The 107,787-nt window shown below is 42.6% G+C and overlaps 2 protein-coding genes and 1 pseudogene across 11 annotated transcripts in view; 1 reads left to right on the top strand and 2 right to left on the bottom strand.

Moving 5' to 3' along the window:
• Window positions 1-1,397: 1,397 nt before the first annotated feature.
• Cntrl (centriolin) lies at window positions 1,398-79,987 on the bottom strand. 10 transcript variants are annotated; one of them, XM_040735657.1, is made up of 45 exons: window positions 79,772-79,979; window positions 76,955-76,992; window positions 74,446-74,693; window positions 69,453-69,583; window positions 65,317-65,447; window positions 63,680-63,821; window positions 62,160-62,346; window positions 60,210-60,403; window positions 54,345-54,464; window positions 53,043-53,265; window positions 51,164-51,273; window positions 49,418-49,612; window positions 45,360-45,513; window positions 44,064-44,284; window positions 42,197-42,373; window positions 39,362-39,496; window positions 37,317-37,462; window positions 36,692-36,899; window positions 35,912-36,091; window positions 34,126-34,305; window positions 33,583-33,699; window positions 32,061-32,205; window positions 31,452-31,603; window positions 29,269-29,458; window positions 26,800-27,116; window positions 24,007-24,215; window positions 21,769-21,961; window positions 19,060-19,190; window positions 18,777-18,917; window positions 18,568-18,694; window positions 18,267-18,431; window positions 17,435-17,594; window positions 14,350-14,465; window positions 14,046-14,263; window positions 12,408-12,565; window positions 10,910-10,983; window positions 8,724-8,912; window positions 8,126-8,351; window positions 7,321-7,526; window positions 6,134-6,274; window positions 4,212-4,475; window positions 3,980-4,042; window positions 3,251-3,457; window positions 2,008-2,077; window positions 1,398-1,812 (listed from the first exon to the last, which is right to left on the bottom strand). In XM_040735657.1, the coding sequence occupies exons 3-44, from the start codon at window positions 74,660-74,662 to the stop codon at window positions 2,024-2,026; spliced, it is 7,014 nt and encodes a 2,337-aa protein (XP_040591591.1). In that variant the 5' UTR covers window positions 74,663-74,693; window positions 76,955-76,992; window positions 79,772-79,979; the 3' UTR covers window positions 1,398-1,812; window positions 2,008-2,023. The 10 variants fall into 10 exon arrangements, with proteins under 10 accessions (XP_040591591.1, XP_012977485.1, XP_040591592.1 ...); XM_013122031.3 differs by lacking the exon at window positions 76,955-76,992; XM_040735658.1 differs by lacking the exons at window positions 8,724-8,912; window positions 76,955-76,992.
• Window positions 71,460-73,525, bottom strand: LOC121136056 (annotated as a pseudogene).
• A 13,918-nt stretch (window positions 79,988-93,905) lies between the features above and the next one.
• The window catches only part of LOC121136045 (complement C5-like), a 20,024-nt gene continuing 6,142 nt past the window's right edge, over window positions 93,906-107,787 (top strand). Inside the window, exons 1-3 of the mRNA XM_040735586.1 lie at window positions 93,906-93,994; window positions 99,627-99,819; window positions 104,811-104,973. Of these exons, the coding sequence (XP_040591520.1) occupies window positions 93,906-93,994; window positions 99,627-99,819; window positions 104,811-104,973 (445 nt within the window). The remainder of the gene's footprint in view (window positions 93,995-99,626; window positions 99,820-104,810; window positions 104,974-107,787) is intronic.

Raw genomic sequence — 107,787 nt, 5'->3', positions numbered from 1 at the left:
TGGTGGTGTCACTGCTTTCACTATGGAATGACTAGTGGAGCCCTTCTAGTGCTCATCTGCACCAGTACTCCAGCACAGTGTTCAGCTGTTTTTCTGAAGTAATAAAGTGCTGGATGTAGTAACTGATGGAGGGAGGGAGTTGGTCACATTGTACTAGTAAAAGGGTATACAAGGTTTCTTTAGAAATCTCTCCTTTTGGAACTGGCAAGTTTTTACTTTGCACATACAAGGCAAGCATTGTCATTGACTTAATCCCCAGCTATGGAGAGGTATTTTTTTGAAATCGGGTGTTTTGTTTCATACATTCATTACCATACTTTCTCTACTCAATAAACTTAGTTGTGAGACTTTTTCCCCCATCACATTTTAAATGTGGCCCTAAAAGAAATAGATGGTTTAAATTCCCATACTATAAACAAACAAAAACCCCAAATCCAGATAATTCCCATTCCTACTTATGTGGAGTAGAGTAGAGTGGTAGAGTGAAGTATTCATGGGGCAGTTTGAGAGGGTACTTTACCTTTTCTTTTTTCACGGTTCAAACCCAGAAGACTGTTCCCAAACTGTGTCAATAATTGCCGTTAGCACATCCTTTAAGCACTTGGCAAAGATGTAAAGTGAAAGCAAGGAGGGCAGGAATACAAAAGACAAGTTTTGTGTCGGAAATACCTGCCTTCTAGAACATACTGTGCAGTAAGTGGTGTGACTTCCATTGTCTGTTACATTTACCCCGTATCTTAATGGATCAACAGACAGGTGTGAGAAAATAAAACCCTCATAATGAGGGGCTGTTGGACAATGTTGCAGTGCTGATTGTGGCTCAAAGGCTGTCTAATCACCAACATCATTAGGACTGTTAGAGCCACACAGCTGTGACAGTTGCTCATTTCTAAAGAAATGTAAGTCACAGAGTTGAGCTGTTGGAGCATTTAAAGGTTGGCTAATACATACTTATTACCAGAGGTGAGTCTCCAGAATATAGTTTTCCATCAGAGAATTACTATTTTCATAGGCTAAAGAAAAGCAGCCTAAGTGCCTGGTTTCCTGATAGAGACTTCTGAAGAAGGTAGCACTCATTACTAAGACCCAGTAAAGCGGGACTGGAGAGATGGCTTAGAGATTAAGATCACTGGTTGCTCTTCTAGAGGACCTGAGTTCAATTCCCAGCAACTACATGGTGGCTCACAACCACCTGTAATGAGATCCAGTGCCACCTTCTGGCATGTAGGGATACATGCAAAAAGAACACTGTGTACATACTGTGTACATAATAAATAAAATCCTTAAAAAAAAAAAAAAGAGCCGGTAAAACTTGGGAAATGCCTGGAAGATTGTCATTGTCCTGATGGCTTGCCAAAGAATGCCCTGTGAAATGAAGGTTAGATGACAAACCCAAGTTGACTTTACCTTTTATTTTCATATTAAAAATAGATTTTTGATCAGAATCTAAAAATAACTTATCAAACCTTGGGACTTTTTAGTACATTCTTTTTCATTGTAACTAGACATACCAGTTATGGACTCAGTGTATGTGGTTAAAAATTCACTGGGGGAATAAAAACATTCCAAGACTGGGGGAGAAAAATAAAATAGCCTCCTTACATTCTGGTTTCCACTACACACATAATTTACAAAAACTTAGGTGTAAACAGCACAAACACTACAATGCATTTTCAGTCTTCGACTCACATGACTCACAGGATCTTGGTAATAGAGTGACATTCCATTAGGAAGTCAGTGAGGTAGAGTAGGTATTTCCTCTTAAAAGTTCACGCAAGACTGTATTCCTGACTTCAGCTGAAGCTTCTTTTCCTACAATGAGACAGAAGCAGAATGGAATCTGTTTGTAGTGCTGGGATTGACTCTGGGGATGTACATGTGCTAGGCAAGTGCTTTACCATTACCATTAACCCAAACCTCCAACCCCCAAAATGCTTGAGATGCACTGCTATAAAATGATGACTGTGCTTCCAGATCTACCAATTAAATGCAGGGTAGCTAACATACCCTGAAAGCAGGAAACTCAGCGGTGGTAACTGTGGGGCTCTGATGGACCTTGTAGAACTCGGAAGGATCTCTGAGAAGGAAAAAAAAAATTAAGCACAGAAGCTAGCCCCCAGTCCCAGCCTAATTCAAGGTTTCATCTCACAGTGGCCCAGATGACAACCCCAGACTTTGAAACAATGCTGACAACTCACCTGTACCTCTATAATGTAGATTTTGTCCTATGCTCTTGTTATTTTTCTATACTCGCTCTTACTTGGAGGGCCAAGAGGTTTGGGCCTTAGCTGACTTGTCTATCACGGGTGTTAAGGAAACTATATTAAAATCTCAGTTGTGCTGCTCATTAGCTTTGTGACTCAGGTAAGTCATTTGCCCCTCCTTAGGCCAATTAAAGAAGCTACTGTCCCTGGACATTCCTTGTGCTTCTTGGGACAAACTGCTTTCTGGTAAAGGTAGGCTGGCTTGTATATCCTGACTTGTCCTTGGCTATATCCTTGACCTGACATTTACCACTTTATGTAGTTACTTACCTACATAAAGGAACATTTTGTACCTTCCAGGATGTAAAAATTAAATGTGATGTTGAATGTATAGTGTTTAGCATGTATACGGAATATGTGCCTGAAAATGAAAGCCAACAATATGTGTTACTGTTGGCCAGTTCCATGAGTTACTTAATGTTCCTGTTAAATGACTACTAATTAGAAACCCTTGTGAGATCCAGAGTTTATTCATAGACAGTGAAGAGGTCTGCGTTCCAGTGTCTACAATAAATGGGCACCACCTAAAACCCAGGCTTGACCTCACAGGTCTAAGCTTTTACTTCTAAAAATGTGTTATAGCTGCTTTGCCTGCATATATATGTCTGCACTATTTGGGTGCCTAGTGCTTATGGAGAAAAGGGTGGTGGATCCCTTGGAAGAGCAGCCAGTACTCTTAACTGCTGGGCCATCTCTCCAGCCCTGAAGGTCTAAGCTCTACATTAACCAAGTAGAAAATAAGGAAATCTAAAAGTCGACACAGACAAACATTTTTCCTGGGTTCTATCTCCAGTCCCAGTTCACTGACTAAACCATTAGCATAGCTTCTTTCTTTACCTATAGAACAGGTAAACTTTCCCAGAGATGGCAGACAAGGTTTTTCCTAAGATAGGAAAGTGGCATGAGATCCCAAGTCTTGGATCACCAACCCCAAAGTTTCCAAGTATTCTAGGTAACACCAGACTCCTTAAGAGCTTCCGTCTTACCTGACTTTGTCCAAGTTGAGAGTCTTCTACAAGGGAGGAGTCCAGATGAGACAGACTGGGTGATGACGTTGAATCTACAGAGGTACTAGTAACCAGTTCTCCTAAAGCATCAACTTGTCTCCTCAGACTGTATAAGGTGCCCTCTGTCTGCCGCTTCCCTTTGATTAACACTTCTGCTTGCTTAGACATACAGTGTTGAAGCTGAGCCTGAAAAAGTGTTACCAGATGTGGGTTTACACAGAAGAAATGCACCTCAGCTTCTTCACCTTTGATAAGCAAGTCTGACTTCAATAAACAGGGATGAGGGCAGGGCATGGTAGTAACCCTATTTAGTCCTTGCACTGGGGAGGATGAGGCAGGACAGCCCCAAGTTCAAGGCCACTCTACAGTTCCAGTACAGTCTAGGGTACAGAGGGAGACCCTGTCTCAAGGAAGTGTTACATAGGTTAAAGAACACAACTTCACATCAGAATTCTGAACTGGACCTTGCATGTGCTAGACAAATGCTATACCACTGAGCGATATATATCCAAGGCCCTAGAATTCAAATGGCTTTGAAAGACAGCCATTTGCTACTGTGTGATGTCAGCTTCTCTGAACTTTTACAATGTGGTCTCTAAGCGTCCTCTTGAGTGCTGCAATAAAGTGGACTGAGCAGCATGTGGGCATGGAAATGTCCCCACTCTTGCCAAGCTATCTATACTGTTCGTGTGTGTTTTAAGAGGCAACCTTGAGTCGATCTTCACGGTGGCGCAGTCTCTCACGGAGTGCTTCTCCACGCCAGTGTTCATCCTTTTTCAGAGAGAAGAGGAGACCAATGAGTTACCAACTGACATGAGTGGGAGCCTACCATCTTCCCCTCCTACCCTGGCACCCCAAAATTCATTTTTAGCTTTCCTGGGGGAGTTGGGAACCAAACTATCACTCTAGGAAGCCCAGGGAAGAGCAGGACAAACTTAACCATGATGTGAACTTGGGAAAAGTTGGATTTTTCTTCAAAAAGTCTCTCATTTGTGGTGAATGGGAAGTTCTCTTTCAAACTTTCCAACTCTGCTAAGTTTTCATTTCTTTCCAAAATAGCTGCTAGATCTGCTGGGAGTTCTGGAAGAAACTGGTTGAGATTCTTCAGACTGGTTCTGATTTCATCTTTCACTTCAGACTTGAGTGTCCTCATCGCGTCACTGATTTCCATTTGCCTTCTCTCTAAATCTTTCTGGTTTGCCATCTAAAGAACGAATTGGGGTTCAACAACAGTACTTAGAATCGAGTTGCTTAATATGTCTTATATTGAAGGATCTACAAATACTGGACTGGCTTAGCTAGTAATGTGCTTAGGCTGGGCAAAGTGGACGAGGCTGAAAGTTCAGTACTGACTGGGGAGGCAGAGACAGTCAACCTGGAGCTCACCAGCCGGCCAGGCAGCCAAGCCAAACCAGTGAGCTTCTGGTTCAGGGCAGTAAGACAATCAGAGGAGACAACCAGGCCTCTACATGAACCACTCAGTGCATGCAACACCCATGCCCACACCACACAATACTCTAACAACAACAACACACACACACACACACACACACACACACACACACACACACACACTACCCTAACACACTACAGAATACCCTAACACACACACACACCACACAAACAATACCACACAATACCCTAACACCCACACACTACCCTAATACACACTACACAATACCCTAACACACACTACACAATATCCTAACACCACACATATACACACATACAATACCCCAACAACACACACACACCATAAAAAGTAAGTTGAGGGGAGGAGGGAGGCATCGGTCAGTCAATAAAGCATGAGGACCCACATAAAATGTTGGGCATAGGGACACACTTGTAATCCTAGTGCTGGAGAATTGGAGAGGGGCTCTTGCCTAGCCAGTCTAGTCTAACAGGTAAGCTCCAGGACAATGAGGGACCTGTGATGGGGTTGCCTTTCTATACATAGTTTCTCTTATCTGTTAATGAATACAGCATTGTGTGGCTACTGGCCAGGCAGAAAGGATAGGCAGAGCTACCGGAGGAGGATGATTCTGGGAAAGGTAGGTAGGAGTCCCCCAGAGTCCAGATGCTGCTGGAGGAGTAACACCATGCCAGACATTACGGGGTAAGCCACAGCCTCATGGCAATACATGGATTGATTAAGACAGAGCTAGCCAATAAGAAGCCCTAGTCATGGCCAACAGTTTCATAATTAATATAAGTCTCTGTATGTTCATTTGGGGCTGATGCGGCTGTGGGACCAGGCGAGAAAGAGTGCTCGTAATAAACCTGTCTTAAACAGACATGGCTGGGGTTCCTGAGAATGATTTAAACAGACATAGCTGGGGTTCCTGAGAATGATTCCTAATGTGTCCTCCAACTCCACACACATGTGAACCTGCACATCTATTTAAAAAAAAAAAGTTGGCTGAGTTGGCTCAGCAGGTAAAGATACGTGTTAAGCCTGCCAACCTGGGTTGAATCTCCAAGACCCAGTAGGAAGGAGAGAACTGACTCCCTCAAGTTGTCTTCTGACCTCCATGTGTTCGCCATAGGGTGTGTGTGTATGTATGTGTGTCTGTGTGTGTGTGATGTACTTATACACAACAAATGCCATTTAAAAAAAGCTAGTTGAACTTAAAATAATTTTAAAAGTATATTTTAATCAATACTTTTTCCTTAAGTGTATGTAAATTTTAGGGCTAAAAAGATTTAACTTAGAGAACATTCTTAACAATAAGCTTTTCACAACTCCCACATGCCTCTTAGAGAGAGCTACAACAGTAAAGCCTGCCTGAGCCCTGGGGGAGGGAGTGCAATGAGAGACTACATGGTGCCCAGGCTGGCCAGCTGGCCTTCAGGGGTGCACACCTGTTTCTTGAGCTCCAGGTATTCATGCTGTATCTGGTTGAGCTCCTTCATGAGGCGTCTGGCCCGCTCATGGTTGTCTTGGGCTACCAGTTCAATTGTGGCCATTTCCTTTTGCATGCAGCTATTCTCCTGTTTTTGTTCCTAGCATAGAGGGAGGCAAATGGCTTTGTAGTCTCATATGGGCAGTCGTAGTTACTAGCTTCCATACACACTAGCGCTTTAACAACCTTAGCTTCTATAGCTGTAGAATGGAGCTAAGTCTATCTGGAGGCAGGTGTTTGCAGGGTGGCTGGGAGAACCCCAAAGTTTGAACCTCAGAACTTTAGTGCTGTCTCTGACAACTTACTTCTCCCCTCCTCAGCCCCATTAATTATCTGTGAAATGGCAATAATACCACCATGGGTTGTGGGGAGGAGGTTATTTTATTTGTGTCTGAAACACGGCCTCACTATGTATATCAGACTGGCCTAGAACCTACCATGTAAGACCAGGATGATCTCAAACTCAGAGACCCTCTGGCTTCTGGCTCTAAATACTGGGATTAAAGGTGTGTGCCACCAAGCCCAGATTAAATTTTAGACATCCAAATTCTATCTCTGTGGTCATCTTTTCTAAGTCCTAGTTGTAAGCACGTTCTGGGTAATGCATCCAGATTCCTTTCATACAACAGATTCCATTATTCCCTACAGAGAGCAGGGAGAACCCATTCCTTGGGAATCCACTGTGCTCACTGCTCTGAATAATGTCATTATCCCTCTCCCAACACACTTATTTCAAGGGGAAATGCACGCACACCAGATTTGCTGGTTTTAGTACGTTTGATAAAAGTCCATGTTGATCAAAATGAGCAGACTGAAGCTACACAAAGGTTCCTATCAACCTAACACCTGGCAGCCCACAGTGGGCTGAGCATAGTGCACAGCTCTCTGCTGAGCTGCTAACTGTTCATAGGATGGTCCCTGGCAGCAGCCAGAGCTGCTTTGGGGCTAATGACCAAATCTCGGGAAAACTCACCATGTGCTTCGACAATAAATTACAATTAAATATACTACTAATAACCACTGAATTAGGGTCTGGGTTGATGGGTAATTTATTTTCTCTTGCAGTGAAGCAGTAAGTAAAACGTGTATGTCAATTGGATGCAAACACAGTGTTTTCTCTAGACTTCCAGGATAGCAAACACTTACAAGAAGGTTTTTCTCGAGTTGGTTCCGCTGGGTCTTCAGCGCTTCCTTTAGGCCAGCTACCTGCTTCTCCGCCTTTTTCCTTTCTGTTAAGAACTGGTTTCGCAGGAGGCTGAAATCTGCCCTCATGGCATCTGCCTCTTCCTGCTGGGCCAACAGCTCACCTGACTTCTCCATTAGCTGCTGCTCCCGCTCTGAAAGCTGCTGTTCTGGAAGGAGAGCATGCTTGGTAGGTTTGACCACAGCCCTCGGCCAGCTGTGGGCAGAGCTTTCTGCACCTCACGGCACACTGCCTAACCGTGTCTGCCGTTTCCCTCTAGTACCAGCTTTCACAAGTCTGCCCTGACACACTCCATGGGCTAGAGAAAGACGCACTGAGAGCAATCTGATTCCAAGATGGATCCCTGTATTCTAGTATAGCTCATGTTAGTCAGTGCTGATACTGTATTTCCACAGCTGCGGTCAAATGCACCCACGTGCACAGCTCCCGAAAACCTGCCCTTCAGAGTCCCTAACATCTCACCTTAATGTTTCGACTTTCCTGCCTATGGTCTTGAATAAGGCAGAAGGGCATGAAGAGACACGCTGGCCAGTGTTAGTGTCAAAGCTCACCATAAAGACACTTATTCCCACTCCCCCCCCAGTCCTCAGCCGTCTCTCAGGGGGCTGCTATCCTCCTTCCTGCTTTAGTTCTCCTTCCTCCTCCTTGGACTCTAGCCAGGGTCTAGGTCTTCTTCTCACACTTTACAAGACAACGAGAAAAGCAACCCCACCCCTAGCCCGAGTCAAATCCCTGCAGTGTACTTACTGGCCTGGGACAGCATCTTCTCCAGGTTCTCACTGCAGCGCTCTTCCTCCTGCAGGGTCCTGAGGCGTCCTTCAGCTGTGGACACGTCTGTGAGCAGCTGCTCCAGTTTGACTTTCTGCTCTGTCACCTGCTTCTCCAGCTGCTCTTGCTGCTGCTTCAGTGTCACTTTACCAGCCTCTAACCTCTGTTCCTCACCTTCTCTTTCCTTCTGGAGGTTTTGAAACATCTGAATAGAAAGTAACCATCATCAGTCATAAAAGAACAAGTGTCCCAATGATCCTCAGACATTCCAGTTCAAAAGAAAGGAGAGAAATGTCTGCCAAGGCGGGGAGGCAGGGAAGAGACAGACAGACAGACAAATGCCAGTGCCTTTATAAAGATGGAGCAGGGGCTGGAAAGTCACCTGGGCACCATGAGAAGAGGATGCAAGCTGCTTACTAATTAGCATGTGGCCATCAAGGTCTTATAGGACCAATGCCTGACAACGGAACAGCCCTTAACTTATACTAATCAGAGTCACCCAGAAGATGCACACGGGGCAGTTTGTCTGGGGTGAGGTGGGCGGCACACAGCTTCCATGAACGCCTGTGTGCAGTACCACTTCTTGTTGCTCTAGCTGGAGCTTGCTCTCTCTGATCTCCTCCTGCAGCTCCTGAAGTCGCTGTTCTTTAGTCTCTGTGTCTTTCTGGCAGCTCTCAAACCTGGCGATCCACTTGCTGATGTCCTTCTGCAGCTGTCCCTGCTCACTGAGCAGAGCGTTCTGGCGCTGCGTGGTATGGAGCAGGTCCTTTGCAAAGGCAAAAGAACACATTGGAACTCCTCACAAAGCCACTTCCTAGGTGATCAGTGTCTGTCAGCACCTGCCAAGTCTGAAAAGTGCCACACCCTTTACTCTCAGTAAACTTACAGAGGAGGGCCCAAGACTCAGCGTTAACACCTGGCTGGCCCTCTTTCGGTGCCTAACAAGAAAGATGGCAAAGGATGGAGAAATCTCAGCAAAAGCGTCAGCTTCCTTGTCACCAACATGGGAATAAACACAGCGCTGCAAATAACCCAAGACTGCTGAGGAAAATGAAAAACTACCAACAATGATTCTTTTGTTACTATTTGAAATCTTTAGATAGGTTCAAAACTTAGAAAAAATTGAGTTAGCTTTATTTTTAACAGAAAAAATTAAGAATCTAATATCATAAAAAGATTTTTGAGGGTTGGAGAGATGGCTCAGTGGTTAAGAGCAATGGCTGCTCTTCCAGAGGACCCATGTTCAGTTCCCAGCACCCAATGGCAACTCACAACTGTAACTCCAATTCCTGGGAGATCCAAGACACACATGCAAAGATTTTTTTTTTTTGAGACAGGGTTCTTTTTTGTAGCTTTGGAGTCTGTCCTAGAATTCACTCAGTAGACTAGGTAGGCCTCGAATTCAGAGATCCGCCTGTCTCTGTCTCCAAAGTGCTGAGATTAAAGGTGTGGACCACCGCCACCCGGCTACGAGAAAGATTTTTGAGCCAGGTGTGGTGACTCAGGACTTTAACCACAGCATTCGGAGGCAGAGGCAAGTGATTCTCTAAGTTTGAGGCCACCCTGGTCTATAGAGTGAATACTAGGACAGTCAAGGCTTCACAAAGAAACTCTGTCTTGAAACCAATGACAAAAATAAGTTTTTATCTTAAACGTTTTATGTCTTAGAAACAGAATTTTAAAGGTAAGGAATTCAGATGTTTCACCTAATTTCCTGAAGGCCTCTGGAACCCCAACAGTAGCATGCGCTCACAGGTTGACGCTGAGTTACGGAGAGCTGCACTAGTGAGCACCCGACGAGATGGGTGCTCCAGTTGACAGCTGCTCTGCAGCGCTAGGAGCGTCTTACAGGGAGGGGCGCCTGCGCCCCAGGGCCCCATGTGCCTGCACAGGCTCCCAGGAACTGCTGTTTGACTCTGCACTAGCTACCACCTACTTCTTCCTAGCATCGGATAAACCTGAACCAAGAGCTGAAATACATCAGAGAAGAATCCAAGGACCAAAACCTTATCTGAAGATGCTGTGTATGTAGGGGCCTATGGAGCTGTGTATGTAGGGGCCCTATGGTGCTGTGTATGTAGGGGGCTCTATGGTGCTGTGTATGTAGGGGGCTCTATGGTGCTGTGTATGTAGGGGGCCTATGGTGCTGTGTATATGGGGGCTCTATGGTGCTGTGTATGTAGGGGGCTCTATGGTGCTGTGTATGTAGGGGGCCTATGGTGCTGTGTATGTAGGGGCCCTATGGTGCTGTGTATGTAGGGGCCCTATGGTGCTGTGTATGCTGTACATGTAGGGGGCCCTATGGTGCTGTGTATGGTGTATATGTAGGGGCCCTATGGTGCTGTGTATGTAGGGGCCCTATGGTGCTGTGTATGTAGGGGGCCCTATGGTGTGTATGTAGGGGGCCTATGGTGCTGTGTATGTAGGGGCCCTATGGTGCTGTGTATGTAGGGGGCCTATGGTGCTGTGTGTGTAGGGGGCCTATGGTGCTGTGTGTGTAGGGGGCCTATGGTGCTGTATATGTAGGGGGCCCTATGGTGCTGTGTATGTAGGGGGCCTATGGTGCTGTGTATGTAGGGGGCCTATGGTGCTGTGTGTGTAGGGGGCCTATGGTGCTGTGTATATGGGGGCCCTATGGTGCTGTATATGTAGGGGGCCCTATGGTGCTGTGTATGTAGGGGGCCCTATGGTGCTGTGTATGTAGGGGGCTCTATGGTGCTATAGTGCCAGCTGTAAGAGGTCAATTATATTAGTGAATCTTACCTGCTTTGCTAGGTTCAAATGGTCTTGAGTATTACCCAGTTCCTCCTGTATGGAGTTTATGGCTTCCTGTTTATCTACAGAAAAATTTTCATAAAATGCTATTTATACATTTTATATATAGTTTTCCACTTGATATCCCCTCAAAATTCATCAGAACTGAATTTATATTTATTTCTGTTAAGTCAATGATAATCTTATTAAAGGACAGAAAACAGTTACAATGACAACCCAATTAGGGGTTTTCAAAGATTTCCATATTAAAGAATCCATAAACATTTAGATAATAATGTTGGTGAGACTGGTGGTTTAAAACTGGGTATACTGGCTGGGCGTTGGTGGCACATGTATTTAATTCCAGCACTCTGGAGGCAGAGGCAGGTGGGTCTCTGTGAGTTTGAGACCAGCCTGGTCTACCGAGCGAGTTCCAGGACAGCCTCCAAAACAATACAGAGAAACCCTGTCTCGAAAAAACAAACAACAACAACAACAAAAAAACAACCCTGGGTGTACTGTACATTACTTTTGGAAATGTAAACCTGGCATGAGCTATTAAGAAATTAAGCCTCAGTATCATCACTTGTAAATGTATATCAAAATACTACAAAGGTTTTGCTTGCTTTTGATACAGTGTCTCATTATGCAGCCCAGGTGGTTTAACACTTAGGTTCCTCCTGCCTCAGCCTACTGAGGGCTGAGTTTACAGGTGTGTTACATGGATTAAAAATGAGACCGTACATACATCATAACTACAACATAATAAATACTTAACAAGTACATTATTAGCTATAAATACTTAGCCATTTCTCCTAAATAAATTAACAGAAATATGTGGTAATAAAAGACATTTTTATTATTTGTATTCAAACACACACACACACACAAACACACACACAGAGTTATGACCTGAAAGGGTGATGTCAGTTTATTATTATGAGTGTACTTGTGCGAGCAAGTATGAGCATGTGCCATACATCAATGTGGAGGACAGAGGTCAACATCTGGGAGGCAGTTCTCTCCTTTTACTGTGAGCTTGAAAGACAGGTTCTCAGGCTTGGTGGCAAGTGCTTTTTACCTACTGAGTCACTAGCCCCAAAATAATTTTTTTTTGGTTTTTCAAGGCAGAGTTTCTCTGTATTGCTTTGGAGACTGTCCTGGAATTCCCTTTGAAGACCAGGCTGGCCTCGAACTCACAGAGACCCACCTGCCTCTGCCTCCCGAGTGCTGGGATTAGTGTGCACCACCACTTCCAGGTCCAAAAATAAATTTTATATTAAGTTTTTGTTCTAACTTTAAACTGTTCTCTAAGGAACATAAGTTAGATTTAAAAACATCGTAAGGTAAAATCCATGTATCATGGGTGTCTTAAAGTACATGATTTAGACACAGTGTATTTACAGAGTGGGATAATCAAATCCATAATCTAACTTTACAAAGAAATCCCACACCCCATTTTGCATCTCTCACTTCTTAGTCCCGTGTCTGCCATTCCGTCCCTTACCTTGTAGCTGCTGCTGCACCATGGAAATGTTGCTGTGCAGGGCTAGCTTATCTTGGTTCATGCGTTCTAGCTCCTGCTGCAGTTCTCTGACACGCAGTTCCAGCTTCCCCAAGTTTGACTGCTCCGTTCTGTTGCTTTCTTCTGTAGCTGCTAAAACTCTGCCATGGAATAAACCAGACTGTCAAACAGAAAACATTAGGCTGACTGAGGTGCAATACCTCCTTCATAGTGTACAGGAGGAAGTCAGGATGAGGGTGAGGCCTGGAATTTAAGATGCCAGAACTTGTTTCCAAAAGACACCTTACTAGAATCCCAAATAAGAGATTAAAAAAGATTCATTAAAGTTTTACATGTGACATTCAAAATTACAAAAACAAAACAAAACAAAACAAAAGTGAGTGATCAACACAGATTGCTAACTCACCAATAAGTGAAAAAGCAGGAAACACTATATGTACAATAGGTCTGCCCATATCTCAGCCATGCTAGCAAGTGCATATCTCACTGTGATTTTAACTTGGATTTCCCTACTGATGAATGATGCTTGGCAGTTTTTCATTTGCTTCTTTTCCATTACATATCTTCTATGAAAATATATGTTCAAATCTTTTGCCCATTTAAAAAACTAGATTATTTTCTATCAAGTTTTGAAGGCTCTTTATAATATACATTTTGTGGACATAAATCTTACATTACACACATGATTGAGAACATTTTTTTCCTAACCCTTATCATGTATTTTTATTACTTTCAATTGTATCTCCTGGTGAGATCTTTTAAATGTCTGGTTTTTACTTTTATTTTATTTTTTTTTTGAGAAAGTGTCTGTCTGCATAGCCCTAGCTGTCCTGGAACTCACACTGTAGATCAGGCTGTCCTTGGACTCACAGAGATCCACCTGCCTCTACCTCCTGAGTGCTGGGATTAAGGTGCATACCATTATACCTGGCTGACATGTCTGAGGGCAGACCAGAGTACAGCTTCCGGGAGGTGGTTCCCTTTCCCCCTGACATGGTTTATCATCATGCTTCTGCTATGCTGTGTTCACTAGGCTGGCTGCCATGTGGGTTTCCAGATGGCTCTCCTATCCCTGCTTCCCATGTCTCCCTCCACAAGAGTGCTGGGATTCCCAATGCATAACCCCAGCAACTGGCTTCTTTATGTGGGTTCCAGGGTTTGATCTCAGGTCATCTACACCATCTTGTCAGCTTTAAATATCCTGTCTTGTTTTTTGTTTTTTCAATCTAATTTTGTATATGTATGTAAGTACATGTGTACAAAGTATAGCTTACCTGTACAGGCATTTTGAAATCAGACAGTCTCTCACGGAACCTGGAAGTCACTCTTGGTGAAATGGGCTGTCCAGTGGGCCCACGGGATCCACTTGCTTTCTTTCACTCCTTTTATGTGAGTTCTGGTATCTGAAACTCAGGTCCTCAACTGAGCCATCTCCCGACCCTCACCCTTTATTGTTTTTATATGGATCATGTTTTTGGTGCCTAGTTAAGAAAAATTTTATCCTACTCAAAGTTTTCCCTTAAGTTTTATATTTAATTTTTACATTTATGCTTATGCTCCTGCCTCAGCTTCCTGGGTACTGGGATTACAGACACATAGCCCTACGAGCATCTCTCTTACCTTTTGGCGTGTGAAGACTTCTTTTCCCAAGTCTCACACTGCTCCTGAAGATCTTCCTTCTCTTTAGTCAAACACTCGATGCATGATTGCAGTGCCTGGCTCTCAGCCCTCACTCGCTCTAGTTCCCTCTTGTCCCTCTCCAGGAGCTGCTTCTGCCACTCTATTTCCCTGTTCTGTTGCTGAATTGTCTGCTGCAAATTCTCCAGCTCCAGCTTCTCCTGAATCAGACAGGAGAGGCTTCAGACTCCGCCCCCTCCCTCCAGGAGAAAGGGGGCGGGGCAAAGGCGCAGGCTTTCCTCAGTACCTCCAGCACATCCACCTGGGTCTTCTCCAGCTCCATCACCTTCTGGTCATGCTGTAGCTTCAGACCTTGGAGCTCACTGTTTTCAAGCTGCAGTATGTCTGCAAGATTCTTAAGTTCTGATGGAGACAAAGCATGGTCAGTGCTAGTAAGAGAACCAGGAGACAGAACAGAACAGACTGCAACTCCTTGTTGACTGACACAGAAACACAATCTTGTTGAATTGCCTAAATGCTGATTTTATTTTTAAAGGAAAAATCTTTTTGAAAGTACTGTTAAGGCCTCAGAAATCTCTGGGGCCTTGGGTAGTAGATTAGTGTTCACCACGGCATACAAATGATCTTTGGGAGCCCATTCCACATGGAGGGATGCTCTCTCAGCCTGGACACATGGGGAAGGGCCTAGGTCCTGCCCTGGATGAAATGAGACTCTGGAGAGCCCCCCAATGAGGTCCTCACCCTCCCTAGGTTAAGATGTCGGGATTGGGCTGGGGGTGGGGCTGGGAGGGAGAAGGGGGGAGAGCTGGGATTGACATTTGAAGCATGCATGTTTCTAATTTAAATAAATAAAAAAAGAAAGTACTGTTAAAAACACTAATTTGTAACCAGGCAGTTGGTGGTGCATGCCTTTAATCCCAGCACTTGGGAGGCAAAGGCAGGCAGATCTCTGTGAGTTCGAGGTCAGCCTGGTCTACAGAGCGAGTTCCAGGACACCCAGAGAAACCCTGTCTGGAACCCACTCCTCCCCTCAAATACCAAACCAACCAAACAAAAACAACACTAATTCTGACTTTAGGAGCATTTATATCCACAAAGAATGAGCTACATATATTTTATATGAAAGATACTAATTAAAATAGGAAAAACTTGCTGGGCCTTGGTGGCGCACGACGCTTTTAATCCCAGCACTCGGGAGGCAGAGGCAGGCAGATCTCTGTGAGTTCAAGGCCAACCTGGTCTACAGAGTGAGTTCCAGGACAGCCTCCAAAACAATACAGAGAAACCCTGTCTCGAAAAAAACCCAAAAAAACAAACAACAAACAAACAAAAAAAAAATGGAAAAACTTGAAAATCATAGGTTTTTGTTCTTTGGGAAAGATCTGAAAAATAATTATCAGAAGCCCAAGAGACGAATGACAAGAACAAATGTAATAAAGAAATCTCTAAAAGACTGGTGACATGGCTCTTACCACCAAGCCTGATGATCTGAGATCAATATGAGGGACCCATATGGTAGAAATAATCAATGCCCCAAAGCTGTCCTGACCTCCACATTGTTCCTCACATGCACACACACAATAAAAATAAAATGTAATAAAAAACCCCAAAGCCGTCCACAACAGCATTTTGGAGTGTTTTATTTCAGGGGTACACTTTGTTTGACATCCTGGCTGGTAATTATCTACAAGTCTCAGATGGCCTGGGAAACCCCGAACAGGAAGCTGACTTGACTGCGTAAAGCCTTCCTTCCCCTAGCCTGTGAACGCTGCAGTGTGTGCACATACTAGCAACTGCAGCATCCTCCTCGCAGGTATTTATAGCCTGAGACTGCCCAGAGGCCTACAGAGACCTTGCACTGAGCCTGGACCCTCCCCACTGTGCTGCACACAACACACTGGGGATTCGGGCTGTTGTGGAGCTGTGTGCACGCCTGCATACCTGTCTCTCCCCGTCCCTCAGTGCCCGCCCACAGCTTTCCATGACATGGCAGGTGAAAGTATTTGCTATGTAGGTATGAGGACCTGAGCTGGGATCCCAGCACCCACAGAAAAAGCTGGGTGTGGCTGTGCACCTATAACTGCAGTGTTCTATGTGTGTATGGGTGGGGTGGGGTAGGGTGCAGAGACAGGAGGATCACTGGGACCAGGTTTAGCGAAAGCCCTTGTCTCAAGGGAATACCACAGTGATCTAACAGGACATCTGATGTCCTCCTCTGGGCTGTGTACACACTTAGGCATACACACATATGTACATACACTATGCTCAAATAAAATAAAACATGATAATAACAAAAATAAAATAACTGGGCTATAGCCCACATTCATCATTCACATTAATTTTTTCACTCTATTTTTACATGTCATTAAGCACTAAACATAAGCCTATCTTTCCAGGTTTGTAATTACAAATCTTGCTGTGATGCACATAAAGGCTGGTCCTCTCTGGATGCGTAGAAATGGGCACTTTTGTTTGTTGTTTTTTAGTGGCTTAGTGGATACACCTGAATCTACTGATATTTTAAGTACCATCTGCGGCCCTTCAGCCTGGCAGGATTTCCAGACCCACTAGCAGTGGCTCTACTGAGGTTGCCAAATGTAGCTTTTTTTTCCTTGTTCTTTTTTGTTTGTTTTAGACAGAATTTCTCTATGTAACAGCCTTGGCTGTCCTGGAACTCGTTCTATAGACCAGTCTAGCCTTGAACTCACAGAGATCCACCTGCCTCTGCCTCCCAAGTGCTGGGACTAAAGGCGTGCGCCACATCTCCCAGTGCCAAATGTAGTTTTTAATTAAGCCACTATCGTTCTATTAGCAAAGATGTTGCGTGTAAACTTGCTACCATAGAGGGACTGAGAAGCAACCAGCTGACCTTCCTTTTTGGTCAGAGACCTAGGAAGAGAGTGTCTCTCCAGCCATCCCAAACCAAAAACACTGTGAGACTATAATAAGCCCCTCCCTGCTCCTTCCTGTGGGTCTCCTTAATCTATCTTCCTGGCTCCTCCATACTCTCTATGGCTAAGTCTTGTCAACTGATCCAAGGATGATTTTATTAACAGTTCTGGATTTCATAGTGTGATCAAATACCCTGCAACATTAGTTTTATACATTTGAATGTTTAGAGTCTTGAAACCTGTCTCCAGTTACACTTCATCAGCTCCAAGAGTCCTTCCTTCCGCCAGCACATTCTAATGGTTATTTTGCTTTAAATAACCCTTAACAAGCTGAATGGCAGGAGTCATCATGTCCCTTCTGTAACCCAAGAATCAGTGGGCTTCCAGTCCAGAAGACGGGATCTGGACAGGTGCACTTCCCTGTGACCTGCAGTGCGCATGTTCCCAGCCTCACACGCTGAGCCTGCTTTTTAAACTCACCAGTCTTATGTTTCGACAGCTGCTGTAAAACTGCCTGAAGATTTTCTTCCTCCTTCTCCATCTCCTGCTTTATGAGTGTGAGTTGAGTCTTCTGTTCACTGATGTGGACATTCAGTTCTCCTTTCTGAAAACTCAGTTCTTCCAGAAGTGATTTTACTTCCTGTGTTTAAACAAAAGTCATCTCCTCTGTGAAATTAAGACTCAGCTTCCTTTCCTTTCACATGAGTCAGTTCTGTTCTTGTTTTATCTCCCGGATCTGATTTGTAATTTAGTTTATAGCAATTTGTGCCTTTGGTAGCAAGAACAGTACTATATTTTTCACTAACATCTACTGTGTAATAGAAAAAAAGTAACACGTTCATGCAAATGTGTTTGTGCCATTTACCCCATACAAAGGCTGCTTTCCAGCCTCAGGGACTATCATGGCGGAAGGCTGGGAGCACAGACACGGTTACAGACTGAGATGCTCAGCAGACAAGCAGCTGCTATCAAATGCAAGAGAAAGAAACTCCTTAAGAGCAACTGAAAAAAACCAAAATAAAGCAACCCCTCCACCCCAGGAGTTGCATGTGGCTGAGCATGAGAAGCAGGCAGGATGTGACCAGGATAAGGACATTCCTGAACAGGACAGACATGAGAAAACCAAGAAGCAAGAGAACGCACAGTATATCCAGACGCCACCTGCCTGCCTTATCACCAATATATTAACACACTCAAACAGCACAGTAGAGGAGCGTTTCTATCCCCATTTGGGGAGAAGCAGGAAAAAACTTCAAAAATAAACCTACAGCACTGCCCTAGGACTCCTGAGAGAGCCTACTGCCAAACATACCCTGATGTGACTGCACTTCTCAGCGACCTCGGTCTCACCCAGCGTCAGGGCTTCCTGGAGGTCAGCTTTTGCCTGGACCAGGCTGTCCTGCAGTAGGAGCAGCTCCTCCCTTCTATGCCCCAGCTGTGTGTCTAGGATAGCCAACTCCTGCTGCTGGCTTGTCACCTGAAAGGGAGAGATGGGAAATTTGACTCCAGGATGGTCATATTATTAACACTTAGCGTATTTTCCCATCCTTTCTACAATCCCATAAACCCTACCCAGCAGTTTTAAACCGTCTTTTCCGTGTGTCTAGCCATACCTGGCCTTTCAGTGTTTCCAGCTCAGCTCTCTTGGCTTGGAGGAGAGTCTCAGAGTCTCTAAGGACCTGCAGGTGGTGCTCCTCATTGCGTTCGGCGGTCTCGATGTCTCTCTGCAGACTTTGCAGACTACAAAGCAGGGCAGTACTTCAGCTGCCCACAGCTGCTGCAGCACCCACCCCAGCCCCCCAGAGGTTACGTTGTTACTCACTCTTTGGTCAGTTTCTCCTTCTTCTCATTCAGACACTGGAAATCTGCATCTTTGGCTGCTACAACTTTGTTTATTTCTTTCAAGATTTCTTCTTGTTTGATTTTGTGCTGCTCCAAGTCCTCTACATCAGCCTGGAGCAATCTACAACGGAATATTTATCCTCCTGGCCATTCAGGCTTAGCATACTTCAACCATTATTCTGTGCCCCTCAGCCCTCAGTGGCCCACGAGTGACCCACCTCAGCAGTGGGGTCCACCTACCTCCGTGGCCCAGGGTCACCCACCTTAGTTGCTGCTCAGCTTTCACGAGGTTAAGTGCAGTCTCTTGGGCTCTCTGTTCTAATGCCTCAGCATCTGACTCGGTTTGTAATAAATTTCTTTCAGCATCAACGAACTTTTCAACAGCATTCTTTGTCTAGAAGAGAAACTCATCAAAAACAATTCAGCTATAGTACTCATCATAGCTATTCACAGTATTAACTGGTACAACTCTCAGAAAACAAGATAAAAACAGAAAAACCTAAAAAACATTCCTTTGCTGTGACTCTCTAATACTTAGAAAATTGTCCAGAAGAAATAATTATTATGTAAAAATATAATTAGATAAATCTTGACAAATAAAAGCTTAAGTGATAGTGTATTAAAATAGAATAATATTTAGTCTTTAAAATTACAATGCAGCAGCATGCAGACAAGAAAAATACTTTAAATGTATAATAAGCACTGTGAGAGGAATACAAAACTACATCTGTGTCAACAAAGCATTTATCAACAAAGTCATCTAAAGATGATGAGACTGACTGGAGATATCTTTTTATTTCAAAATTTGATTATATCAAATCTAGATAACTAAAAGGCAATAATTTTGCCAATCTTCCATACAGATTCTTCTTAATTTAGACATTATCAGCTGAAATGGACTCTCATTTTGTGATGGTGATTTACTTATGGCTAAGGACCACAAATACCAAATTCCTTTGACATCTTTGGAAACACTTCTATTTGCTAAATTTGGCAAAAAACACTTTTAAAATATCAACTTGGTTTCTTGATCTGCCTAGAATAAGAGATTTAAGGAATCTAAAAGGAGAGTTTAGTTTGCACTTGGCTGAATACTGCCTCACATCCAGCGTCAAAAGTCAGAGGTGTCTGCGTGTGAAATCTGTCTGTTAACTGTCCCGTGGATGTATACTGGCTGGTAAGGTCCACAGCACTAGACATGTCACCACATCTCTTTAGAGAGCTGCTTTCTGCAGGCTCATTAGCAAAGCAATGGGCAGAACACATCATCTACTCCCAAAGAGTGGCAGGTTTTAACATGTCTGGCACATTCAGATACTTCCTCCCACTTCCTTCTCCCCAAGATGTGTTCCTGAGTCCCTGGAAGGAGAGAGAGAGGCTCGGCTGTAGTCACCTTCCTCTTTGTGCCCACTGCCAATGCTATGATGACAAGTGATATGCTTTCTCTAGGGAGTGACACCTACTTCTACCTACTTCTCCACATAGCAACCAAAAATTTACAGAACAACAGCTACTCATAAGAAATGAGGGTTGTGTGTTCATGGTGTACGCCTTTAATCCCAGCACTTGGAGGCAGAGGCAGGCAGATCTCTGTGAGATCAAGGCCAGCCTGGTCTACAAAGTGACCAAGATAGCCAGGGCTACACAGAGAAATCCTGTCTTGAAAACAACAAAAACAACAAAACAACAACAACAAAGAAATGAGGACTTCCCTGTTCTCATTTAAGACCATGTGAAGGAGGATCCCTGGAAGGGGCTATGTCTCTAACGGCTGGTGGGCTTCAATGATACAGAGGGGTTGGAATGTTGCAGGTCCAGAGACTCATTACAGTTTATATTGGGTTAGCTTCAGCCTCCTAAATTAGACACATGCCTTGCCCACCTGTATTGGACCCAATACCCTATTGACTAGCAGATAAAGCCTGATTTAACATCCTGAAAAACAGATTAAAAACCCAAACCAAACAAATAAACAAACAAATAAAAAAAAAAACTTTGGGTTGTATTAAACAACAGTCCACAGAATTTAATAGGTGAAACCATTCATCAGTTCCCAAATAGTATGTTTCTATTAACTTAAATAGATTTAAGTTGAACTAACAAAAAATAGCTTCTGAGGTGCCAGGGGCTTTTTTCACTCTGGAATTCTCATTTTACTAAAGAACTACCGAGAAGCCACCACTTCAGTTAGCCATTTTGAGCTGCATATGCAAACACCATTAATGTCACTTCACAGGGCTGCCAAGGATGTTAATAAAATAGCATTTATAAATAGCCACCACACAGGCTTGGGAAATCACTTTTCCTCTTTGGTTTTCTTCTGCATTGTGGCCTAAAGAATGCTATTATCACTCACTTAGTAATCCACAGAGGTAAGTTACCAGCAAAGAACTCAGAGCCTTTCTCTTTTTTAAATTTCAACTCGGCTGTACTTAAATGAATAGACATCTATGACCCAAGAACTGAAAACATATCATTACTTCTGTTATCAACATGAAGAAAAGTAAGATTTCTATAAGAATTTGCCTGGTCATTTAAAAAGACACAGGACTTGGGAGGCAGGTGAATCTCTGTGAGTTACAGGCCAGTCTGGTCTAGTTCCAGGACAGGTTTCAAAGCAACACAGAGAAATCCTGCCTCGGAAAAGACAGATTGAAGAGTCCAAATTAAAAATAAATAACTCCCAACACACACTCAGATGGGGAAGAGGGACATGCTGAGAACTAAACAGCTTCAGGAATTTAAAACATGCTATTTAATCCATACTGAACAGCCTGCATATTCTTAGCTTGAATGTACAGACAAGGCAAGCAAAGTCTGAGGACCTAAACGACTTGCCCAAAACTTGCTCCTAACTCACAGGGTCCAGACTTGGACAGCATGTTCTCATCACTCTCTCCCTGCAGTCTAGGCAGACAGCAGGAACTGCTGTGTCACCACAGGAACCCCAGGCAGAACCACCCTACACTCACCTTCTCCTTCGTGCAGGAAAGTTCATACTCCGCCTCTGCCAGAAGTCGGTCAGCTTCCCTGAGCTCTGAGCGCCGCTTCAGAAGAGTCTTCTCTATGCATGCAACCTCATCGACAATATCCTCATGATGTTTCAGAGACTTTTCTATTTCTAGTTCAGTCATAAGATTCTCAACATCTCCATCAATGAAGTCCCTAAAAATTACATAAATACCAAGAGACTTTAAACAGATAATATAGACACTCATAATCTATGAAAAATGTTCAAGAATTTACTAACTTTTTAAGAGAGGTAGCTACAATTGGTTATGTTCAACTGGAGTTCAAAATATTATTATAAACACAGAATATTCCTGGCAGTAAATGTACACTATGTAAAATGCCTGATAGATTTGTGCTGTCAACATCGACCAAGACAACACTGCCACATTATTTTCTGAAAAACAGAAATAAAGGAAGTGACTATACAGTAATATCCAGTTCCTTTGACAGTCCTCAAGGTCAGTCCCCAGGTCAGTCAGCCCCAAACACTGTATGGGTTTGTGACTTCCTTCTTTATATTGAAGTAAAACTGTCATAAAAGATTTGGCAAAAAAAAAAGTGACACAAAATTCAATAACTCAAGGCTATTATGACAAAATTATATGAAAAAATTCAGCACACTGATGCTTTTCTTGTTTCTTCAAACAAAGGCATGCAAAGAACTTTTGCCTTTTTCTCTGCACACTGAACTGTTACCCGAATTTCCTGGAATGGTATTTTATTGCTGTTAGAGTAGCAGAAGTGGTAACCCACTGCCCTGTCACGTCTGTCCTCTTCTTAACATGTGCATGTGCATGAGAAGCAGCTATAACCACCCTACTCCACAAGCACAGAGCCCTTCTCCTCAGTGTAGCTCTGACTTTTCTCAGTCAGTTTCAGTGACTCAGCTGGCCACTCCTAGACGGCAGTGAACGTGTCTCATTTACTCTGCATGCCTCTCAGGCAGCACTCCCTACATCGAGGCCTAGGCTAGTCTGAACTGAATGACAAAAACTAGGGAAGCACCATATTCATGGACCAGCAGAGAAAACAACATTTTATATAACTGACCAGACAATAAAGGCCAGGTAAACTAACTGACTCTATGCTAGGTGCAGGTACCTATAAGCAGAGGTTCAGTTATTTACCCTCACTGACTCTCTGGCTGCTCACCCAAGGTTGCGAACCCTAAATTTTACAAGGTACCCGAGAAGAAAAAAAAGGAAGGCTTAGTGTAAAAGATTCCCTGACCTTTGTTTAAATTTTCTTAATAGATTTTGTGTGTATGAATGTTTTGCTTGTATGTATGTATGTGCACCACTGAATGTCTGGTGTCCATAGAGGTCAAAAGAGGGTGCCAGATCCCCTGGAACTGAAGTTAACGGATGTTTATGATCCACTATATGGTGCTGGGAATTGAACTTGCATTCTCTGCAAAAAGTGACAAGCACTTTAAACTGCTGAGCTATCTCTCCAGTCTCTGCACCCCACCTTTGAAAGGCAGTATAGCTAGACAGGGCTTGGAGAAGGCATCTCAGGAGGAGGACATAACATGTGCAGGTGTGGGGGTACAGGAAAGAGGGCTTGGGGGACCATGGAAGTAGTGCAGGCCAAACACTGTGTGAGGCTGAAGGGGAACAGGCAGGCAGGGTTCAGACTGTCTCGCGTACTGAAAGGAAACTGAGCCCAGTGTTCCTGGCAGACTGGAGAGAAAGATTCTAGACATGGTGGCCAGCAGGGAACTTGGTATGGTGGGCTAGAATTCCACTAATTAAAGGCTATAGCAGTGGAAATAACAGAAAAGAGTCATTTAGCTCTCTGAGGCAAAGTCAGAAGGACAAGGAAAGCCAACAGATGCCATGGAGAATGAGGGTTTGAAATCTTGTTGTATGTTTTACTGTGGTAGCTGGACAGAGAATGGTCATGCTGTTCACCAAAGACAACTACAAACAAGGCTGATCTGGATTATTTACCAGGAGACCTGAGATGTTCGCTATCCTAGATGGTATTTCCATGGGCACTGAATTAGTTGGAATTAACTTCTGTTTCTCAGTTCCCATTGCCATATTTAAAGAGCACCACCCACATACGGCTAACGTTTACTATTTTGCAGTTTACATCTAAGAAATTTTTAAAATAACAGAATGTTTTATGAGGCAGTGCCGACTGAGGTGCCCTTCAGAGCTGGTATTTATAAAAATATGATGGTGAATGCTTACTTTCGTTGTTGATGTTTCTGGATGGTTCTATGCAAGTCTTGTACTTCGTGTTCCAATTCTTTCTTCTCTTGCAAAAGGTCACCAATGTTACGATGCAGCTCTTCCACTTCCTTCTCGGAATGCTGCTTGGATGCTCTCAGCCACTGTTCTTCCTGTCGGTTTGATTTCAGGTGCTGCATTATGTCTTCTAGTCTAGACACTTCATTCTCCTGAACACAGAAAGTGAGTGCATTATAGAGATAGCAGAGGGCGTCTTCCTTTTGCTGCCAAAAGCTGAAATCAACTGGATAAAGTATGTATCTACTGCCTAAAAAATAGTGGGCCATCCTAAGATTTCAGTATGGAAAGAAAATTTGAGTCAAGCCAATTTTTTCACATGGCATAGATGAAACTTACAGACTTCACATAACTTTTCCAACAGTCTGACTATGTGTTAGAAATTCACAAATTGCTGGGCAGTGGTGGCACATGCCTTTAATCCCAGAATTTGGGAGGCAGAAGCAAGAGGATCTCAGTGAGTTTGAGGCCAGCCTGGTTTATAGAGCAAGTGCCAAGACAGCCTCCAAAGCTATACAGAGAAACCCTATCTCAAAAACAAAAATTCACCAAACCTCTCTGTTTCTAGAGTTCAGCATCCAGCAGAACAAACAAATTGAGATCTCTCTCCACTCTGGACACATGGGAGAATTGTTGAAATAGGTTCCAAGAAGAAGAGGTATGTTGCCAGTGTTTTTGCAGAATGAATAAAGGTAAACAGAATCTCAAGAAATAAGAAGCTAGCCAGGTGATGGTGGCACACCTTTACTCTCAGCACTCAGGAGGCAGAGGTAGGCGGAACTCCAAGCTGGAGGCCAGGTTGGTCTACAGAACGAGCTCCAGGAGCCAGGACTATAGAGAGAAACGTTGTCTCAAAAAACCAAACCAACCAAACCCACCCACCCACCCACCAACCAAAAACCAAGAAGAAGCTGAAGTGCCAGAGTTATGAGAGCACACGAGAGAGGCCATGTGAGTCATGCATTCTTGAAGGACTACAGGAGGCCTCAGTGTAGCAAGCAAGGCACCAACAGGTTTTGCCCTTTCCCTACCATTAGATTACATGCCTTAAGCTAGCCACCAAGGTCTATCCCCTTATTTGGCTACTTCCTCCTCCTGAGGCTGACTAACAAGGTCCACCCATAAAGCATGAAGTCCAGCAAACAAAAGCCCCCTTTGGCTCACCAATTAACATGCCCAATCAAAACTAAACACCTCATCCTAACATGGGGTTTCCCCTTGTCTCTTAAGAAACTGTCACTCGCCTAAGGGTCCCATCTGTCTCCCCTCTATCCAGAGGCAGTTCTTTTTCCTTCTGGGCCCCTTTTTCCCCTGTCCTTTGTCTCCTGTCCTTGTCTCTCTGGGGCAAAACAAATCTCCTTGTGCTGAGAACTCCATCTTGTCTCAGGGTATCCTGTGCCGATCCAGTCCTTTCACTTGTAGAGAGTAAAAGAAGGGATCCAAGGGAGTATCACAAATGCCTAACAGACAGATGGTTACAGACTGAATGCACACCAAAGTCACGGAGAATGGGAGATAGCACTGTATAGATACATGAATGCATGTGGGCCCTGTGGGCCAATTGTGACCTACTAGAAGGGGACAATAGCTTGGTACCTGCAGGAATCTTCTCTTTACTCCCTCAGGGGCTGAGGAGGAAGGAAAGAAGCCTGGAACACAGTTTTACTATATATATTAGAACCAAAGAGTGGGAAAGCAACAAGATTAGGAGGTAATCATTTCTTAGAGTCTAGTTTAAGAAAAGAATAAAAAGCAAACTTAAGAATCCACAAAGAGCCTGGAGGTGGTGGCTCATGCCTTTAATCCCAGCACTCGGGAGGCAGAGACATGTAGATCTCTGTGAATTCGAGACCAGCCTGGTCTACTGAGCAAGTTCCAGAACAGCCTCTAAGGCTACAGAGAAACCCTGTCTTGAAAAAACAAAAAACAAAGAAGAATCACCTAGCATCTACAAATAAAGGTTATATAGATATTAACATGCTGTTTAAGAGTCTCTGTAGGGACTGGGCAGATGGCTCAGTAATGCTGTTGTGTTGTATAACAGTTTCCGTCCTGTAGGGAGCTCCTTAAGCTCCGCATTCACATGTACAGCCCCCAACACACACATACACATAATTAAAACTAATAAAATCTCAAAATTGTAAAGTCCTGGGTATTGTTTCTAACATTAAATGGGAAAGTGGAATTCAAATGTGCATGCAATAGTAACTGTGGAAATAATGTACAATTATCAGCTAACTCAGAGACATTTCCCAGCCATACCTTCTGTATGCTGTTTATATATATCAGCATGTATGGGCACACATGTACATGTGGAACATACTCACACATGTGTACAAACTATAGGTACTAGTATGTGATAGCTTTACATAAACACTACTACATAGTCAACAACAGAAAATCATAGGAAAAGCTGTTGATTTTTAGACCGAAAGCATTTTCACCAGGCTTTGGGCTTATGAATTTACTATTCTGTTCAAAATCATATTTTAATAGGAGAATGCTTGGTTCTTAAACATCAGTCCTACAATCTCACTCCTGGGCTAGCGCCATGTATCAGTGAATTCATCATATGTACATCTGTCTCAGGCACTCATAACCACTTCCTAGGCTATGAAGCAGTGAGGACAGAGCTGTGTTCCCCACTTCCTAGGCTATGAAGCAGTGAGGACAGAGCTGTGTTCCCCACTTCCTAGGCTATGATGCAGTGAGGACAGAGCTGTGTTTCCCACTTACTAGGTTATGGTGCTCTGGGATGTTGCAATGCTGTATACCGACAGGGACAAGGGGAACAGCAAAGTTGGTGGGAGGAGGTCCACATACGATGGGGGCCCCAGCAGGAGGTGGGCCATAAACCACAGTGCCAGGGGTCAGAGGTTGGCTGTTATTGGGCAAAGGAGGCGATGGTGCATATAAGGCCATTCCCTGAGGTACTGGAGAACCATCAGGAAACACAGTATACAGTATGTACCCAGGAGGAGGAACAAATGAGGGTTCCTCCTGGTCATCCAGTCCACTCTCTTCCTGGCTATCTCCTCCACTGTCTGCATCTTCTATGAAATAAACAGAAGAGTACACTAGGTAAGCAGATTTAGGAAGAAACAACAGCACTTCAACCAAAACAATAGAGATATAAAACAAAATTATAAGAATGGCCAACTGTAGTTGTGAGAGACAGATCAATACACAAAGTATTTTCAGCAGTCAACATTTCACATTTCTTTGCCCATTAATTATTAATGTATTCAGCAATCATTTGAGTATCAGCTTCATACTACACAAAAAACCAACAGAAATGCTATGAGATCAGACGGAACTCAAGTTGACTCTGCCATGACATGTAGCACTCTAATCTGGGATTAAAAGTGTAGGCGGGTGTTGGTGGCGCACGCCTTTAATCCTAGCACTCGGGAGGCAGAGCAGGCGGATCTCTGTGAGTTCGAGACCAGCATGGTCTAAAAGTTCCAGGACAGCCTCCAAAACAACACAGAGAAATCCTGTCTCAAACCCCCCCCCCCCCAAAAATTAAAAAATAAATAAAAGTGTGCGCCACCACCTTCTGGCTAACAGCTTACTTCTTACTTATCTACCCTAAAGGCAGGAGCTGTGTTTGCTGACCTGACATTAAATAAAGCAAGTACACAGCAGGTTTTCATCCCCAAAGAGCTCTTGTTTGTTTGCTTGTGTGTTGCTAGGGACTGAACTAAAAATGAACTACACTGACACCCCAACAAATGCTTTCTTCATTAATAAATCATCAAAATGTAGCATTACTATGTCATAGAGCAACAGTCTCAGAGCAGCAAAATGATTTGACTGTGACAACAGAGTAATGAAATGTAAGAGCTTAGATGAATCCAAGTCTCACTCTTCACACAGAGCTTTGGAAGATTAACCTCTGACAATCTTAGTGGAGCTATTACATAAAGCCATGATAAAAAAAAATGGTCCAATGCCCCATGATCCAGAAGCATAAGCCAAGAAGCTTTTCAGTTGGAGAGAGTGGAAAAAGGCAACATAAAGAGAGCACAGCTTTCCTAAACCCTGAATATGAGTTGGTTTGTGGAAGGAAAGAGGAAGTCAGACATTACAGAAGAATGGTTTAAAACATGGAAGTTTATGGGTGAGGATGTAGCTTGGAGGCACAGCGCTTCCTTAGCATGTGCTAGGTCCTGAGTTCAACCCACAACACTGAAAACAAACAAACAAACAAACAAAGACAAAGAGGCTTGAAGAACCAGAATGCAAGAGGTTCTCAACCTTCCTAATGCTGCACCCTTTAATACAGTTCCTAATATTATGGTGACCCTCAACCATAAAATTATTTTCATTGCTACTTTGTAACTATAATTTGTTACTGTTATGAATCATAATGTAATTATCTGATATGCAGGATACCTGATAAGCAGCCCCTTGAAAGGGCTGTTCTATCCCCAAAGGGCCAAAACTCACAGGTTGGAGAACCACTGCTTTAGACAATGAAGGGACACTAGCCCACTCCAGCATGTGGCTCTGGCTGGCTTTGCCCGTCTCCCAGTCCCTCTGCTTTAAGAGTAATTCCTAGAGCTACCCACCAAGGTCTATTCCCTCATTTGGCCACTTCCTCCTCCTGACACTGACTAACAAGGTCCAGCTATAAAGTATTGAAGTCCAGCAATCAGAAGCCCCTTAGGCTCACCTAATTAACATGCCCAATCAAAACTAAACACCTCATCCTAACACAGGGTTTCCCGTTACCTATATAAACGGCCATTTCCCTAAGGGCCACGCCTGTCTCCTCTCTATCCAGAGGCAGTCCTTTGTCCCTCTGGGACAAATACCCCTGTCCCCTGTCCCTTGTCCCCTTCTCCTTCTCCCTCATCCCCTACCTCCTTTACCACAGCATCCCAGCCCACTCTAACGCAGACCTCCCCTTCTTCTCTTCTTAAAATTACACCCGCAAGAGCATTTACTGCTGTTTGTCTGCCTTTCTTCCCTGCATAAAAAAGGATTTCTCTGGGTAAACAGGCATTTGGGTGTGGTTTGTGTCTAATCTGGGGTGTGGGAGGGAGTCCCCACTGTGTGGGAGTCCCCTTCAGATAACCCAGAGGAAGATAAGTTATTGGCCAATACAGGTCTCAGAGTAAGCTAAGGATTTTGGACTGCACCTGTGATTTCAAGGAAATAATAAAAGAAATGCAACTTCCCTTATGTGATGTGACCTACCTCTATTCAAAAATGATTTATGAAACCTATTTTTGATGGGTGAATAGACCCAGTATCCTGAAGTAGGTAGAGGTCCACTGTTGTCTTTCTCTTCTTGCTGTCCAGGCTGCTGTTTTCTAAGAGGAGTAGATGCTGTATACTTGAGACCCAAACCGGAGTCCTTGGTGGCTTGAGAACTGTGACTGGAAACCTAAAATCAGTGACAGGAGAGCACACTGCCTATTATCAATGGATAGGCTGACCTTTAGTTACAGCTGAGATACACAAAAACTAAGAAAGAACTTATTTCCTTATTATGATTCTCATCTTTCACAGACAATTAAGAAATGATTACACAGTTATAAACTAGAGTCCATACATATGGCTCAGGAAGGCTGGAGTCATGTCAGACTGCTCTGTGGAAAGAGAAGGGCTCTCTTCAGGACAATATGTAATAACATCCGTTTCCCGCCTTGCTGTTTTTTTTTTTTTTGTGGGGGGATACTGGTCCTCACAGCACTGCAATGGTAAAGGCATGCTATCTGGCTGTTTGAATTTGTTTTATGGCACAATTTTCCCTGAGAGAAATAAAAACAAATTTCTCTATAAGTGATCAGACCCTTAAGTATCCTGTCTTTCTTCTACTGTCGGTAGCTTCTCTTCCTCTGCCTTGTCCTTAATGGCTTAGTAGCAAAGGTAAAGGAAACCACACACTATGAAGGAATCAGGAGGTTAGTGTTTTGCTGTCCTGGGAGTGTAATGCTTCTGTTAGCCCTGTTCCCAGCACACTTGGCCCAGGCATAAAGCCCTTTCCTTTTTCTTCCTGTTTTTGACCGCCAGCCTTGGTTGCAGACAGGGTGTTGGTTTCCTTCAGATTTCTGGGAGAAGGATTCTGCTAGTAGGTTCTGGTTAAGACTACAGTCAGAGCCCTGGGACCCTAGTGTCTGAGTTGCTTCTTCTATAACTGTTATACAGCTGACTCAAAGGGTGTCCTTCAGCCCCTCTGCTTTGGATGAAGTCCCACACTGATCCATTCCTCACTTCCAAGCTCAGGTAGCAAGCCCATTCCTTAATATGTTTTCTTTTCCAGCTCTGCTAATCTAGCTCTGGCCTCTTCTATCTTTCACTTGGATGGCTTCACATAGCCCCACATAAAGCTCAGGTACTGCAACTCTAGCCTCCATGCTCAGCTATAATACCCTTATGAACTCTGACTCTATTAACAGTAATCTCATTTCTCATAACATATACAATGGCCCTTTTAAAGAAGGATGGCCTCCATAGGCTCAGGCATTTGAACACTTGGCCCCTCTCTGGTGGTACTGTTTGGGAGGTGTGGCCTTCCTCACTGGGGGCAGGCTTGGAGATCTGAAAGCCTCTTGCCACTTTCAGTGCGCACACACACAATCTCTGCTTTGTCCTTGTGGTGCCGTGCTCCCATCACAACAGACTCTTACCCTCTGGAACCACAGTCCAAATAAACTCTTTCTTCTCAAGTTTTCTTGGCATGCTCTTTTATCACAGCAGCAGGAGAGCAGCTAACACAGCCCCAGGCTCCCTTCCCAGCTCATTTCAGCATGCCTAGCAACACGACCGGCTCCTTGCCGTGGCTACACCACCCTTTTTCTTCACATAAGCTGTTCCCTCCCTCCTCAGCTCCTCTCTGGGCACTTGCTCACTGCTCACCTCACAGCCTCAGCTAACTGGCTTCCTTCTTCCTGAGAAGAATCTTTGAAACCAACCTCTCTGCAACTAGAGCATCCCAGTAGGTCTGCTGTCACAAGTATATCACTATACTGCAGGGCACAGCATGGTTCTTCTGAGTGCAGGGATGCGTCCATCATCACAGCACCCCAGTACAGCTAAGCACACGGCCTAGACTTTGGTAAACACTCAAAGATTTTTTTAAAAGTACCCATTATTCCATCTACACCTCTGTATATTTCTATAATCATTTTCATTCAGCTCGGTGGGCTTACGTCACCTTATCCTTTATCTAATTTATGGCACTGGCCATGAAAGGCAAGTACTACTGTCTGTGGGATAGCTCTATTTCTAAATCTCAAATAACATAAAAACTGAAGAAGCTAAGTGTTATGTCTTAGTAGAGACATATTTACAGCACCTGCTAACAAATTTAGTTAAGGAGAAAATGCCACTTTCAAGAAAATTCAGGTTATACTCTAGCAACACACAATTCCTACTTTAGATGATGGTGGTGGTGGTATAAAACACCAATAGCCTTGTCTTTTAAAAGGGTCTGTCATGCTGCTGATGTACTCATTCTGAGCAGAAACTTCATGCCGGAGTTCAGCAATTTCCTCCAAAATATTTTCAATGCCTCCTCCTTTATCACCTGAAAACGAAAGTCACTCTATGAAGCTGCTTTGCAGTCATGGACTCTTCCTTTCTCTCTTAACACAGAACAGAGACTCCCTGAGAGCCACCAGGCTCCACCATGTGCCCTAAGCTGACTTTCAGGTGCCCTTGGGTAATTACTTTTTGCTGAACACTAAGAGAACATCCTCTGTCTGTCGATTATAATGTAATTCACAGAAAGCAAATGGATTTGTAAACATTTTTTTTTATTATAGTCTACACTTAGTCTTTCTATAATTGAGTTCCCTACTATCCCCTAATACCACATGGTAAAAATGCTTTTTAAGATCTTTAACTTGTCAAGTAAGCCACAACTCTCTAGGTCAGGCATAGAACTGACTTCTTTGGTTAAAGGCTTTTTTTCTAAAGACAGGAGAAAGGAGTTCCACTTTCTAATTTCAGAACCACCCAAATCAAAGCCAACAGTACTTTACCAGTCCCAGTGAGGGTTAGTACATCCCGAAGCCTCATGATCTCAGCCCTTTGCTTCGCCATGGCCTCGTTCAGTGTCTTGATCTCTAGAAGCTGTGAGTTTGCTCCTTTTGAACCTAGATCTGCATTTTCTATCTCAATGCAAAACTATTAAAAAAGCATACACACAAAGTGACCGTAGCATTTACCCTTGTAACTTAAAAATCCCACAGCTTTTGTCTACCTGTGACCAACAAGAAAGACACCTTACCCCTTTCATTTTCATGGCACCACATAGGAGAAGCTACAGTGCTGCCTACTGAGTGCTGCAGAGGGCAGTGGGACTACACAGTAGTGACAACTAGTATTTAACAAGTCAACCACTGGGCATGGGAGAGTCATACTTGATAAAACCAGGTGTTTTTGGGGACCCCCACTTGGCAAAGCCATAGGGCTTTTGACTGTGAATGACTGGTTGTTTTCTGTTTGTAACTTTATCAGGTACCAAGGGCTTTCCACAGCCCTTTGGTGGTGTGTTTTATACTTGTTGGGCACACACAACTGTGGATGGCCAGAGATGGCTTTCTATTTAATATTGATGAACAGAGACAATACTAGAGTGTTTTATATTACTTAGACTAACAAAGTATTCTCAGTCATAAAGAGAGCCTTTTAAACAGACAAGCTAACTTTAGACTTCAGAGCAAATCCAAAGCGGGTTAGTTGCCCCTAGAGACAAATACACAAGGTCATTTCCCCAGGTGTTTGCTGATTCAAAGCCAGAGCCTGAAACAACTTTAGTCTGCAGGTAGTCCCAGGCTCAGGCTCAAGGTCCAGCTAACTAATCAATATTGTTAAATCTTAATTTCCAATGTCATTTTCTGTCTGGGAACCCTCACCAACCTAGAGCTACATGCGCAGATCATTGTGACATTCCAAGCCTGAGAGAAACTACGTGACTCAATTTATGTTTTGAGTTTGGGTAGGGCCCTGTAAAACAACCTATACTTGTCCAGAGTTGAGCAAAGAGGGAGGAGAGGAGAGCAAGAGGAGAAGGCAGCGAGATAGAGAGCAGGAAGGGCAGAGGCAGCAGACAGCAGCGGCGATGCAGAGGAAGGGAGCAGAAAAGGTGGTCAGAGAGAGACGAGAGCAAAGAGAAGGATGTAGAACTCATTAGGGAGAAGCTGCTGAGCAGAACATCGGGAGGAACAGAGCTAATTAAGAAACTGAAAAAAAAGTGAGTGGCTTTTCAGAGGGGATTTTTCAAGATAAAGAAAAGAGAAAGTTGCCATCAGAAAGCATCTGTGTTTCTTTCTTTTTCCCCTCAGATAAAAAGATCTCACTGTTAGATGGATAAGAACTTGTTTCACGCTATCACTGCATTGCGGATCTTCTCGCATAACTTCATGATGACTGTCAGACCCCAATAGTCAGCTTTAGAGTGCACTTTGGTGTGCTTTGAGCAATCACCCGCATGCAGTACTTCCGTTTTAGACACCTAGAAGCTAACAAGGAGGATGGCTCCAGGTACCAACACTGACTGACCTGCTCCTCTCTCTCCCTGAGAAGATGCTGCAGGAGCTCGATCTCCGCTTCAGCTCGGGCCAGGTCTCTGGCTGCTTGCATGGCCTTTCTGCCTAACTTTTCTGCTTCCTGCAGCTCCTATTGGGACAGAGCATGAGAAAGGCACTGACATCACAATGACAGGGCTACATATAAAGATCCTATATTAAAAAAGCCAAAACAAACAAACAAGAAACAAACACACAGCCATAAAAAAAGGAAAAAAGACAAAACTTGAGGTTCAGAGGGACAGTATGGTGAGCCTTCAAAACTTCAGGCACCTATTGACAGTGGCTTGTCTAAAGAGATTGACAGCCCTTTAATCATTTGATTGTTCCTTTCAGAATTCAGTAGAATCTGGGGCCTGGGGCAGTCCCAATGATGGAATACAATCACTGGGTCTTAAGAAAAGCAGACAGTGTCACAGTAGTTTGTAAGATGAGCGAAGCCTGTACCAAGGATCAATAATGTGCGCTGCATTTTTGAGACAGAACTGGAGAAGAAGCCCACACTGAATGGACTAACCTCCACTCGCTCCTGATTAATCCTCATAACAGTTCCATGCAGAGACTTGAGCTGGTCTTTGGCGATGGTGAGCTCAGCTACAGCTAGTTTATCAGAAGCAGCCACAGCTTTCTTCAGACTCTTCAATTCTTTATCTAAACCAAGAAACTGCTCCTGGGATTTGGCATCTTCATGCTTCTTCTAAAACAAAAGGATCGTAACTGAAACAAACTAATTATTTAGAGGCAATAATTAAGATGTAAGCTCCAAGAGAGCCAGGATCTGTTCCTTGCTACATGCCCATATCTAGAATAGTATCTGATGCATACTAGGTGCTTCATAAATATTCATTGAATAGGACATTTCAAAAGAGACAAACACATTTGTGTGTGTATGTGTATGTGCATGTACACATATGTGTTCATGCACTGCTCCCAACAGCTGAGATATTTTTCTAGTTCCCCATATATATATATAAAACTTTGCAAATAACTCTTTTCTTAGTTAAGAATCTTGGACTGGAAAGATGCCTCAGAGGTTAAGAGCCCTGGATACTGTTCCAGAGGACCCAATTGGATTGCCAGAACCCACATGGTAGTTCAAGTTCCTAGGAATCCAATACCCTTTTCTGGCCTCATTGGGTACCAGGAACATACATGGTACATAGACATACACATAGACAAAACAGCCATACACATAAAAATAAGTGAATTATGTAAACCAACAACCTTCCAAACCCAACCTTATTTTTGGCACCATAAGAGATGGACAGAGCTTTCAAAATGGCTGTATCGAGCACGGATAGACGATGGTGAAGACCTTGACATTTCTGAGGGTATTGAAGTGGACAAATCACACAGGGTCTTAAGAGGCTTTGTCTTTAACAGTGGAGGTTGGGAGAGGGCAGGCTGGTTGTTCTGTGGAGTAGGGCCATGTGCAGAATTGGGGAATTGGCTAGGTAGCCCAGCAATTGCCCAGGAGGAGAAGGATGGCTGGAGGGTGGTGGAAGTCAACAGGATTCAGAGACAAGGCGGGGTTCCTATGGGTAAATGGCTCACTGAGACGGAGAAGAGGTGGCAGGTGTGAAGGAGGATGGCAGTCAGATGGAAGGGAGCCTATGGTGAAGAATGATGTCCACACGCCATGTGACAGGGAGACTAGCGATATTACTGTGCTGGAGGGTGATAGTTCACCTTCCCAGGACCATGCAGACCTCAGTGTTGTCAGGGAGGCAGGACAAGAGAAAGACAGGGGACCTGAGGCTACTTCTGGGAGAAAGAAAGACTTAGTAGTGAGCTGCCGGTATTAGGCTGGACAAGAAGGAGAGCAGAGGCTGAAAAGCTGGAGGTTAGTGAACTAGAACCCTGAGGAGGTCAGGAAGACAAGAGGCTGTGACTGGAGCAAGACACTCCAGTCTGTGGCTTCAGAAGTGCTGAGTGAAATTTCTGAGTGTGACTGAGGAGATGACCCTGGGATGGGTGAAGGTAGACGGAGAAGAGGCCGTCAGAGAGGTCAGGGTATTAGAAAGGGAGATGAGTTTAAAAGTAACCCCACGCATGTACCAGGTGGACAAGTGTTTCTAAGGTCGCAAGCTAACCTGCTACCATTAAGTGTCACCTACATGACCCTAAGGCTAGTTCTCTCATTTCCAAATCCTTGTTTCCCTGTATCAGGAATACCAGTCCAGCTGTGAGGTCAGGCTCAGCACTGAGCCAGCGACAGAGAGTGGAATGTGAATCCTACCACTGACTCTGTCACCAGGGGCACGACCTGGGAAGTAGGTCCCTCATTTTTATAGGTTTCCCACCTTTTTCTCTAACTCTTGGAGTTGGGCCATAATTCTTTCTTTCTCTTCATCTGCTTCCTGAAGCTGGAGGTCTGTAAGGCCTTGTATTTCTTCCATACTTTTTAGGTTTTCTTGCAAATAGTGAATTTCATTTTCTAATTGCTGGATTCTTGTATTATGTTGCCTCTTATCAAACTTAATCTGTGAGGAAATAAAATTAAGAACTTTTTTCTTTTTCTTTTTTTTTTTGAGACAGACTCTTGATATACAACCCAAGTTAGCTTTGAACTTTTGGCACTCTTACCTGCATCTCCTAAGTGATGGGTTGTGTGTGTGTGTATGTGTGTGTGTGTGTACATCCATACATAAATATACATGCATATATATGTATATACACACACACATATACATATGTAACCAAACACATTAGTAAATGTATATGTAAACATGTACACATATAAACATACAAAAATGTAACAAGGTTTTTGTACTAAATAGTGACCAGAGATGTTTTTATCTTGTTCTCTGGGATTTGAATCCTTGCTCAATGTGAACATCAGTAGGTTAAAAAAAACCCCAAGATTTTGGCCCACACTCTATTTTAGCAATGTGGTATTGACCTGTCCACTGTAAAGTATCTCTCACCTACTTTCAAAACAAGGAAACCACTGTTATAAACAGACCTGACTTTGACATCAAGAGCCATATTCAGGATTGGATTTTAGTCACAGACTAGTTTTAAGTGAAAAAAACAAGCTCATTGCTGAAGGCTGCCCTCTGGCTATCTCTGCCCTTTCTTACTCTGGCTTCAAGGGCTCTTTCACAGGCCTGCCTGAATTCCTCTTGTCCATTTGCCAGTGTCTCTTGCTGGAGAACCATTTCTTCATGGAGTTTCCTCTCTCTAACTTGTGCTTCCTCTTTTTCCCACTGGGATCGTGCAAGGATTTCACTGAATTGTTTCTGTAGATCAGCGAGACTTTTCCCTAAGACATCTGAAGGACTATGGATTCTAAGGAGAAAAAACAAGAAGGTATAAATGTGACGTTTAATTTGATGCAAACATGTCAAAATTAAGAATAGAAAGTGCTATGGGAAGGACTGGTGTCAATTGCAGCATTTTACTTAGTACCTTCTAAGAGCAAATCCGCCACTCTGAAGATACAGGCTAAGAATACAAAGTGTCTATACATTTGACATTCTCCTGTTTCATACTTATTCTCTACCGAAAATGCATATATTCTTCTTTATGATCACACACAGTGACCTTTCACAGGAGACTCTTAAATATCTGTATGCTATTATCAGAATTAAGCAATCCTGCATCACAGTCTTTCGGAAGCATCAATCAGTACTACAAAGACTGAGGATGGAGAGCTCATAGCTGGTCTCAGACACACTCTAACTTGGGGGTTTTGCTTCTGCATACCTCATTTCCCCAGATCCTAGTTTCAACTTTCTCCTTAGCTCGTCTACACGAGCTGTGACTTCTTCTGGATGAATCAGACCATCAACCACGTGATTGAGGTGGTTCTGGAAATCTTTCAGCTGCTGCTTTAAGAAGCAGTTGTCATCCTGTGTGTAGGGTGAAATAGAGAGGATGTGTTATCTGCTAGCAAGTATTTGTTACTAACAGATGCATGAGCACATATTGACCACAGAATGAAATTCATGATCTCTTCAAAATAAAAGGAATTGCTAAAATGTCCTCACAGTATAAATAAAAATGTTGTTATATCCTAAATGGATGAATACTAGTCCCTTAAATGCCTGTAATACCCCCTGGATTATTCTACTTCAAATCTAGTGCAGCACTGCTAATTACAATGAAGGACCTAAAATGGCAAACACATTTTTAAGTGCCCATGGCTTCTAGGTCTGATCTGCAAATTGTCCCTCCCAAAACCCTGAGGCAGGCTTCTCTGAACCAGCGTGTCCTCCCCCACTTTATAGTTTTTTAACTGTTCTCCCCTGATACCATGTGGAGGCAAGGAGGCCCAGTTCTTGGATTAGCCAGGCTATCAGGGTAACAATACCTCTACAGTACACCCAGATGCCATGATCTTTGCATTCTGTCTTGTGTTTCTGTGCCATCATGTTTCCAATAAATCACAACAGATAGGCAACATTTTATTATAAAATAAGCTTTATGTGGAGGTAACTTTTCCTTACTAAACTAAATGCATATATTATAAAACACACTTAAGAATAGTTAGGCCACAGTATGATCTTCAGGTTAGGTATAGTAAATGTACTTGAAACAAGTTATTTTCAACTTGTAGTGGGTTTGTTAGGACATAAGCCCATCATAAATCAAGGACATCTATACAGTCTAATCCTGGCCCTAGGTGAGCTGACTCAGTCAGAGCCAACCCACTGATTTTAACCAGAAACATAGGCTCTTCCTATCTTCATAATTTGAAACTAGATTCAGTGCATATAAAGGCTCTATGAGAGTTGGCCTTGCGGGGCTGGAGATTTGGCTCAGAGGTTAAGAGCACTGGTGGCCCTTCCTGAGGTCCTGAGTTCAATTCCCAGCAACTACATAGTGGCTCACAGTCATCTATAATGAGATCTGGTGCCCTCTTCTGGCATGCAGGCATACATGCAGGCAAGACACTGTATACATAATAATTAAATAAATCTAAAATAAAAAAGTAGGACCTGAAACAATACATCAACTCATGAGTGGAGTTCAGGTTATGTTAAATATGATACACAGAGAATTAGGAAGAAGAAATACAAGAGCCACTTAGCCCCTAAAAGACTCATCAAAGACTTTGGTTCTTAGCAAGTTTTGTGTTAACAGTTTCCTCCTAGATTGAAACATTCTACCTACAGGGCAGGGACATAAACAACTCAAAATAGCATCAGGAAGTCCCTGAAACTGACCAGATTCCTAGGCCCCTCCCTGCCTGAGCAAGCAATGAAGCTGAGTCCCTCTGAGATAAGCCAAGCTGCAAAGACTGTCTTCTGTTTTTGTCATCATTTTAAAGTTCCATAGTAAAAATAAAATAATCCAGTAAAGACTCCAAACACACACATACAGATCCTACACAAGGATGAAAACCTGATTACATTTTTAATTGGATCTTCACTGAGAAGACTGTGACAATTGTTTCTAATTAGGAGGTCTCAGTGCAGCTCAATGCGGGAGACATTCCAAGCGGGAAGGATGCACGATCTAGCAGTCTTAGCTCAGGCTGCTGACAGTTCCTAGCAAGCACGCAAGGAGCTGCTGCACAGAGAAGAGTTTACAGCGTCCTGTTTAACCCAGATGCGGGCTCCATTTCTTTACACCATCCAGTGAATTAAAAGCAGTATTATGAAGAAGAAGCAGAGGCCATGGTGTGACTCCACCAGAGTTAACTTTCACCTAATAATTCAAGTTGCTTAGTACATGCTAGAGCAGGCAGTTAAATGCCTGAGTAAAGGCATTACCAGCTTTGGTGTTCCACAAGCACAGATCTCTACCTGCAGCTTCTTAAGCTGTGTACGGAGCTCACTATTCTCCTGTTGCTTCTCTTCTGAGGACTGGGCTTTGCTCAGGGCATTCCGGAGGGATTCTCTTTCCTTCTCCAGTTCTGTCTGAAGCACCGACTGCTCTAGCTGTTGTTGGAGGAAACAATGTTATCAAAATACAAAATAGTCATAGTTTATGATCCTAAACAGCGCAGGTACATTTACATACGCATACACACCACTGCTAAAGCTACACATTCATGCTCTGAAATTTAAAAACCCAATATCACTTTTTCACATGCCGCTCTGACTATTAATACCCACTAAGGAATTCACATCAGAATTAGCTCAGCCTGGATATCCCATCAGAATCTTCAGGGCCATTGACAATACCAATCTTTAAAAGCAAACTGTGGTCTACCTGTTTCAAAATAACTTCATCTATCTATTAAAAATGAGGGGGCTGGAGAGATGGCTTTCCAGAGGTCCTAGGTTCAATTTCCAGTACCCATATGGTGGCTCACAATATCTGTACCCTCAGGTCCAGGGCGTTAGACACCTTCTCATCTTCAAAAGAACTAGGAATGCAATGGTACACAGACAGACATGGAGACAACACTCACACACAACACTTTTGAAAATGCAGATGAAGCCTGGCTTGCAATCCCAACGCTTGGGGGCTGAGGCAGGAGGAGTGAGAAGTTGGCCTTGGCTACAGAATGAGACTTTGTCTCAGAGACAAAGAGGAGAGAGAGCAGGAGAGAAGGAGAGAGAGGGGGAATGGAGGAGGGAAGGAAAAAGGTGGGAGGGAAGAAGGAAACAAATGAAGAAAGGAAGGAAGGAGGAAAGGGAAGAAGGAAAAAAGGAAAAAGTCAGGGGAGGAAAATGAAAGAAGAAAAGAAGGAAGGAAGGCAGGCAGGAAGGAAGGGAGGAAGGAAGGAAATAACAAAACAGCAGATGACCAGACCCCATCTCAGATTTACAGGTTATCTAACGAGCTTCACAAATGGTTTCATGTAACTACAGTGAAACAACACAAGACACCAGAGCCTCCATGCTCTGTATTTTTTATGTGATCTGAAGCCCAATCCTGGTGGTTAAGGGTAGACTACTGTTTTCAACACCAAGTGAACATCAAAGTTCTTCTAACATTTTTGTCAAGACTTAACCAAAAACATAAGTAAAAGTGTAAAAGATAGCATCATTCAAACTAGTTAGGGAAGACTTGGAAAAAAAAAGTTTATTTCAAAGTGATGGCAGTTAGAAATTTTATTTACTATTATTTAAAAAAATGCATATTTACTTGTATTTTATTTTCCCCAACCTGCTGTTATCTGTTACTCTGATCCTACAAAGGGTTTTGTAAAACTTAATGCTCTTGAATATACAATCCTGACACTTGGCAAGATGCTGATCTCTTGTAAGAAAAGAACAGAACCCTAACAACTACAGTACAAGTCTTATTTTTAGTTCTCTTCCTAATCACAGGGCACTCTAGCACGTGCCTTGATGCTTTATTATTTTATGTGCCAAAGTGTTTGCTGGTTTGGATGTGTGTACACTATGTGTGCCTTGTGCTTGCAGAAGAACTGGAATTAAAAATGGTTGTGAGCCACATATGGGTCCTGAGAACTCAACCTAGGTCCTCTGCTAATGTTCTTAGCCTCGGAGCCATCTCTTCAGCTCCCCAAACTGCATTTTCTTTTCTTTCCTTCTTTTTCTCTCTCTTTTGTTTGGTTTTGTTTTTTGAGACAGGATTTCTCTGTGTAGCCCTGGCTGTCCTGGAACTCAGAAGTCTGCCTGCCTCTGCTACCGTTGCCCATCCACACTGTATTTTCACTCTGATAAATACTATGCTACAGCTGGCCTCCTTCTACCTTTTTGCCTTTAAGTTTTACCTTCTTTCCTCAATCTTCTTTTGCCCTCAGGTATGAAGGTTCTTGAAGCACTTTGCCTCTCCCTAATCCTTCAGCAAGGTTACTCACCCCCCTTCTCTGTTCCTTCACTCCTGACCCTCACTGTGCCCACAGCTACACACCCTCTAAGCCACAGCTGAAATATCATTTCTTAAAGGGTGATCATCCCTTCCTCTCTCTTACCTGTTTCACTTGCTAGACAACTCCTCAGAGGTCAATACTTACCAGACAGATATTGTTTTCTCTAATTTGCAAGTATAACAAACTAGTGGATCTTTCAACCAATCATAAAAGCAAACAGCAAACTAAAATCTAACATTAACCTCTTAAAGCCAGGCGGTGGTGGAGTATGCTTTTAATCCCAACACTCGGGAGGCAGAGGCCAATCTTTGTGAGTTTGAGGCCAGCCTGGTCTACAAAGCTACACAGAGAAACTCTGTCTTGAAACAAAACAAAACAAAACAAAACAAAAAAGGAAAAAAGAAGCTCTTAGAGCTATTCTGAAAAAGGAAAACTAGAATTTATCAAATACTAACTCCCAAGGGCTTTAATGCCCATTATCTCCTTTATCTCACCATCTACTAACAGAGGAACAGGCTGGGGGAAGGGTGGGGAGTGGGGTTCGGAGTCCTGAAATGATTTGTCCATGTTTTACACAGGGGTAATGTTTGAATTCAGAATGCGAGACTCCCAAAATATGCTCTTTGACATGTTCCCTCAATTCATATCCTTTATATTAAAAATATTTAATATTAAGACTCTACCAGGTATGGTGGCTCATGTCTATAACCCTAGTACTACAAGGCTGAGGCAGGGTGATTTCCATGAATCCCAGGCCAGCCTGGGCTACACTACACAGTGTGATGCCATCTCAAAGGCAGGACAGACAGCACAGGCTGCTTAGTCTATCCTTGGCATACGTGCTACTTACCTGAGTGAGCCTTGTGAGTTTTTCCAATTCCTCCTTGAGTTGGCTGGCTTCAGCATCCTTTAGTCTTAGCCTAGTCTCTAGCTCAGCTTCATAGGTGCTGAGCTCCCCCTGGGCTTGCTGCAGGGATGCATTCATCTCACGCTGCTCTTGGAGGGCACTTTCTAGTTCTGCAAGCTCCTGAAAAGATTCACATATTTAGATGCAGCATCCTGAGTGTTGCAAGAGCATCTGCAAGGCATTAATTATCACTAACCTTCACACCAAATGCTGGCCAATCACTACTGCCTGGCACAGAAAGATTTATCAACAACAGGATAGAGTGTCATGCTGGCATATCCAAGTTGAAATACAGACTCCTCTACTAAATATAACCTGAAAATTCACCAAGTTACCAACATGTTGTTTCCACAGTAACTATTTGTGTGACATTCTGCAAGCATATGAATCAGACATGAGTGGGAAAAATTTACAAAGAGAGTAAGTGTAAGGTCCGTTAAAATAAGATACTATTTTATATGGAGCATAGAGGAACAAAGTCAAACAGCACAAGAAACCCATCTCACCTGCCTACATCACACACGCACACAGGTGCGCTCTCTCTCTCTCTCTCTCTCTCTCTCTCTCTCTCTCTCTCTCTCTCTCTCTCTCTCTCTCTCTCTCTCTCTCAGTTTTCATTGTAGTGATGTTGGAAACTAACAATAGTGACGAAAGGACCATGTTTGGAATTGTATGAGCAGGATCAAAGGTATATATTTATAAAATCCAAATCAAAATATTCACTAATCTGAGGAGGCTCATAGATATTTAACCACTCCTTCAATATTCCTGCAAATGTGAAAATTTTCACAATACAGAGTTTGGAGTAAGACACCTTTAAAATCCAGCAGATTACATTTCCTGCTGGTGTGGTAATGCACACCTATAGTCTCAGCACTCAGGTGGTAGAGGCAGGAGAGTCACAAGTTCAAGGCCATCCTGAGCTACATAATAATAGGTTTTTTTATTTTAATTTTTCATTTTTTTGGGTCAGGGTTTCTCTGAGTACCCCGGGCTGTCCCAGAACTCACTCTGTAGACTAGACTGGCCTCAAACTCACAGAGATCCACCTGCCTCTGCCTCTCGAGTGCTGGGATGACTAAAACAGCTTAGGGAAATCCTCAAAGTGATGAGGATGGGCAACAATGAAAGGTACAACTTAGAACCTTGTGTTTATTAGCTGTAAAAGAATGTCAGTTACCAAGTAGTAACAGTAAGATGAATCATGCTATTCCTATAACTTTACTGCATAACCTGAACATAAACATTTGATATAGCACTTTGAGTAGATACAATTAGTTATCTGACAACCTTTGAAGGACAAGAACAAAGCTAAAATAATCTTTCTGGGTAAAGGAGAAATAGTGTTTTCAAGTGTGCAGAATAAGAAACAGTAGTTGTAATTGTTTTCAACTTTCAAAAACACACACCAAATAGCACTAATCCTTTTGTGACTTATAATGGCACTGTTTCTTTTTTTTTCATTTATTTTATTTTATTATTTTAATTTTAAATAGCTTGCTTCACATGTCAATCCCAGTTCCCTCTCCCTCCCCTCCTCCCGCACCCCCTACCAACCCCCCCAGCCTCCCACCCTATCGCCACTTCCTTCCACATAGGGGATATCTAGAGTCTGTCGTTTCACTCAGGGCAGGGTCCAGGCACTCCCCTAAGAGTCCAGGCTGAGAGAGCAACCCTCTTTGTGTTATGGACACACGAAGTCCGTTTGTAGGCCAGGGATAAACCATGATCTACTGCCCAGGGCCCCATAGTGGCACTGTTTCTAATGACATTTGGATAGCTCAAACAAAGAGAAAGAAAGAAATCCTACCCTCCTCATATTTTCTGCATCCAAGGCAACTATTTCCAGTTCATCCCTCTCCTGCTTGACGTCTGTGAGTCTCTGCAGCAATGTCTCTTTCTCATCCAGTAGTTTCCTGCACTCATTCTGGGCCTGAGTTGCCTGACCTTTGATGGTTCCCAGGTACTCTTGCAACCCACTGATGACACCTTCTAAATCCTTCTTCAGAGCTTCATTTGCTGCTATCTGGCCTATGCAAGATGAAAACAGAGGAGTGATATATATTTCAGAAGTACTTTGTCTCTTTAGTGATTGGTTATTAGCTCAGAGTGGAATTCTAAGGTTCTTATTTACTTTATTTCCTATAATACAGGGATATTATACAGGTAAACAATAAGGCAAGCTTATTTATGACAAATACTTACACAATTCCTAATGTTGTAAAAATTTAATTTCTGCCAAAATAATAAAGAGGTATAATAAAACTATGAGTCCTTGCTGGATACGCGAAACAAGACCACTCAATATTTAAGACTAACACCAATCTCAGACTGGCAGCATAAATATATACCCTGAAGAGTTAAAAAAAAAAAGGTATCATGGAGGTTGGAGAAATGGTCCATCAGTTAGGAGCAACTGGCTGCTTGCCATGGCAGCTCACAACTGGCTGTACCTTCAGTCCTGGGGGATCTGACACTCTTTTCTACATTCCATAGACACTGCATGTACATGGCACATGGACACACAAGCAGGGATCCCCCCCCCCACATCTTGTGGTAAATATTTTAAAAGTGTATGCTGATACATGCTACTTTGCAAGATACTTTATAAAACCTATGAAAAACTTCTCTCTCTCAACAACTACTTATCAAGACATAAATAGGTTTAAGGTGGCACACAGAATAGCATCTAGGGATTGGAATTTTGCTTTACCTTGAGCTCAGGCTCTCATGACCACACTACTATTCTGAGAATGTTCCCATTGAAAAGTGGACCCTGACTTCCTTCTATACACTCCTCTATAACTAGATGAGTTTCCTAATGTCAATGGACTCCTGAAAGGATTTTATGCCATACAAGATAGCCAATGACCAAATTTCTCCCGACCATACTGACTTACTGCCTATTGGTCATCAATGTAACAAACCATAATAATATAAAATACTTTAAATTGTATTAAACATTCTGGGTAAGTTCAGCAAAATTTCCCTATCTATCAAATACTAGTACTTACACCTGAACTGTACCAACCAAGTCGTAGGCTTCTGTCTGGGTAACTTCTGCTAGCACTGAAACTGTTCACGTAAATCACACTTCAGTTCTCACCGTCAGTAAGCTGTTGTTCAAGATCTTTGATCTCTTCAGTCTCTTTGGCAATTCTAGAAAGTACTTCATCCAGGCGGCTCTCGAGCTGTGTGTACTGCTTGTTCATAATGTCAAGCTGCTGTTCTTTACCCCTTTTCTGGGCTTTCATATGGGACTGAATTTAGGAGAAAAAAAATCAATACAACCCAAGTTTTTAAAACTCTTAAAAATAATCTTTAACAACATTTAAAAAAGAAGAATAGAAAATAGAATGTGACAATTGCATCTACTCTCAGTTAGGCCCTGTAGTAGTTCTATGTAAGTGGTTCTTGTTAAAACCCCAGGATGACTTCAAATAAGATGAGAAAACAGGGAGTGTAAGCCATTTTTTCAACAGTAGGTCATATAGAAAAACTCAGTGTGATATGCATAGCATTAAAATGTGTCTTTTGGCCAGGTGTTGGTGGCACACACCTTTAATCCCAGCACTTGAGAGGCAGAGGCAGATGGATCTCTGTGAGTTCCAGGCCAGCCTGGTCTACAGAGTGAGTACCAGGACAGGCTCCAAAGCCACAGAGAAACCCTGTCTCAAAAAACCGAAAAAAAAGTATCTTTTAAAAAAGGTTTTTAGAACACTGGTTACACTGTAAGATAGTATACATTCAAAAGCCCATTCCAAAATATAACTATTCTATCTGTGTACAAGGACTCTAAGAGATTTTATTATAGGTTTTTATATTTACAAAAATTTTGGGTTGGAAGTTTTATAACAGATAACTAAGGCTTTTTAATGTAAAAAATACATTTGAATTTTAAAACATTTTAAAAAGTTCATTGGGGAAAATGGGGACTTGTGATAAACAAATACTCAGAATTCATATTTATTTTGTTTTTAGACAAACTGGGAATGGTGTGAGTGCTCAAAGACCATTTATCCCAACAAGTTTGAGTGCAGGGCCTGGGGGAGGCATTCCGCTCACACTATCCATGCTCTAGGTACAAACAGCCCTCACACCCTACTTCCTCACAATTCATGGCATTATTCAGCCACTGCTACCTGAAAGGAATAGATCATCTCCCTCCGGTGTGCTGGGAGAAAACAGAGGACCAATGATCTAGTCTAACATTTCATTTCACAAATGTAGGCCTGCATCTCAGACCAATCAAACCTCTTGACTGGGTCTCCTTAGGCAACAGTTCATATACACAGTAATTCCTGAAACTCTGCCTTCCCACTCATTCCATCCTTGCCCAACAGGCTCAGAATAGAACAATAACTGAGGGGGACCTCATCAGAACAGTTAAGAGCCTGGACAACAAACATCAAGGTTTTCAAAGACCTGCTGGATTAGACAAGAACAGCCTCTGTTTGGGAGTTCTCCTTTCAAATGGAGAACAAATGAGTGGCATCGCCATTGTCAAGATCAGCTTTTAGCTTACCACGGGTAAATTTGAAGGAATGTTCAAACCTTACCTTTCCCCACACTCTGCACCTACTCACCTTAAGTCTTTTGACTCTTAGTTACTGAAGACAAAGAGCTTGCATCCTAATTATACACCCAAGATTAGTGGCTGAAGAATGAACAAAACCCCTATTGTACTCTCATATCTTAACCAGCAACTCTTAAATTTCCCCGTGAAAAGTACACACAACTTCTGCACGCAGGGCAAACATGTGGTTCAAGATGTCGATGCTGGGCACTAAACACATGGAGCAACAGCAGACCCTGCGTTTTCCACGGTGGTGGAACTCGCAAGAGAGTTACTGTAAAAACAGGAACTTGCAGACCAGACTCCTCCTCCTTCCAAGCCCTTTCTCTTATACACAGAGGGATGACCATACCTTAACTCCGAATCTGTCCTGCTACAACTGGGCCATGGAGAACAAAAATAGTGGGCGGAAAGCTAAGATCGTCTTCAAATTCATGAGCCCTTCCCTCTCTGACAGCCACATCTTTGTAAATGCCTCCGCGCCTGAGTAACTTCCCAGCGCCTCAAACCACCATCCAAGTCGCGCCTGAGCGACAGCTGAGCAGGCCCAGTCACCAGCAGGCTTTGTAAACAGGTCCCGCCCCCAACTTTAAATCAAAACACAGGAAGCTCCCGAGGGCCAATCACGCCCAGAGACTGAAAGATCACTAGGCTAATTCCCTCTAGGAAAGCAGCACAGATCTTTATTGTGTTTGCCCAGTGAGTGATAACTGTTCCTCTAGCTGGGAAAACTTGGTAACTAAAATGGGATTCGATTTTTAAATGCCATTTTCCCTTTTGAAACCTAATGAAATGTATTTTTAAAAAATATCTGACTAGGTTTGGCTCCAAGCTAAGATTTTATTCTTCATTTTTTATCTTTATTTTTGGGTTTAATCCTTTTGTGAGAAAAGGGTTGTTGTAATAGCTTAAGCAAGGGCTGTGTCTCTTCCTCAGAGTGATCAGGGGCAGATAATTAGTTTCCCAAGTCACATTTCTACCCTTTGCAAACTGTAAACTTGAGATGACTTGAACTGAAAATGTACTCTGGTGTCTGACTGCTACTTGAGCAGATGAGTTCTAGCTACCCTCAAAAAGACTTAAGACACCATTGGTGAGTGTCTTTATCCTCTCCTCTATGTGATACTCCATAGAAACACTGTGAAAAGTGAATTCCCCTTCTGCCCAGGATGTCATGGCCATTTGCTGAAGCAAACACACAATTCAGGCCTTAATCGGAGTCAGCACCATCAGGTTGCCTCCTTCGGGCCTTCCATGGGGTACAGTTTTCTGTTGTCTGGGCAATCCTTTCACAGATGGAATCCTACGTAATACACCACAGTACTTGAGAGTCTCTGAGTTTCCATCTAGCAAAATAACCAAGACCCTTAGTGCTGGGGAGATGGCCATACGAGCATGAGAAGCTGAACTCAGATACCCAGCACTCATGTAAAGCAGGCACAGCACAAGGCCATAACACCACCCTGGGGGGGGGGGATCTCTGAAGCTCACTGGCCAACCAGCCTAGCTGACTCACTCAGCTCTAGATTCAGTAAGAGATCCTGTGAACAAATGAATAAATAAATAGGACAGAAAATGTATGAAGATGAAAACTGACATTGACCTCTGGCCTCCACATATATAAAACATGCACACACACACACACACACAAACACACACACACACGTTTACTACATATGCACACATACACAATTAAAAACAATACTATCAGTAAGAATAGCAAGTCTTAGGCCTTTTTAAAGAAAATATTTTAAACCTATGACAATAAGGTTATTCTTTGTCACAATTACCTGGTCCTCTATTCATAGGTATGTACACACTCACACATATACATACAAAACTGACGTGTTTAAAGAGCAACTAATTTGTTAAGTACTTAAAGCATTTCTAGTGCACTGTCCTTATCACATTAAATTTTGATTTCTGTTAGTTCAGAGATCTTAAATTTTTCTTAGTTTATAACTTTGCAATTAAAACTTCAGCAGGAAAACATGAAAGTAATAGTTTTACCTATTTCAGAATAGTGGCTAAAATACAAGCCATTAGTAAGACTTACAAAAAAATAATAAAAGTCTGGCCCAACCATTCAGCCATCTGACTTCACACTTAGGACACCAAACTCTAGAGAAATGCTTTATTGTGAAGGACAAAATGAACAGAAACAGCAAATAGTTTTTGTGGGATATTTGCATGAAGAATTAAAGAGGTACAAGAGACCTCTGCCTCTGCCCCTGCTTTAGCAATTTCTGCCCTTAAGGAGAGAGAAATATACAGGACAACTTGAAGCAAATCTCTCTTGCTCTAAAATACAATGAAATTCAACCATTGCCACCCCCAAAGTATACTATGCAGCCTTCATTTATTGAAAGCCATTTTTTCAAGACTTAGGTTGTTTTGTTTTGGATATGTTTTATATGAATACATAGCATACATTTGTATCTAATCACACACACACACACACACACACACACACATATCCATGTCTCAAATCAAGAGACTTTCAGAAAGGGTTCTGTCATTAAAAACGATGAGGCACAGTAGTAATCTCCCGTCTTCATAGAACAAGTCAAGGTTCCTACTGTACTCACGTGCTTTGGGTCTGTGGAGTCCAGGCTATCTATGGCTAGCTGCAGGTTGTTGATGTCCTCCTGCTTTTCAGCAGTTTCTTTCCTTTGCTTTTCCATTTGCATTTCCAGATCCAGAGCCTCCTGGCGTAATTTGTTTAGAACTTGTATTCTACCACTCAACTTCTTGAGAAAAAGGTCCTTCTCTGCTTCTGAAAGCTAATTCTCCCCAAACCCCAGCATGTAATTAACAAAGAAGAACAACATCAATTTATGAAGCTAACACCTACAATTTTAAAAGCTATTCTGTTTAAAACTTGTAAAATAAGAGACGTGGGTGTGGTGGTATGAATGAAGATGCTTCCCATAGGGAAGAATGAAGGTTTGGCACTGCCGGAGGAGGTGTATTACTGGGCAGGCTCTGAGGTCCCAAAAGCCCAAGCCATTCCCAGTTAGGTCACTCTGCCTTGAGCTGTGTCTCAAATGTCATCGCTCAGCTACTGCTCCAGTACCATGCTTGCCTGCCTGCTGCCATGAAGGTCAAGGACTCTAATCCTCTGGAACCCGGAGTCACCACATTAAACACATAACCAATTAATTAATTTTGGTTTTTCAGAACAGGGCTTCTCTGTGTAGTCCTAGCTGTCCTGGAACTTACTCTGTAGACCAGGCTGGCCTCTGCCTCCTGAGTGCTGGGATTAAAGGTGTGCGCCACCATCACCTGGCTATTTCCAATAATTTTAACGTGCAATGCTTTTCAGAAGTGTAGGACTGAGGATGATGGTCCAGACCTTTAATACCAGTACTTGGGAGGTAGATGCTGGCGGAGGAACAGGTAGTTCAAGGTTATCCTCAGCTACATAGAAACTTCCAGGCTACCCTGGGCTACATGAGACCTTGCATCAAAAAAAAATTCTAAATACGTTGAAAAATTTTAACCTATGCAATTACAAACTGCATGAAACACTTTAGCAATTGCTGAAAGTAGTGTTTGGTCAGTGTCACACACACCCCCACCCCAACCTTGTGTTCATGCCACTGCAGAGGTGTTGTTTGGTTAAGTTCCAGGTAAAGAAGCTTAGTCAGAAGAGATGGGTCAGGAAGCAGCACAGTATCAGAGACCAGATATAACTTCTCCTGTGACTTTTTAAATATTTCTTTTTACTACTTTAATTATGTGTGTGTCTGCATGTGGGTCTGTCATGTGAGGGTAGATGCCCACGGAGGTCAGAAGTGTGGAATCCCTTTGGAGCTGGAGGTATAGGCAGTTGTTAGCTGCCTGACATAGGTGTTGGGAACCCAACTCTGGTCTTCTGGAAGAGCAGTAATTGATCTTAACTACTGACCCATTTCTCAGCTCCCTTTTGGGTTAACTTTTTTAAATTCAGATTTTATTTATTTATTATGCATACAGTGTTCTGTCTGCATGTATGCCTGCAGGCCAGAAGGGGACACCAGATCTCATTACAGATGGTTGTGAGCCACCATGTAGATGCTAGGAATTGAACTCAGGTCCTCTGGAAGAACAGCCAATGCCCTCAACCTCTGAGTCATCTCTCCAGATCCTTTTGTGTCAATGATTTATATGACTATATATCCTTGGCTGTCATGGAACTCACTCTGTAGACCAGGCTGACCTTGAACTCACAGAAGTCTTCCTGCCTCTGTCTCCCAAGTGCTGGGATTAATGCATGCACTGCCACTATTACAATTCAACAGGCAGGAAGCAAACCCACACTAAAATTATTTTCTTAGCTATGCTCCACATACCTTTTTTTGTTGTATAGCTTCTTCCAGTTGCTTAAATTCTTGAGTAGCCTGTAATATTTTCTGTTCTGCTGTTTCTATTTCATGATGTAGTTCTGACAGTCGAATTTGTGCTGAAAATTTAAAACAATTCTCATATATTGTGGTACTTTACATGTTACTAGGTCATAATTCACCCAGAATGTTAATAATAACACTACTATATCACCTCTGTTATAGATTAAATGCTTCACGACTGGACTCAGTATTAAGCTCACCATTTGAGCTGCCTATGTTGATGCTCACCTTTAATCCCAGCACTCAGAGGCAGAGCAGGTGGATCTCTATGACTCTGAGGGCAGCCTGGTCTACACAGTGAGTTCCAGGACAGCCAGATTCATAGAGATCCTGTCTCAGAAAAAACAAAAATTGAAACAAAAGTAGTCTGCTACAGGAGGGCTGGAACTGGACCTGAGGAAGGGCACTTGCACAGTATGCACAAGGCCTTAGGCTTGTTTCCCAGCCCCAAAGAAGAAAAAGGAAGGCCAGGACAAAGAAAAGGGAAGTCACCGAAGAAATAAAGAAAGACAAACAGAAACTTCCCTCTGGAAGGGGTCTGAAGTAGTTACTTTCCAGCAGACTTCATTTTGTGCCTTTTCTCTTCTAACACACAAGCCTCCTGAAGCCAGTCTGTACATGTCTCATCTACTTCTGCTTTCTCCTGTCAAACTTCCCACAGAACACATACAGCTAAGCAAGGATGTGCTAATAGTCTGACTAGTGGAGCCCCTCAGGAGCACAAGTCCACTGTGGGGCTCCATGTGGGGCAAGGTGCAGAGAAGAAAGGGTTCCCTTTCTTCACAGCCACACAGCCAGTAAGTGCATTCAGAGCTAACCCTGGCACAGTACCTTTAGTACCTCTTGGCCTAACTTCTTCCTGTATTAGTTTGCCAGGAGTGGCAAGATCCTTTGAATCAGACTGGGGGATGTACACTATGGTTGAGGAAAGAGACTGATAGGAAGTGTCAGAGGCCAGCCTAAGGTCTAAGCCTAAGGAGAGTGCTCTACTCCAGCTTACCAAAAGGGTTTTTTTGTTTGTTTGTTTGTTTTTTGAAACAGGGTTTCTCTGTATTGGAGGCTGTCCTGGAATTCACTCTGTAGACCAGGCTGGCCTCGAACTACAGAGATCTGCCTGTCTCTGCCTCCTGAGTGCTGGGATTAAAGACATGCACCACCAATGCCCAGCTTACCAGAAGGGTTTTGTCCTCATGGTTTTTTACTTGCTCCAGTGATCATTAACTCTGCCTCTAAATGACTAGTTTCAGTGCCTGCTGGAAAGATGCAATTTACATACCCACCCCCAACACACACACACACACACACACACACACACACACACACACACACACACACACACACGGGGTTTCACTGTGTAACATCCTTGGCTGACCTGGAACTTGCTCTGTAGACCAGACTGGCTTTGAACTCACAGAGATCCACCTGCCTTTGCCTCTCAAGTGCTGGATTGAAAGGTGTGTGACACCACTGCCTGGCCATACTCTTATTACATCGATTCCTTGAACATGTTGCCATCAATTACTGTCAGAAACCTGATTCTTAACCACACAGGAATCATTTAAAAAGCAGGCTCACTAATCACTACTTAGGCTTTAGACTTTTCATGTAAACAGTAAGTACCATCAATATGTTCAAATAAAAATTATAAGATAAAATCAACCTGCATATTCAGTTATGCTATGGCTGTATGTCTGTACGTATGCATGTGTTACTTTTTATGGTGCTGAACACTGAGCCAAAAGCCTTACACATGCCAGACAAATGTTCCACATGGAGTCATATCCCCAGTCTCATATTTTTTTAAGAACTTATAACTTTGTTTAACCTGCGCTTATTTGTTTTTCTGTGTCTTCCAATTGTACATCCGGCAATGCATGGGCTCTCAGGGGCACATGCTCATGTCTAAGCTGTCCTCCTGGCATCATCTTCTGGATCTGAACTGCCTGGGCATCGTTGACAATGTAAGTTTCGGTGGCAAACATGTTTCTCTTGTATCTGGATTTGCCAATGTAAGGGCTTTCATCGGGGGGTTTGTCAATTTCAGCATACTAAAAGCAAGCATAGCAATAGGTTTATGGATTAAGAAACAACCTTCAGTCAAATGACATTATTCATCTTATTAGTGGCAAAAATATCACAGAATGACTTTATTTACATTAATCTTATAGTCTAAAAGCTAAAAGATGTAATGTTATTCTTTATCTTCTTTTTCGGATAGCAAAAAAAGGACTAGAACTAAAGATGGTCTAAAAAGGATTCTTCTCTCTACTAAAAGGTAAAGCTTGGATTGACTCAAGACTACCCACGGCTATATGACTACTTAACATTGTTTAATCTTTCAGCCAAAAGCTGTTGTGTATTATGTTGCTTCCCGGCCAATATAAGAGCTCAATCTAATTCATTCTAATATTAAAATCTTAAAACCTAAACAACACATAATACTGTTGGCATTACTGGTCTTGGACATTTGGCAGTTCCTTATTTCTACTAATAATGGCTGTCTAATACTGACTCTAGAGAACAGTGAACAAGCCATACTAGGAGGCTACCACACAGGTGCTGAAGCACTTCTGTTGGAAGTCTGAATTTAATTGATCCACACCTAGATAACAGATGGCTACGACGACTGCTTTCAATTATAGGTGTGGCTATAAGCAAGGATCTCCTTGGAACTTTTATCTTTTTAGAACACTACTTTAACTCCATGAGCCAAACCCTCAGTCAACCAGAATATACTTTACGTTGGTGATATCCTTACATAAAGAAAATGGAATGGGACTGGTGAGCTGGCTCAGCAGGTAAAGGCACTGTGGCAAAGGTACCTATTGCCAAGCCTGACCACCTGAGTTCAAGCTCTGGGAACCACACAGTGGAAGCAAAGAAGCGACTCCCCAAAACTGTCTAACCTCCACACATATGCCTCCCCTGCACATACAAGCACAAATATATATTTAAAAAGAAAACGAAGGGATTAATGGTAAAAAAAAGAAAAACCTTTAATATTCCTGTCACTTGTCTTCTTCCTATCTCCCCTAATCCTGCCTTTAATTTTAGATTGCTTAAAAAATGTGTGTGTGTGTGTGTGTATGTATGTGTGTGTGTGTGTGTGTGTGTGTATAAAACTTACCTCTGATGGATAGTAATTTAGCGGTTCAAACTTAGCATCAATTTTATAAAAGGCCAGTTCCTGCTCCAGCTCATACTGCTTTTGACATGCTTGAGTTAGTTCCATTGTTTTCTGTTTTAGCTATTGGTCAATATGAGATGAATCAGTATTAGCGAGTTAGCACGATCCTATAATGATATGGGTAGTTCTCACCATAACTATATCAAATAGCACAACACTGAGAATATTTTATGGCAATTCTATATTACAAAAAAAAGAAACAGAATTATCATTTCAGAAGAGATCACATAAAAGACCTTTGAAGTTTGTATGCTATTTCAGGATATAGTGGGTCAAGTATTAAAAAGCAATTTGGGTTGTTTCACCTAAACATGAAAATAAGTATCAGCCATTTTGTGGTACTTGCTTCCAGCTTTCCCAATTATTAGCATTAATTATTGAACTTACACTTTGATTTTAATGATTGCTTCAATTCATGGAGAGACATTTTACAGAGAATGAAAAAGACTGACTTTAGTCAACAAATCTTAGTTGAGTGTTCAGTATGTGTGTGTGTGTGTCCATGTTTGCCATGCAGCCCAGTAGTCAACGAATCTTAGCTGAGTGTTCAGTGTGTGTGTGTGTGTGCGTGTGACCCAGGCAGGCAGAGTATGTGATCTTTCTGTCTCAGCCCCTTGAGCACTAGGACTGCAGGTTATGCCAGAACATTACTCTTTGTAGCAGAAAGGAAAGGAATGTAAATAATCTCAATCAGATGCAAATATGTGGTACTAGTAACTTTTTTTTTTTTTTTTGGTTTTTCGAGACAGGGTTTCTCTGTGGCTTTGGAGGCTGTCCTGGAACTCGCTCTGTAGACCAGGCTGGCCTCGAACTCACAGAGATCCGCCTGCCTCTGCCTCCCGAGTGCTGGGATTAAAGGTGTGCACCACCAACGCCCGGCTACTAGTAACTTTTAATAAAGTACTTTAATTACAACTTTTTGGGTACTCCTGGAGATTTTGGAGGAAACTAGACGGAAAATGTAAGGATAATCTAATCTAATCTGAACTTGAAATGCAGACGTGGAGTTCCAGATTGGTGAACTAACTGCCTTGCCACAGGTTACCTGACTACCAAACTAACCCTTTGAGTCCATTTCAAAGGTCCACTAAGTGATTTGTTTCTTTTTCTCTTCTTTTTTATTTTGGGGGGGGGCAGTCTCAAACAGAGAAGCATGCAGAAGTATTTCATGATTATCAAAATGCAAGTTGAAAAGAAGAAAGCATACGAATGAACATTTTACAAGACCATGAAAGCAAAATCGTGCATGAGATACCACGCAGTCACCTCCTGAGTATCCATCAAATGGAGTAACCCTGTTCTGAGCTCTCTGAGAGCGAGATGCTGTGTGGTTTACATGTGCTATCTCACCCAGGTTTCACAACTCCACTCTGAGGTGATATAAAACCTGCTCAGAGAGGTTATTCAACTTGCCCAACAGAGCAGTTAGTTAAAAAAGCAGTGTTCAAATCTGCAAAACCGACTTAAAGTCTAACACTCTGTCTACTGTCCCATGCTGCCTAATGTATCCTCTTGCAGGCTGTGAGAACACTGACCACATTGATGTTTTCAGTGAATGCTCAAGAGACAGAGTCTCAAAGATGTAATTCACAACCAACAGCATCAACTTACGCTCAGGTTTTTTCCCCCAAAACAAACTGAAAACAGGGCCAAAACAAGGGTAAGCACTACTGGAAGCACAGAACAAGCCTGGACTAGTTTCTATAATAATCTTTGCTTTCAAAGGACTTTGTGTTTTCCATAGCTCTAGATTTAGATGATGGTGAGCTCTCAGCAAACATCTGTTGGCAGAAGTGCATAAATAAGAGCAACACAGGAGCCAAGGGAAGTAGGCTAGTAGCATATTTGCTGTGGATAATCAAGAGATGACTGCAGTTAACATATTACAAACAGGAACACTAGTACAAATTTCCTCTCACATTCAAATTTGCTCTCCTGTATACAAAGTCTTTACAACATATTACACAAACCCATTCCCAAAGAGACAAACTAGTTTCAAAACTTAAAATGTAAACAAGCATATTAATATAAGATATCATGCAATACCACAGAAAACAGTGTGCAGTTCAGGCCTGAAGGAACTACCTTAAAGAAGAATTAAAAACCCAGCAGAAAAAGGCCTGCAAGAAACCAAGATAAGGGCTAAGAGAAGAAGCAAATAGACACGCATTACCTAGAGAACACTGAGGAGAGCTAGGCTTTGATGCTACTAGCATTTCTCTATTGATGACTCACCACTGAATGATAGTCACCAGTACTGGTATCATTCTTCCTCTAACACCATGACATCACTGAGTATAAATTTACCACCTTGCATTGCTTAGCTTGCTTCACTTGAAGTTATTTTCACATTTAGAACCATACTAAATCCTCACAAGGCCATGAGGGTGGCAGGACAAGTAAACATTTCATTTAAACAACAAAAACACTGAAAGGTAAGAGTTAAATAGTTTGCAAAATGACTAAGAGGAAGTTGGGTTAGCATTTGCAGATGGTGGGGGATAAGGGTCCACTACAGTTTAGATGGTTGTCAAAAGACTTAATTCAACACAACTTATCTTTTATAAAGGAACTAGTTTAGTGCATGAACAATTGCTTAATAAAATTGCAAATCATTATACAATTGGAGTGATATCATCATCATAAATCCTGCAAGAGACAAAAGAAAATGTAAGCTCTCCAAATAAGACCTAGAATTCCCCTTTTAAATATATAGTAGTACTTTGGGACAACAAAAAGAGACAAAATAATGAAATGGGTAATTTAAGAAGAAAAGACAAAATGATTAATAAATACATACATAACATTCACTCCTCCAGCAGTCAAAAATATATAAAAATAAAACTAACAAGATTCCATTTTTTTCCTCTCCTGTAAGTTCACAAAAGTAAACCCAGTTGGACCCTTTTACTCACTGCTGTGAAAAATATAAATTAGTAATAGCCCTTTTTAAGTAGACATTGACATTTACCAAAAATATGTACTTGTATGTGTGTAGTACATGTATATGTGTGGTGTGAGTGTGTTATGTTGACAACTTGCAGAGGCTGGCCATCTTCCACCATGGAGGTTCCAGAGACCGAACTCAGGTCTACACTCAGGGGCAAGTGCCTCTATCTGTTGAGCTATCCTGCTGGTTCCATTCATCAAAATTTCAAAAGAATCTGCACAGTAATTCCTACTGATGTGATTTAGGCTAAAGAAATATTGGTGCCAGTGTGTAAGACACACACACACACACACACACACACACACACACACACTTTCTCTGTGGTACTATTTCAATAGCAAAAACAGTTATCAAAATATCTATCTGGCTAAATTATGGAAGAACTATTTAATGGAAAAAATTAACAACATAGACTTTTAAAACACAGAGAAAGGCTGGGCGTTGGTGGCGCACACCTTTAATCCCAGCACTCGGGAGGCAGAGGCAGGTGGATCACTGTGAGTTCGAGACCAGCTTGGTCTACCGGGCGAGTTCCAGGACAGCCTCCAAAGCCACAGAGAAACTGTCTCGAAAAACCAAAAAAAAAAAAAAAAAAAAAAAAAACCCCAAAAAAACAAAAAAAAAAAACCACAGAGAAAGATTTACATATACTTTTAAAAACTGTGTTGTTAAAGATAATCTACTGTCTATATATATATATATATATATGTATTAACAAGATTCCTTTTAAAAATATTCACAAAGTTATTTCAGTGTATAATTTACTTATTACATGTACAGTACAGAAGCATGGAAAACAAAAAGGCTATATGTTAACATCTGGGGGAATGAGGTAAAAGAAAAAGCTTTCATTTCCACTGTACATATCTCTGTGGTCTGAATCTGCTAAAAGGTTTTAAAAATGTTAGCAATAAAAACAGTACAACTTGCAGAAGAGTATAATATGACATAACAAAATACAGAAAAAAAGACAAAACTGTTGATAGTTTATAAAACATTTGTCTAAAGTGTAACAAATGAAAGGAAAATATGGGGCTGGCAAGATGGCCCTGTGGGTAAAGGCACTTGCCCTCAAATCTTATGATTTCAGTTTGATCCCTGGGATCCACACAGTACAAGGAGAGACCTGAGAACTACAAGTTGTCCTCTAACCTCCACATGTGCACACAGCGTGTGTGTGTGTGTGTGTGTGTGTGTGTGTGTGTGTGTGTGTGTGTGTATAAATTTACAATCATACATACTGTCTGTGTTGAAAAGGCCTTACTTGGCCCGGTGGTAGTGACCCATGCCTTTGATTCCAGTACTCAGGAAGCAGAGGCAGGTAGATCTCTGGGTTTGAAAGCAACCTTGTCTACAGAGCAAGTTCCAGGACAGCCAGCAGCACTACACAGAGAAAGCCTGTCTCGGGGGATGGGTGAGTGAGGCCTTTCTTGAAGTGCCAGCACACAGCTAATGTCTGCTTGTTTCAGGATAGCAGGTGTATTCTAATTATTGTAGTGTAGTTCAAGACAGCCAGATTCACTACTAAATGAAAACATGTCTCCTGAATTCATACCTGCTAGGTCCATTACCTCTCAAGGCCTGATTTATATGACTATAGCTCTAACTCTTCTTGTGTTCCTTGGCTGCCTCCAGCCTGGACAACTTGCTCCTTTACCCTCTCCAGACTTCTCAAGTTTCTCAATTAATCACCTTCTCAAATTATGCTACCTGTTGTCAAAATTGTTCTACATTTTAATGTTTTTCTCTACATTTCAATTATAAAGTCAAATTATATAAAAGTTAGACTTTCAGAAATACATAAGAAATACATAAAGGTCACCCTGGAAATTTCCTTGACATGTACTGTCCATGGAGGACCATGTTGGATTCACTGTTTTTACTTGGAAAATTTTTACATGGAAAATATGCCCAGTGTCTTTCCATGTACATACAGTCTTGCTTCATTTTATTAGCAGCTAATTATAAGCTATTTGACCACATGGATTCCAACAATGGACATTTCAGTTATTTGAAATTTTGCAAATATGAAGCATGTCGTGTGTGTCTGTGTCTGTGTCTGTATCTGTCTGTGCATGAACACAGGCTTACTTTTACACATTACCATTTCTACAGAAAAGAAGTCTCCATGACACAGGGTGCGTATGTTTAACCTTTGGATAACTCTGGCAGTTTCTAAACTTTTGACAATATCTAATCTTATCTGTGAAGCTACCTTAAACACATCCTAAGCAGTGTGACCAACTCCTCCCCATGTGCAGCACCATGTTTTCCCTCATGCTGGACACCATACCTCACACATCAGCCTTTGGGTGGCCTATCACGGTCAACTACAATTCACAAGGACTTTTGTTTTGTTTGTTTGTTTGTTTTTGGAGATAGGGTTTCTCTGTATTGTTTTGGAGCCTGTCCTGGAACTAGCTATGTAGACTGGCCTGGAACTCACTGAGATCTGCCTGCCTCTGCCTCCCGAGTGCTGGGATTAAAGGCATGCGCCACCAATGCCCAAAATACTGTCCAACATCTTTTTTTTTTAATTTTCAACATTTTCTTTAATTCATATCACCTGGACTTTGTTTTTTCTTTTTCTTTCAAGACAGGGTTTCTCTGTGTAACAGCCCTAGCTGGCCAGGAACTCACTTCGTAGACCAGGATGGCCTAGAACTCATAGAAATCCGACTGTCTCTGCCTCCCAAGTGCTAGGATTAAAGGTGTGCGCCTCTCCCGCCTGGCCCCACAAAGCCTTTTGGCCATCTTCCCCATGCTACAGTTAGGATGTTGTGTTTTTAAATTTAAGAGCAAAATTTCTCTACCTTAACAGAGTACAGCCAAAGCAATGTATACCACAGACTCACCAATTCATTTTTTGTGTTGAGGTCACTTTCTAGCTCCTCACAGTTCTGTTTTTGTAACATGGCCTCTTCTTTTAATGACTTATTTAGTTTATCTTGACTTTTTATTTCTTCAAGAAATTTTGTTTGTTTGTTCTTAAGATCTTCTGTTTCTGCCATCTTCTTCTCCAGGTCTTTTTCCAGTCTTTCAACCTCTTCTGTCAATAAAAATGCAATACATAATTTGTCATTATATTCTCTCCCTGGAAAACAAAGTGTGCTTCTTAGAACAACAGCGAAGGAAGTCTAAGATTGATTCTGCTTTGAAAATTACATGCCCTGGGGTTTTGGGAAAAAGATGACCACCTTGGATTTGAATCTGACTCATAAAAAGAGGTAAGAGAGCAGTAGTAATTGGAGGGGTCTTTATTATAATTACTTACAGTGCGACACACATGTCACAGGGCAGCTCTGTGGAGCTGGCTCTCTTCCACCTTTTTGTAGGTTTCAGGATGGGACTCAAGGTAGTTGGCCTGCTTGGAAAGCGACTTCCTCACTAGCCACCACTGGTGTGAAACTGCCATTTTTGTAGATCAAAGTAGATGAACAGCAATTTCAGATTGAATAGAGGCCGACTTCTCACACTCTAACATGGTCACCGTATCTTCCTTTCTCCTCAAACCTCCCATACTCCATCCAGTCCTTCACAGCTGAGCTTCCCATCTTATTAAGGAAATGCCCTTGATTTCCTACTTCCAAGACAGACAACAAAAGCACTGACATCTACACATTATTTCCTCTCTTTTTTCTGGAGAAAGTGTCCCTCCTACCCAAAGATGATCAATGATCTCTGTCTGTTTCTCAAAATCTGATCTCATGGTCCTCATTTTTATGAATTAAAAGAATCAAGGCATGATTTGTCTCTCCTTCTGATACAAGAAACACTATTTCATTACTACAAACTTTGAAGTTTAATTGCATTTTGTTTCTTCCCATTTCCTGGCCTTGAAGTTACTGGTGTATGTTTAGTCTTGGATCTTTTCTTTACCTTTAAACTTAAAAATCACACTAAGTATTAGAAGAACAAAGCTGTTACAGGAATTTCAAGTCTTTGATCAAACATCTTCCAATCTTTAATCTGTTAATATCTATCGTTAGTTCCCATCCCTCTTGAATGTCTCTAGGAAAGAATATCAATCTAATCCAAAGCAAATTTTTTGTTTTGTTTTGTTTCAGATAGGGTTTCTTTGTGTAGCCCTGGCCATCCTAGACCAGGCTGGCCTCAAACTCAGAGATTAGCCTGCCTCTGCCTCCCTAACGCTGGGAATTAAAGGTGTGCGCCCCCATGGCTCAGCCCAAATCAACTCTAAAGCCATCTCTGTGCCTGTCTTACTTATGTGTCAGCCCATTCACCATACTTGCTCTCTTGAAATCTTTTCTGGGCTTTTACAACTATTTCCTGTACTCTCATCTTGCTAGACTGTCACTTACTGTTTTCTTGGCTGGCTGCTCACTATTCCTCCTCTTCTCACACCCCTCCCCTCTCATTTTTGAGGTAGGGAACTTTTGCTACATAGTGTATGCTAAACAGATACTTGCTTAATTAACCAATTACCATTTCCATGTAAATTTTAGTAGGATTATAAGGTTTATAATTTATCTTTTTTTAAATATCAGGCGTGTTGATATGCACCTTTTTAAATTAAATATTTGTCTGTGTGTTTATTGGAGGTGGTAGGAAAGCATACCTGACATGGCTTAAGTGTACAGATCAGAGGACAACTTGTAGGAGTCGGTTCACTCCTTCCAGCCAGTAGGTCCTGGCTACTGAACTCAGATCCTCAAGTCTGGCCACAAATGCCTTTCCCCTCTGAGCTGTCTCACCAGAGCCTATTCCTCTAGAGAACTTCTAAAGGTAAGTTCCGACCTCATTCAAGCTTAGTTTCTTTCTTTGTTTTTGAAGTATCATCTTACCTAAACTGAATCTCTCGAAAGCCTCTTGTCTATCCTGAGTGGTTACCGGCTGACCCTCCAAACTTTCCAGGGAACGGAGATGGAAAATGGTAAATTGGAGGTAATGAGGAAGGGCTGCAATCGGATTGTCAGTGAGGGTTAGAGAAGTCAAATCTTGAAGTGGCTTCAACTTGCTTACATCCTGGAGCTGAAATTTTGACACAACAGCAGTATTAGAATAATTTACTTTAAAATCATAAATTAACAAAGGAAGTGATAAGTCAGAGGATTGTTTTTAATATGTCCCTAAACCTGTTTTAAAAACCTGCTGCCCAAACTAAGCAATGTAAGAAAGGGACAGAAGAGAAGTATATGAACATTGATGTATCCGGCAGGGCTATGCGTTTTCCTCTGTGGCTCCTCATAAAGCTTACGACGTAAGTGTTATCTGAATTCCACCAGTGAAGAACTTAAGATTTAAAGATGTGACCTGTCTTAGCTCAGAGCCCAGTGCAACTGAATAAAATGAAAGTTCCAATCTAAGTCTATATTATTCTAAACTAATGTCTTTATTTTGTATTGATCAAATAAGCATAAAATGAAATTGCTATGATGGGTTTTGGTAAATTCTGACATAACAGTTATAACTGATGGCTAATATATACACAATATATATATATAGATGCCAACATTCTTTGAAGATTCTTGCTTATTCTAAGGTCTTAATGTAGGTTGAGAAACATTATCTTAAACTGCTTATACAAGTACATATTTCTCCCAAATAAACATATATTATCCTTAATGAAGCCAATGCCAAACATATAGATGAGAAAACGATATACAATTACAAATAATAACTATTGAACAGTTTTCCTGTTATTCAGCAGACATTGGGTATGACCTAAAATCAAAACTCTGAGACATACTGGGTCCATTTTGATCCATGACTACTACTTCCTATCGGCCTGTGAGGTGTAAGGCTTGGACTCTGAGGCTCTTGAGCTGTTGCAGTAAAATGGGGAGTCTCCTTCCCAGATCTTTATACAAATGGAAGATGGAAAGGTACTTTCTGAGTGTGGCAGAACACACCCGTGGCATCAGCATGTGGGGATGAAGGCAGGACAGTTGAAAATCTGAATTGTGCATATAAGAAGCTTCGTGCAATGAAATTATGGACAAGTAAATACTAAGAGATCAATTTTCGGTTATGTCTGCAAAATGACATCAGTCTATGTTCAATTACACTAAAGAATCCTAGGTTATATCTGAATTTGGCCTATGGTCAATCAAACAAGGATGCTAAAAGAAATAACATTCTTTAAAAACAACTTAAGGTTTCTAAATTTTTTTCCTAATAACTAACAAAATTTGAATAAAGTTTTTAGGACAATAAAGGGGACTATCTGGAGGGGGAAGGGACATGAAGAAGAGGGTACTGGGTATAAAAGGGGTCATGTTCAATATGAACAAGGACAAACATTTCTATAATTCAAACAACTTAAGTTTTAGAAGAAATTAATCTTGCTACTTTAAATACTTACCGATGATATCTTATTGCCTTTCAGACTGAGGACTCGTAAGGATTTCAACTTCTTTGCGAACCACACTGGAATATGCTCGATTTCATTTCCTGCTAGGTTTAGCTTTTGCAGGTTAAACATGTTTTCTAGTCCTTCAATTTTGCTGGAAACCAGAGTACAAATCAAACTCAGTATGTAAAATGATTAAGTTCTCTCATGTTAGTTTATAGTAAATAGCCTCAACTGTTTTCATAACTATAGTTTATTTTCCTGAATGATAACCAAAGAAAGGGGCCAAAGTCAAATTTCCCCAAAGAGCTAAGTTGCCACCCCTTTATGAGTTAACCCTACCCACGGTACCATTAGGACCTCACAACACAGGAGAGAAGAGGGAGCCGTGGCTGTGCCACTGAGAGGGGACACTCATCGGACACTGCTGTGAAGCTGCAGTGCTGTACAGATGCCCACAAGAATCACGCTGTCCTCACAAAAGATGAACTATGCAGCAGCACACGCAGCACATTCTAAAATGACATGCAGCACATTCTAAATGTTTGTGAATATATGCATTGCAATGAAGATACTCAAATAAAACATTTGCCATTCATCCCACTAAACTTTCATTGATAGCATATCCTTTACACTATCTGCAATTTAGCTGTCAATTTAATTCACTAGTTAATTTACTCCACTAACCAAATATTCCTGAGTGTCTCTATTTTCACGAAACTATTTTCATTAGATCTTTTGAAAGTTTTCATACTGTGAACTTGATTTGCCAGGTTTCTGTTTGCTTGTTTGTTTTTCATGTCATTTGTGTCATAATTAGAAGCTCTCTTGCTATTACAGTGTTCCCCCACCACCACCTTTTTAAATGTGTATCTATGTTTTGCCTACATGTATCTGTCTGCGCAGCACATGTGCACAGTACCCAAGGAGGTCAGAAGATGGTGTGCGATTCCTCTGATACCGGAGTAACAGCTGTCAGCCACCATGTAGGTGCTGGGAACGGAACCTGTGTCCTCTGAAGAGCAGCCAGTACTCTGCACTGCTGAGCCATCTCTCCAGGCCTGCAGTTGTTTTTTTGTTTGTTTGTTTGTTTTGTTTTGGAATAGCTGATTTAAAAAGTCTAAGTTGGGGAAAATGTGTATAAAGATTTTCAAGATTTGTTTCCTGCTTCATCTTCTCCATTACAGTTTTCTATATGTAGCTTTACTCATCACTAGGTTTTACTATATCTATTTCTCCCTTAAGTGTGTATCTCTATGTGTATCTGAATAAGAAATGAGATGTACAGTGTTATTTCTTGTAACAATGGGCAAAGAAACATGAGGATAAATACACAGAATCAAGTTATTTGGAATATCTTCAGGATCAAAATGGCATCCTCTTCACATAAACATTATTATATAATAAGGCAAGGAATGGTAGACAACATCTAGACAAAGTTACTGTTAAAAACAGAATTAAAATAAAAGGTGGCACAAAAAACATATCTGCTTTAGTGATGCTATGTAAAGTATTATCCTACCCTTAAGTGATACTGAAACATAAAGACAGATGATAAGCCCATCAATGGACTCTCAATAGCCTGGGTACACTCAGCCTACCACCGATAGGAAGGCCCTGCAATGCTACCCGAAGGAGCAGTCACTCACCTGATTTTGTTATATGATAAGTTGAGCTCACGTAGTCTTAGCAGCTTGTCCACTTTCTCAATCTTTGCTATTAGATTATAGCTGAGATTCAGTACTTCAAGTTTAACACACTTGTCCAAATTTTCAATGTACTAATTGGAAATAAATGGTACTTTATATAAAAACTCATTGGCATACAACACACTGAGGTAGATGCATTAGGGACTGTTTTCATCATCGAATCCTAACAGTTTTCCTGGGCAATCCCTGCTGCCCCTTTCCTTGACCATGAGTAGCGAGGCTCCGCCAGTATTCTCCCTAACCCTCAGCAATGCCTATACAGTATGACACTCATACTACTCAACTAGAATTCTCCCACCATTGCTCTCTTGACTTCAACTTTTCTACTCCTTTAATTTTTCTCAAAAACAGCTTCACTTTTCACAACCTAAGTACTACACTATTCAATGACCTTCCCTCCCCACTTCTTAGTTTAAAGGCATTGCATGGCTAATATGAATGAATTGTGATACCTTGTATCAAGGCTGTGGCAATGACCTAGGCCATTTTCCCCACTGCACAGTTCATATTCACTGTTTTCACACTTCTAGATCAGCAAGATGCATTGCACTACAATGGTGTTCTATTAAGCCTTCCTCTTATCTCCCTCATTTGTCATGAGTACACTCACAAGAATTGTCTACATTACTTTTCCTGCCTTGCCCATTTTCTACATTGTACTGGTAAGGCAATAAATCTTTTTAGAACATCACTGCCCCTCCATTCAGCAAATACTTATCAAACATGGATCATGTGCCAGGAGCTGTTCTATGTACAAGAATATAGTGGCAAATAAGGAAAATAGGATTTCTTGACTTTATTGGCATATACAAACATCAAACAAGATTTTTAGACAGAAAATGCCAAAGAAGACAATAAGGAAACTATCTTGTGATAATATGCAAGGCTCCTAAAGGGCAGACTTTCCTGTTGTGTACACTGACAGTTATCTGTTGCATGTATAGGACAGGGCGTCTGTCTACAACCGGGGGTAGGAGAAGGCCTCACAGAGAAAGTATATCCAGTAGAGACTTAGTAACATGAAATCAGTTGAGTCAGTTGAGTGTACGCCCAGGAACACTACGCCAATTTAAAGACAACAAAAACCACAAAGAAAGGTCTGGAGAGATGGCTTTGCAGGTAAAAACACTTGCTGCCCTAGAAAGGAGTCATGTTTGATTTCCAGCACCCACATGGTAACTGCAATGATCTATAACTCTAGTTCCAGGGGATTTCAGTACCCTCTTCTAGCCTCTGTAAGCATGAGGCATACACAAAGCTGCACAAACACACATGCAGGTAACACACACACACACACACACACACACAAAAACAAACAAACAAACTCTACAGAGGCTTTGTAAGAATTGGCCTGTGGGTTTGAGAAACCCATGATTTCTGTTTTCCTCTTTGTGGATATTCTGTGTCACTTTTACCATCCGTGTCTATTCCTCATGCTCTTGGGTCTTTTCTAGCACAGAGAACCTTTAGGCTTTCACACTGGCTTGGCCTCCCCAACCCATACTCTCTGATTCTCCCTATTCTCACACTTAATCCTAGACACTTTTCACATCAAATCTAAATTCCCAGAGACTACAAGCTGAGTTTACTTACCTCTGTATCCGCCTCCTTAGACTCACATGTCTTTTAGCCGGACATGTCTGGTGCATATAACAGCCACAAAGCAACTACATACTGATTTGATATTTCATTGCTACAACTCTAAAACTACTGCAGGTTTCCCTTTCCTCCATACCTATGCAACTGAACCCTGAGTGTATTCTATTTAAATCTTCAAATGAAACACGAAACATTCTTACTGAGCTTACTAACATGAGGAGAATGGCTCCACTCTGTGAGCCACCCTTAAGAGGCTAACGTGTATGTGCTCAGGATCTTCTACTCCTTTCTGTCCATACACACAGAAAACACAGTTTATAAAGTAGCTTGAGGCTACATTAAATAAAACTTTAGAATCTGGTTTTCACTAAAAATGACATGAAAAAAGTATGTCATGATGTGGTGGTTCCAGTGAGTCTGGCCCCACACACTCATACATTCAGGGTTAGACCCCAACTGATGAACCGTCAGGGAAGGACTAGGAGGTGTGGTCTTGTTGGAGGTGTCACCACTTTGCCCAGAATCTCGCTCTCCCTCTACCAGGACATAAAGCTCCCAGCTACATATCCAGCACCACACCTCCTGCCTGCCTGGTGCCATGTTCCCCGCCATGATGATAACAGCCTGACCTCTAAAACTGTAAGCCAGCCCTTAGTTAAATGCTTTCTTTTATAAGAGATGCCTTGGTCGTGGTGTCTTTTCACAGCAACAGAACACTGACTAAGACATGTTAACATATAGGATTCTAAATCCCTTTTTAAAACTGAAACATTATTTCATGATATATTGCACAATAATTTATTTAGCCAATCTCCACTTAGATATTTAGGCATTTCTGAATTTTCCACTTAAATAATGTTTAATAAACATACTATACTGGCATTTTGGTATACATAATCAGATCATGCTCCTAGAATAGGTATAATAGAGTAGTAGAACTGTTGGGTATTGAGTGTAAACTCAGTGAGTACAAACTAGGTTACTGACTAGAGAACAAGCACATCTGAATACCACTTGCTCTCCATGCTCACACACACATAGGAGAATACCCCTTCTCAGACCTTTGGGATAGTGAAAGCTGTCAAAGCTTGACCATTGGCTGTACAAAACAGACAATACTACCAATAATGACAACAACAAATGGGTCAGGGTTTCAAATTAACACTGGTCATTTATATCACATTTTAAGCTGCCTGTTTACATCCTTTGCAAATTCCTACTGTCTCTGTCACTGAATTGTAGGCCCTCTATATTTCACAAATGGTGCTATATGTTTTGCAAACATAGACTGCCAGATTTGTTTTCCTTTAACATTTAAAAAGCTGTCTTTTAAAACCTTTATAGAAGCTAAATCTATAGCAACTTCCTTTGTGGCACATGTTTTAGTGTTTACTTAGGACCATCCCTACTCAAGAGTAAAACAATTGTCTCATTTTCTTTTGAAACATTTCCTTGTATATTTTTCTTTCCCTGAGTTGTTTCCCTCTGGGTTTAGTTTTTGTATGTAACATACCAGAGTCCAATTTTATTTTTTTTTCAATTAAAAATTAAGCTATTACATAACCAGGCATAGTGATGCACACCTTTAATTCCAGCACTCAGGAGGCAGAGGTAGGTGATCACTGAGTTCGAGGCCAGCTTGACTTACAGAGTGAGTTCCAGAACAGTCAGAGCTACATAGTGAGATCCTGTCTCAAAGGGAAAAAAAGCAAAACCAAAAACCAAAAAAGGAAATTAAGGTAATACAATGTGCTCTGTTACACATCAGAGAATAAAGTAGTAGATGCTCCGAAGCAAAGAGAGCCAACACTCTCTATAGAAAGCCAGCTAGTACAAGCTTTTGATTCTGTGGGTCACACCTAAACTCTTACTATAAAATGTGTAACTAGCTGCAGACAGCATGTAAACAATTAGTGTGGCTGTGTCCCGAAACAGTAAAGGGGCAAAATCAGGCCTGGAAATGTAGCTTGTCAGCTGTTTCTCTAGAGTCAATTATGCATAGAATACTGGTACAGGGAACCACAGACGTGGAGATATCCCACTTCTCAGAGGGACCCTCCACTGGGAACACAACGAAAGCTCTGTGGCCAGTTAAGTAAGAAGATGACACTCCCACTCAAAACAAGAAGGGCATAGAACTCTGGCTCGTCCTGCCTCCTTTCACTTTTCTGGCTGCCAGGAAGAAGTTGGACAGCTTTGCACAGCAGTTAAGAGCCTGTACTGTTGTTGCAGAGGACATAAGTTCAATTCCTAGGACCCACATCAGGTAGTTCACAAATACCCACAGTTCCAGCTTCAAAGGATCCAAGGTCTCTGACCTCCTGAACTCATGTGTGCAAACACTCACAAACTGAATTTAAATTTTTAAAAATCTTTAAAGGAAAAAAAGTAAAAGATATTCCTAAAAAAATTCTGGCAGGCTTAAGATATATAAAAATGAAATCAATGTTTATGTTTAGAAATTGCTGGAAACCTACCCTGAATTTCTTGCCACCATCTTTAGAAAGTGAAAGGTTCAGAGATTTTACCAAGGTCAAATTGTCTTGTTTTGTGAGTTTTTTGATGAGGGCCTCTGTAATATACCGGACTCCAACATATGAATCAGCTCCTACAATCCAGAAACAGATCATTATCAGTAGGAAAGTATAAATATCACAAAATACAAATAATTTTTACACTATACTTAAAGAAATTTTAATCTATGCAGATTAAAGACAGATAGTATCTGGCTAGTTGCAATCACAGTAACTTAATATGTCACTTTATATCACTTCATTATCATGATTAAGTTACCATTTGGGCTTTGTCATAAATGCTTTTCATTTAAAATGTAATTTGCATCAATCTCTGAAGAAAAATTATTAATGTTCACATTTATAAAAAACTTTTAAATCAAGAGAAATGGCTCAGTGGTTAAGAGCACTGGCTGCTCCTTAGAGGACATAGGTTTGATCCCAGCACCCACCCAGCAGCTCACAACCATCTGTAACTCCAGTGCTAAGGGATCCAGCACCCGCTTCTGGCCTCCAAGGGCATCAGGCACATAAGCAGTGCATAGATTCACACGCAGACAAGGCACCCACATAAAAAAAATAAATTATTTTAAATTATTTATTTGCTCAATATCTTACAACTAATATAGCACAAATTCAAAACGTCAACTCAAGCAGATACATTTATAACATGTGCTCTCTATGTGTGTGTGTGTTGGGGGCTGGGTGCACTTTTACCACAGCACATTTGGGGAGATCAGAACATAACTTTTGGGAGTCAGGTCTTCCCTTCCACCATAGTCCTGGATATGAAGCACACGCACATCCTCAGGCGTATGTGGCAAGTGTTTTTACTTGCACCTTCAACCATACGCAGCAATTTTTCATTTGTTGCTGTATTTAATAGGAAGTAACATTTTTATGGACACAAGGTATCAGATAGGTAAGCAACAGATCTTCTTTTATGGAAGGTGTTGTCAAAGACTGTTAAAGCCATATTGTATTTTTTTTTGTTGTTGTTATTTTTTCTGATTGAAGAAAAGCTATCTTTATGGGGCTAGAGAGATGGCTTGGTAGTGAAACAGGAAAAATTAATAAAAGCTCTTCTGAGCTCCCTAAGACAGCAAAAAAGATAAGGACTGAGGATGTGACTAGATGCCTAAGACCAGATAACACATCACCAGCTGTGTCAATACTCCTTTGTCCTAAAGAAACCTGACAGCCACCAATTTTGTGGTTGTAAAAATCCCTGGCCCAGGGGATAATTAACCTAATGTCCCCTACAATATCCTGTTCAATTGTATCCTGCTTAGACATACAGTTATTGCTTTATCCTATGTAACCATGGAAGCTTTGTAATCTCGAGGCTTTCAGACTTATGGTCTTTCCCTTTAAAACCCCCCCTTAGATGTAAGCTGCATTCTACTTGCTCCTGAGCGGGTGGAATCCACGCCACGGCTTGATAATAAAGAAATCTTTGTCTTTGCATTCAGTGAGTTGCCTCCTTGGTGGAGGTCTTTTTTGGGGTCCCGTGGACTGGGCATAACAGTGGTTAAGCGTACTTGCTGTTCCTGCAGAGGACCTGGATTTATTACCAACATCCACATTATAATCATCAGTTAACTCCAGATCCAAGGGATCTGACACACTCATCTGGCCTCCGTGGGCACAGGACACAGACATGGTACACTTATATACATGCAGGCAAAACAAACATAAAATAAGCAAAATTTTTTAAAGAAAAAAAAAGATATCTTGAGAGACAATATCCAAGAGATGGAAAAGACAAGGACAGTTTCATCAGGAAACCCAATTCCACCTGCTCTGCAGCTGGTACAGTGGGCACTGCTCTACCCTGTACAGAAAGGTGAGAACTCTGTGACTATCAGGTCTCTCCCTGATTTGACCACCACCTCTCCCCCCCCCCACACCACACGCATGCCTACTGGCCATACAGAACCAAGAAGCACCCTAAGAACTCCCGGTCTCAGTCACTGGCTTCCTTATCCACAACCTAGCCCCTAACACACAATACTCCCTCCAAGGCTAAGGCCTCACACCTGCCACCTGTACCCTCAGGCTCAGCAGGACAGGGCAAAGCACAGCCTGTTATGGAACAGTAGGTTTTTGAAGCCAAGGTTTAGAAACACAGTCCCTGAGCAGGTACCCCACATCAATCCCAGGGACCCTGTAGCTACACAGCTATTATACCACCAAGCTGAAAGCCCATATTCCTCTGCCATATGGGCCACCACAAGGCACTAGTGTGCTGTGCCTTGGTTAGTAGAGGCCCATGGGTCCTTTACCATCGGCTCTTCACTAGGACCCTGTATAGTGAGAAGCTAAGGACAGCAGCCACCACAGTCCCAACAGCCACAGCATTCCTCAGAGCCAAGAGGGGAGGGGTGCAGCTCTGTGTGCACCAGGTGTGGATCGGTGGTCATGGTAGCAAGCTTGGTAAAAGCAGCTGTGCTAGGCTGTGCTGGTCCCAAGGAGAATGAGGAGGGGGCAGGCAGCTGGTGCCTATGACAGAATTCAGCTAATGACTGGCCTGGTGAGCAACACCTTCAGGGCGATCAGCTTTGGAGGACACCAAGAGGCAAGGGGTATGCCCATCCATGTAATGGTGCTTGTATATGTTAGCAGCGTACAAAGGTCTTGTGGTCACTGCTATCGAACAGTAAGCAGGTGACATCACAGGTAGTGTCCAGAGAGGTGTCCAGCAGGCTATCGGCACTCACTTCACACAGAGTCAGTACTCTTCTTGTCCACTGACCTGCACTGTTGATGGTGTACATAGGGCATTCCTTAGGAGTTCCCTGGCTTCCTTCAGGCTGTGGCCAAGGAAGGCTTGTAAGAAGGCCAACTTGCCCACTCCTTGGGCTCTCAACACCTTACACATAACAACACTGCATGATGTTTGCCCTTTCTCCACATCTAGCCTTTGCTCACAGGTAACTGTGATGGCCTGTACTTAGGAGTCCTGCTCACAGAAGGTGGAGCAGTGTAGGCAGCCAAGGTATGCAAGGCATTGATGGACATCTAGGTAGGTCACAAGGGTCTATTGGCAGAGATACTCATGTAAGGGCAGCTGGCCATCTGAGTGGGGTCTGTGTGTGAGAATTCAGAGCCCCAGGGAGCCACTGAGAATAGAGTGAAGAGATTCTGGAGCTCTGTGGATAAGAGGGCACTGTCATGGTCCTGGTCATGCTTCTCAAATACCTGCTGCACAAACTGGTAGCCATGGTGGTTGGCTCTGAGCTACAGCCAGGGGATATATAGAGTGGTGGACAGAGGTAGTCAGGTGTCAGCTCCAGTGAGTCAGTAACCAAAGCACCGTGGGATGGTCCATGTGGTCTCATGACGGCCACGTTGGAAGAAGAGTGTGTTCAGGAAGAGGGAGCCTGCCAGGGTCAGCCTGTTGTCCTGTATGCCACCTGCCACATTCTTGCAAACCACCTTCTTCACAACATCTAGGGCCTGTGGGGTCAGGGGATGGCCAAAGCAGGACTTCTGGAAGGCACTGAGCTCATCACTGAGTGCATGGTCTAGGTCCTGATCTGAGAGCCTGAAGATACGTGTCAGAGCCTGGGCCCATGCAGGTCTTAGCTGCTTGGCCTCAGGGTCATAAAGGGGGCTGTGGGATGCAGAACAGCCTTTTGAGCATAGTAGAACAGTTCTGAGATATTCCTAAGTGCTTGGCTGAACCCTCTATGCAGGTATCTATCTCGGGAAACTGGTTCATGTATATCCTGGTCGCAGGTCTAACTTACTGCATACAGGACGATGGGCAACCTGGGCCCTGTGCAGTGCTATCGCCCATCAGGGTTATCTACTTGGTTTGGATCTTGTGTCTCTCCTGAAGTTCTTCCTCTGTCTGCTCAGCTTCTGCGTAATCCATGATGTGGGTGGGTACCTTCCCCAGGGTGACATCGGCAGGGATGGTTATCCTTCACGTGGGCAGGGCTCTCCTTGGGAAACTCCTTGCCAACCAGACAGGATCAGAGAAGTCTTCCCCACCTGGGCCTCGCCTAGCAGCAGGATGTGCACGTGGCCCACACGGCTGCAGTCCTCAGCAGCACCCCAAACCCACCCCTCCCGGCCCAAAAAGCCATACTGTGTTTTATAAAAAAGAAAATAGTCTCTTGACAAAACCAATATTCTGGAATAACAGATAGTTCAGAAATAACTAGGTACCAACAGGAAGTAAAGCTGCATGCATAGTAGAGTATAAACTCAATGCTGAAAGATTTTTAACATAAAACCATCAAGTACGCAGGTCAGCAGAAGTTGATGGGATTTCACAACCTAGTAAAGAATAAAGAATTTCTGAAGACAGAAATTAGAACAGCAGTGAATTTTTTTAAGAAAAAAAAAAAAACTTGGCCGGGCGGCGGTGGCGCACACCTTTAATCCCAGCACTCGGGAGGCAGAGGCAGGCAGATCTCTGTGAGTTCGAGGCCGGGCTGGACTGACAGCCTCCAAAACAATACAGAGAAACCCTGTCTCATAAAACCAAAAAAAAAACCAAAAAACAAAAAACAAAAAACAAAAAAAAACACACACTTAAAATGCTAGTGGGACATGTGCATGTTCCCTGAGTGGAAGTCGGTGCTCTCACAGAGAAGCAGTGTGAAAAAGCAGACTGAAGAGCCAAGCCAGGCCAGCACATTCACACTGCACTGTCAGGTGAGGAGGTATGTTCAACCCCAACTAAGGAGGGTGGAAACTTTCTAGTAAGACTTGAAAGAACTCTCCTAGAAATCCAACCTCCTCTTCTAGAAACTCGCCACCCCTAACGCCTTCACAGACACTTTTACCCTCACCCAAAGCTCCAGTCCTAGCCTCATTCTCGCAATTCAAACAGCAATTTGTTATTCAAGTTAATTCAGGAGGGTGTTACATCTGGGCCCCACATCTAAGCTCAGCACTTTCCATCTCTACTTACAGGTGAGACCAGACACATTTTTAGTAGTACCTTTATGATGTTGGGACTCCAAAAGCATGGTGTTTTCATCTGTAAGCTCAGCCTGTGCAGACCACTGTCCACTAGCATGAAAAGGTGGAGGCTCAGATCCAATTAAAGGTGAAAGTGACCTAGATCGCATACTGGATGTAAGAGATGATGGCCCAGAAAAATGAGATGACAGTGGCATCTTCGCTTTGGAGAGCTTTTGTTCAGAACCTTTCTTCATTGCAAGACTAAAATCAGGTGCCCATCAAAGCCTGTAAGAATTTACAACGTATTTAATAAGGTTAAGTCTGTACGGCAATTAAGAGTATGACTCAAAGGCTAGGGAGACTTGGTCCACACTTCTCTACGCCTATGGAGCAGGTGCTGTCTTAAATGCTGATCACCCCTCCACAGGGCCGAGACACTGGCAGGCCTGTCAAGACACATGCTCAGGTCAGAGTCTTACTTGTTACTTCTTTTCTCAGTTTATCAGCCCGAACTTTTCACAGGTCCTTTTCACACAGGGCCACATATGGGAGTATTTGACAACAAGTACTTGTGAGCACCCTTTCCTCCCAGAGACCAGTCTGTGACACCGTGTTCTACTGGATTTCTTCTGTCTTTCTGGCTACTCAATAGCCTCCTGTACTGGCTCAAGTTCAGTGTTCAGCACTCCTCTAAGTTTCCTTTTTGTCCCCTTTAAATATCACCTTGGATGACCTAATGCATACCCTCAGTTCTCAAATACAGTTAATTTTTAGAAAAAACATTAGTGACAAAGTATATTAAGTTAAAGTAGTATTCAGTCCAATGACTAATTGGTATCAGAAGGTGATACTGTAACAGAATGATGTATATGAATCTTTATATATGTTGAATTTGGCCTGAGGTTGCATTTCTTTGGCCTTGGGTTTCTATATGGTTAAATACAACCTTCAAGTACAAACTAAACTGAAAGTCCAATTTAACAATATACTTGTGAAACAAATAGCTGAGTCTTAGTCCAGCTTTACTTAATCACGGGTTTGCTAAGGTACCAAACCATGTTCAAACAAGACAAATGTTGATCTGCAACCAATGAAGCTGTTCCTGCACCTCAGTTCCATTTCTGCACATAAGTGCTGCACAAGACTCCATTCTCAAAACCTGTGATCCCAAACCCTGGCTCGCCAGGATGGTTACCCTGTGAAACAGTTCCAATATCCAGACTTTACAGGAGCTATGGCAGTTCAGGGAGGGACTGCGGGTGCACTGTGACTTTGCAAGCATCACTTCATCTTTCGTGTCACAGTTTATAAAAAGGTTTCTGGAATCCACAGAACACATTTCTAACTGAATGACTGGGCAAGCATAAGTTTTATTTGGCAGGAGAGGTAACAGGGCTTCATAATAATTTAGTGAGGTGATCACTAGGATTTAATAAAAGGAATTTTAGATGGCTTACAATTTTGAAGATTTGGAGAGAAGACTAAGATGTAGGCTACAAAATAAGTGATTGCCTAAAGATATAGGATGCTTTTTTAAAAACAAAAATGAAAAATATATTTAGAGTATGTGGTACACATTATTTTGTTTTTATAATCATCAGATATGCTATGACACAGGAAAAAATACACAAGAGAATGAGCCTGTACCTCCATGTTTTGTTTTTAATTTCTTGCCTTTATGGAAACTATAACCTAGAGTTTCTCATTCATTAACTTTACTTGGGAGTGTCTTAGTTACTTTCTATTGCTTTAACAAGACACTATAACAAGGCAACTTAGAGAAGAAAGAGCTTATCAAGGGTTACAGTTCCAGGGAACATGGCAGAAGGCAGGAAGGCACAACGCTGAGCAGTAGCTGAGACCTCACATCTTCATCCACAAGCACCCACCCCTAGTGACACTACTCCTCCAAAAAAGCCAGAGCTCCCGATCCTTCCCAGTCTATCAGCTGGGCCCCAAATATTCAAATATATAAGGCCACTCTAACTCAACAGCCCCAAGGAGTAAATGAATTTTATCTAAGTGTTTGCATCAAGTTTAATTTCTCAAGCTTGAGTGCATTATTCGTATTTGAAGGAGAGTGGCAGTTCACCTTAATAAAGAATCAGTAGTATGACCAAGAGACTCTTCCATGAAAAGGTAGCATGATATTAGACACAATGAGTTTTTAATGGTTTTAGTTATTTTAGCCACACTTTTAAAACAAAGGCAAAAGCTTTGTGATGCTGGTATAAACAGTAGTTTGTGACTCCAGGAGAAACTTTTCTGACTTATCTGGTTAGCTACATATGAGAAAATGAAAGAAAAAGTACAGACATATGTAAGTTAGCAGTTTAAAGTAGTGATGGGTGTGTGTAGTGAACTAACTATAGAATACTGGACTGAGGCAGAAGTCACTCACAGTCCGTTTTGTGTAAGACATCAAATCATGGTGCCTTGTAGAACATGATGAAAAACATGACCTGAACCCCAAACACATTCAGCCATGTGACATCGTCAAAGAGCACAGGTTTGAGGGTCATAGGAAGATTGAAATCTTGACTTACCCAACTAGTGTGGAACTTTGGGCAAATGAACTCTTCATCTGTAAAATATGAAATAGTATTTCCAATATGACAATACACGTTTACCACAGTATTTGGCACTTGGCAAACCCTCTGTAAATACTGGCCACTAGTATCGTCTTTAGAGTTATTTAAGTTTGGTGGTAGCTACTTGTTTCTTAAGGAAGAAACAGAGAAGGCTGACTCTAGGTTACTGTTTGCAGCGGGCTGGTTTGATCCCAGAATGAACAAATGGAAAGAAAGGAAAAGAGAAGGCAGGGAAAGGTGGGGCTACAGTTGTCATGGAAGAAAACAAGTTGAGAGCTGGAGACTCATTTTAAAGTGTCCAGCAGATGTTCAACAGAGCAAGAGAAAGCCACTCTGAGTGTTGTAACAATTAGATTCACAGGACTAAGTTGTAACATACAACTCATCCTGCCACCCACAAAACCAGATTCTTGCCCTAACCTAACAGCCCCAACAGTTCTTCTTAGCCCTTTAACATTTTAGGACTTTCCCTTTGATTTGCTTCATTATTTAAGTATTCCCTTTGAACTTCTCAAGTCCTGACTTTATACCTGTCATCCTTCAGGTTTCTAAGCCAGCCACAATTCTTTTTAAAGCCAATGCCCCATTCGGTGATGTCCACTTCCGCCTTTTGTTTTTCCACTACCGTTTGGGCTGCTAAGTTTTCCCCAAGAATTCTGTCCCAGTTCCCAAACACCACTATTTCTCTACAATTCTAATACTCTACCTAACACTTCAGTATCTATCCCATCTTCCCCACCTGCTTGTCTCTCTTCAACATCCTTGTTCGTGCTAATACTCTGACAACATCCCCCTACTCAAACAGCATGCTCAAACAACCCAATCATCTGCATTTCAACCTAGTCATCTAAGAACACACCCTTGTGTGTAACACCCTGGCTAGTATGTATACCTTCCTTATCTGTTCCCACCCATCTCACTCCTTCTTTTAAGATGCTCAAACCCCAAACTTCCCATTCCTATCAGTTTATTTATCCAACTTCATTGAACAATTTTTATGAATTGAGGAGTATGTCAGACTCTAAGAAAACACATAACTAAGAAGGGCAGGTTCCTACACTCAGAATGCATGAGAAGACTGTCTCTCTGCATTGCAGACTCTGCACTAAGTGATTTATAAACATCCCTTCTGCTGGATTTGTGGAACTACCTGTTGACTGTTTCTCCTATCACACTATAAACTACAAGACAGTAGAGGATTGCCTGTTGTGTAAACGATAAAAAGGCTTACTGCCTGAAAGGGCCAAGAGAAACACTCCAAAGACGTTGCCAATTTTTAAAAAAGATTTGTTTAAATAAATATTTTATGAATATGGATGCTTTGTCAGCATGTTTGCCTACACACCAGAAGAGGACATCAGATACCATTATAGATAGTTGTGGGCTGTCACATGGGTGCTGGGAATTGAACTCAGGACCTCTGGAAGAGCAGCCAGTGCTCTAAACCTTTAAGTCATTGTTTCAGCTGCAGACATTGCCACATTTAAATCCTTAAGATGCTATATAGGAATAGAATCACTCACCTCACTTACACATGATAGTTATCAACCAAGACCTAAGATTCTAGAATTGCATGGCCTAAAGCAAAATCTTTTTCCTTTACTATGTGACATTAAGATATATTATTTACCCCGAGGTTACTTGCTCAGTTTTAAAGTGTGAATGCAATTTCCACAGTTACATTAAATTCTAAATTACTTTATATTGAAGTAGTGCTTGGAACTGTAATTGACACATGGCAAACACTCAAAAGAGAATAGCTATTACTTTTACACATGAAGAAACAGATCAAGTGTGCCGACTGTTTTTTTGTCAATCTGACACAAACCTAGACATATCTGTGAAGAGGGAATTTTCATTGACAAAATTCATCCATAAGATTGGCCGGTAGGTGCCAGGCAGTGGTGGCGCACACCTTTAATCCCAGCACTCGGGAGGCAGAGGCAGGTGGATCTCTCTAAGTTCAAGGCCAGCCTGGTCTACAGAGTTCCAGGGCAGCCAGGGCTACACAGAGAAACTGTCTTAAAAAACAAAAGAAACAAAAAGTGGCCTGTTGGCAAGTCTGTAGGGCACTTTCTTGATTAAAGGGAGAGGGACCAGGATCCCCCTTGGGGAAGCGGTCCTGGAGAGCAGAATGAGCAAACAAGCCATGAGGGACAAGGCAGTAAGCAGCGTTTGTCCCCTGCTTCCGTTTCAATTCCTTCACTGAAGTTCCTTCAGTTTTCCTCAGTGCCCTGTGGTCTGGGACTTTTAAGACAAACCCTTTCCTCTCCAAGTAGCTTCTTAGGAACCTTCACTAATACATGGAGGAAGTAGTTAAGAAACACGCCGGGAGGGCCAGTGAGGAGGCTCGGTGGGTAAAAGCATCTTCTGTAATAACTTGATGACCTAAGTTCCGTATCTGGAACCCATGTAAAGGTGACCCCACAAAGCTGTCCCCTGACCCCCACAGGTGCGGCACATACTAAAAGAACTCTTTTTTTTTTTTTAAGGAGCATGCCGAAAGCCACAGGTTAAGGGAAGCAAGAGTGGAAGGGTCGAGCGTGGCTCGATGCTCTGGCCCCCGTTTCTCTGGCACCACATCCCCTCAGGATCGCCGGGCGAGCTCCCCCTTCAGAGCGCCGCATCCCAGCTCGCCGAGCGCGCCTCCCCTGCCCTTCCCTGCCCTGCCCTGCCCGCCCCGGCTCGCCCGCCCGCACCCCCCCCCCCCCCCGTCCAATCCCCTCCCCAAGCCCACGCCCCCCGCCCCGAATCCGTCCCGAGCCGGCCCACCTCACGCCGCGCCCGGGCCTTCCGGCCTCTGCTTGCCCGCCTTCCCAGCTCGGTCCGGACGCCGAAGCACACTGGCCGCCTCAGGACCGGGAGGGAGGACAGCCCCGCGGGAGAGGCGACGCCGAGACGCTCCGACACTTGCCCTCAGGCGCCCCGCGGCGCGGCAGCCATCTTGCTGTGTTGTGCCAGTTGCCGAGACGAGCCGCTTGGTGTGGGCGGGGCTTGCGCTCGCTCGCCACGCCCCGTCACGGAGCTAGTGGGCGGGGCCGGGACCCTCTTCCCGCCACTCTTGCCGCCTCTGGGCGCGCTGAGCTTCGGGCGCGAGGCTTCCGGGTATGAAGCTGCAGCCCGAAGCTGCGGAAGCTGCCGGGCTGGGGTCAGGCTTCTTGGCGCCGAGCCTGTGAGGAGAGGTGTCCCACCCAGGGCCGTTCCCCTCCCGGAGCCAACAACCTGAGAGACTAGTACCGAGGTGTCCACAGCATTCGGACTTGGGATGGTGGAAGGGGCTGACCTTGAGTTCCGTTGCTGCCAGCCAAAAGAAACACACTTTGGCCCTGCAGTGAGAACCAAGGAAATGCACCCTGACCTTGAAAGAAACACGTTTTGGCCCTAGAGTCAGAGCCAAATCTGACTCTGAACCTGAGAAGAAAACCAACCAATCCCTGAGCACGAGATCTAGCCAATCCGAGCTCAGGGGTTGAAATCTGACCAATCCCCACCCTGGAAATCTCTCTCCCAGGAAAGCTCCGCCCCTAAGAAGCCCTATATTAAACCCTGTGCATGTTTTGGCTTTCCTGGTTTCTTCCCTCCCAATAAGCCTCTTGAATGAGGTTTGGGTGAGACCTACCTTTCACAGCTGTAACACTTTTGTGGGAGGGGGGACACCTCCCTTGGCGAAGCAGAGCTGTTACGCTTTGGGGACCAGAGCAGAACTGTAGCAACTTCGCTGGGAAGCCCTCCCCTCCGGGAGCACAACTGTTACACTGGCGAAGCCTTTGCCTGGAGCAGGGTGTAAGCTGCTATGCTTACTGTGACCTGTGGTATTCTTTGGCTCCTGAGTGCCAGAATACCTTTCCATCCAAGCCGTAATGCTTACACGCTATCCTGTTACCCACTACTTTGGAGGCCAATTTGGGAAAGTATCTGCCTCAGTTTCTTCTCCCATATAATGGGCAATCATCTCCATTACACGCAGCTTTCCTGATAAGCAGAAACTTTAACGATTAGAAAGAACTAAGAACAACATATGACATTTAGTAAATCCTCAGTATGCTCCAATTGTTTTTATCATTAAGCAAGACTTCTTAGAAATCACTCTTCATCTTAACTCTGAAAGAATTTAATTGAGGGCCGGGGATTTGCTTGGCAAAGAAAACAGCTTGCACAGACCCCAGAAAGAACTGGGGAAGAGCACTTGGCAGTGAGCTAGATATTAAGTAATTCAGTGTGGTTGGAAGAAAACTTAATACACGAATGTGGTTCAATATGGCTTGTGCAAAAGTCTGGAGTAGAGAAGCTAAACTTGGAAGCAGCATTACAACCTTACAAGCAGCATTAAGCACTTGCTTGTTTCACAGAAGCAGAGGTAATTTCACCTACAGGAAATCCCACAAGGGCGCTATTTACTTTCATTTGAATAATGCTCCCCTCCCCATCACAATGCAGCACAATAGTCATTGCAGTTGAAAAGCAAACTGTATACAAAGATCCATTTAATCTTGAAAGGAAGTTATATTCATCTTTTTTTGTAACACAAAAAAATAAAAGACCCAGAGACAGATATTGGGGTTCAAGCTTCAAGTTGAAGATCAGAGAAGCAAAGCAGCCAGTCACTAGCTCTTACCTCTACCTCAGCTCAGACCAAAGGGGCGATCCATAGACTGCTCCTGGACTTCACTGCCCCTCAGATTCACTCAGGCTGCTGTGCTCTCCTCAATGTGGCTAGAGACTAACTCTCAGACTGCATGCCAGCTCTGAGATGCTTCCTGTCTTATATACCTCCTTAGTGCTGGGATTAAAGGTGTGTGATCCCAGGTGCTGAGATCACCTTTGTGTGAGCTGTTTCTTTTAGGACTGGATCAATTTTGTGTAGTCAGTGTGGCCTTGAACTAACAGAGATCTGTCTACCTCTTAATCCTGAGTCCTGGGATTAAAGATGTGTGTCGCCACTGCTCGATCTCTATAGCTTGAGGCTCGCTTTGCTTTCTGAATCCTCATGCAAGCTTTTACAAATCATAAATAATGCATCACCACACATTTTTACTCGAAGTTCAAATGCTGTGTATTAGTTCAGTATGTATACATTGCTGAGATTTCATTCTGTTCTTTATTTTGATACCCATCTACTTGTCTTTTCAACCAGAGACTTGAATTTATTGCACAAGCTCAAGGCTGCACCTCTAATCTGTAATGGAATTCAGATGAGTTCCATTGTGAAATTACACTGTTCCAGCGTTAATTCATCAGTCCTGTCAGCAGCTCTCAAGGAAAGATCCACAAAATTCCAGGGAGTCTCGCAACTCTTCTTTTTGTCTGGTTTCATGTTGCCCTGTTTTCCTTCTTCATACAGATTTAGTAAGTAACCTTCTCTGGGGGTCTAGCATGGTGAAAACCTTGGATGTACCTCCCCAGCTTTGGAGACTTCAGAAGAGACACTGAAGATGTCATTTTTCTGGGTTGCATTTCATTTACAATATAGATATCAGGAGAGCTGAAGGCAGCCTGGCTGTGACCTGTCACTGGGGTTGAACGATGAGCCAGGGCACGATGACTTAGTCCCCAAGTCTTCTTTGTCCAAACCCCAGCAGAGTTGCTCCTTTGCTCCTCCTTGCTTCTTCTTCTGTGGCCCACGCCTGGCACTGTGTATAGCACCACTAAGAGAGGCAGAGGGACTTCACAGAAGTGGCAGGCTCCCCTGTTGTCATTTCTGTGACTTCCTAGTATGACTTTACAACCACTGACTAAACTACAACTACACTGAAAACCAAAGCTTGCTTCTGTTGTTTGAAAATTTCATACATGGATGTAGTGTATGTTTACTTATTTATTTTGGTTTTCAAGACATGGTTTCTCTGTGTAGCCTTTACTGTCCTAGCCATGTTGAATGTTTTCGTCAAACACGTCCCCAATTTCCTGCTCTACAGTTCTTCAAGTCCCCCCCCCATAGTTTATAAAAGACATTTTTCACAATAAATATAAATCCTGTCTTCGACACTTGAGAATATAGATATGAGAAAATGGCCCGATTCTATACAAAAATATCAGCTGGTGTGTTGCCATCTACAAAATATCAAACTTCATGGCTGCCACTAATATCTTCCCTCAGTTATCTGGGCTTCTGTTGTGTTTCCTTGTTCTGTACTCATTTTTCAATATGTGGCTTTGTGATAACCCTAACACTTATGTATTCTGGGAGAATGCTTAGCAGATGAACGTAAATGCCATTTTAGTTCTCAGAGAGATTGTAACATAGTGAAAAGTTCAGAAAAACTGTGGCAGTGGAGTAGAATTACAGGTTTCCTTTATAATACAGTGTGAATCCAAGCATACATTTGGGGAGATCTTTCATGTCCAATGTGTCATTCAAAATAAACAAATGAAACTCCAACTGGATTAGCCACGGGCTTTTTTCCCAGTGCTGAGTTTGTGACATTTGTAGTTTGCCTCTACTTTTTTTTTTTGATGATATACATTATTTTTTTTATTTTAATTTTAAATAGCTTGTTTTACATGTCAATCCCAGTTCCCTCTCCCTCCCCTCCTCCCGCACTCCCCTTCCACCCTCCCTCCCACCCTATTGCCAAATCCTTCCACATAGGGGATGTCTAGAGTCTATCATTTTACTCTTGGTAGGGTCAAGGCACTCCCCTAAGAGTCCAGGCTGAGAGAGCATCTCTCTTTGTGCTATAGGTACATGAAGACAGATTGTATACCAGGGATAGACACTGATCCACAGCTCAGAGCCCCATAGGTTGTCCAGGCCTTCTCACTGACACTCACATTTGGGGGGTCCAGATCAGTCCCATTCTGGCCTCCCCACTGTCGGTCTGGGGTCCAAGAGCACTCCCCTGTTCAGATCAGCTGTCTCTGCTGGTTTTGCCAGCCCATTCTTTGCCAATTTGCTCATCATTCCTCTCTCTCTGTCACTGGGTTCCTTGGGTTCAGTTCAGTGCTTAGTTGTGTGTTTGCCTCTGCTTCCATCAGTCCCAGGATGTAGGCTCCCGGATAGTTATAGACATCAAGTTCATTATCAGGAATGGGCATTCGAGGTGGTCCTTCCACTATTGCTTAGCTTGCCAATTGATGTTATACCTTTAGATCACTCGAGGTCACTCTGGTGCCTGATCTGTCTTCGATCCTATGATTCCCTCTTCCCCCTATTCTACCCCCACCCCCTCAACTTCCTGTTCCCCCATGACCAACTCCCTTCCTCTTTACCCCCTCTATTCTTCCCAGGTCCCACTCCCCCCCAACCCTCGCCGTGTTCCCCATCAGAGGATCTTGTCTCCATCCTCTTCTCTTGGGTACTATGCATATATGCATATCTTTTAGGTTCTTTCCTGTTTCCCAGACTCTCTATCTGTGGAAGTGCAGACTGGCACTATCCTGATCCATATCTAGAATCCATATATGAGTGAGTACATACCATGTTTGTCTTTTTGCGACTGGGTTACCTCACTCAGGATGGTTTCTTCCAGTGCTATCCATTTCCCTGCGAATTTCAAGATTCCATTGTTTTTTTCTGCCGAGTAATACTCCATTGTGTAAATGTACCACATTTTCTCTATCCACTCTTCAGTTGAGGGGCATCTAGGTTGCTTCCAGGTTCTGGCTATTACAAACAATGCTGCTATGAACATAGTGGAGCAGATGCCCTTGTTGTATGAACCTGCCTCATTTGGATAAATGCCTAAGAGTGGAATTGCTGGGTCTAGTGGTAGATTAATTCCCATTTTCCTGAGGAATCTCCATACTGATTTCCAAAGAGGCTGTATGAGTCGGCATTCCCACCAGCAGTGGAGGAGTGTTCCTCTCTCTCCACATCCCCTCCAGCATAAATTGTCTTCGGTGTTTTTGATTCTAGCCATTCTGACAGGAGTAAGATGGTATCTCAGAGTTGTTTTGATTTGCATTTCCCTGATGGCTAAGGATGTTGAGCACTTTCTTAAGTGTCTCTTGGCCATTTTAGCCTCCTCTACTGAGAATTCTCTATTTAGCTCTGTACCCCACCTTTCAAGTGGATCCTTTGGTGTTTTGGAGACTTGTTTCTTGAGTTCTTTGTAAATTTTGGAGATTAGCCCTCTGTCAGATGTAGGGTTAGTGAATATCTTTTCCCATTCTGTGGCCTGCCTTTTTGTCTTTTTGACTGTGTCCTTTGCCTTACAGAAGCTTTTTAGTTTCAGAAGGTCCCATTTGTTAATTGTTGATCTCAGTGCCTGTGCCACTGGTGTTATGTTTAGGAAGTGGTCTCCTGTACCAACTCGTTGAAGAGTATCTCCCACTTTCTCTTCTAAAAGTTTCAGTGTGGCTGGATGTATGTTGAGATCTTTGATCCATTTGGACTTAAGTTTTGTACAAGGCGATAAACATGGATCTATCTGCAGTCTTCTGCATACCACTACCCAGTTATGCCAGCACCATTTGTTGAAGATGCTTTCTTTTTTCCACTGTACAGTTTTAGCTTCTTTGTCAAAAATCAGGTGTTCATAGGTGTGTGGGTTAAAATTAGGGCTTTCAATTCGGTTCCATTGGTCTACCTGCCTATTTTTGTGCCAATACCAAGCTGTTTTCAGGACTATAGCTCTATAATAGAGCTTGAAGTCAGGTATGGTGATGCCTCCTGAAGTTCCTTTATTGTATAGGGATGTTTTGGCTATCCTGGGCCTTTTGTTTTTCCATATAAAGTTGATTAATGTTCTTTCCAGGTCCTTGAAGAATTGTGATGGAATTTTGATAGGGATTGCATTGAATCTATAGACTGCTTTTGGCAAGATTGCCATTTTTATTATGTTGATCCTACCAATCCAAGAGCATGGGAGATCTTTCCATTTTCTGGTATCTTCTTTGATTTCTTTCTTCAAAGACACAAAGTTCTTGATATACAGGTCTTTCACTTCCTTGGTTAACATTATCCCCAGATATTTGATTCTGTTTTTGGCTATTGTAAAAGGTGATGTTTCTCTGATTTCTTTCTCAGTCACTTCATCATCTGTATATAATAGGGCCACTGATTTTTTTGAGTTTACCTTGTATCCTGCCACATTGCTGAAGGTGTTTATCAGCTCTAGGAGTGACCTTGCGGAGTTTTTTGGGTCACTTATGTAAACTATCATATCATCTGCAAATAATGAAAGTTTGACTTCTTCTTTTCCTATTTGTATCCCCTTTATCTCCTTTTGTTGTCTTATTGCTGTAGCTAGAACTTCAAATACAATATTGAAGAGATATGGAGAGAGTGGACAGCCTTGTCTTGTTCCTGATTTTAGAGGAATTGCTTTGCGTTTCTCTCCATTTAGTTTGATGTTAGCTGTTGGTTTACTGTATATTGCTTTTATTACATTCAGGTACGTTCCTGTTATCCCTGATCTCTCTAGGACCTTTATCATGAAGGGGTGCTGGATTTTGTCAAAGGCTTTTTCAGCATCTAGTGAGATGATCATGTGGTTTTTCTTTCGCAGATTGTTAATATGGTGGATTACATTGATAGATTTTCTAATGTTGAACCATCCCTGCATTCCTGGAATGAAGCCTACTTGATCATGGTGGATGATTTTTCTGATGTGTTCTTGAATCCGGTTTGCAAGTATTTTATTGAGTATTTTTGCATCAATGTTCATGAGGGAAATTGGTCTATAGTTCTCTTTCTTAGTTGGTCTTTGTGTGGCTTGGGTATCAAGGTAATTGTAGCCTCGTAGAAAGAGTTTGGCAGTGAGCCTCCTGCTTCTATAGTGTGGAATACTTTGACGAGTATTGGAATAAGCTCTTCTTTGAATTTCTGGTAGAATTCTGCACTGAAGCCATCTGGGCCTGGGCTTTTTTTGTTTGGGAGACTTTTGATGACTGCTTCTATTTCATTAGTGGTTATAGGTCTGTTTAGATTATTTATCTGTTCTTGATTTAGTTTTGGCAAGTGATATCTATCCAGGAAATTGTCCATTTCCTTTAAATTTTCAAATTTTGTGGAGTACAGATTTTCAAAGTATGCCCTGATGATTCTCTTGATTTCCTCAGAGTCCGTTGTTATGTCCCCTTTCTCATCCCTGATTTTGTTAATTAGCATGTTCTCTCTCTGTCTTTTGGTTAGTTTGGACAGAGGTTTGTCTATTTTGTTGATTTTCTCAAAGAACCAACTCTTTGTTTCATTGATTCTTCTCAGTGTTTTCCTGGTTTCTACTTGATTGATTTCAGCCCTCAATTTGATTATTTCCTGGCGTCTGCTCCTCCTGGGGAGTTTGCTTCTTTTTGTTCTAGAACATTCAGCTGTGCTATTAATTCTCTAGTATGACTGTTCTCCAGTTTTTTCATGTGGGCACTTAGTGCTATAAACTTTCCTCTCAGCACTGCTTTCAAAGTGTCCCATAAGTTTGTGTATGTTGTGTCTTCATTCTCATTGAAATCGAGGAAGTCTTTAATTTCTTTTTTTATTTGTTCCTTTACCCAGGGATGGTGCAATTGTGAATTGTTCAATCTCCATGAGTTTGTAGGGTTTCTGCGATTTGTGTTATTGTTGAATTCTAATGTTAATGCATGGTGGTCTGATAAGATGCAGGGGGTTTTTCCAATTTTTTTGTATCTGTGGAGATTTGCTATGTTTCCTATTATGTGGTCAATTTTAGAGAAGGTTCCATGTGGTGCCGAGAAGAAGGTATATCCCTTTGTATTTGGGTGGAATGTTCTATAGATGTCTGTTAAACCCAGTTGGGTCATAACTTCTATTAATTCTTTTGTTTCTTTGTTAAGTTTCTGTCTGGAGGTCCTATCTAGCGGTGAGAGCGGAGTGTTGAAGTCTCCTACTATTAGTGTGTGAGATTTTATGTGCATTTTGAGCTTTAGTAATGTTTCTTTCACGAATGTAGGTGCCTTTGTATTTGGGGCGTAGATGTTTAAAATCGAGACTTCGTCTTGATGTATTTTTCCTTTGATGAATATGAAGTACCCTTCTTCATCTCTTTTGATTGATTTTAATTTGAAGCCTAATTTTTTAGATATTAGGATTGCTACGCCCGCTTGTTTCTTGGGGCCGTTTGATTGGAAGATCTTTTCCCAGCCCTTTACTCTGAGATAACGTCTGTCTTTGGTGTTGAGATGTGTTTCTTGTATGCAGCAGAAGGAAGGGTTCTGTCTTCGTATCCATTCTGCTAGTCTGTGTCTTTTTATAGGTAAGTTGAGGCCATTGACATTGAGGGATATTAATGACCATTGATTGGTGATCCTTGTTTGCGCTTGATTTATTGTTAGTGAAGTTATTTTGTGTAGTTTCTCCTCCCCTTTTCTTTTAGTGTTTTGTAAAGTATGATTCTATATTGCCTGTGTCTTTGTGAATGTAGTTATCTTCCTTGGCTCTAGGTTTTCCTTCTAGCATTTTCTGTAGAGCTGGATTCATGGATACGTATTGTTTAAATCTGGCTTTGTCATGGAATATTTTGTTTTCTCCATCTATGGTAATTGAGAGCTTTGCTGGATATAGTAGTCTGGGCTGGCATCCTTGTTCCCTTAGCGTTTGTAGGACATCTGACCAGGATCTTCTGGCTTTCATCGTTTCCATTGAGAAGTCAGGTGTAATTCGGATAGGTCTGCCTTTATATGTTACTTGGCCTTTTTCTTTAGCTGCTCTTAATATTTTCTCTTTGCTCTGTAGGTTTGATGTTTTGATTATTATATGGCGAGGTGACTTCTTTTTCTGGTCAAGCCTATTTGGTGTTCTGTAAGATTCTTGTACTTTCATAGGCATATCTTTCTTTAGGTTAGGGAAGTTTTCTTCTATGATTTTGTTGAATATGTTTTCTGTACCTTTAAGTTGAAGTTCTTCACCTTCTTCTATACCTATTATTCTCAGGTTTGGCTTCTTCACGGTGTCCCATATTTCCTGAATATTTTGTGTTAAGGATTTGTTGGTTTTGAGATTTTCTTTGGTTGACGATGCTATGTCCTCTAATGAGTCTTCAACACCTGAGATTCTCTCTTCTATCTCTTGTATTCTATTGGTGATGCTTGCATCTGTAATTCCAGACCGTTTACCGAGCTTTTCTATTTCCAGCATCCCTTCATTCTGTGTTTTCTTTATCGTTTCTATTTCAGCTTTCAATCCTTCAACTGTTTGAGCTGTTTCCTTAATTTTCTTGGTTGTTTTTTCTTGGTGCTCTTTAGATTCTTTGAGAGATTTGTTTATTTCTTGAATTTTCCCCCCATTTCATGGATTTTTTTTTGTTTTTTCTTCTATTTCTTTAAGGGATTTCCTCGTTTCTTCTTTGAGGCTCTCCATCATCTTCATGAAATAATTTTTAAGGTCTGTCTCCTCTTCTTCATTTATGTAGTGCTTTTCAGGTCTTGCTGGTGTTGGATCCCTGGATTCTGGTGGGGTCATGTTGGTGTTTCTATTGCTGAGTGATCTCTTATTCTGTCTTCTTCCCATCTCTTCTTCCAGTGGGTGCTGGTGGGGGCTTTCTGTCTCCACTGGTCTCCTTCCTTACTGCAGCTGAAGCTGAAGCTGGCCTCGCTGGGGTTGGGGTCTTGGAGGGGCTGATCTCTTTTCTGAAGCTGGGCTCGCTGGGTTGGGGTCTTGGAGGGGCTGATCTCTTTCCTGTGTGGGCGGCTCTTCTGAAGCTGGGCTCCCTGGGTTGGAGTCTTGGAGGGGCTGATCTCTTTCCTGTGTGGGCGGCTCTTCTGGAAGCCGGGAGCAGCCCCGAAGATGGAGGGGGATGGGTGATGGGCGGGTGGTCCCAGCCAGAGACCCAATCTCACCTGAAGCTGGGCTCGCTGGGTTGGGGTCTTGGAGGGGCTGATCTCTTTCCTGTGTGGGCGGCTCTTCTGGAAGCCGGGAGCGGCCCCGAAGATGGAGGGGATGGGTGATGGGCGGGTGGTCCCAGCCGGGGACCCAATCTCACCTGAAGCTGGGCTCGCTGGGTTGGGGTCTTAGAGGGGCCTGTGTGGGCAGTTCTTCTGGAAGCCGGAATTGGCCCCGAAGATGGAGGGGGATGGGTGATGGGCGGGTGGTCCCAGCCGGGGACCCAATCTCACCTGAAGCTGGGCTCGCTGGGTTGGGGTCTTGGAGGGGCTGATCTCTTTCCTGTGTGGGCGGCTCTTCTGGAAGCCGGGAGCAGACCCGAAGATGGAGGGGGATGGGTGATGGGCGGGTGGTCCCAGCCGGGGACCCAATCTCACCTGAAGCTGGGCTCGCTGGGTTGGGGTCTTGGAGGGGCTGATCTCTTTCCTGAAGCTGGGCTCGCTGGGTTGGGGTCTTGGAGGGGCTGATCTCTTTCCTGTGTGGGAGGCTCTTCTAGAAGCCGGGAGCGGCCCCGAAGATGGGGGGGATGGGTGATGGGCGGGTGGTCCCAGCCGGGGACCCAATCTCACCTGAAGCTGGGCTCGCTGGGTTGGGGTCTTGGAGGGGCTGATCTCTTTCCTGTGTGGGCGGCTCTTCTGGAAGCCGGGAGCGGCCCCGAAGATGGAGGGGGATGGGTGATGGGCGGGTGGTCCCAGCCAGAGACCCAATCTCACCTGAAGCTGGGCTCGCTGGGTTGGGGTCTTGGAGGGGCTGATCTCTTTCCTGTGTGGGCGGTTCTTCTGGAAGCCGGGAGCGGCCCCGAAGATGGAGGGGGATGGGTGAAGGGCGGGTGGTCCCAGCCGGGGACCCAATCTCACCTGAAGCTGGGCTCGCTGGGTTGGCAGTTTGCCTCTACTTTAAAGCCAGAAGTGGCCTTACACTTTCGGGGCCAGCTAGAACCAGCCCTGCAAATCTGAACTTCAAGCCTTAAAGCCAGACTTAGCCTCCCCAGGGTCAAAGTGACCCTTTCATGCAGGTGGAAGGACACATTGCCAGAACATAGAAGACCAGGACAGACAGAAAATGCTGCTTGCTATGCCAAACTTCCACCTATTTTCAGCTCCACACTAACTTTGTTTCTAGTTTTAAAGCTTCTGTAAGCTGACTGTGTGGATTGCTATGAAAAGAAAGTGCTCCCACAGGGTTTTTTCTTCAGAACTCTAGCCAGTTATTGTAGATAAAATGACCATCATGGCCAGGAACGTGGCAGCAAGCAGGCAGGCATGGTTGGGGGAGCAGTAGTGGAGCTAATACAGCCCTGAGGCAGAAAGAGACAGAGCTAACTGAGAGTGCTGTGGGCTTTTGGAACTTTAAAGACTACCCCTTGTGACATACCTCCCACAAGGCCACACCTCCTAGTCCTTCCCAAATAGTTCTACCAACTGGGGACCAAGTATCAAACATGAGCCCATGAGGGCTGTTCTCAACCAAAACACCATGCTTTCCATGACAGATTAAAAGGTTTAGTTTCTGTATAATTTGCTCTCATCATGTCTTTAACAGAATGCTTGGCAGAAATAACTTGAGGGGGCAATTTTACATCACAGTTAGGATAGAAAGATAGGAAAAGTTTGAGGGATGTAAGAAGGGAAAGGAGCTCCTCATGCAGGAATCCAATATATCTTCACACCAATGACTTCTGTGGTGTCCAGCATGTGCATGGCTCACATACAAACATTCAGAAACACTGTGTGTGTGTGAGTGTGTGTGTGAGTGTGAGTGTGTGAATTTTTGACACTGCAGGTCATGTCTTCCATGTTAGAGATATTCCTCAGATGCCTTAGCAGTACTTGGCTCTGTTAGGCAGGGAAGGTCTTTGAAATACTCATTTTGAACACACTAAATTTCATATGCTAGTTAGGTATACAAGTGGAGACTTGGGGTAAGGCAGTCATGGTTGTGGTGTTTAAGAGGAAGGCCCAGGAATTTAGTGAGGGTTTGCTAGTGTTCATATATCTTAGACCAAGTGAGCTCAGTCAGAGATGGATGTTTGGTTGGAAGCGCCATTCCAGCCTCTCCTCCATTCCAAACCCCTCCCCTTCTCAGAAAGCCTGCCAAGAGGTGGCTCCTCTCTAGGAGATGTTCAAGACCACGCCTGTGGGTATTTAAGAGCCAGACCCTGGACCTGCCATGTGATGTCTCTCCTACTCTCTTCCCCTGAGAATCACCCAGGAGTTGCTTTGCTCTGTTTATTAATCCTGGTCTTATTAATTGGGTTTCGTCTGATTACTGTGTCAGTGGAGAGACTTAATATTGGGGTACAGAAACCTTTCAATGACTAAGTAAGGAATGTAGGCAGAAAACAGGTTGGATGCATTCCAATGTTGGAATGTGAGGAATTTACTGGAGTCTTGAATTTGGTTGTCATCAGTAGAGAAACTGTATTTGACGTGATGACTTCTCCATGTATAGCAGTGGTTTTCAACCTTATTAATAGTGTGACCATTTAATATAGTTCCTCGTGTTGTGGTGACCCCCAACCATGAAGTTATTTTTGTTGCTACTTCGTAACTGTAATTTTGCTATAATATGAATCATAAAGTAAGTATCTGTATTTTCCAGTGGTATTAGGTGACCCCTGAGAGAGGGTCATTCAATTTGCCAGGGGGTCGTGACCCAAAGGTTGAGAATCTCTGATATACAGGAAATGGGTGCAATGGTGACAGTTTTCTAAACTAGCTTCAAACCACTCTTGTGAAAAGCCTGCCGGATGTTGTATCTTCACTAGGGACACAGGCCTCATTCTCCATGAATTCTATTTTTTTGTTTGTTTGTTTTTCAAGACAGGGTTTCTTTGTATTGTTTTGGAGGCTGTCCTGGAACTCACTCTGTAGACCAGGCTGGTCTCTTAAGCCAAGCACACAACAACCTGGAGATTTTCACTAAGCGACCCCTTTGACATTCCTTCTGCAAGAACATTTGACAGTGTAGGGGATTGTGTTACTCTGAAAGCTCTACTGCCATCTAGTGGGTGGAAGCCAGGTTTGCTGCTAAGCAGCCTGCAGTGCCCATAGCAAGAATCAGCCATTACCCCTACCTTGTCGTGGTGCTGTTGTGAAGAAACATTAATATTGCCTGTGTTGCTTTTCTTCTATTAGCCACAGTTGAAAAAAGGACCCTGAGAGTTGCAAAATCTGAGAATGCTAAAGGTTTGTGTGCTGAGTTACGAAAGTACTGGTTGCTGTGAAATCTGACCTGAGGAGTTGTTTTGGCTCTCAATCTTTGCCACTGTGTTTGTTTCAATCCTAGTGATACTGTGAATCCGTGCACAAAATGAATACGAAACAAGAAACATAAATTATCTTTGTGTGGCTACAAGCTTGGGACCAGTGTGAAAAAAGAACATCACATATGCTTCATGTTTTTTTTTTCCTTATATGGTTTCATTTTTGCCCAAATGATGGCAAATGTACTTTCTTTTAATTAGATTCATTTTTCACAGCCCAGATGAATCATATCACAGATGTTTTTTTGAAATAGACGTGCTAGGTTGTCAGACAGCATTAGTCAGTTTTTGTCACTTTGGTGACACTTTCAGTGAAATTTGCACATCAGTTTCTGCTTTGTGCTCCTTTAACCCTCTAACTAATATAAAAGTGCTGGTAAATTATAGCTGAGGTGCTATGGACAGCTGATGGCTGCCAGGGTAAAAATGCCAGTTTTTTAACTGGTGTAGCCCCTGAGAAATTGACTATGTTCCAATGCATAGTCTCACACAGTATGATATATGTGTGTCTATGTATTAACGTGTGTGTGTGTGTGTGTGTGTGTGTGTGTGTGTGTGACCTGATCTAGAGAAGAAGGCAAAGGCAGCAGGACTCTTGCTGTGAAGGGCTGAGCCTCTCTCCACAGGACTGGGCTCCCACATTGAGTCTTTATTCTGTATTAATTAAGGTAAGTGTCCTGTTGCAAATTCCTACACAATACCTCTGCCTGTGTTCCCGGGCATGCAAGAGTGTTTCTGTTCTGATTTCAGTCGTCTTAATGTATCGATCCCTTTTCCCGCTGTTAATGAGTAACACAACCTCATTGATCCCAAAATTCCACGTTCACTTTCCTTAAGCAGAAAGTAACTTCGGGAGGTGACATAAAATGATTTTGATACCATCTCAAGCCATGGGCTTTTGGGGAATACTTCTGGTTTTGGTCTTCCTGGAGAACAGTTGGGGACAGGAACAGATGTAAGTCAAGGAAAGCATCTTCATTTCCTAGTGCGTGTCAGTAGTGGTGTGACCAGTAGTCATCAGATGGTGGGACTCTGACCCACCAGGTGTGTGTGCTCATCTGAACGAGAGAGCGGTGGGAGCGCTTGATCAATGGGTGCTAACACACAACAGCTCTTGTGTGATCACTCGCATCGCTATTCAACAAAAACTTAACCATCAAACAATATATATGCAAATGGGTGACTCTATGTACATAATACACTTTTTATGCTTTTTGTTTTGCTCTTTTGTATTTGGTGCTTAGTTTCTTGGTGTGTGTGTTTTTTTTAAAGATTTGTTTATTTATCATGCATACCCTGTTCTGCTTGGATGCCAGAAGAAGGTACCAGATCTCATTACAGATGGTTGTGAGCCACCATGTGGTTGCTGGGAATTGAACTCAGGTCCTCTGTAAGAGCAGACAGTACTCTTAACCTCTGAGCCATCTCTCCAGCCCATCTTTGTGGGTTTTTTAAAAGTGATTTTGCTACAGTAAAGCCATAGTTATTTGGGGATTAGCTCCTTTTTAAATTTAATTTATTTTAATTTTTTAAAATATTCATACAATATATTTTGATAATATTTTTTCACCTCCCCCAATTCCTTCTAGATCTTCCCCTACCCAACTTTATGTCCTTTTTCTTGCATAAAAAGACAAACAAACAAAAAAGCAGTAGTGTCGGAACTAGGGTCAGAAGCTGGGCTCCCATGATTCGGGTGGAGAAATACTCTGAATTCTTTGTACAATGCTGTGTGGGCCCTTCTGAAAAGTGACTAAGTGTATCATGAACAGCATGGGAACGACCGCTTACTGGAGAAGCTGTTGAGCATGCACTCCGCGGCAGGTGGTGAGGTGTGACAGGTGGACGAGCTTTCGTCGTAGCGGGAGAATGGGGTACTACACAAATGATCAAATAGAGTTGCATCAGTGAGGATGTGGGGGCGGGGGATAAAGGTGTACAAAAAGACATAGAAGTCAAAGGTCAGAAGTGAAGGGTCAAGCCTTGCACACACCTGGGGAAAGCATTCCAGAGTAACGTTCCTGCCTCTCTGCACGCTGGGGGCCTGATCCTCGGCTGCTTGTTAAAGAATCTAAAAAGATGGAATTGCTCAAATGGGTGCACTATGTTGCAGACACATCAGCGAAGACCAAAATGTGTATGAAGGATGACCACGGCTAGATTTAAGGGCTTTGACACTGAGTGTGCCATGGCTCGCCTCCATCACACCGACTACGGGAAGAACACCTGAACACTGAAACTGAGGCAGTCTGTGATTCCTAAGATTTTTTCTCTTTTCAAAAATCTTAGTAAGTCTGGTTTAGAACAGTTGTTGAAAGTTTTAATTCTGGAAACAGACTGCTCACCTTAAGTTTTTAATTCTATAACTGGCTATGTTTATGGCATAGGACAAATGAATAACAGTTTGGTAGTCATACAACGAGAGCAATAGTGACACCCTCTGTACCAAATGTTGTAGCAATACAGTGACTGAAATATGTATACCATGCTGATAGTTAGTGATGTATATATATCACATCATACTGAGGAGAATGGCACAGTGAGTGACGTATATCACATGCTGAAAATGACAGTGAGTGATATATATTTAATATGCTGAGTGACACAGTGAGTGACTCTCTATATATACATATATACATATATGTATATATATATAACATAGTGAGAATGATAGTGAGTGACATGCATCATGTTGAGACTGGGTCTTGCTCATAGGAACGTTTCAGTAAATTGATCCTATTACCCGTTCTCATTTTCTGTGTCTCTGCTAAGCATATATAGCAGATGAGTAGGTTTACAGACTCTTCAATTGATCTGTACCTGTCTCCAAATTACTTGTGTAGAACTGCCAGATTTGGTAAAGGTCTTAATTACTGACTAACTTTATTGTTACAAAAGACTTGCCGATTGGTGAAACTCATAGCTTAAGTTGTAACTTAAAATATGACAATATAACTTAAAATATTATAATGTTGGTAGGTACCTGCAATAATTCTTAGGTTGGGTATTGTGTGTGCACCCTCTCTGTTGGCAGCGTCGCACACCTTTAACCCCAGCAGCTTGGAAGGCAGAGGCAGGCAGATCTCTGTGAGTTCCATGCTAGCCTGGGTGTGGAATGATTAATCCTCTTGTATACTGTAAAGATTTGTCACTCGAATTGGTTTAATAAAATGCTGATTGGCCAGTAGCCAGGCAGGAAGTATAGGTGGGGTGACCAAACTAAGAACGCTGGGAAGAGGAAGAGTGGAGTCAGGAGTCGCTAGCCAGAGGCAGAGGAAGCGAGATGAGAATGCCTTACTGAGAAATGGAATCAAGCCACGTGCTAAACATAGCTAAGAATTATGGGTTAATTTAAGTGTAAGAGCTAGTTGGTAATAAAGCTAGCTACCAGCTAAGCATTTATAATTCATATAAGCCTCTGCGTGGTAACTTGGGAAGTGGCTGCTGAGTACTGGAGTTGCTAGTGGGGCAGTAAGTTTCATCTACACAGTCTGGTCTACCGAGTGAGTTCCAGGACAGCCAGAGCTGTTACCCAGAGAAACCCTGTCTCGAAAAACAAAACACGAGAGAAGAGAGAGAGAGAGAGAGAGAGAGAGAGAGAGAGAGCCAGGGTCTGAGCCCTTTGGGATTAATGCATAATTCTCTTCTTTATGGTAGATATCTAGTTCTATTCAAATTAGATGCTCTTGTGACGTATATTTGTTTTTATTTTTGTAAGTTTCCACTTAATGAGACAATGAAGAAAATCACGAGTTTTTTTTTTAATTTTATTTTCCAGTTTAAATTTAGATAAGAAACAAGTCAGTTCCAGGTCCCTCTCCCATTCCCTCCCTTCCTCCCGTGCCCTCCCCCCCCCCGTTATCCCCTCATTTCTCCAGGGAGGGTGAGGCCCTCCATGGGGGTGTGCATAGTCTGTCATTTCATATAGGGCAGGGCCTAAACCCTTCCCCAAGAGTTCTGGGTGAGAGTGCACCTCACATTGTTCTATGGGAGTCCAAAGTCCATGTGTATACTTGGGATGGGTACTGATCTGCTGCCCAAGGCTCAGTAGATTCCCTAGGCCTCTTCACTGACACCCAGATTCAGGGGGTCTTGATCGGTCCCATGCTGGCTTCCCAGGCTAATGCCTGGGATTCAAGAGTTAACCTTTGTCTGGTCAGCTGTTTCTGGGGGTTAAACCAGCCCAGTCTTAATCCCTTTGATCATCAGTCCTCCCTCTCTGTTACTGGTTTTCTTGAGTTCAGCTCAGTACTTAACCAAGGGAGTCTGCCTCTTCTTCGATCAGCCACTAAATAAAGTTTCTGTTTCCCAGACTCTCTGGCCATAGGATTGTAGGCTGGCACTCCCCAGATCTATGTCTAAAATCCATATATGAGAGAGTACATGCCATGTTTCTCTTTTTGTGACTGGGTTACCTCACTCAGGATGGTTTCTTCTAGTGTCATCCATTTGCCTGCGAATCTCATGATTCCATTATTTTTTTCTGCTGAATAGTACTCCATTGTGTAGATGTACCACATTTTCTCTATCCACTCTTCAGGTGAGGGACATCTAGGTTGCTTCCACGTTCTGGCAATTACAAATAAAGCTGCTATGAACATAGTGGAACAGACATCTTTGTTGTATGAATGGGCATCTTTTGGATATATGCCTAAGAGTGGAGTTGCTGGGTCTTGTGGTAGGTTTATTCCCATTTTTCTGAGGAATCTCCACACTGATTTCCAAAGTGGCTGAACCAGTTGGCACTCCCACCAGCAATGGAGGAGTGTCCCCCTTTCACCACATCCTCTCCAGCATAAATTGTCATTGGTGTTTTTGATTTTAGCCATTCTGACAGGGGTGAGATGGTATCTGAGAGTTGTTTTGATTTGCATTTCCCGGATGGCTAAGGATGTTGAGCACTTTCTCAAGTGCCTCTCAGCCATTTTAGACTCCTCTATTGAAAACTCTCTATTTAGTTCTGCAGCCCACTTTTTAATAGGGTCCTTTGGTGTTTTGGAGACTTGCTTCTTGAGTTCTTTGTAAATTTTGGAGATCAACCCTCTGTCAGATGTGGGATTAGTGAATATTTTTTCCCATTCTGTGGGCTGCCTTTTTGTCTTGCTGACTGTGTCCTTTGCCTTACAGAAGCTTCTCAGTTTCAGTAGGTCCCATTTATTAATTGTTGATCTTACTGCCTGTGCTACTGGTGTTATGTTCAGGAAGCTGTCTCCTGTACCAATTCGTTCAAGGGTACCACCCACTTTCTCTTCTAAGAGGTTCAGTGTGGCTGGATTTATGTTGAGGTCTTTGATCCATTTGGACTTAAGTTTTGTGCATGGCGATAGACATGGATCGATCTGCATTCTTCTACATGCCAGTCTCCAATTATGCCAGCACCATTTGTTGAAGATGCTTTCTTTATTCCATTGTATATTTTTAGCTTCTTTGTCAAAGATCAGATGTTCGTACGTGTGTGGGTTAATACCCGGGAAAATCACGAGTTTTAAAATTTGTGTTTCAAAACCAGATGTTGCTGGGTGTGGTGTCACCTGTGTTTAATCCAAGCACTCAGGAGGCAGAGGCAGGAGGATCTCTGAATTGGAGGCAAGTCAGGTCTACTATGAAGAGAAGCCCTGTCTGAAAAAAATCAAAAACAGACAAAAACAAAAAAGGATAAACAAACAAGTGTTCCAAAGCTTGCCTACAATTCTAGTTTTGTATAAATTCCATCTAAAAACTGAAGAGTCTACAATTGTAGACTTGTAACCTTGACCCCAGTTATAAACAGAAGCTTGAGCACTCTGAGTACAAAGTCCTGCCTTGTTCACTTATAAACCATGTGGCCTTGATCAAATTACTTTTGCTAACATGAACATATGAATAATAGTAGTAGCCGGGGCATCCCTGACTTTCTGTGGGGAGTGAATGAGCTCTGTAAACTCCTCTCAGAGTCCAGACAAGCCAGCCTCACACAGCGGCCTTCGGTGTGTAGACATTTCTCTGGCTTGTTTGTATGGCAGATTTATCTCTACCCACTGATGTTAATGCATTTCTGAGATCACTTCTTCCACCTACTTCAGTGAGGGTCATTACTTCTTGAGTAGGCACTTGCTGATGATTTATAGACATGTTCTTATTTAGCACACCACCGCAAAAGGTGACAAAAGCTATATCTCACTCGGCCATCAGAAGACAAAGATGGCATTCAGCTACTAGTGCCTATTTGATACTTTAAGTCATTGTGTGTGGGGGGAGGGACCAACTTACATACTCCAGCAAACCTTGTTTTTTTGTGTTTTTATTCTTACACCAGCACATGTAATGTTGATGCCTTTATGGCCTTATCCAGTGCTCTGCAGGTGGAGGAGGCCAGAGACCCACTCTTGTTACCTTTTTAACTGTGAACCAAATCCCACACTCTGTTTTTCAGGACTCAATTTCAAGTTATTTCCTCTCAGAAATTATGCTGAGTTTGTCACAGATCACACAAGCAAATTATAGTTTCTAAACATAACGATTAAGAAGAAAATACATCTACAGTGAGATGAGCATGAACCAGAAGGAGTGTATCACCAAAGCTACTGCATCTTGTCGTGTTTCCACAGATTCCTCATTTCAGCACCAGTGGTCTTCCGCATCGGAGTGCCGGCAAATGTCACAGTCCAAGCCCACGGCCACACTGAGGCCTTTGATGCAACCATCTCTGTAAAAAGTTATCCTGATGAAAACGTCAGTTACTCTTCGGGCTCTGTTAATTTGTCACCAGAAAATAAATTCCAAAACTCTGCCATCTTAACAGTATGTATTTGTCTTTCCTCTTAAAATATATACACACAATATTTTTGTTAAAATATGTATAATTTTGGATACTGTTAGCACAGATCTAGTCACTTGTATTGAAAGACCCCAGTAGGGATACTTTCACGGAAGGGAGACCCGAACCCAAGGAACAACGAGACCACGAGCTTGGATGCAACAGCAAGAGGCTTTATTGATAATACACGGGTACCCGGGGCGTCTCAGTCTCGGGAACTGAGAGCCCCGAGCTGGGGACTCAGGGGTTCTTTTATAGCAAAAAGCGCAGTACAGAAGCGAGAAGCCTAGTAACAGGACCCTGATTGGGCAATTGAGGTTTTTCTTGGAATTCAAGTCTTGGCCCTATCTGAGGAACAATAGGTCTCTATGCTTGCCCAATCTTGCTGAGCTGGCCATCTGGTCGCTCGCAGACATCTCTGTGTCCTTGGGCTGAGCACCCAGCCTGTGTCCTTGTGCTGAGCTCCCTTCTGATAGGCAATGACTATGCAGCTGGGGGGGGAACGGAATTTTCCATAAGCCTCAGCTGCCTGTTAGACTGGGCTAGGGTCTTTCAGTATCAGTCTACCGCTGTATAATTATTAGATGATTATCACTAACTGGTAACAAGCTGAGTTTAACAAAGTTACTTTTTTAAAGGATTCATTTTTATTTATGTGGATGTGCCTGTGTGAGTCTGTGTGTATGTATGTTTATGTGTTCAAGAAAGTCAGGGGTCTTTTACCCAATTTCTAGGGATAATTCTACTATAAGTTGACCATGCGTTTAACATCTGCTTCACAAAAGGTGAGTGCATGCCACATGTGACTGTGGTGAGAGCTTCCTGAAGGCAGAACCAGCCAGTCTAGGGTGGGCAAGTCCTGTGGCATTTGGAACCCAGGTGCTTCTGGAGTTTGGGGCCTGTGGAGTTTGCAGCAGAGAGGCTGCAACAACAACAAAAATCCCAAACTCTTGCTTTGAGGCTTAGGGAAAAAGAGAACCTAGCCAGCGGGGTGGGAACTCCTGAGGGAGCCTGTGTGCAGTTCTGGTCTGTACTGGTGGAGGCAGAGGCACAGGCAAGCAGTTTTTGTTTTTGTTTTTGTTTTGTGAATTCATGCCTTAATGTTGGGCACCAACGTACCTTAATGTTGGACACCAAAATGTATCACGAGTTTTAACAGGTCTTAATAATAAAGGCCCAGAGTCAGAAATAGGGGTAAATGCTGAAAGATCGTGGAGGTAAAGGAATAAACACAGTCACACCTTCCCTCCTCAACTTCCCAGCGGAGGAGACACTGAGGTCCTGTCTCCTCCACCCAAGTTCCTCTCTCCACCCAGCCATCTCACTTCCTGTCTGTCTGTGCAGACCTCCTTCTGTGGTTAGCTAGTGATTAGCTCTGCCCTCTGACCTGCAGGCAAGCTTCATTTGTTAGAGTACAAGCCAGATATCTCACAACCCGGGTCCTCTGCAGGAGCAGCAAGTCCCCCTAACCACTGAGCTGTCTTTCCAGTCCCTGAGATGAACAATATTCTAAACCGACAACTGTGTCGGCTTTTTGAGCCATGCATGTAAATGTTAAGACTTCTACTGGAAAATAAGAATGTATCAATGTGGAAACATTTGGAAGTGAGTTAGAAATAATTTTGCCTATGAAATTATCACTAGAAACAGTAAGGAAACAAAACCATGCATGCTTTTGACGTTTGTCTGTGAGAATTATCATTAAAAGCAGTAAAGAAAGGTAAGTGGAGCCGGGCGGTGGTGGCGCACGCCTTTAATCCCAGCACTCGGGAGGCAGAGGCAGGCAGATCTCTGTGAGTTCGAGGCCAGGCTGGACCGACAGCCTCGAAAACAATACAGAGAAACCCTGTCTCGAAAAACCAAAAAAAAAAAGAGAATTATCATTAAAAGCAGTAAAGAAAGGTAAGTGGTAAGTGCATGGGGGGCGGGGCCAAATGCACGTGGGGGGGGGCGGGGCCAGGTCTCATGCTAGGCCAGCACTCTACCACTGACCTACAGCTACAGGCCCCATAAATGACTGGTTACTACAGTGAGCAGCGCTCACTGATACTCAGCGAGAGAAACAGCAGGCTTAAGCAAATGCCCTTTTCTTTTGTGAAGATATTTCCAGATGGGGGGACCCATAGTTCAGCAGTAGAGCGTTTGCTTGGCATGGTGTGAGGCCCTGGGTTCAAGCCCCAGCACTGCAAAGACTCATTTTAGTGCAGATTGTTAACAAAAGTATTTGCATCCCATCTTACTAAAACTCTGATAAAAGAAAACCAGAAAAATGAGAGAACCTCAGCTTTAGAAGAGGCTCTGTGACTCCATAGAAATGGAAATATATGAGGAAAAGGAAAAAGGAAAATGTTACAAGGGGCCTAATGTTGGAGTTCTATGGGCTTTCTAACATTTTCAGGTTTTTATTTTTAATATTAAGGTCTTCAAATTAGAAAAGTTCTTTATGTGTGGGTCTGCATATGTGCCTCATGTGTACTATGTACATGCGGGCCCTCAGAGGCAGGCCAGTCACATCCTTGGACACTGTAGTGACAGGTGGTTGTGAGCTGCATGATGTGGGGCTGGAAACCAAGTCCAGGTCCTACTCAGGTTCTCAAACACTGAGCCATCTCCACAGTCCCAGTGTTAGTTTTTAAGTATCTAAAAACCATAGGTGTAAGATTTCTGCTTAATTCAAGTATATAGATAGATGATAGATCAACCAATCTACAGATAGATGATAGATATTTGAAATATTTATACATATTTCACATTGCAAATGATTTTTATTGCATTGTAAACAACAAAATGTTAAGTATATGAATCTTCTGTATCCATTATTCTTTAATGGTAATATATATATTACTCGTATTGGGAAACATTGCTGGGAATCAATTCTAACCAAACATAAGAATTATTTCATCAATGCTTTTGAGAATAAATGTTCTAATCTCTGTAAAAATGGTTTCCCAAGTATTGGTTTATGAAAATTTAAAGTTGATTTCCCCAAACTCTTACTTTCTGTGGCCACTCTATTATGAGGTATGGTAGCCACTAGCCACATTTGTTTTTTAAATCATTCAATTAAACGTAACTGGTGTAATACTTGAGGTACTCACTGGTACTAGCCATGTGTTTGGACAGCACAGTTACAGGACATGTCCTTCACCACAGGAATCCCACTGAGTTATGCTTATTGGTCATCTCAGGAGCCTGAGGATCATGGAGGAATCATAAACATTTATACACCTGTACTTAATTTTATGTTACCACTACAAAGTATATTTTTGACAATTAAACGTGTTGTCTCAGTCTTGTCCTTGAGTCCACTTTTTCAATTGAATTATCCACAATTAATGAATACTGTTTTTGTTTTCAATAATCCTGACTGCAGTTTCCCCTCTCTCCACTCCTCCTGTTTCTCCACCACCACAGCCGCCTTCCATTTCCCCCAGATCCACTCCTGCTCCATTTCTCTTCAGGAAAGGGCAGGCCTCCCAGGATATCCACTGGGCATGGCATAGCGAGATATGATAACTCTAGGCATGAACCCCATTTTAAGGTTGTGCAAGGCAAACCAGTAGGAGGAAAAGGGTCCCAAGAGCCTGTGAAAGAGTCAGAGACACCCCCACTCCCACAGCCGTACCACAAAATATCAAGCTAGAAGCCATGGTAGAAGCTATAGTATTGTTTTAAATAGAGATAGAACACAAAGACATCTATAGTTCATCTCAGCACAGAAAATCGATAGTTTGTTTTTTACTGCTTCCAAACTTTTGTAATGATCTCAATGCAGTTGATTTTAGTGATTAACTTTTTAGTGTTTCTGAACCCTAGATTTTCATGGAAATACGCTTTCCTTTGATGATCTGTGTTAATATATGCAATCCCCATATCACTGAATATAAAGGTGATGATGGTAATGACATAGGCAAACTTGAATGTGTGTCTATGATGTGGGCACAGAGGCTGTGGTGTGATGAGAAGTGTCCATGCCATTGACAGGACACTGCACAGAGAATAGAGAAACCAATCCACCCAGAAGCTGATAAGGTGAATGTTTCTTACAAATTTCTATTACAGTTAACAGTCATATAACAGTTCTGTTAAATATATCTGAAATGGCACCAAAAAGGTTTCTGACTGCTTAGTGCTAAAATGTTATTGTGATACAAGACTATGAAGGGAATTTGACAAACTAAGTTTTTTTTCCTGTAGTGGTTTCAGTAAGTTTGCTTGGTTGATTATGTTTCAGATTTTCACCTTGTAGTCGTAGACAGACTTGAAAACAAGATCTTCCTGCCTCAGCTTCTCAAGTGCTGTACTGTAGTACTATTTATTATTATTACTATTATTATTATTAATTGTTATTTTTCAAGACAAGGCTGGGAAAAGGAACAACCTAGAGAGGGTGAGATGTTGCCACCTGCTTAGACAGAGAGTCATCACCAAAACCATTGAGGACACCAACAAGATGGTTTGGCATACCAAATGCTAATCTTAGCCTATAAGGATATACTAATAGCTTTGGCTGTCCTAAAATTAGCTTTGTAGATCTTGAACTGACAGAGTCCGGCCTTCCTCTGCCTCCCAAATGCTTGGATTCAGGGTGTGAACCACTAAAACAGGCTCATTATTATCTTTTAAAATCCATGTGTATGGGTATTTTTCCCTGCATGTAGGTTTGGGTACCATTGTGTTCAATAACCACAGAGGACAGAAGAGGGCCTAGGATCCCTGGAACTGGAGTCAGAGGTGGTTTCAGCTGCCATGTGGGTGATGGGAACTCAACCTTTGTCTACTGGGAGATCTACCAGTGCTCTTAACTACTGAGCCATCTCTCCAGCCCAGTGCACCTCTTTGAAAATGATGAAATGCACAAACTCAGTTTTAGTCTTATGAGATTAGAGTGGTTGTTTTTTTCTTTCAGTATCAGCATGCTTTAGGACTCTACATTCACACTTTCTAATCATGGTGTTTGTTTGTTGTTTTACAGGTTCAGGCCAAACAGTTGGCTGAAGGACCAAGCTCATATTCATATGTGTATTTGGAAGTTGTGTCGAAGCATTTTTCAAAATCGGAAAAAATGCCAGTCCTCCATGACAATGGCTCTCTCTTCATCCATACTGACAAGCCTGTCTACATGCCACAGCAGCCCGGTAGAGTATCTGATGCCCCTTTCAGGGGAGAATGACATAAACATGTGGAACTTGTAGCATTTGAAATTGAGTGGAGACAGGTTTCTACTTTACTTAAGAGAAGCTCAAATCCTAACGACATTTATAGGCTCAAATAGCATTTTCATTTTTAATTTATAAAGGAATTGCTAAATAAATAACATAACCAATGATTGCTTTATCTGCCCTGCTAGAGAATTTATTCATCAAAAATACAGAACACATAATTGAAAATGCAATTTTGGCACTGAGAAATGATTTATCTTAAACCTTGTTTATAAAACATTGTTGGATTCAGTAGCTTGTCCCAAAGTTGTAAAAGAAATCCAAATGAGGAGAATTAGAAATCTGGTAGACACTACCGTAGCTCACAGAAATGCCCAGACGCTGATGGCCAAGGTTAGCCACATAAGAACGTGTCTGTTAAGCAGCGTTTAACATCTGCAGTTTTACTGTGGAGGGGATGTCAGTAAAGACACTGTGATCAAGGGAAGTCTATGTTTCCCCCAAAGAAACGACAATCAGACACAGAAATCAGGCCGGCATTGCTTGTGAAACCTCTGTCTTCTCACCTGCCACTTGCCATCTCCTGACAATTAGAGACATCTGTCCAAAACGGGCATGTGTTGGGAGGAGGCTGAGAAGTTTCATTGATGGTTTTCATCATATTCAGGGGAAGGACTCATAGAAGAAGCAGAATTGGCATGCTTTGTTCTGTTTTAACCTTGTGTATAGTAGAGAACTTCTACTTTTGGCCAACACTGGTGATGTCCACAGTGAGGTGTAACAGGGCGGTGTGGTCATCATCCCATTTGGCAGGAGCACCTGTTACACTGTCTTGGAAAGAAAGACATGGGCAGGGTGAGGACATTGCCACCAGCTGACACAGAGAGTCATTGCTGCAAATGCTGATCTGACTCCAACAAGACAACTTGGTACAGGAGATGGTAATCTCTGTTTGTGAAGTTATTTTAAAGTCCTTTATCCTACTGGTGTATTTAATGTGAAGATACTTGAAGGATTATAGCTTAAGCATCTTTGACTAAAAGCTCAAGTCTCCCAGACTCTCTAGGATGAAGGACCTTAGAATGTTGTCCAGAGTCTTTCAGTTCTTTGTAGCCCGTGTCCCGCCCTCTCCCCAGCTCCCTTCCCTACTGTACCCCACAGCCGACCGTGGACTCCAGTCATCCTGACCTTAGTTCAGGTCTCTTCCCACCACTCTCATCCATATGGAGGTGGGCACCACGTGCTGTTTCCTCTGCACAGTGCATTTCTCTCCTTTCCTTTGCCTCAGGACCTCCTGCTGGTCCCCCTGTACTCAGGGATCCCTACAGACCCTGTAGTCACGGCTTGCACTGCCACCCTCTCACATTTCCAGTCTTTCTGTCTCCTCTCCTTTTGTCAGGGCCAGGCATAGAACTCCAGGGTCTCCTGCATCCCAGGCAAGGGCTGCATCACTGAGATAGGACCTCAGACCTCTCTTGTCCTCTCCAAACCTAGGGAGTGTCCTTACAGCACCCATGCTCCTGGGAACTTACTTAAGTGTATTCTTTCTCTCCTACAGAACATTGCAAGGCATCTGTGTGTGAATATTTCACCACTATTATTTCGATGTTTAGCACAGTGAAGACATTTCAATTAAGTCTTGGCTTCAATATACAGATTTTATTGATCTTGCCCCTGATATACTAAGATTCATAGTCTATGTTAACATAAATAAGGTTTAAAACTCTGCAAAAAGTCACTGAAATCATAATCATAGCTTAAACATTTGTTGCTTCTTTTGTGCTGAGTCATGTGGAGACTGTCCTCTTTGTATCTGTGAGTCTTATTGGGAGGCCACACTAATTTTCCAGAATTACAAATGATGTACAAAAGTCAAGCTATCTCAGAGCAGGGAAGTGGAGGCAGTCAGACAAGACCACAGTTTGGAAATTCAGAATCGTAGCTTTGTCCACAGGCTGCTAACTTTTCCTTCTTGCCCCCTGGACAGGAAGGCAGGTTGTCCATTGAAGGGGGACTCTGAGGTAGAGACAGCCAGGAAGGAAGGAAAGGGCAGAGTGTGGGTGATTTACTCTCATGCTGGTCTTACCTGGTTGCCTTGGTAAGGCAGTTTTAATGGGGGGTCTTTGTAGGGCTTACACAGTCCTAGCGAGAGTCGAAGGCTTATAGACTGTTTCTATTTTGGTGTGTGGGTTAAGACTTGGCTATGAAATGAACTGAAAACTCTGGAGGAATGAAAATGTGTCACTGTGCCCCTGCTGAGTTAAAAGCTCTAATGATACTGTGCAGTGTAGGCAAACACATTTCTGAGATTTTGTACGCGCTTCTGCTCCATGGCATCTTTCAATCTGTTCCATTAGGTCCCCTGATCTTATGTGTGTGGTTTGTTTTAGCTGTACAGCTCAGTGATGGGCAGCCCATGGTCATGTAGTCTCTGTATTTTGAATTGTGAATCTTTGTAGTTGAGATACCAGCATAGATGGGGCAGATTTTGGAGACCTCACCTAGATGAAGAGTGATAGGCAGTCAGCGGCTGCGGAGAGGGTGAGTTGGGTTTATCCAGGAATGAATTCCCACAGCTGATGAAATCCTGAGTAGTCAGCCCTAAACACATGAGCATAAGAGTAATATTAGATGAGTGTGTGTGTGTGTGTAAGTATAACAATATCAGGGATGCAATTATAGTATTCCTGATTGTAATTCTAAAAAATAAAACCTTTTAAGTTAAAAAATACTGAGCACAATAAGCAAAGACAAGGAAGATGTTTTAAGGTATCAAATTTAAACTTGTAC

The sequence above is a fragment of the Mesocricetus auratus genome, unplaced genomic scaffold, assembly GCF_017639785.1.
Source record: "Mesocricetus auratus isolate SY011 unplaced genomic scaffold, BCM_Maur_2.0 Super-Scaffold_100047, whole genome shotgun sequence".
NCBI lineage: Eukaryota > Metazoa > Chordata > Mammalia > Rodentia > Cricetidae > Mesocricetus > Mesocricetus auratus.
Note: the sequence above shows the minus strand (reverse complement) of the source record. Positions and strands in the feature narration are given on the sequence as shown.

Bases quoted from the DNA above. Each gene is read 5' to 3' on its own strand.
- Cntrl (XM_040735657.1), bottom strand. From the start codon at position 74,662: ATGAAGAAAGGTTCTGAACAAAAGCTCTCCAAAGCGAAGATGCCACTG. The intron at 45,514-49,417 runs GTGAGTACAGTA...TCCTAAATTCAG, and splicing joins ACTCCACAGACCCAAAGCAC to TCCCATATGAAAGCCCAGAA. The intron at 12,566-14,045 runs GTAAGAGAGATG...ATTCCATGGCAG, and splicing joins AAGTCTTCACACGCCAAAAG to AGTTTTAGCAGCTACAGAAG.